The sequence below is a fragment of the Giraffa tippelskirchi genome, chromosome 11 (genome assembly GCF_054371585.1).
Source record: "Giraffa tippelskirchi isolate mGirTip1 chromosome 11, T2T-mGirTip1v1.2.pri, whole genome shotgun sequence".
NCBI lineage: Eukaryota > Metazoa > Chordata > Mammalia > Artiodactyla > Giraffidae > Giraffa > Giraffa tippelskirchi.
This window is the reverse complement of record NC_137285.1, coordinates 14,201,324-14,335,590: the sequence shown is the minus strand read 5'-3', so window position 1 is coordinate 14,335,590 and position 134,267 is coordinate 14,201,324. Positions and strand designations below refer to the sequence as shown.

Genomic DNA, 134,267 nt, shown 5'->3' with positions numbered 1-134,267 from the left:
GTTACCATGGGGTCGCAAAGAGTCGGACACGACTGAGCGACTTCACTTTCTTCACTTTCACTAGTTACCATGCCTGTGTGTATGTATGTTTTCAAATTCAGTGATATCACCAGCACAGTTATTGACAGCCTGGGTGCCAGAGTTAGATCTAGATGGGAATTCCAGCACCTTCATTTACTCACACCCTCTTTCTTCCAGCAATTCCCCTTCTAGGAATTTATCCAAGAGAAGAAAATTGAGTGAGGAGTCCAAAGAATGCCTTTAAGAATGTTCTCTGAAGCACTGTTTATAGTACTGAAAATCAGAAGCAATCTAAGTATTTGAGTAAAGGGCATTGGTTAACTAAGTTATATCTAATCAGAACGTAGGAAAGATCCTAACTGGATTGTCAGCTTCATGAGAGCAGAGACCTGATCTATTTGTTCATCGCTATGTCCTCAGTGCTCAGTACAGTCTCTGGCACATAGTATTACACATGACAAGTGAGTAAATGAAAAACTGTGCAGCTATTAAATTACATTGGAGAAGAAAACCATATGAAAATATTCAACATAGAGCAAGTCAGGATACATAGCCATATGTATGGCAAAATCTCTTCATGTGTATGCATTACAAAAAATACACACCCAAATCTTACCAAAAGAGATCTCTAGAGAGAACAGAATTATGGGTGATTTATCGTCTTTATCTGTATTTTCTAATCTTCTACAATAAATGTTGTCCTAGCCTGAGTTCTCCCAGAAAGCTGAGCTTGAGACCCCAGGCTTTCAGGCAGCTGGTTATTTGTAGGAGTGATTCTAGAGAATAAGCATGGGGGACCAAGAAGCAGGGAAGGAGGGACAGCTAATCCAAAGAGCATTCTTCGTTTGGTCCTGCTGTGGACCACTCAGTCTCACTGGGACCTTCTAAGGAGCCTCAAAGATTGTTCTCCCAGGAAATAAGAACTGGAAGGGAATATTTCTCCATTGACTCATCCTCCATTAGAGAAAGGTTAAACCACGGTTTTTTCATAATCGGTCACTTCCAGGGTGAATATAAGTAAACAGATTCCCATGGATGTCCCACACCAGGGCAGTAAAGATATGCTGGGGCAGAAAGCAAGAGATACTCTGTGCAGTTAACCTGACTGTCAGGTTACGCATGCATGAAGTCAGCCACAACTAAAGGAAACCACAAATCAAGAGGGTATGGTGTAGGGCATTAGAAGCACTCAATAAAGTATTTTTTGTAATAAAGATAAAATGAGCTATTTCCCCCCAAACATTTAGCTAACATCTCCCTTCATTCTAAATGTTTTCCATATGAATTCCAAAGATCAAACTTGTTTTTATTTATCTGCCTGTAGGTCAAAAGCCAAATAAGGCTCTTCTGATCTCTCTAGGATACCTGGAGCACCTAATACTTGAAAAGCAGACTGGAAACATTTTTAAATACCTAATTTTGATGGTCAAAAAAAATCAGTTTCTTTTTGGCCCTTTAAAAGAATTTTAAAGGGCAGTGGGGACAGGCTAATGGGGCCATTAGTCACCCAGGAAGAATGAAAAAAGGGGGAGAAATATGCTAAGAGGAAGGAAACTACTGTCCTTTTCTCAGTATTACCTACCATTCACTAATATTATGTTGATTTTATATATTCCCAATAAAATAGCAAATTCCTGGGCCTCTGTATCATCAAATGAAAAATAAATGGAAAGATATCTTCCCTTTATAATGACTGTAAGGCTGGTAGGATGCCATAAAATTCCTAGTATCCATAAGGCACATAGCAGGCATTCTATGAATTGAATGATCATTAAGATCCACATTGATATGGTCTTGGCAGTTAGAGATTATGTCTAACTTATCCTCTGTACCTCTGGTGCTCCATGAGCCCCACCTTTTCCCCTATCAAGAGTGTTCCTTGCAAGTTCAATCCATTAGAGATCTTTGGTTGCAAGCAACAGATACCAGAAATTGATACCTTAAGCATAAAGTAGTTGAACTTGGAGAGATAAAAGAGGAATAACTAGACCCTGGGAATGCCCAGAACCAGATTAGATTCAGAGTTGTCATTTAGGAAGTCATGAACCATCTGTTTTGGTTGCACTCACTGCCACTCTTCTACCTTCTAGCATTCAAAACCCCAAAGCAGGAGTTCTCAGAGTGTGGCCCCTGGACCAGCATCACCTGGGAACTCGTCAGAAATGGAAGCGCTCAGGCCAGACTACTGAATCAAACTCTGGGGGTGCAACTCCAGCAATCTGTGTTTTAACAACCCTTCCAAGTGACTCTGAGAACCCCTACCCCAGAGGATCATCTGAATGGCCTGGCTTGAGTCACATCCCAGACCTTGACTGGGGAGCAGGGACTATAGTGGGCTGAATTTCCAGGACCAGATCAAGTGGGGAAGCAGAGTTCTCCAAAACAGAAGAAGGAGGAAGGTATACTGCTCCAGACTAAAACATCTATATGGCTATCTATCATAGGAGGGAGACTCTGGGAAGTCAGTCTTAGTGCTCCCCATGCCTGCACATCCCCTCAGCCCGCTGTTGAGGTGCTATGCGCTTGCCACTGAACCCCAACTCTGCTGGAGCCCCAGAAAGACAGCTGAAAATGGCCAACACCCTTCCCCAAGTACTTACTGCCTCACTCCCCCTCCTCAGTCACACACTGGCCTACTGGGGTTCAAGAACTTCACTGCAGAATTATGTAGGTCTCAAAACAGTAGTTAAAGTGGGGGACAGAAACAGAGATCATTAATGTGCTCTCACGTACAATGTAAGAGGGTGTATCAGTTTCCCACGGCTGCAGTAACAAATTAATAACACATGAAAAAACCAAGTGATTTAAAAACAACACACTATTGTTTTCTTACCGTTCTAGAACCCAGAAGTCCAAAATCCATTGCACTGGGCTGAAATCAAGGTGCTGACAAGGCCCTGATTCCTCCAAGGCTTGAGAGGAGACTGTTTTCTTGCCTTTTCCAGCTTCTAGAATATGCAGTCCTTGCATTCTTTGCCTTGTAGCTTTTTCCTCCATCTTCAAAGCCAGCAGCAGAGTCTTCCTTCTGTCATCACACTGCCTTCCATCTGTGTTCAAGTCTCCCTCTCCCTCCCTCTTGCTCTGAGGGTACCTGTGATTACATAAGGCCCACCTGGGTAACCCAGGCTCTTCTCTCCATCTCAAGATTCTCAGTTTACTCTTTTATTTTGGCCATGCTGCACAGCATGTAGGATCTTAGTTCCCCAACCAAGGGTCAAACCCATCCTCCTTATAGTGGAAGCACAGTCTCAGTCACTCTTCTGCCAGGGAAGACCCTCAAGGTCCTTAATTCCATCACATCAGCAAAAACCTTTTTGCCATCTAAGGTAACATTCACAGATGCCAGGGACTCGGACTTGGATATTTTGGGAGGTCATGGTTCAGCCTGCCAAAGAAGGCCTTCAGTGACCACAGACTCAAATGCCTTCAGGTGACTCCACAAAATGAAAATGAGGCAAGCAGACCAGGTGTGACCTGTGGCAAATGAAGCATAGATGCCCATCTAGAGAGAAAAACCAAAACTCTGCTCCACTCTGCTTCTCAAAACCAGTATCTTGATTTTTAATTACTGGCAACAATTTCTAACTTTTAAAAAATAAAGTTTTTATTAGAACTGAAAGTTGCATTCAGTAGCCCCAAAACCTAACAGTAGTTCATTCCTGAGCAATCCATGAATTAGGACAAAACTCCCTCCCACTTAGTCAGAAACGACTGAGCTACTGAGCATGCACGCCCTTCCACTTAACACTGAGATACCACCTTAGCTCTTGTGAGCAAGATTGAGGAATCACACCTCATTTGGAACCACTAATGAGTGAAAAACACCAGGAGACTAACCTGAAGCTAATAGAAGGAAATGATGTGATTTCACATGTTTAGAAACATTAGCATAAACTTTGGAATTTTACAAGCAGCTATTTCAAATATCAACATGACTCTGATATATTTATCACCATATGGATTATTGCCCTTTGTTGCTGTTTTATGCCTTCAAGATTAAAAAAATATTAATTTCTTAGCATACTAAATTGTTTCAGTCATGTCCGACTCTTTGCAACCCTATGGAACGTAGCCCGCCAGGCACCTCTGTCCATGCAGATTCTTCAGGCAAGAATACTGAAGTGGGTTGCCATGTCCTCCTCCAGGGGATCTTCCTGACCCAGGGATCAAACTCATGTCTCCTGTGTCTCCTGCGTTGGCAGGTGGGTACTTTACCACTTGTGCCACCTGGGAAGCCCATTAATTCCTTGGATGTAGGAACAACTTTGGTCTTAAAGTAAAACTACGTAACAAGAAAAGATTTGCTTGTACTTGAGAATTCTCCCATCAATAGTTTCATCTTTTTTTAAAGGCTGCACAGACAGGATTTAGTGTCAGCTGCTATTTACAAACTTAATCATTCAAAAGGAGGTTGTCCCATGAGGACACCACTCCCCATATCTTCCTCTCTCCTCAGTCTCCTCTTGCTTTTTTTTTCTGCTGTCCCAGGTCTTAGTTGCAGAATGTGGGATTCAGTTCACAGACCAGGGATGGAACTGCATTGGGAGCACAGAGTTCTATGGAGGTGCTTTGCACATACTTCTGTTGTCCTAAAATACTCTTTCCATATCACATCTCTGTGCAGCTAAAACCCTATCCACTCTTTGCTGTGTGTGCTTAGTGGCTCAGTCATATCTGACTCTTTGTGACCTCATGGACTGTAGTCCACCAGGCTCCTCTGTCCATGGGGATTCTCCAGGCAAGAATACTGGAGTGAGTTGCCTTGCCCTCCTCCAGGGGATCCTCCCAATCCAGAAATTGAACTCAGGTCTCCCACATTGCAGGCAGATTCTTCACCATCTGAGCCACCAGGGAAGCCCAAGAATACTGGAGTGGGTAGCCTACCCTTCTCCAGAGGGTCTTCCTGACCCAGGAATCAAACCAGAGTCTCCTGCATTGCAGGCGGATTCTTTACCAGCTGAGCTACCAGGGAAGCCCCATCCACCCTTAAGCTAAGCTTATGTGTGACCTCCTCAGAAAAGCCATCCCTACATGCCTCATCTGAGGCATCCATACACAACTGTTTGTCACTGAAATCCATTCTTACTGTAATAAGTTGTTTTCTTTATTACTTACTTGTTTGTCATCTCCTCCATTAGAATGTAGGCTCCCTAGGAACCATCTATATCTTGTTCATCCTTGTGTTCTCATCTCAGTTTTGTTCCTAGGATTTGTTGGAAAATTGTTGGTTGGTTGGTTGGTTGGATGGATGACTGAATGAATCCATGGCTGATGAAGCTAAGAGAAAGCAGAAGGTATTTCTGAGGGTTGTGACCACACATAGTAGATGCTCAATAAATGTTTGTGTTACTGAGGAGGCTACAATCAAGATATGCACAACTACACACAGACTCACACAAAGTGTAAGAGAAAGATGAATTCACCCCTTTAAGAAAGAAGTGAGGCACCTCACTATAAGTGTCATAAATTTCAACACAAGTGCTCATATAGGAGATGGAAACAGTTTCTTGGTCTATTCCATTTTACAGACTGCTGAAAACATGTGTCTCTGTTTTATAGAAAAATCACCCTGAGCACTTTGGTGTACAGAGCACTTTGGAACTCTAATTACAGGTGACACACAAATGGAAAGAAAAATAGGAAATCAAACAATTGAGCCACTAAGCTGCAATTTATATGGGCACTTAATAGCGCAAAGTGCCCTAAGCCACTCAGAATTTCGTCAAAACACTTTGCAGATGGAACTGTCGTGAGGATAAAGTCAAGAATGTCTATAATATGGCTGAGTTCCTCGGTGACATCTCAGTGCTGTGAATCTTAATGTCCATTTTCACAGCATTTCTGCAAGGTCAGTGCCATGTAAGACCTTCTGAAATCTGACTCTAGCTCACCTCTGTAGTCTGATTTCTCAACACTTTTCTCAGTCACTAAGCTCTACTCATCTCAGTCTCACCTAGCTTCCTACCCCATGCTCCCATCCCCTCTCACCTGCATCTGCCTAACTCCTTGTTGCTGTTGTTGTTTAGTCCCTAAGTCCTGTCCAACTGTTTGTGACCCCATGGACTGCAGCACACCAGGCTCCTCTGTCCTTCACTGTCTCCTGGAGTTTGCTCAAATTCATTGAGTAGGTAAATGAAGTGTTAGTCGCTCAGTCGTGCCCGACTCTTTTCGACCCCATGGACTACAGCCCACCAGGCTCCTCTGTCCATGAGATTTTCCAGGCAAGGATACTGGAGTGGGCTGCCATTTCCTTCTCCAGGGGATCTTCCCAACCCAGGGACTGAACCCACGTCTACCTGCACTGCAGGGAGAGTTTTTACCGACTGAGCTACAAGGGAAGCCCCATTCATTGAGTCGGTGATGCTATCTAACCATCTCATCCTCTGCCGCCCTCTTCTTTTGTCTTCAGTCTTTCCCAGCATCAGGGTTTTTTTTGAATGAGTCTGCTCTTTACAACAGGTGGCCCAAGTATTGGTGCTTCAGCTTCAGCACCAGTCCTTCCAGTGAATATTCAGGGTTGATTTTCTTTAGAATTGACTGGTTTGATCTCCTTGCAGTCCAAGGGACTCTCAAGAGTCTTCTCCAATACCATGGTTCAAAAGCATCAATTCTTTGGCCCTCAGCCTTCTTTATGGTCCAACTCTTACATGATTACCAGAAAAATAATAGCCTTGACTATATAGACCTTTATCTGCAAAGTAATGTCTCTGCTTTTTAATATGCTATCTAAGTTTGTCATAGCTTTCCTTCCAAGGAACAAGTGTCTTCTAATTTCATGACAGCAGTCACTGTCTGCAGTGATTTTGGAGCTCAAGAAAATAAAATCCGTCACTGCTTCCGCTTTTTTCCCTTCTGTTTGCCGTGAAGTGATGGGACCGGATGACGTTATCTTAGTTTTCTGAATGTTGAGTTTTGCCAGCTTTTTCGCTCTCCTCTTTCACCCTCATCAAGAGGCTCTTCAGTTCCTCCTAACTCCTACCAGATTTCATTTTAGAGGTCACCTCCTCCAAGAAGCCTTCTTTCCTTCTTCCTTCTCCAGACTGACTTAGATTCTGTTTTACTTAAGATTCTTGGGTTGACTTTTGATTCTGCATTTAAGGAGCTTGGAAGCCTCCACTCTGTCATAACAACAAGTAAAATGCTGAACAGACTGAAAAATCTTCCACTCTTCTTGTATCCATAAGAGAGGTGATGACAGAGGAAACCATTGTCCCCTGGACTGGTGAAACATGGACTTCCCTGGTGGTCCAGTGGTTTAAAATTGGCCTGCCAAGGCAGGGGACACAGATTTGATCCCTGGTCTGGGAAGATCCCACATGCTGTGGAGCAGCTAAGCCCATGGGCCACAACTACTGAGGCTGTGGCCATGTGGGCCACGACTGGCAACTACGGAAGCCTGAGAGCCTAGAGCCTGTGCTCTGGAACAAGAGACGCCCACTGCAACTAGAGAAAACCCACGTGCAACAACAGACGCAGTGCAGCCAAAAATAATAAGTAAATGAATAATTCTTTTAAAAGATCGATGAAACTGGTGAACACAGGGAGTCTAGCTTACTGAAGCAGAGGCTCACAAGCAGAACAGTGCCGGGATAGGAAAACCTGAGCTGTAATGGATGACTTGCCTGAGGTTCAGTGTGGACAAGCCTGAGAGGTAAAAGCTCCAGGGGGACTCAGGGACAGGAGCCCCACTCTCTTGTGAGTTTTTCCTCCAGAAGTTTGACCAAGTTCTTACCACAAATATCAGAGAAAAGTCCTCTCACAGTTCTAGCGGGAAGAGGGTAAGTGAACCATTTTGAAATACACCAGAGTATTCTATTCTCCTTAACCAAGCTTGCCCTCAGGAGAAACTATTAATAGTTAACCAGAGCACAACTTGCTGGGATATCATCAGAGCCTAAGTGACCTAGGGGTAAGGGAAATGTCCAAATTCAATCAGCTCCAGCCTCCACATGGGAGGAGGGGAAGAAAGAGAAAGGAGGTAAATTACTAATATCAGAAACGAAAGAGGAGATATCACTACAGACTCTATGGACAGTAAAAGGACAATAAAAAGAGTATTACGAATAACTTGATGCCTACCAATTTGATAACCTGGATGAGAACCCAGACAAGAAGAAATAGATGATCTGATTAAGCTTATATTAAAGAAATTGAATCAATAGTAAATAATCTTCTAAAATAGCACCATGCCCAGATGTGTTCACTAGTGACTTCTATCAAGCATTTAAAAAATAACTTATGTAAATTACCCACAATCTATTTCAGAGGATAGAAGCAGAGGGAATGCTTCTCAATTCATTCAATGAGGCCAGAATTCCCCTAATACTCTTATTATCAGAAAAGAAAACAACAGACTAATATCTCTCATGAACACACATGCAAATAGTATCAATAATATATTAACAAGTCAAATCCACCAATGAATAAAAAGAATTACAGGGACTTCCCTGGTGGTCCAGTGGTTAAGACTCTTTTCAGGGGACTAAGATCTCGCACACTGTGAAACATGGCCAAAAACAAAACAAGAAAAGGATTATACACCATGACGGTGATATTGTGATTTTTAAGAAAAAGATAGGGATTGATGGGAATGCAAACCAGTTCAGCCACTATGGAGAACAGTATGGCGATTCCTTAAAAAATTGGGAATAGAACTGCCATGCAACCCAGCAATCCCACTGCTGGGCATACATATCGAGGAAACCAGAATTGAAAGAGACATGTGTACCCCAGTGTTCACTGAAGCACTATTTACAATAGCTAGGACATGGAAGCAACTGAGATGTCCATCGGCTGATGAATGGTTAAAGAAGTTGTAGTACATATACACAATGGAATATTACCCAGCTATAAAAAAAGAACGCATTTGAGTCAGTTCTAATGAGGTAGATGAAACTGGAGCCTACTCTACAGAGTGAAATAAGTCAGAAAGAGAAACACAAATGCTGTATATTAACGCATATATATGGAATTCAGAAAGACGGTAACAATGATCCTATATGCAGGGCAGCAAAAGAGACACAGATGTAAAGAACAGACTTTTGGACTCTGCGGAAGGTGAGGGTGGGATGATTTGAGAGAATAGCGTTGAAATGCGTATATTACCATATGTGAAACAGATGACCAGTGCAAGTTTGATGCGTGAAGCAGGGCACCCAAAGCCAGTGCTCTTGGACAACCCAGAGGGATGGGGGGCAGGGGCGTTCAGGATGGGGGGACACATGTGCACCTGTGGCTGATTCATTTGATGTATGGCAAAAAAAAATAAAAAATTGTAAAGTAATCATCCTATAACTAAAATAATAATTTGAAAAATATGGGACCTTCCCTGGAAGTCTAGTGATAAAGACTCCATGCTTCCACTTCAGGGGGTGGGGGTTTGATCCCAGATCTGGGAACTAGATCTCACAAACCACAGCTAAGAGTATGCATCCTGCATGCTGCAAAAAAGTCCTCAGCACAGCCAATAAATAAATATATATATATATATATTTTTTAAAAACTGTGGGGATAAGGAAAGGAAAAGTTTAAGAACGATAGATAAAAGGTTTTTAGACTTGGAATCATGATTGTATGAGGGTTTTTGTTGCTGTTGATTTTTTTTTAACTGTGCTAATATATATATATATATATATATAACATAAAACTTAACATCTTAACCACTTTTTTTTTTTTAAGAGAAACATTTATACAGTCCAGGTCTTTATTTTTACACCCATCAGGCCATGAATTCATAGGGAATGGGCTCCAACAGTTCGGGTTCCTTTCCATTGGTTCTCACGAAGTGTGCTTCTCTGGGTGGAGCAGGCTGGCGCTTCAGCTGAACCCAAGTCCCTTTCTCTTTGGCTTCCTTCTTTTTCTGATCATTTTCCTTCACACGTTTCAGGAAACTATCTCGGCTCTTAGAGTGCTTAATATGCTCGATACGTACATTAATTCTCTTGGCAAGAATCTTGCCCTTTACTTGTTTATTTACAATGATGCCAACAGCATGCTGGGTAACATTGTAGACTCTCCCAGTTTTGCCATGGTAACATTTGTGGGGCATTCCTTTTTGAACAGTACCCATTCCCTTGATATCTACAATATCACCCTTCTTGTAGATTCTCATGTATGTGGCCAAAGGAACAACTCCATGTTTTCTAAAAGGCCTAGAGAACATGTAGCGGGTGCCCCTCCTCTTTCCCTTTGTGTTGGTCATTTTGGTGAATTACTGGAAGATGGCGGTTCCGGCCGAAAAGCACATCTTAACCACTTTTGTTTTTGGCTGTGCCACACTGCGTGTGGGACTTTAGTTCCCCAACCAGGGATCAAACCCAGGCCCCAGCCATGAGAGCCCTGAATCCTAACCACTGGACCATCAGGGAATTCCCACCCCCCCATCTTCATCATTTTTAAGTGTACAATTTAGTTGCATTAAGTACATTCACATTGTAGTAACCATACCACCATCCCTCTTCAGAACTTTTTCATTAACCCCAAGTGAAACTCTAAACCCATTAAGCACTAAATACCCACCTCCTGCCCCCAGCCCCTCACAACCACCATTCTGTCTGTCTTTATGGGTTTGACTTCTCTAGAAACCTCACAGAAATGGAGTCATACAATACTTGTCCTTTTGTGTCTGGCTTATTTCACTTAGCATGTTTTCAAGATTCATTCACATTGTAGAGTGTGTCAGAATTTCCTTCCTTTTCAAGGCTGTATACTATTCTCTTGTATGGCTAGACCTCATTTTGTTTACCTATTCAACCATCTGTAATATGGTTATCTTCTGACCGAAGTGTCAGAACTTTCATTTCAACAAAGGTGAAAGATCTAACATGGTTATTGTAAGGTTTCTCAAGAAGTCAATCTGAGATGGAGATTAGCATATAGTGATTTGTTAGGGACACCCTTGGGGTCCAAAATCACTGCGGATGGTGACTACAGCCATGAAACTAAAAGATGCTTGCTCCTTGGAAGAATAGCTATGACAAACCTAGACAGTGTTTTAAAAAAACCAGAGACATCACTTTGCCGACAAAGGTCCTTACAGTCAAAGCATGGTTTTTCCAGTAGTCATGTATGGATGTGAGAATTGGACCCTAAAGGACCCTAAAGAAGGATGAGCACTTAGAATTGACACTTTTGAACTCTGGTGCCAGAGAAGACTCTTGAGAGTCCCTTGGATAGTAAAGAGATCAAACCAGTCCATCCTAAAGGAAATCAATCCTGAATATTCATTGAAAGGACTGATGCTGAAGCTGAAGCACCAATACTTTGGCCACCTGATGCGAACAGCTGACACATGGGAAAAGACCCTGATGCTGGGGAAAACTGAGGGCAAGAGGAGAAGGGGGTGACAGAAGATGAGATGGTTGGATGACATCACTGATTCAATGGACATGAATTTGAGCAGACTCAGGGAGAAAGTGATGGACAGAGAAGCCTGGCAGGCTGCAGGTCATGGGGTCACATAGAGTTGAACACGACTTAGCGACTGAAAAACAACAAGGGTCACCCCTGGGATCACTACCTAGGGTAGGGAGGAGAAAGAAGCAGGACTGGGCACAGGGAGATGCTGAGCTTTGATGTGTCCCCCATGATAGGTAGTTCTGTGCCTTAGTTGTTTTCCCTCTGTGTATGTCTGTGTCCAAATTTCCCTCTCTTATGAGGATATCAGTCATTAGACTAGGACATACCCTAATCCTGTATGACCTCATCTTAACTTGCTTATGTATGTAAAGACTCTACTCTCAAGTAAGGCTATATGCACAGCTTCCAGACAAACTTTGGAGGACACTATTCAATCCAGTACACATGTGAGTACACATATCTGGAGCTGTGGCAACCATCCTGTAGCCATGAGACAATACGCCTGAGGACAAAACCAAAATACTAAGAACTCTGGAGTAGAAGTAAAGGCATAGCCTGATTCTTAATGAGATAGTTGCACCACAAACCAAATCTTGGGCTTATCTTCCTCCAAATGAGTGGTTGACATACTTTTTCTGTAAAGGGCAAGATAGTAATATTTCACCCTTCGCAGAGCATACAGTTTCTGTTGCAACTATTCAGCTCTATTGTTGCAGCAGAAAGAATCACAGAAATAATACATAAATGAATGAGCAATGCTGCATTCCAATAAAATTTTTATAAAAACAGGCAGCAGACCGATTGGCTCACATACCATAGTTTGCCAATCCCTGCTCTAGACTGGTTGTCAAGTAAATAATAAAAACCCTTATGATTTAAGTCTCTAACAAATGCATGCTGCTGCTGCTGCTACTGCTGTTTAGTCACTTCAGTCATGTTCGACTCTGTGCAACCCTATGGACTGCAGCCTGCCAGGCTCCTCCGTCCATGGGATTCTCTAGGCAAGAGTACTGGAGTGGGTTGCCATGCCCTCCTCCAGGGGATCTTCCCGACCCTGCGATCGAACCCGGGTCTCCTGCCTTGAGCCACCAGGAAAGCCCCTACTAAGTGCATATCCACTGTAGATCTAGAACAAGGCTTCTCGCACTTGGCACTATGACACTTGGGGTCAGATAACTCTTTGCTGCCTGTGCGCTGTAGAATGTTTAGCAGCATCCCAAGCTTCTACCCATGAGATGCCAGGAGCACCCTTCAGTTTTCACAAGAAACCATCTCCAGACTTTGCCAAATGTCTCCTGGAGAGCAAAATTGTCCTTAGTTGAGAACCATTGATCTAAGAGTAAATAGCTAGAAACGGAATCACCAGATCATAGGGTATATGAATTTCCGATTTTTCCAGGTCTGCCAAAGTGTTCTCTAGTATTTATCCTCATTTACCCTTTCATCAGTAGAATTTCAAGTCTAGCGATTCACGCGTTTAAGCTCAGTTGCCTCCAATAAACTGATTATTGCCTGAGCAAGGGACAATACGTCTGAATTTTCACAGCAGGAGTGCAAGTTTAATCAACCCTATCTCTTGTGACTCCAGTAATCAAGGCATTAGGTTTTATTTAAGTGAGCTTTACCCTTTACACTTACAGTATTGATGAGACTATAATTATGCGCCGGTTAAGCTTTCCTCTCCTGCTGTGGACATTCGTCTGCTGTTCTCTCTTCACTTAAAACAGAAACATCCTTAAGGGAGAAGTAGCAAATGAATACTTAGGAAGTCTCTGGAGGAGGTACCCCATCATTCCTGGTATCAGGGGGTTAAACAGGATAAATGTGAGAGATGAGTGCTGTCTTGTTCCGGGTCTATTGAATGCAGGGGACTTTCCTAGGAATAACTGTGATGTCATTGAATACTGGACTCACTGAAATATGAATCCTCTTGTTTTCCCAGTGGGTTTGGGTCGGGGTCCCTGTTCTTGTTTCTTAAGTGAATACTTAATAATCCTGATACATCAACAAGGATCATAACAAATATTTATTGAGTGCCAAGCACTTAGCTAAACATGTGATACAGTCTTCCTTTTAATCCTCACAACAATCCAATGAGGTAGGTGCTTTGATTATGATTTCCATTTTACAGATGGGAAAGTGGAGGCTCAGAGAGATGAAAAATATGCCCAAGGAAGGGCCCTAGATTTCATGGTAGCGCTAGGGTTCAAACCTAGGTTTCTCTGGCACAGGGTGTCAAACCACTGTGGGATAACTCTGATTTTGATTCAAGAACTCTGTTGTTCATCAGGCTGACTCCTGGCATCAAATATGCCCCTGGCACTAATATATGGCTTCAGAAAACACAGCTGTTTGGAGGCAGCAACAGCTGTTCATTCATTTACCACTTCACCAAGCCACAAGAATTAAGACACCATAAGGTAAGGCTCAGTTGGTCTCAAACACCAGGATAGGTAATTATTTTTTTAATTAAAGAAGAGAAATACCACCACCACTCTCCTCCTCATACACACACACTCCCTGCTCAAAATACTTGAGTTTTGATTTCTGTAGGAGGTAAGGGAATGATTTGCAGTAAGAATTTATGTTATTGATGGTAACAATTCTATGTACATCACTGTGTATATCTGAAAGTGAGAAAGACAAATCAGAATGCTAACCATTCATTCATTCTTTCCTTCTCTCCCTCTTTGTTTCTTTCTTTCTTCCTCACCACAAATATTTACTGAACACCTGCCAGTTGCAGCATATGGGATCTTTAGTTGCAACATGCAAAGTCTTAGTTGCCTCCTGTGGGATCTAGTTCCCTGACCAGGGATCAAACCCAGGCCCCCTCCATTGGGAGTGAGGAGTCTTAGCCACTGGACCACCAGGGAAGTCCCACTGAACCCAGTTTTGAGTACCTGTATACTATAGGAAGTCTTCATGGACTAGAAAAATCTATCATTTCTTTATGAGAGAGAAGCTATGCCTCCTGGCAATTGGTAGGGAAAGTTTTCTCTGAATAAATGTGTCAACTGGATTTCACAAACTATTTATCAAAATAATCCACTAAAACAATTTCTCCCTTAAATGTTTCCAACAGGACATGAAGGAGGAAGAAGGAAACACATGAACAGTCCTAGAAGAATGTCCAAGCACGTGGCCAGCAATAAAAGTGGGGGCAGTCTGGTGAATATCTGCTTCTAGCTTTCCTTTTAGGACATGTCCCCGCCCCCCACACACACACTCCTTCTGTATTAGGGCTGCCCTAACAGGGTGCTCGGAGAAGGCAATGGCACCCCACTCCAGTACTCTTGCCTGGAAAATCCCATGGATGGAGGAGCCGGGTAGGCTACAGTCCATGGGGTCGCTAAGAGTCGGACACGACTGAGTGACTTCACTTTCACTTTTCCCTTTCATGCACTGGAGAAGGAAATGGCAATGCACTCCAGTATTCTTGCCTGGAGAATCCCAGGGACAGCGGAGCCTGATGGGCTGCCGTCTATGGGGTCGCACAGAGTCGGACACGATTGAAGCAACTTAGCAGCAGCAGCAGCAACAGGGTGCTACAGACTTGGGGGCTTAAACATCAGAAAGTTATTTTCTCATAGTTTTGGACCAAGATCAAGGTGTCACCATGGTGGGTTTCTTCTGAGGCCTCTCTCCTTGACTTTCAGATGACCACCTTCTTGTACCTGTGGTGTCTCTCCCTCTTCTTACAAGGAGACCAGTCATATTGGTTGGGAGTCTGCTCTAATGACCTCATTTTAACTTAAAGACCTTGTTTCTGGGACTTCTCTGGCTGTCCAATGGTGAAGACTCTTCTTCCAATGCAGGGGGCGTGGGTTAGATCCCTAATTGGGGAACTAAGATCCCACGTGCAACATGGCCAAAATAAATAAATAAAAAGACCCAGTTTCCAAATACAGCCATATTCCAAGGTACTGGGGCTTAGGACTTGCATACAGGAATTTTAGGGGGACACAGTCCAGTCCATAACAGCCTCTCTCCTTCCCTCCCTCTTCCCAAGTGCCCAGTGGTGACATAATGCTAAAGAGCATTAACTCTGGGGCCAGACAGCAGTATGACCTTGGACAAATTAAATGCTCCTCCTCAGTGTGCTCATCCATAATAAAGGACTAAGAATCGTACCTCCGACTCTTTGTGATCCCATGGACTATAGCCCGCCAGGCTCCTCTGTCCATGGGATTCTCCAGGCAAACATACTTGACTGGGTAGCCATTCCTTTCACCAGGGGATCTTCCAGACTCAGGGATCGAACCCAGGTCTCCTGCTTTGCAGGCAGATTCTTTACCATCTGAAGCACCAGTGAAGCCTATCCTATTATATAGGGTCATTAAACAAGTTAATACATCTAAGGCACTTAGAACAGTGTCTGGCACAGGGTTAGCACCATGTAAGTGTTTACTAAATTAAACGTTAACATCAAAAACTCATTTTTACTAAAGTGTTAGGAGAGTGTTACATGTCAATCTCCCAAACACTTTGCTCTTTCTAGATAATACTCATCATCAGTGACTGAACCGTCAGTTCAAAATAGGGGACCCATAGATACTGGGTTTACCAAAAAGCTCATTCAGGTTTTTCATCACATCTTACAGAAATGAACTTACCAAATGAACTTTTTTGCCAACCCAACATATTTGAAGGTGTGGGCCCTCCAACCTTCTTCAAAGCACACTTTTTGACAAATACATGATTTACCTTAAAATAGCAACATCAGCCAACATTTATTAAGTGCTCACAGTGTGCTGGGCACTGTGCTCAGGGCTTCCCAGTATGATCTTATTGAACACTGTAACATAGGTACTATTACTATTCCCAGTTTACAGCTGAGGAAACAGAGGCTCCAAAGAGCTTCATCTCAAGGCCAAGTTCCCCAGTAACTGAATGATGCGCCCACTCAAAAGTGAGACAGTTAGGGACTGACTGTCACCTGCAGAGTCTTGGGGGAGAGAAGGACATCGTCCCTTTTCCCCCTCTTTTCCATCACCCCCTCTGCTGGACATCACGTCCACAGTCCCCATGGCCAAGACTGCACTCTCTCTACTATAGAAAACATCCAAGCTGCTGGGACTCGACCCAGCGCCACCTCACGAGCCCAGCATTTCGAGGGGCACGCTTCCAAACAGGGTAATAATCGTCCCATTAAAATTAATGTCCATGAAGTGAGCCGTTAAAAGCGTGCAGATTAAAAAGGGGGAGGAGGGAATTGTTCAATTTAAATCCAAAGGGCTTTTTAAATAGACACTGTATCTTCATTCTTGGAACGCTACATTGGGCAACGGATCTGGTCCCCTCTGCAAAGTCTAGCGGGGATTAAGGAGGTGAGTCCCGGGAGAACGGGGAAGTGGTTCTGGCCAGAAGTGAAAGGAACCAGGGTTTATCCAGGGCCCACTGCCTGCCAGGTGCTTGGCACACATTTCTCTCATTTAATCTCTGCCCCAATCCTGGGAGGGAGGTATTATTATTCCCAGATTACAGGGGGCAGTATAAAACCATGGTTAAGAGCTTAGAGCCTGCTGCAGACTGCCCTCATTTAGATCCAGGTTTATTCCTCACTAACTCTGTGATCTCCTGGCAAGAGCCATTACCTCCCTGTGCCTCAGTTTCTCCATCTGTAAAAACTCTGTAAAAAGATAGCACATTCTCACCATCCTAGAATTGGGAAACTCACTTTAGGCAGTGCAGACAGGGACCCAGTAACCTCCAACAGAAGGCACTCAATAAGTGTTGACCATTATTAAGGGTAGGAGAATTGGGACCCAGTGGATCCAAAGATGAGCTCAGTCATGTCCGACTCTTTGTGACCCCATGGACTGTAGACGGCCAGGCTCCTCTGTCTATGAGATTTTTTAGGCAAGAATACTGGAGTGTGTAGCCATTCCCTTTTCCAGCGGATCTTCCTGACCCAGGGATGGAACCCAGGTCTTCTGATTGCAGGCAGATTCTTTACCGTCTGAACCACCAGAGAAGCAGCTAGGACATAAAGAGGCACCAAGATCACACAGCAGAGCTGGGGCATGAGCCCTGACCATGCTGCAGGCCAAGGGGAAATCTCTCCATGATAAATCCAGACCCAAATGAAGTTCACAGTCTTGAAGAATCTTTTTCAAGTGACCAAAGGACTTGTCAGGTCTTAGCAACACTCTGCTCCTGGGGAGAAGACGATGGAGCTGCCTCATCAGGACCTAGAAGGCCGGCTTGGAGCCCTCTGCAGGCTCCCCCAGTTTTCTGAATCCCCATGGATTCAAGGTAGGTGAGGGTCTCATTCTCCCCCAAAGAAACCCCCGAGGGCCCTCTCGCCCATCTGTACCCTCACCAGCAGACACAGATCCAGATTTTCCAGTCTGGAGGGGCACAGGGGCAACTCTAGGACTGGAAAAAAAAAGAAGCTGAAGTCTGCGTCGCCACCGCCCCATCCCCGACCCCGTAGTCTCTATTGCGCATTAAATGGAGATCACTGCTACAGACTAACCCGGGCAGAAAAGTAATACTGACAAAAGAAACATACGAAAATAAGTTTCCTTCTGGAAAACCCCTAGTGAGGGTCTTTCTCGGGTAGAGACGCGGTACGCTGCAAACTGCAAAGGCTAAAGGCCAACCCCCAGCCCTCCTTCTGCCTCCATCAAGGTTTTCAGCGGCACTGGGGGCGCTTTAGGGTCCCAGGGCGTATCTCTAATGGGGGTGAGGGGGGGGTCGGATGTGTTTGTATCCGCAGCCTACAGGTGCGGAGTCAGAACCCAAAGTAGGCACGCTGGGTTGAATCTGGCCCTCTCAGGAGATTCTGAACCGACCCACCTCTCCCATTCAAAACAACAGCTTCGGAACATTTTTTTTTTTAAACTAAGCTGAATCCGACATCAGCTTCATCCAAAACGGCAAACAAGCCTGTTCACATCGCCAAATCGGAATCAGAGCTTAATTCAGGAAAAAGAGAAGGAGAAAACCTCCCCCGGCGCTCCATGCTTCCTTGAGGGTCTCCTGCGACCCCTTCAGCCCGAGACCTCAGCGGTGCTTTCAGGCGTCCCAGCGCCCCGCGCTCCTCCTCTCCCAACCTGCGCGTCCCCTCGCGGCCGGCACCGTTAGGGTTAAAAGTTACCTCTCGGTTTCTTCTGCCTGCAGCCCCCCCCCCACCCTCGGGGCCGGATGATGTAACCCCCCTCCCCGCGCCCTCCCCGCCCCCCTCCACCATGTGACACTTTAATTAATAATAGCGCCGTCAGCACAACAAACGCACAACACAAGGAGAAACTTGGTGTCCAGGGGAGGCCCCCGGCGACTGGAGCGCAGCGGAGGCAGGCGCAGAGGCCGGAGGGAGAGGAGGCGAGGGGCGACCGGACGCGGGGAGGGAGCGAGGCGAGCGGTCATGTGCCCGTGCCCCCTGCACCGCGGCCGCGGCCCCCCGGCCGTGTGCGCCTGCAGCGCCGGCCGCCTGGGTCTGCGCTCGTCCGCCGCGCAGCTCACCGCCGCCCGGCTCAAGGCGCTCGGCGACGAGCTGCACCAGCGCACCATGTGGCGGCGCCGCGCGCGGAGCCGGAGGGCGCCGGCGCCCGGCGCGCTCCCTACCTACTGGCCCTGGCTGTGCGCGGCCGCGCAGGTGGCGGCGCTGGCGGCCTGGCTGCTCGGCAGGCGGAACTTGTAGGAACGCGGGGCTTCTTGGTGGGGCCGGAGCCGAGACCCAGCCGGAGCGAGCAACAGGTATGCGAGCTAGCGCCAGGGCGCGGCGGCTGGGGACTGGAGACGTGAGGCTGGATTGGGAGCCGGAGAGCTGCAAGTTTGCGGCTTCCCATCGTCTTCTTCTCTGCTCCCTTCTCTCTCAGGGATCTCCTCCCCCTTCTTAGACAGTCCCTATCTCTCCTTCCACGTACCAGGTCCACCGTTTCTGTCCCTCGTCTCTAACTCCTTAAGCGCATCCTGCCACTCCCTCCATCGGGGGCCTTTGGGAGGACTTTCGCCTCCGTAAGTCCCACCAGCCCCAGCCCTTCAAGCAAACACGCAGTGCAAGTAAAAAAGTGTGCTTGCTCAGAGAACAGAGTTACAAGCCACGCCAAAGCATTATCATCTATCGCGGTTTCAAGACGAGTCCTCAGTCCCCTTCCTGCGGCCTGCCATTCCTAAGAGCCACCGTCTCCATCACCTCCGCCCCAAACCCTGTTCTCCTTCAGCGTCACTTCTCCAGTTTCTGCAGCCCATCCTCCGGCGCCCGGACCGCATCTCGCGACTTCCTCCCCCTCCAGGTTTCAGGCCGGCTCCGTCTTTCTCCCTAAAACTTTGCACTTTTCCTCCGCTCTGCCAACTTCTTCTCTCCTCCAGTGAGGTGTCCCATTCAAGGAACTCGGCCTCCTTCTTCACCAAACGGAGGGAGCTGAGATGAAGGCGATGTCCCCAAATGAGCGGGAATCTGAGGCTCTTAGGGAAACTCCAAGGGGAGGCCTTAATGAAAGATTATTCATTGAGCTCTCTCTGGGTGCTAGGCCTTGTTAATGGAGGGCATCTTTGAGAGCCTGCGGTATGCTAGGCACTGGTCGGTGATGGGGGTGGGGAGTGAGCAGTGAGTGCCTACCCTGTTTGATACCAGTGGAAGAAAGGTACTGGGCATCTATTGTGCGCTGAGTCCTTGGGTTGGGGAATTACTGAGCAGCAGCTGTGCGCCCGGCACTGTGCTAGGCACTTGAGGGGAGAGAGCAGGTCAGGACTGTCTTTTCAGGTTCTGGAATAGAGAGGAAAGCTGCAGCGAATGGGGGTGGAGAGAATCAAGCTGAGCCCACCACAGGTGGGTCTAGGGCCGGAAGGTGAGAAAGCCAGCCCCGAAGTCACGGCCCGCAGACGCCAAGCACTCGGGTCGCGGCCGAGCCCCGCGGTGCGCCAACACCCTGGGAAGCTGGCGCGGCGCCTGCAGGGAGAGGCGGCAGCCGGAGCGTGGGGGGTGGCAACGCCCGGGAGCTGCGGGGATGCGCGGGGTGTGAGCCGGGAGCGCGGGCGACAGATGTCGCGTGGGCCGGCGCAGCCCCGGCGCTGGAGAAGAGAGGTGCGCGCTTCGGGGCGCCCTCTGCCCGGCTCCTGGAGGTCCGATCCGCTTCTCCCTCTCGCGAAAGAGAGACAGGGGGCTGTCCTCGGCCGCGGGGGGCCGGGCGGGGGCTGCCGGCTCCTGGGGGCAGGAACAAAATTTTGGATGGGGCACGGGGAGGTCAGGCGAAAAAAGGGAGCCAAGAAAGAGACGCGAAGCCCAAAGTGTGTAATTTAGGGAAAGGAGGAAAGAAGGTGGGAGAGGAGGCAGAGACCAAAAAAACAAAACAAAACAAAACAGCGGCGAGACGAGGAAAGAAAGTCGAAGAAGCTGGAGAAAAAGAGAGACTTCCTGAAGAACAAGATAGTGGGAACGTGGATGAGAAAGATGCGAAGCGAGAGGAACCCAGTGGAAATGGGGAGGAGGGTTAGGACATCGCTTCCTCCAGTCTTGGGGTCCGGGCGAGTTTCGAGATGCGCTCCCTTCTCAGGACTCGACGGTGCGGGATGCTGGGCGTCTCACCCCCCCGGGACGGAGGGCGCTCAGCCAGAGCCAGACTCTGTGTTCACTTCGGGGCCGAGGGATACTCCAGGGGTACTCAGGAGAAGGCTGCCGCGGGGGAGGTGGCCCGAGACCTCCGCGAGGGCGCGCGGGGCGGACGCAGCGCGCCGCTCTGGGCTCGGGCGCGCGGGAGGACCCACGCCACCCGGAAGGGGGACGAGGAGGAGTTTGGGAGGAGTTTCGCTGGGGCGACGTCGGCTAAGCATCGTCGCCGCCCCGTTTATTTCCCCCTCCTCACTCTGTTTCTGCCGCAATGTCTCGTGCGTCCCGACTCCAGGCCACCTCCCCAGCACATACTTGGGTTCTCCTCCCGCCTGTGTGTCCCTGCCGGGCGTCCCCAGCAGTTACACCCCTCTAGGGTCCTTCCTCCTTGGGTGCCCTGACCCTAGGATGCCCGGCACCCTCTCAGATCGCCTATAGAATGGTAGAATGCATACCACTACAATCCCGGGGTTCGCTGCACTGGGTCTTCCAGGCTTGGCTCCCATACCAGGGACTTGGCTTCTCTCCCTGCTATCCACCATTCGGGCCTTTCTTGTGCTTTAGGCTTAACTGGGGGAAACCCATCTTTGGTTAACCTCTGGTACGTTAGGAAGAAGTAAAAGGAAATCCCCTGGGGAAAGTCAGTTTTTTGAGTTCTGTATGTGGTCCTCTCCACATTTCCTACCCTGGAGGAGAAATGGAAATGCTCACAGGGTACCTTAGGGGTTTCAGGGAGCCTGAATCCACCATCCACGGCAGACCATTCTCTTAGGCGTTAAAGGCAAGCATAGCTATAGATAGACAGCAGTTTCAACAAAGTGGTCTGGAGCCTCTACTGTGAGCCAGCAATACTTTTCTCAGAAGTCATCATTAAACAAAGAGCCAACCTCCCCTCCAAGACTCAGTTTTCCCATATGTAATGTGGGGACAATAACAGTACCTAAATGTATAGGTGTTGTCAAGAAGGTAAAATGAGGTCGTATACAGAAAGTTCTAAAACAGTGCCTTGTGCATCAAGAAGGGATTGTGCATTTAATACCTGTGTTTGACTATGATTGTACCTTTCTTTCTGAAAGTAGACAACATTTTGCCATTGTCCTTGCTGGTGGTTCCACACTATTCCTACTTGCCATTTTGGGGAATCAGGGCCACATGGGCCCGGATAGTATATTAGTGAAGAGCATGAGTTTAGGGATCAGATGAAACTGGATTTAAGTCCCAGCCCAAGAACTTTCTGACAGTGTGACCTTGGGTAGGACCATAACCTCTCTGAGCCTTTATCTGTAAACCTCAGCTATATCTCCGTCAGGGTTGCTGGGAGGTCGATAGGAGGCCATCCATTTCAAATGCCCAGTGCAGTGCCTGACACTTAGTTCAGTCCTTAGAGGATGCTATGAAATGGTTAATGACATTCTTATTGTTTCAAAGGGGAAACTGAGGCAGAGAAAGTCCACCTGAGTCGTCCCAAAGGATCAGGGGCAAAGTCAGAGCTGACATTGGAGGGTCTGTCTTTGGGGGCCTTCACCCAGCCGCCCCTCAGATGATTTGACGGGTGCAGGGGAGGAGAAGATACTGAGCAGCAAGCAGAGGGGGTGGTGAGCCTCGAATTCCTGCACTAGAGAGATTCCCTTTCTGAGAGAGCTTCCAGGAAGTTGGTGGGGGGGGGGCTCCCTGGAGGCTGGGGAGCCCGGAGGAGAATGGGTGTGTTTTAACCAGTCACTGCTCAAAAGATACAGGAGAGGGAACAAAAGATGCTTTATGGTAAGCGCTGGCTGGCGGAGGCGTGCGAGGGAGCAGTGTGTGCCTTGGGAGGGGGAGGGGAGGGGAAGAGAAGGAGGAGGATTCTGGCGGGGGTGGGGGGGGCTAGGGGTGGGCAGAACCTTGCCTTAGGACTAAGGAGAAGTGGAGAAACGGGGACTCTGCGCGCCCAAGAGGCGACGTGGTCAGCAGCAAGGAAGATAATGGGCCAGCAGGAGCCCGCTTTAATGAATTAATGACGGTCTGGCCTGCCCGCCAGACATGCTAACTGGTTCTTGGCAGGTACTTTGGGGATTAAGTGGTTAAACCTGGAGGCGCATCCTTCAGGCCTCCCTCCCAGACTGCTGCATCCCTGCCAAAACGACTTTTACAGCTTGAAAGCCTCAGCGGGGAAGAAGGAAAGGAGGGAACAGAAGGGAGGGAGACAGCTGTTGGGGAGGACCACCCCCACCCCCTAGGAAGGGGCCAGATGTGCAGGACTGGGGCAGCCCTTCTGCCACATGGTCCCTGTCTGGAGTCATTCGCTTGCTTGTTGAGAGGCCAGGGCACAAGTGACTGAGCTGTGGATGTAAACACAGCCACACCCGGGGATAATTAATACACCCCCAGATGTGGGCTGGGTGGATTTGGCGACCGCACCTCTGGTTTTTGAAACGTCAGCTTTTGAGACCTACGCTGGGAGTAGGGAGGACGCAGAATAGTGAGGGCTTCGGTTTCCCTTCTGGACATCACCCTGTGTGGTAGGATTTCACCAGAGCAACAAGCTGCCCCACAGTGTCCCTAGCTCATGGCAACTTGCTTGTCGCATAGTAGATACAAAATAACTATGATGAATACAGTACATGAGTCATTCAAAAACTGTGTCAGATGAGTATTACTGTTTCCCAAGTTCAGCTTCTTCCACTCATTCACCTATTAATTCTTGAGTTCCTGCTGTGTGCAGGGGATGATGGACACAGAAGGACCAAGACATTAGAAGCCCCTGCCTCTCATGGAGCCTACATTTTAGGGGAAGAGTACAGATGATAAATCACTAAAGATTGTTCCTGTTACAACTGCTGTGTAACCAATGACTCCAAAACGTAGTGGCTTAAAACAACTATTCGAGGGCCTTCCCAGGTGGTCCAGTGGTTAAGAATTTGCCTTACAGTGCCTGGGATGCAGGTTCAATCCCTGGTCTGGGAAGATCCCACATGCCAGAGCAACTAAACCTCTCCACAACTAGAGAGTCCATGTGTTGCAATGAAAGAGCCCACACAACACAATTAAGATCCTGTGTTCACAACTATGACCTGACACAGCCAAATAAATCTTTAAATAAATATTCTAAACTATTGTATATTTCAATTGAATATTTAAATACTACACATTTAAATAAATATTTAAAAAACCCACAACTATTTGATTAGGCTTAGAAATTCTAAGGGTTAGAAATCCAAACAAGGCATAGCAGGGGTGACTCATCGCTGTTGCAGGCTGACTGGGGGCTGGAGTCATGGGAGTGGGATCTTCATTTATATAAAGGTCTGGCTGTTGAAGTTGGGTGTTGGCTGGGACTGCCAATCAGAGCACTTATACTCAGTCTCCTCTTGTGGCCTGGGCTTCCCCATAGCATGGCAGCCTCATAGTAGATGGATTCTGACCTGGTGTCTTAGAACTCCAAAGGCAAACGTCTCAGAGGGCCAAATGGAAGCTGCTTTGTCTTTTTTGACCCAGCTTCAGAAATCACTTTGGTCAAAGGACTTCCCTGGTGGTCCAATGGCTAACACTCCTCACTCCCAGTGCAGGGGGCCTGGATTCGATCCCTGGTCAGGCAATTGGATCCCACATGCCTCAACTAAGACCTTATGCAGCCAAATAAATATTTTAAAAAGAAAGAAAGAAATCACTTTGGTCAAAAGCAAGTCACAAGTCAGCCTAGATTTAGGGGAGAGTGGAATTAGATCCCACCCCATGGGTAGCAAGGTTCTAGAATAGCAAGTGTGGGCATCTTTGGATTATGCAGTCTAAGCACAGAATTTCAGAAAGTGCTGCAGGCTCTGAAGGTAACACACAAAGATAATGTACAGGCAGGCCTCGGAGATACTGTGGTTTGGTTCCAGACCACTGCAATAAAGCAAATCACGAATTTTTTTGATTTCCCAGTGCATATAAGAGTTACATTTACATTATACTGTAGTCTATTAAGTGTGCAGTAGGATTATGTCTTTAAAAACAATGTATACACCTCAATTAAAAAATACTTTATTGCTAAAAAATGCTGCTGACCATCATTTGAGCCTTCTATAAGTTGTAATCTTTTTGAAATAATCACATCAAAGATGACAGATCGCAGATCACCATAACAAATATGATAATGACGAAAGAGTTTGAAATATTGCAAGGATTACCCAAATGTGACACAGAGACATGAAGTGAGCAAATACTGTTGGAAAAATTGCATCAATAGACTTGCTCAACGCGGAGATGCCACAAACCTTCCATTTGTAAAAAACAAAAACTACTGTGAATACTCTGAGGTATGCCTGTCATAGAGGGAGCCTGGTGCATTCCTACCTGCAATGGATAGTGATGGCCACTCGAGGAGAAACCAAGGGACCAGTGACTTGAGTGATGAGAAGGAGCCAGCCATGCGGGTGTCTGGAAGAAAGGTGTTCTGGGGAGGTGACACTTCACACCGTATGTTTGAGGAAGAGAAAAAGGAGCAGCGGGCTAAGACCACAGGAACTAGGGGGAGAGGAAGTCAGATGGCAGGCAGGGCAGATCAGGCTGTGGTAGAGAGGGTGAGTTTTGCTGTAAAGGGAGTCACAAGTGCCGACAGCACAGGAGGAGGTGCTTAGTAAGTGGAGGATTAGATGTGATGCAAGAAAGAGAACGGGGCTTCCCTGGTTGCTCAGTGGTAAAGAATCTGCCTTCCAATGTAGGAGACTCGGGTTTGGTCCCTGTGTTGGGGAGATCCCCTGGAGAAGGAAATGGCAACACACTCCACTATTCTTGCCTGGAAAATCCCATGGCCAGAGGAGCCTGGCGGGCTACAGTCCGTGGGATTACAAAGAGTCAGACACAACTGAGCAACTGACCCCACACACAGACATCAATAGTTTGTATATGTCAACCCCAATCGTCCAATTCATCCCAGTCTGCCCTTTCTCCTTGGATATCTATACATTTGTTCTCTACATCTGTGTTTCTATTTCTGCTTTGTAAATAAGATGGTCTATTCTAATTTTCTCAGACTCCTCATTTATGCATTAATATATGATGTTTGTTTTTCTCTTTCTGACTTACTTCATGCTATATGACAGTCTCTAGGTCCATCCACGTCTCTACCAGTGACCCAATTTCTTTCCTTTTTATGGTTGAGTAATATTCCCTTGTGTATGTGTATGTATATATATACACGTGTATGTACATATATGTATACACATACGTGTGTGTGTGTGTGTGTATATATATATATATATATATATATAAACCACATCTTCTTTATCCATTCCTCTGTTGATGAATATTTAGGTTGTTTAAGGTCTGAGAGATTCTGGTCCCTGTACTGGCTCTCTGATGACCAACCCTCAGTGCCCTTAGAAGGTTGTAGATACAGGCTGGATTTCCATCACCTAAGAAATTTCACCATTCAATTCCATATTGTCTTTCCTCCCTCCTTCCTGCCCTAAACTGGTGCCCCTGCTATTGGGTGGGGATCTCTGTTTTAGGCCAGGTCAGTGAGATGTGACCTTCCAGTAGTGCTGTACACCCAGGAAAAGAGAAGGCTCCTTTACCTGCCCTGTGCGGAGAAAATTGACTACTCCACAGAGTGTTGCCATCTCTAATCTTTTGCTCCACAGGCCACGGACTTGGGCAAGATGGAATTAAATAGCTTTGGGAAACTTTATGTAATAAAGTTCATCACTTTTTTAGGAAAAAAATAGTTTTTTTCTCAATTATGAAAAATATTACAAGCTCATTATCAAATACTTGGAAAATACTGAATAAAAGAACATTTTACTCGATTGTTTTTATCTCACTACCCGTTGTTAACATTTTGATAGATTTCTTTCCATTAAAAAAAAAATGCACTGAGGGGACTTCCCTGGCCGATGGTCAAGACCCCATGCTTCCACTGCAAGGGGCACGTGTTCAATCCCTGGTCTGGGAACTAAGATCCCGCATGTTACATGGCGTGACGAAAAAAAATGCACTGAGAAGTAGGTTAACAAATGGAATCCCTATAAATACATTTTCTGTAATCCGACTTTGTCACTGTATCATGGACATTTCTCCATGTTTTATAGTATTTTCCGTGACACGCTTCTTAGAGGTTACTTAACAGGTTACCACCAGGTTACCAAACAGAGGATTTCTCTGTTTGGCTCTTCCATCATCTGCCTTCTCACTCGGCTATTACTGGAGCTTTGGATTGTTTCCAGTTGTGATACAGAGCGTCCTTGGGTGTCAGTCTTCGGGTACCTCACAGAGATTTTCTTAAGGAAGGCCCACAGGTGGAACTTTGGTATCAAAAGTGTATGTAAACATTCTTTTATTATAAAGGGTGTCTAAAGAGTATGAAATCTTGTGGGTTCTAGATGAACTCTGCCATTTGTTCCCATTTCTCATTTATGTCACCGGCCACTATCCAAAATGTGGTTATCGCTTGACTCTGGAGCTGGCTGTTGCCATCCTAAGCTAAATCTGTGCTGTGTTTTCACGGACTATTCTCCTTAGACCACACCTCTAGCCCTTGTTGGAGTGCGTAAGTGCAATGACGGCTGGCATGCCCATCCCAACTTCAGGGAAAGGCTCCAAGTCATAGCAGTGTCACCGAGTTTGAAGGACTTCTCCGCCTGCCTAGCTGTACTTGTCATTATGGCACCATGTTCATCTGATATTCTTGGATTTGGCACATGGTAATTAATACATACTGCAGGATGCTAACATACTGATGGCGGGGAATCTTAGACAAAGTGATTTTGGAGGCGTTTTCTAAGGGTGGGAATTTGCCAGGGGCCATGAGATAGATTTAAGAAGAGGTACCATTTTCATAGGTTTCCCAGGTAGCACTAGTGGTAAAGAACCTGCCTGCCAATGCAGGAGGCATAAGAGACGTGGGTTCCATCCCTGGGTCAGGAGGATCCCCTGGAGGAGGACATGGCAACCCACTCCAGTATTCTTGCCTGGAGAATCCCCATGGACAGAGGAGCTTGGCGGGCTATTGGACACGACTAAAGTGATTTAGCAATCAGCACGCACCATTTTCAAAGCCCAGATTGAAAATGTTTTAGCCTGTTAGCACATCATGGAACCTCATTCTTGATTCAGAAAATTGAACTGCTGGTAACTGTTTATCTAATTCACCCAGATGTTTTGCTGACATAGGACAGCTCGGTGGAATGTGACATGAACTTTCAAGTCAGGCTGACTCTCAGGTCAGGTCCTAATCTGCCATCTCCCACTTGTGTGACCTTAGGCATGTATAAGGTATGTCACTGATGTTCAGAAATGGTAGAAAGTGGTAAATGATAGTGCAGGATATGTGTTCTTGTTTGGTGTAAATTTAAGTCCATGGGCTCATATTCATTGTATGGTGGGAACTCTTAAGGGACTTCTCTGAGCCTTCTACACAAAGCAGTTGCCAATCCTGCCTCCTCAACTCTATGGATCACCAACAGCCTTCTTAAGTCACTGCACCAGGGCAGGAGGAACCTCTAGAACACGACTCCCCACCTGTCCTAGGGGACAGGACTCCCCTACTGTCCTGGGGGACATTAGTCCTGGGGTCCCCAGGGGCCCCCAATTCATCACTTATCCCAGCGCCTGGCATGGTGACTGGTACAGAGCAAGCATTCACTAACTCCTGAATGAATGAATGGATGAGTAAATGAATGAATGAATTTGGGAGAGGCCTAGGAAATTTGGGATCCTTTCCCAGAAATGAGACACACAATTGGCTGATTCATACTCCTTTATTCCTCTCCCCCACTTCAGAGAGAAATCATAGCTCTGACCTGAGTCTCAAAAGATCTAGGACCCCAAGAGATCACTGTTCCAGAAGCATAGCCAGAGCTAGACAGGACTTTGGAAACCACCTCACCCAACTCCCTCACCTTATAGATGATGAAGCTGAGGCACAGAGAGCTTCTGAGGGTTAAAAGGAGGTGGGCTTACATGCCAGCTGTCCTTGTCTAAGAGTACCTTCATGTCTAGGCAGAGATCGAAACCTGGTGGTTTCCTGGCTGAAACTGGCCTGCTGTTGAGTTTTATTTGACTTGCATGCTTTCTCCCCAACACTTACAAACCAGGCACTTTCATATAGAAGCCCACATTTTCAGTTTTCCTTGAAAACATGGAAAGATCTGACAACACCGAGTCCCATGTGGCAGTGAAAGGCTGGAGATGAGTATCAGAAACCTCTTTAGATGTGACACAAACTCTCCAATGACCGTGGCCACTCCTGCACTGGATCTGACACGTTTAAGTTGACAACCCCTGATTTCAGAGACCACTCCACCAGAGGTCCCTTGATGCATAGATACACCCACACATGCGTCCTATTTTAAATAAATGAGATCATTCTGTTCCTGCTGTTTGTAATCTGCTTTTTCCCCAATTAAAAAAAAAAGGTTGCTGCGATGTTCCCATGTCAACAGAGGTTTTCATCATCTCTTTTTATGGCTGCATGGTGTTCTGTTGCTTGGATGGACCATGATTTCCTCATTTGGTCATCTCCCCAGGGACATTTACACTGCTGCCCATTTTCTGATAGTTCATAAATGAGGTTTGGTGAACATTTTTGTTTGAACAACTTTGAAAAAAAAAAAAGTGAGGTTCCTACAGGTGAAGTTGTTGGGTGAAAAAACGAGTGTGTGATAATGGGATACGCATGGTGAGATTGCTGTCAGAAGGATCTGCCCATTTGATCTGGCGTCAGTTCTGTGCTGTGCTACTCCCCGCCTCCCTAGCTTCTCAGTGCTTACCCTTCTGGACATCGAGTGAATTTGGCATTCACGGCTCACCTGCCAGAACTTCATAGTGGGTGGAGCTTTGAGTTCTCGGGACTCTCTCCAGAGACTTCATGTGATCAGTAACTATTCACTGGACTTCCCTGGCGGTCCAGTGCTTAAGAATCCGCCTGCCAATGCAGGAGACACAGGTTCAGATCCCTGGTCCAGGAAGATTCGATACGCCGAGGGGCAACTAAGCCCGTGCACCACAACTACTAAGCCCCTGCTCTAGAGCCCGTGCTCTGCAATAAGAGAAGCTGCCGCAATGAGAAGCCCATGCACCACAACAAAGATAGCTCCCGCTCACTGAAACTAGAGAAAATCCCGCACGGCAGCGAAGACCCAGCACAGGCAAAAAATAAATACATTAATTGATTTTAAAACACTATTCACTGATAGAATTGACAACATGCAGCCCAGACAACAGGGGCAACAGACAGATAGGCAGAGAGAAGCAAACACTTCTTCCAGGAGCTGCCAAATAAATGGCCGCTTCCTTTCTCGTACACCCTAAACCTAGCCTTCTGCCCTGTTAGTCCCCTCAACCACCGTCTCTTCAGAGCCCAGTGTTCCTAACTGGCCAGCATGAGCTACACGGGTGGAGATTTAAATGATAACATGGACCAGAGCATCTTCCCTCTAGGAGGATTCCACTTGAAGAACTTTGTACCCACGATTCTTAGACATTAGGACCTACCACTGGTACCATTTGAGCCCCATGGTCAAAATCAACTTGTTGAAACCAAAGATGAAAGAGTGGGTAATATAAGGACTACTGTAAAGCACAGGGAACTCTACTCAATACTATGTAATGACTCATATGGGAATAGGGTCTAAAAAAAAGTGGATATAGGTACATGTATAACTGATTAAAAAGCAGAGCATCACAGTAAAACATCACTTTGCTGACAAAGGTCCATGTAGTCAAAGCTATGGAGAATCCCATGGACAGAGGAGCCTGGCAGGCTACAGTCCACGGGATCGCAAGAGTTAGACACGACTTAGCGACTAAATCACCAGCACCATGGTTTCTCCAGGAGTCATGTATGGATGTGAGAGCTGGACCATACAGAAGGCTGAGTGCTGAAGAATTGATGCTTTTGAACTGTGGTGCTAGAGAAGACTCTTGAGACTCCTTTGGACTGCAAGGAGATCAAACCAGTGCATCCTAAAGGAAATCAACCCTGAATATTCATGGAAAGACTGATGCTGAAGCTGAAGCTCCAATATTTGGGCCACCTGATGTGAAGAGCCGGCTCACTGGAAAAGACCTTGATGCTGGGAAAGATTGAGGACAGGAAGAGAAGCGGGCAACAGGGGATGAGATGGTTGGAGAGCATCACCAACTCAATGGACATGAGGTTGTGCAAGCTCCAGGAGATAGTGAAAGACAGGGAAGCCTGGTGTGCTGTGGTCCATGGGGATCACAAAGAGTCAGACACGACTTAACAACTGAACAACAACAATAACTGACTCACTTTGCTGAACAGCAGAAACTAACACAACACTGCAAATCAACTATACTCCAGTAAAAATCAATTTTAAAAATTAAAAAAAAAAAATCCCCAAAGATGGAAAAGTTGGGAAGTTACCACTATTATTCATGTGCTCAGTTAGCCACTGTCACTTGACAGGTTGAATTGAGCACCTACTGTGTGCCGGGTATGCTGCTGGGCCCTGAGGAAACATGATGGATCAAGGGAGAGACTCGGTGTACATGCACAGAAAGTGTCCTGGGTGGCTCAGGGGTGGAGTGAAGGTGGCTTTCTTTTTAGGTCTATATCCTTCTCTGCTATTTGGAACTTCTAACTTACCACATATGCAAACAGCAAGAACAAAAAGGTTTTTTTTTTTTTTATTTAAAATTGGGACCCCTTAGGAGGGAACCCAAGAGTCCTAACTCTTCTCTGATGTAGGGAAAAGGGAGTGAGACTTCTGTTCCATCTAACGCTGCAGCCAGATTCACAGATCCCCACCTGCCATGCCTCAGCCCAGGCAGGTGGGGTCTCCAGGTTTCCTGTCCCCACCCCCATCCCAACCCCACCCCTCCACTCTGTGGGTGTAAAGTGGAAACAGGGACATTGAAAAACAGAAGTTTCATGAATCTCCCCAGTTGTGAGCTTTGGTTGTGAGTCAGCATTTGAGAAAATGCTTTATGAGCCAAGTTTGAGGAAGAATATCCCAGGGGCAGGACAAGTGGCTCTTAGGGGGTGGAGGATTTTACATTTTTAAACTAATTTTAAATTGTATCATGACTCCTTGCTCCTTGCAAAAAAAAAAAAGGAAGTACAGTATGTAGAGGACTGTAGTGTTCTTTTACTCTGCCCCTAAAGTTACGCCCCTGGTGTAACTTTCAGTCTGGGTGTATATATAACAACAGTAAAAATCATAATAACAAATGGGTCGGTGCTTTCAGTCCTCACATCAACACAATGAAATTCAACATACTGCCCCTCTCCTTTTCCATATAGGGAAATCGAGGCTGAGAGAGGTTAATAACTGGCCCCCAAAGTCACACAGCTTTTAAGTGTTTGAATCAGGATTCCAACTCAGGTGTCAAGCTCCAGAATCTGGGCTCTTAACCATTAAACTATTTTGCCTTTCTGCAATACTTTTTAAATGGATATATAGATAGGTATAAATGTCTGTGTATACACATACACAAATACACATATTCATTAAAAGAAAAAAAAGACTTGGGCTATTTGCTCTTTTCAGTTAAATATCATAGCCATCTTTCTATCTCAATACATTTAAAAAAATTGTTTTTATTTTGTATTGGGGTATGGCCAATTAACAATGTTGTGATAGGTTCAGATGAACAGCAAAAGGACTCAGCCATACATATACATGTATCCATTCTCCCCCAAACCCCCTCCCATCCAGGCTGCCACATAACATTGAGCAGAGTCTTTGTTGGTTATCCATTGTAAGTATACTTACAGTATACTTAGCAGTGTGTACATGTCCATCCCAAACTCCCTAACTGTACCTTCCCTCCATCTTTCCCCCATCCCCTGCCAACCATAAGTTCTTTCTCTAAGTCTGTGAGTCTGTTTCTGTTTTGTAAGTTCATTTGTATCACTTCTTTTTTACATTCCACATATAAGGGATGTCATATGATATTTCTTCTTTGTCTATCTAATTTAGATTTACCTTTTTCTAATTTTCATGAGGCTTGTTAATCCAGTCTCCTGTCAGCAAACACATAGGGGACTTCCCCCGTGGTCCAGTGGTTAAGAATCGGCCTGTCAATGCAGGGAACACCGGTTTGATCCCTGGACCGGGAACTAAGATCCCACATGCCTTGGTGCAATTAAGGCTGTGCGCTGCAATAAAAGAAGCCACCTCAATGAGAAGCCCACTCGCCATACTTAGAGAAAGCTTGTGTGCAGCAATGAAGACCCAGTGCAGCCAAAAGTAATAAATAAATAAAAAGAAACATACGGGTTGTTTCCAAAGTCCAGATTTGTAATAAATTGCGAATTTGTTACAAATAAAGCTGGAGGGGACATCCTTAAGTACACTTATGTGACTACTTCTGTCGGCTAGTGTAGGGTGTCCCATTTAAAATCCCCTAGAAGTGTACGCACTGGCCCACCCACTGATTGTGGAACATGGTGATGTGTCCACTGGCTTTTTCATGCAGTGCAGAGGAGTGCTTCTGATGTTTGTCCTTCACTGTAGACCCCAATCTGTAATCAAGATGCCAGCTGGTGCAGGAATTTGTCCATTTAGCAGCCCTGGGAGAGCCTTAGAAAGACTCGTTATTGGCTCAATGATTTATAGGTAGGAAAAGTGAAAATCAGTTGCTGGTCCTAGTTTTGCAAGAAAACAATACCGTTTCTTGCCTGATGCCACCTTTTTTCCCCTTCATCATCTCAAGTATCAACACAATCTCAGTTGTTACAACTCTCTGATGCAGTTCCCTGCTCATCAGGGTCTCCTGTTTGAGCCATACCTGTCACTGCCCTTGAGCCTTGCTCAGCCTCTTCCCCACCTAAACCATCTTCCCTTCTTCCAAATATAGAAAAAAAAACAAACTGCCCTTGTATTTTCAAGATCCAGTTGAAATCCTGCTTCCTCTCCGAAACTTTCCTGGTGACGTAACCGCATCCCGATTTCTAGGCTCTAAACACACCTGCAGACAATGATCTTTTGCAGTCCTGGCCTCTGGTATTTCATGTCTTCCCCAGTAAGACTGGAGGCCAGTTGAGGGCAGAAACTGAGCTTTTTCTAGAGCAGGGAACAATGCTTATTAGTACAAAGTCAGCACACTATAGCACACGGTAGGTGCATTCTCTCTTTACTTTCTGTTGTTAAAAAAATACTAATTTTTTTATTTGGCTGTGCCAGGTCTTAGTTGCAGCATGTGGGATTTAGTTCCCTGACCGGGGTTTGGACCCGGGCCTCCTGCATTGAGAGTGTGGAGTCCTAGCCACTGGACCACCAAGGAAGTCCCTCCATCCTTCCTTTTTTTGTACCGGTATTTAAGGCAGCATAATCGCCTTAGGCTAATATTGCAGGGTTCCACTGACTTTTGCTCTATAGATCAGTATGACTAGGCACCAACAAAGTAAGATTTTTAGGAGTTACAGAAGCTGGTTTCCATGAACTAAATCGAGCGTGTTTCTCAGTTGAGTTGACGGTGACTCTGAATCTGTATTCCATGAAAACACAGAGCAGCTACACAAGGAGGAGCACTTGTGCCCTGATGAGACAGGAGGGGAACAGGGTTGTGGTGGTTGGCAGGTTGCAGGGATCTTCTCGTTCCATCTGAGCTGGTCAAAAGCAAAAGATTTGAAGTTGCTTATTCAGATCCTTGTGACCCTCTGATGCGGATGCATTGGGTTGGCCAAAAAGTTGATGGAAAAACCCGAACCGACTTTTTGGCATTCAAATAGCTTGTGAGGTCCACACGATTGTGACTCCCCTCTTTCATACAGTTGTATGTACTGACCAGGGTCCAAGTGAGAGACAGAGAGCACCCCCAAACTGATTTATCAGAGGAGAGTTTAGTAAAGGTTCAATGGCAACATGTGGGCAAGGTTTAGGAAATCAGCGAGGGTGCCTGCAGTCCTGTCTCCACTACCACGCCCCCACCCCTCCCTGGCAGGCTTGCCTAAAGGTGAAGACAGGGACCGGAGCCTGGAGCGGAGCCTGGAGCTATGGCAGAGAGTTTCCTGGCAGGCGCTCCAGCCGATCTATGGCCGTATTTGTGGCCCTACGACTGCCTTCTGAGAACTCAACCCCGCAGGAGGCCACAGGCCCAAGTGAGCCTGTTGGTGCAGTTTGGAAAAGTCAATATCCTGGACTGCTGCCTACCGAAGGTCATCAAGTGATCTTTCTCCTACCCGACGTGGTTTGTAACAGGCACAAGGCAGTTTCCCTACCACCTGCTGTAGAGGAACGTGTGAATTGTTGTCTCCTCTGCTAACTCTCCAGCCTCATCTCTCCCATGGCCCCGTGGCCCAGTCTTCACTTGAGCCTCATCACGCTCCCCGACCTTGTCATGCTATGTCATTCCTCTGGGTCCTGTTTCTTCTCCCTTCCTCCTACTCCAGTATTCTTGCCTGGAGAATCCCATGGACGGAGGAGCCTGGCAGGCTACAGTCCACCGGGTCGCAAAGAGTCGGACACGACTGAGCGACTTTCCTTTCCTACCTTTCCTTTCCTCCTCCTCCTCCCTCCCTTCAACCCCCTCCCCCTTCCTCTACTCCCTCTCCCCCTCCTTATATCCTTTTAAAGTGCACATGTTGGGACTTCCCTGGTGGCCCAGTGGCTAAGACTCCACGCTCCCAATGCAGAGGGCCCTGAGTTCAATCCCTGGTCAGGGAACTAGATCCTGCATGCTACAACTAAGATCTGGCACAGCTAAATAAATATATAAATGAATAAATATTAAAAATAAACTAGCAATCTGGTGGCTCAGACAGTAAAGAATCTGAAACCTGGGTTCCATCCCTAGGTTGGGAAGATCCCCTGGAGAAGGGAATGGCAACCCACTCCAGTATTCTTGCCTGCAGAATCCCATGGACAGAGAAGCCTGGCGGGCTACAGTCTATGGGGTTGCAGAGTCGGACATGACAGCAACTAACACACAGACACACAACAAACTTTTAAAAAATAAAGTACACCTGTCAGTGGTGTTTATGGCCATCCCCCAGTCAATTTTAGGGCATTTTTATTTCCCCAGCAGAAGCCCTGGACCCATTAGCATTTATGTCCGCCCCCCCCCCCAGCTGTTTGCATTTCCCCCCAGCCCTGGGTGACCATGAATCTGCTTTTTGTTTCTATAGATTTGCTTATTCTAGACATTTCCTATACATAGAATCATACAATATTTGTCCCTTTCTTGTCTGGCTTCTTTCATTAGCATCATGTCTTCAAGGTTCATCTGTATTATAGCATGTATCAGTGCTTTTTTCCTTTTTAAGGCCAAATAATATTCCATTCTATGGAAATACCCCACTTTATTTATGCATTCATCAGGTGATGGGCATTTGCATTGTTTCCACTTTGGGGCCATTAATAGATAATGTTGCTCTGGACATTTGTGTACAAGTTTTTCTGTGGATGTATAGCTTCTACCCTCTTGGGTTTGTACTATTTTTTCAGCCCTGCCCAGAATACCTTACCTTAACTTGGCTAATTCACTGGTATCATTCATTACTCAGCAGGGGTCTGTTTGCTCTTTCTCTGAGGACTTTTCTTAGACTCCTCCTCCTCCCTCACAAGCAACCTCTCCTCCGGTCCCTTATAGCCCATGCTTACCCAGATTGCAGGCTCTTCCCATGACACTGTCATATTGATTTTTATCCTATCTTCCCTTTGTTGGCCTCTGAGCCCCTGAAGGGTAAGAACTGTATCATTGGATGTTTAACACCTTTGGTTGTGCTTGGCATGTTCATCAATGAAGGAATGGATGGATGGGTGGGTGGATGGATGGATGAAAGCAGAGACTGTCCTGCAAGTCTGCCTTGAAGACGGATCTATGAAATGAAGAGATGAAGGTCCTGTTTCCTGACATGGAGGAGCAAAAAAGTAGTGTCTTTACATTCTCTTTTTTAATCACAGAAGATGCCTATGTAAACCCATCTAGGTCTGAAAGCAGAGACAGGTGTGTGTGTGTGTGTTTGTGTGTGTGCACTCACAAATGCATGTTTAGTGAAGGCTGCTACGTGGACAGGGCTTTGTGGGGAGGGGCAGCACCAAGACCACCTTTGGGGGAACCTTTCCTCCCAAATCAGAGCTTTGGTAGCTAGCAGCTCTCACCCATCCCCCTCCCTGACATACAGGGCTGGCTGTGCAGCAGTCCAAGGCGCTGACATCATCCCCAGCGGCTGTCTGCATGTGCCTACTGACTGAAATACAAATCTTTATTTCTGCAGGTTGGTGAAAACCCTGTGTCCTGGAGAAAGCTGGTTCCTGTTTTCCCAAGGGGGAGCCCAGAGCTTGAAAAGCCACAGTTGGCACTTCGAGAAGGGAAGTGGAGAATAAATACAGCTCCTGGAGCAATAGTAGCAACGAGGAACGGGACTGGGGAAGCCCTCTGGATGTCCAGCTGCAGAAACAAGACACCCCAATGCTATTTACATACAGCTCTCTATATATAAAAAAAAGAAAATATGAATATTACTATTCAGTGCATGCCTTGTCGAGGATGTGGTCCCCTCCCTTTTCTGCACCTTCCAATGTGAACTCTGATGCTCTTTCATGTCTGGGGGCACTGGAAGAGAGATGCTTACTGTGTACCTAGAAAATTTGCAAAGACTGGTGGGAGTTAGCCTCAGAGGCGACCAACTGCCTGGGAAGGGATGCTGGTGGAGGAAGAGGTGAAATGGCAAAAGGCAAAATAGGAAAAAAAAAAAAAAGTGAGGAGGACCTGAGGCCAATGTCATAGGGGCAGAGCCCAGGGATACCTCCATTTCTGTCTTCGCAAATCCTAGCCTCTCTCTGTCTACCTAGATAGATGGCTAGTCCCGCTGTCACATCAAGACAAAAGGCATTTTTCCCCCCCGACCAATCTGGTGTCTCTGGTGCTTCACTTAAATCTTGCTGGTGCTAAGCATGTTCTTGCTGGTGCTGCCATGGTGTTCTGTTGCCAGACCTGCAAGGCCAGGGAACGAGAGAGATGTCTATTTTGCTGTTTCGGATTCTTTTTTAAAAGGGATCAGTCACAAAAGTGCCACTTGAGAGTCTTTTCTCTTTCTCTACGTGGGGATGAATATCCAGAGGTGTTTTGGAGCAAACCTTGGGGTCTGGGATGGAGGTGGGTGCTGATGGCACTGAGTGGCTTGCTCGTTATGAGGCAGAAAGCTGACCTCACATGCAGGTTGTTTGCTGTCTCTTCCACCCCCACAAAAAGTATCCTGGGAGTTCAGTCCACAGCCTCCCCCACACCCCAAGGGGATTTCAGGGCTTAGGTTTTATGGATTAAAGAGCCAAGAAATGGCTAAGTTCTGGTCAAGGGTGATTTATAAGCCAGCGACGCTGGGGGAGGGAGCAGGGTCATTTAAATGAAATGCACCAGCATCTCACTGACTGAAGGTCTGATGTGTTTTTTTTTTTTTCTCCAGGATAAGCTACTATTTTCAGAAGTTTCTAGAAGGGCTAAAAAAAAAAAAGATGTGTGCTGGACTGAGACTTGGCTGCAAAGACTCTTTAGGGAGCAATGATTATTTTTTGCTTTCGTTAAAAAAAAAAAAATCCAACAACAGGTATTATTCCTCTGTGCAGGGTACACCCTACGGTTTTTAAAGCTGAGGTGGTGAGGCACCAGACTGTAGGTCCAGACAGTCATTCTACAAGGCTGGGTTTGCAGGTCACCACCCAGTACCTGTGGACAGTGGGTGTCCTGGGCTGTTCTGCAGACACCCTTCCAAGAAGCCAGCAGAGGGATCATCTGTTTTAAGGCTGACACAGGGCTGAAACAACAGTTCTTTCCTATGGGCTTTGCTGAAAGTTACCAGGTCCTTTAGAATGCAGGAGCTTTCAGTGTTGCTGCAAGCTGGGAGCTCTTTCTTTGAAAAATAAGTAAGTGCATGCCTTATGTTTTCCTAAATAGCCCTTTAAAGAAACATGCAACTCAGAACTGCTGAAGGTGAGGGCAGCTTCCCCTCTCCTCCCAGACAGCTTGGAACTCAGCAAAGCCAAAGGGAAAGCTTGTTTATGGACAATTTGTTTCCCTCAAGGCTGGAGCCCTTCCTGCAGTTATGTTTACAGGGGATGGGTGTGTAGCCACAGTCGTCAGGTAGCGGCAGGTGACATCCCCACCAAGCCGTGAACTCAGAGAAGGCAAATTCACTAGAATGAGATGAAATACAGCCTCTGCTTTCAGTCAGTCACTTTCGTAGGCAGACGCTAGACTTTTCAGCTGACCCCATTTTCTGGGGAGGGGTTTTCATCACCATAGTTGTATCTGATCACAGCTCTCTGCTGCTTTAAGGCTGCACCTTCAAGACCACAGTGGGGATGTGCTGACCACCTGGACACAGGTTAAAGGTCAGAGAATCCCCTTTTTCGACCCTGACTAGCTTATGACATTTCTACTGGAGGATACACACTCCAAGCGCTGGGGTTTGGGGCAACTTTTGTTTCAATGAAGTCACACTGCTGAGAACTGGGCACCCAGGACCCTCCTGATGGAGCTTTACAGCCAAGTCCCTTGTACATATTCTCTTGTATTATTAGAAACTGTGTATTTATCTAACCCTGGGTTTTTCTTGCACATCATTAATTTGAGTGCATTTCTCCACTGCCCCGATTTTTGACAAGGGGTTGTTTTTAATGCTTGTTTTTATATGAGATTTGACTTCTTGATGGACATTTGTATTAGGAAATTGAAGCATGATATATATGTATATATTGTCTCCACTGTCTCTCCCGTTGCATTACTTGGATTGCATGAGATAGTGGGGTGGTGGTTTTTTTTTTTAAATATTTCCACAGCATGCAAAGTGCTGGCACCATCCCTCCCTCTCCCCCTTCCCCACCCCCTTGCTTTTCTCTGGCTGCCAAGGAGTCATTGATTTTGATTAGCTTCACTGCAGAGCGTCTGTGAAGAGAGAGAGAGAGGAAGGGAGGCTTTGAAATAAATTTTAAAAAAGACCTCATATCGGGTTTCAGCAGACAGCAGTGAGAGAGAGAGACAGTGTGTGTGTGTGTGTGTGTGTGTGTGTCCGTGCAAAGCAGAGGGAGGCCTCTGAGATCATCATTTAGGTAGCTTGCTGCATAATGAGGTGAGGAGCAAACAGAAGGGCCTCCTTTCTGGTTGCTCTCAGAACGCAGGGATCAAGGAGCCACAGGGATTGAAACCTCTTGGGACTCAACATTCCAGATTAGATCCATTGCCTTCTGAAAGCTTCTCTCCCTTACCCCAACTCCCACGAGCAGAGAAGATCTCTTCTCCCTTTTTTAAATGTGGGGTTCCCTTTCCTATTCCCTTGGGCATAGATATAGCTTGAGTAATAGGCTTCTTTGGGGAGCCCTGTGCCTCTCTGGCTGCTGTCCATGGTCCTAGGCGGTGCATTTCCTAGAACCCAATTCCCATTTTGTTCCTCTTTCACTGGGATCCTGGAGACTTTCCCCCCACGTCTTCCAGTGGTTTCATTTTAAAGTTCTTTTCTAGCTTGGTGAGGGGGAAAGGGTGATTTAAACAATACTGTCACAGAACAACGGACCTGTGACTTTGGTTTCACAATTCATGTATCTGATCTCATGCACTCCTACCTTTATTTTCATGTTTCTGACAGTGACAAAATATCACTTCCCCTCTTGCTTGGGAAATTAAGCAAGTCCTCTTTGATGGTACACAGATGTCTTTTGGGGACACTGGCTTGCCACTGTGGAACTGTTGAGTGTCCACCTGGTATTAGAGGCTGCGGTGATCAGAATACAGGTTTTGTTCTTCTATGTTGACATTATTTCCTTTTCTGAATGTCCCCTTAAGTCCACCTGGGCCCATCACAGGGTCAGAAGCTGGTTTAGGGGATGAGGGACAGGCTAGACACTTTAGCCTAGTCCCATGGGAACTGATGGAAGAAGCTGATGTCAAAAGTGTCATTTTAAAGTGCAAACCAAAAGTTTACTTTTTAAAAGTTTAATTAATTCATTAAACACCTATTTATTGAGCACCTACAACACACCAGGTTGTAGAATGTCCTCTGGGAAGAGATTTATGTATTGATCATGGAGGGGTAGACCCGCTTGGAACCAGACGATACTCAACGTCTCTTTCCAGTCTGGTTCATGGTCTTTAACAGATTTGTCAGGTCATCGCTGTGACCCCAAGCCTTGCTGGCAGATTGTTCTACAGAATTTATATTTACTAAGAGCTACACTCTCCTGAAGGTGATTCAAAAGCCGATGACCTCAATTCATTCCCAGCACGAAAAGGCTGGTTCTTGCTGCTTCACACAGCAAAGAAGCTGTGCTAAGTGCTTTCTGCGTTTACCCCTTAGCTATTCCTCACCCCCACGTTGGAAGACAGTGCTGGTATTATTCCCAGTTGAAGAAGCTGAGGCTCAGAGAGGTTACGCAACTTAGCTAAAGTTGCACGCAAAGAGTGAAGTCACTGAGCCAAGATCCAGACTCAGGTTTCTGTGACCTCCGCCCCTCTCTGCTGCCCCAGTCCCACTTCCCTCCAAGCCCATGAGCTAACCATCCTGCTCCACTGAGTTCCTTCCACAGCACTGCTAGTTCAAAAGCAAGCACATGCCTGGGGTCCAGCAAGGAGCAGGGAAGCCCCACTTAGGTTGCATTTGGGGGCACTCCAGGACAGGCTAGATGGCTTAGCTGGGAATTTGTATCTGTTCCTGGCCCTTTGTGTTCCTGGTTTCTGTAAGGTCCCTGGGACAAGTATCTCATTTGCAAACAAGTTCTGTTTGACTTACTTCCTAGGACATAGGAAGTTTTTCTCCCCTCCTTCCTGTCTCCTCCCCCGCTCAAACCCCCAATTTCCTTCCCTCAAGGTCTTTTGCACTATAAGCGCCCAGGAACCCCCTGTGTGTGGTGGGGATGGCTGTGGGGCTGCTTGGATCCTCAGTGAGGCCTCTGACTCAGCTGGAGGGGCAATAATCTTGGGGACATTCCGTTCCGGGTTTTACCCTTGCTGGTTCGTTGTGCTCTTTTGTAAGAGGAATTTCATACCTTGGAGACGCATTGTACATATTTGTAATGACTTTATTAAAAAACAAACTAGTTGTGTGCTTCCAGCCAAAGGCCTTTGTGTGTTCATTTCCTCTTGGAAGCTTGGTCCCCAAAGACTATGGAAGGATTTGGCCGCACATGCCACCCTTCCCTGGGACAGAAGGCCACATACTCATCTCCTGTCTATCAGGTTCCTGGGAACACCCCAAGGGAAGGGTTGGCCTAAGCAGTACCCTTGGGTTGAGCAACAGATTGGGGGAATGTGTCCAACAGTCCAAGGTCAGTGCACAAAAGCATCATTTATGCATGACATCTTGTGGATAAGCAAGTAAGCCTACAGACTCATGTCTTCAGCTAAGGATGAATGAACCGCTCTGGGTGGGGTACTTTCACCTGCATTTACCCGGTCTGAGTCGTACCAAGAGACCAAGTTCTAGTTTCCTCCTAAGAATGGTAGGTTGAGGACAGATTGTTTTTCTAGATAATAGGTCCTCTCTTCTTTGGGGACCCACTGCTTCCCCACTCTCAGTCTGTAAGATTTGGAGGGATGGACTTTCTTTCCCACCCAACTCTGTTCTGACATCCAGAGCTCACCACCCAATACAAGCTTGTCCAGCGCTGTGAGTCCCCAGAGCTAAAATGATTGGTTTGCGAACAAATTAATGAGAATAAGGCTCAAGACTCCTGCTGGAGCTTTGGGGAAGCAGGGGCTCTTTGCTGAGGTTGTGAAGCTGGAAGAACACAAGCACAGAGCTTCCGGGTCCCCTCTTCCCAACACATGGGAACTGACCACCTGAAAATCAAAGCATCTCAAAGGAAAACAGAACTGAGGGATGAAAAGATGTGATTCTAATGTCCCTGGAGCCCCTGAATCCAGCTGTACCTGAAGCCAATGCTGTTACATGAACCAAATAAAGCCCTTTTATTCAAGACATAGCTGACTTGGTTTAGCAATAATTATGACCAAAAGGTTCTGCCTGATGATGCTTGTGTGGCTGGCTTCCTAATGCTGACCTGAGAAGCACCAGTTGTCACTACTGCTATTTATATTTTAAATACCCGTCATCATCTGGGGTCTGGGAAAACCCCTTGAATCAGCTCATGCACCTGGTGTCATTCAGCCTATAGTGAAGGCTGCAGTGGGCACTGTAGATGCCACACTGAGATCCCTTCTGATTCCTCTTACCACTTCTGGGTGCCGTCTTGCACCTTTGTGTGTTCTGTGGCACCTGACACCTTCAGAGGCTTGGAGCCTCCTGAATGGAGTGCCTGAGAGTCCCCCCCACCCCACCCCCTGCATAAGCCCACAGCTTGGAGCACAGAAACCTCAGGGTGGGACCAACCCTGAGATGCAGCTGATGCTCCAGAGCTCCCCGTGGGACCAAGCTGAGCTGGGACTTCTCTGAAAGTCACCCTCTTGTTGGGCTCCATCTCCTCCCTCCTCCATTTCACTCATTCCCTTACTGGTTTCTCCTGGGAGAACTTCCTTAATAAATCATGTGCAACTCAATGGGATCCACTCTGGGGAAAAACTGCCATCAGAGAACCACCCCCTGCACAAAACACCTCTTTGAAATTGTCCTAAAACAGGTCCACCTGGCTTCAAGAGGCAAATGGAGACTCAAAACCCAGATGTAACTTTTATCAACACATCATATTTATTGGCAGACTGTAACTTAAGGGGACGTTAAACACACCAAAGGCGGCTCTGTTTGGCCCAGAGCAAACATACTAAAAGATTTCAGGACTCACTTTATATTTCCTATTTCCAACCCCAAGTCTTGGCAGCTTGGAAGTCTCCCCATGCCTCTCACATGATCCCCTTAGGAAGATAATGAACCTGTGACATCCAGGTCCAAAGCTTGTTTTGTTTTTTTTTTTTTTCCTTTTTCATTTCATATTTATTACACTCAAGATCTTTTACATTAGGAGAGCCATTTCCAAGGACTCCGTGGAACTTTAGCCAGTGAATCATAAAATATTAAGAGCAGGACTCTCCCACCTGACACTCAATTAACCCTGCCTCTAACAAATGAGTTTGAAGAGCCAAGGTGGATAAAAGACAGTGGCATTGTTCTTCCTTTCCAACTGTGACTCTTGGCTGCTTTTACTAAAATCTCGTGTTAGGGAAAACATGCAGCTTGATGTCTGGAAACCTCTGCCCCTGGCCAGTTTCTCCCCCTTGAGCAGAAGCTAAATCCTCCCACCCAAAAGGAAACCTCCAGAACGTGACTTTCCGCCAGAGGGTGGGATGAATAAATAAAATCTAAACTACTCCCCCTCCGAGTGTCCCCCGCATGTGACACACTTTATAGTGTCTGAGACACGGCTCATTATTTGCAGAATGTTCAATATTTTTTTTTTGGTGGCATGAGTGTAATTGACAAAATGGTTGGGGTATTCATCAGTAATCTACATTGCTGGTTTTCCTGGTTCCCATAGATAATGCACTAGGCTTTGTCACCCTGGAGATGGCTACAGGGAGGTAAAGTGACTTCCCAAAGCCATGCAGAGTCTGAAATCAGAATTCCAGGCCTGACTCCCAGCAGACTGCTCTGTCTGCTCCATCACATGCTGGCACATTAATAAGTCTTCTTCAGTGGCATTTTCTCATGCTTCTTTGATGGCATCTGCAGGCAGGATGATCCTTCTGATAAAAATCGGCTGTAGAAGCTCCTGGTGTGTCCCTTCAGTTCTTCCTCAAGGCAGCGGGGTGGGGGCGGGGGAAAGGGGGGAGGGGGCAGAGCAGCCAAATCCGCCTGGCCCCACTTCCCCTTCTGACTTGATTATCCCTGCAAGTGGGATTGTTAACATCATGGCTATTGCCATAGTAACAGAGCTTGAAAGATGCCACGCTGCCCTGGAAGGGATGTCTTGCTGGGTACCAGGAAAGAGCCAGGGATGTCAGGCAAAGGAAAAGTCCTGACTTGATAGCACAAAAGGGGTGAATGTCCTGAATCTCTTGGGGATGGGATGGACATGAGAATCCTGGCTGAGGGTGAGGTAGCAGCAAGGCTCCCACCATTTCTCTTGGGCTTTCTTGCTCATCTGCTCAGTAGCCACCCAGACTGCTCTCCCTGTAATGCTGTTGGCACTAGCCTGTGGCTGAGGTTGACAGTGAGGGAATGGCGTTCGGAGGGTGGGTAGGCCAGGCAAGATTCCAGGGGCTTCCAAGGGACCACTTGTGCCTTCTCCTCCCAGATTTCAGAGCAGGGAGGGTCTCGTGGTGGAGAGCTTGTGTTACAGAGATTAGGAGCTCTGGTAGAGACATTCCAGGAAACACCGATTGCTGCAGTGCTCTCTGCCAGCATACTGGCTTGTGGAAAAAAAAACCCATAACAAGGATCTTGCCTTTTGCTCTCAAGGCTACCAGGGGAGAAGGCAATGGCCACAGGAGCTGTTGACAAGCCTGAGACTTAAATGAGGGACAGGACAAAAGGGGAAGAGAAATAAAGACGGGAGGGGACACCCAGTAACACCTGCGTCTGGACCAGAGCCGGCCTTTCTATTTTTTCACTTTTGGGTCACGTCCCATGGCATGTGGGATCTTAGTGCCCAGGCCCCCTGCACTGGGGCACAGTCTTAACCTCTGCCGCTGGGGAGTCCCCAGAACCGGCCTTTCTTGATGTGCCATGTGTTGTGCTCCATCAGTTGTGTCTGACTCTTTTGCGACCCCATGGACTGTAACCCACCAGGCTCCTCCGTCCATGGGATTTCCCAGGCAAGAATACTGGAGGGGGTTGCCATTTCCTACTCCAGGGGATCTTCCCCACCCAGGCATTGAACCCATGTCTCCTGCATTGGCAGATGGATTATTTACCACTGCACCACCTGGAAGATACCCAATCACAACTGAGCATCCTGGTGGGAGTCTAGCTAAACAGCAACTTTAAGGACCAGATTTTTCCGTGAACCCAATCACGACTAGATTCCCGGAGCTGGCATTCGCTATTAGCATCCTCAACGCAGTCCAAATGAAACACACTACATACTTGAGTCACTGATGACGTCAGAATCACCTCTTGTGCTTTGGGGAAAAAAAAAACATGACTGTGGAGCCCCACGCCTGCAGTGTCTGAGCAGCACGTCAGTGTGTGGTTAAGAGGCAGGCTCCAAAGCCAGACAGGCCGGGGTTGGAAGCTTGGTCCATCACTGCTCGCCGGGTGACCTGGGAAACTTTTCACATGGAGCTCTGAGCTCAGTTTCCTCATCTGTGAAACAGAAGAGACAACGACAGTACCTCCACCACGGGAAGGTTGTGAGCATTACAGGAGGTCGTCTGGGCCGAAAGTTCGAGACTGTGCCTGGCTCACTCGAGGGTTCTGATACACGAAGTTCCTGCAGGTATGAGGTGGGGCCCAGCATTTGCATTTGAAAAGTACTTCACAGTGATTCTCTTCTGCAGACCTGGGCCCCTGGCGGGGAGGCAGCATAGAAAGGCCTCTCTCCAGTTTGCAGCATCAGGTGTCAGGTCAACACGGGTTATGATCACCAACAGGTAGAACCTGGTCCATTATCAGTTCTTTGACTCGGAGGGAGGAGGGAGACCGACCTCGGCAGAGACCAAGTGTGAGCGAGAAGGCATCCCCATGTGGAGGTGAAGGATGCGCAAGCCATAAACAGAACAAGAGAGGAAGGTGAGGGCGGGGCGGGGGGGGGGGGGACAGCGGCTGCATGGAGAGAGGAGGAGGGAGGACAGTCGCAGCCTGAGGGCTGTTTCCCAGGAAGCTCCCAGAGGTGGTCCTGACAGCGCTGACCCTCCGTCATCTCCCTGGTGTGCCTGGGAGCCCTGGGGCCACAGTCTTCAGCCTTAGTACACCTGGAAGTGTGCCGAAGTGGCCCCGTCCTTCCAGCAGCGCAGGGTATCCACAGCAACTGAGCGGCAGAGTGGGCAGGTGCGCTCACGGTCCAGCCAGAGGCAGAGGCACTCCTCACAGAACACATGCTGCGGGGGACAGCAATCAGGACCACTGGGGTCGCTTCCCCCAGCATCCGCCCCATGCCCGCCTCAGTCCTAGGAGCTGAGACCCAGTAGTGAACAAGACAGACGATTTCTGCCCCGAGTAGTCAAGGGATGCTTCCTGGAGGTGGGGTGATGCTTGTGTTGAAGTCTGAAGGATGTTTAGGGGTTAACTGGGGGAAGAGAAGGGGTGGGGCTAGAGCATTCCAAGCTGAAGGGAACAGCTATGCAAACCTCCTGAGATGGGAAAGTGTTTGAAATCTTGAGATGCTCAAAGTGGCTACAGGGTGTAGGGGAGTGGGGGAGAGGAGGTGAGGAGGCCATGCAGAGCCTTGAAGGTCATGCCCAAATTCTCACCATGGTCTGAAGGGCAGGACCCAGGGTTCAGCGGGCCCAGCAGCTCCACAAGGGCAGTGACTGCTTCTGCTGTAGCCCCACTGCCTAGCTCTGGCCTGCACTCTGACAAATGAATGCCTTCCCAGGAGGGTTAGGTAGAAGATTCTAGAAATACCAGGATGATGAAAACCTGGTCCCTGGCCTCCAGGAGCTCACGGTCTCCTTCTCAGAGAATCAGACAGGACAGAAGCTGGTGCTAAATTAAGAGATTCAAAGCACATAGAACCCCAGGGGCCGGGCTAGAGGAGTTCATGACCTAGGACTGCCTCCTACATCTAGAGAAACAAAGGGGTGTCTACAGAGGAAGGGGGCAGAGGGGTCCTTCCAGGCTGGGATTTGTAGCATCAGGTCAGTTTGTGGTCGGTAGAGGATTGCAGGCGGGGCTGGATGGTTAACAGTTCCCTGGCTATGTCTCCTGGAGTGTGGACTTGGGAGAGATATCCTGGGGTGGGGGGCAGGCCACCCTGCCCTCAGGAGATGCTCTATCCATCTTATCTGTCCCATCCACCCATCCATCCATCCATCTCTCCAACCATCCCATTCCTTCCCTCTAGCCAATGTTTACTGAGTCAGTACTGTGGTTACACTACTAAGACAGACATGGTCACCACTCCCAAGTGGCTTACAATCTGGCAAAGAGGAGACAGACCTTACCTACCAGTTGCCCAATTAGCCATCTAGCTGACAACTGGGATAAGTGCTATGAAGGAAAAACACAGGATCTGGAGGCTGCATGCCTAGGGGCACTGACTAGTCTGGGGAAACAGAATCAGGGAAGCCTTTAATGAGGATATAACACTTGACTCATTCATCCATTTGCTCATCCATTCGGTGCATTTAGGAATTGCTGAGGCCCTTTTCCCTGTGGAAGGCATCTTTGTCCTTGTCCTTCTAAGCCCAGCTCACAGGAGCACAGCAAGACCAAGGTGTGTGCTGGGCCTGGCCAGGTATGTGCGCTTCAACCAGTACTGAGTGTGGCCACTGCTCCTAGCTCTGGGATGGTGGTGTCTTGTCCAACCCCTCCCACCAATTCTAATCCAGTAATGGGAACACATAGTGGTACTGGGAGAAGAATGGGAGAGAGACACACAGACTAAGGCTTGGAGAGACTGCCATCAAGGAAGAAGAAAAACTTCCACCTTGACATCATCTTCAAATAATCACTGCTACCGAGAAGGAAATACAGATGGCTCTGAAACATATGAGAAGATGCTCATCTGCTCTCATAATTAGACAAATGCAAATGAAAACTGCACCAAGATAGCGTTTGTCACCTGTCAGATTGGCGAGGCTCAGGAAAGGCTTGATAATGTGGTGTGTTGGTGAGGCGGGGGAAGCAAGAGGGCACGTCACACTCCTCACTGGAAGCGCAAACAGATACACTCCTTATGGAAGGCGATTTAGCAGTATCTGTCAGACTGCATACCCTCTGACCCAGTAATTCCACTACTAGGAATGTATCCTACTAAGAGCTTGCACGCATGTGAAATGGAATATTTGCCAATGAGAGCTAATGTTTATGGAGCCCTGACCGTGTGCCAGGTGTAGTTCTAGATGCATCACCTGAATTAACTCATTTAATCAACACAGTGAGTCCAGGTAGGTGCTACAGATCTCCCTATCCCTGATCCCTCCTGATAACCATATTTGTCATAACAGAAGATTATGAACCACTAAAAGCCCATCAATGGGAGGATGGATGAACAAAGTATGGTCAATCCATAAAATGGGATGTTATGCAAATAAGAAGCAATCTCTTCAGGCAGAGTTTCAAGTCAAAAAGAAATGATGCAGAATGCAGCTGGGACAGAATGGGCCACAAGGTAGGTCTTTTTGGAAATGATATGCTCATGGTGTGTGTTGTGTATTTAAACTTTTCAGAGCATCTCTGGAAAGATATAAAGAGAACCGGCAACAATGGTTGCCCGTGTGGGGGTTTAGGGGCCTAGGGAGCTAGGGATAAGTGAAAGAGCCCTGTCATCACTTCCCTTTTTGTATCTTTAAAATATCTTTTTAATGAACTTTTTATTTTGAAATAATCTTGTACTGTGCTGTGCTTAGTCACTCAGTCATGTCCAACTCTTTGTGACCCCATGGACTGCAGCCCATCAGGTGCCTCTGTTTGGGGATTCTCCAGGCAAGAATATTGGAGTGGGTTGCCATGCCCTCCTCCAGGTGATCTTCCCAACCCAGGGATCAAACCCATGTCTCCTGCATTGCAGGTGGATTCTTTACTGACTGAGCCACCAGGGAAGCCCAAGAATACTGGAGTGGGTAGCCTATCCATTTTCCAGGGCATCTTCCTGACCCAGGAATCAAACCAGGTTCTCCTGCATTGCAGGTAGTAGCTGAGCTACCAGGGAAGTCTGCAAAGGCAGTACAGAAAGTTTTGGATACCTTTCCCCTAGTTTCAGTCTCCCCCAGTATCATCCTCTTGCATCACCATGATCCATTTGTCAAAGTCAAGAAAGAAACCCACACAGAGGCATGACCATGGACTAAACTCCAGCCTCTCTTCGGATTTTATGACACTAGTTTTTCTCTCCTGTCCTCTCTCTGTATCAGGTCCCACACTGCGTTTAATTGTCATGACTTCTTCATCTCCTTTTTGAATGTTTTGAGTCATACAAATTTATTCTCAATTAAAAAAAATAAATACAATTAAAAATTAAAAATGAACCTCCTAAATATCCTCAGTGAAAACAAAAAAAAATTTGCTGATGCCAAAAAAGGCCCCCACCTCTTGTCCTCCTACCCCTGGGTGGTGGGGGCGAGGGGGTAGGGGCAGAGCCGTATGCTCTCCCATTCCTTCCAGTCTGCAGGCTACGCCTCCCCCAAAGCCTTCTCAACCTTCAACTCATCGCGCTCTGGCCCCGTCCCCTGGGATGCTGCATGAATCTCTCTTACACAGCACTTATCACTGCCTGCCTTGTTTCATAGTTATTTATGTATGTGTCTGTTTCCCCAGGGAGACTGTGTGCTTCTAGAGAAGGGGACAGGGCCTGTGTGTCCCCTGCCCCCTCCCCAGGTGTCTGATAGGATGCTTTGACTCATACACATTTGTTGAATTGACATCTTAGCCTGCCCCCATGTCAGGAAGGGGGGTGGGTAGGGGGAATGGTTGGGGGAGGAGGAGAAGGGATAAGTTTAGGCAGCTAAAAGTAACTGACCGGTACTATGAGTTGGTCACCCACAACTAATAATGAAAACAAGTGGTAGTAATAATTATAATGATGCTAATAACTGTAATAGTATAAAGTTTTAGGGCTGAATATTTCAAATTTAGCTCTTTCCAGGGATGATTTCATTTTATCATAAGAATAGCTCTTATGATTAAATAAAGTAGGCATTATTATGATACCCATTTTACAAATGAAAACAACCAAGGTTTGGGGAAATGGACTGAGCCACTTGGGATCCACACACCTGCTGAGATTCACATGCAGAACATTCTGACACTGTACCATACCAAATGTGCATTTTCTACATTTTACTGATGAAACCAAGGCTCGGAGTGGTGAAGTAACCTGCCCCAGGGAAGCCAGCTGGGAAGAGGCAGAACTGAGTTTTATACTTGGGTCTGACAGACTCCAGGCTTCACCACACTGTTCCCAGAGACCCAGCCCAGAGCCCCGAGGTTTGGCCAGAGGACAAGCACCTGGGACTCCTGTATGGGACAGGGCCCTGTGGCCCCATGCCCCATGGTCCCGCCCGGCCCTGCTCACCTGGCACATGAGGACCAGAGGCTCTCGGAACTCAGCCTGGCAGATGGCACAGATGTCACCAGCTTCTGTGCACTGCTGCCCCGTGGCCCGGACTCCGTAATTCTGCTTGACAGAAGGGAGGGAGAAAGACACAAACACAGCTGTGGCCCCTCGCTGGAGAGGTACCCTCAGAAGCACAGTGTGGTCTCATCCCAGTTTCCGGTTCCTATGAGCTCGGTGAGGCCCATCAGAAGCCAACTCACCTGAGAGGTGCAGAGAAGCTTCAGGGCCTTCCTGACTCCACCCACGCGGCCACAGATGTCGAAGGACTGAAAGGAGAGTGAGGGGATGGCTACAAACTATCCAAGGACGGTTCAGGATCTTTCTCACAATGGGCCTCGTCTTTGACTCTGAACATTTGCAGGGTACATCCTCCCATTTGAAACTCCCCATTCCCACCAGTTTTGCTTAGCTTTTGTCTTGCTACCCATCAGCAGTCTCCTCTGCCAGTGGGGCCAGGATGGCGAACATATGGCATGCCTACTGCCTTTTCCCCCACCACAAACCCAGGGCAGGCATTGCTAATCGATCTCATCACTCTTCTTCTGAGCCAGGCTGTGATCATCCTTCTCCATCTAGCACTCCTGTCAGCCACGGCCAGCAGATCACAATCGGCCCCCAGTGGTTGACTCTACATGGACTGCCTGGCTAGTTCTGCTTTAAGGAAAGGGAACACATGATTCTTCCAGGATTCTCTAAAGCCAGAAATAGATATGGAAAAAGAAAGAGGAGGATGTGCTTATTGTTGGGGGTGGGGGAATCTGACTCTGCACTAATGATGAAAAGAGACGCACTCTATACTGACTTGCAGAGTTGAGGGTGTGCAATTTAAGAGGGACAGAAAACAAATTCCATGGTTGTGCTGTTGGGGGGTTGAGATCTCCAGACTCTGGAGGCAGCCTGCCTGGGTTTGATGCTCGTTCTGTGATCTCCAGCTGAGCGATGCTGGACAAGTTACTTCTCTCTGGACCTCTGTACCCTTTCCCATAATATTGACATGATAATGGAATGCATCTGGAGGGGTTGTTGTGAAGAAGACAATGAGAAAGGATGGCATATAGTGAGTTTTATGGGTAAGAAATTAGGATGGCTGTAGCCATAAATGCAGGAGAGTACTGACATATGGTATAATGTGGAGGAACCTCAGAAATGACTCTAAGTGAAAGAAGCCAGACACCAAAGATCACAGAGTGTATGATTCCATTTACATGAAAATGCCCAGAAAAGGTAAATCCAGAGAGTCTTCAGAAAGAAGACCTGTGGTGGCCAGTGGCTGATAGAAGAATGAAGAGTGATGCTTCATAAGTTGCTGCTGTTATTGTTTAGTTGCTAAGTCATGTTCAATTCTTTGTGACTTCATGGACTGTGATCCACCAGGCTCCTCTGTCCATGGGATTTCCCAGACAAGAATACTGGAGAAGATTGCCATTTCCTTCTCCAGGGGACCTTCCCAACCCAGGGATCGAACCTGTGTCTCCTGCATTGGCAGGCAGGTTCTTTACCACTGAGCCACCTTTCTTTGTGGGCTGATGGAAATACCCTGGAACTAGACAGAGCTGGTGGTGACACAACAGTGAGAATCTTCTAAGTGACACTGAACTGTTCACTATAAAATGATACAATAATTTCGTACTGTGTGAATTTAGTTTTTCAGTTAAACAGAAAGAGATTAGGGTGTTTATCCAGGTTCCTCACTTGCCCCCCTGCCACCATCTGCCAGGTCCAGCTGGTGAATGGGTCATCCTTAGGCCAGCCCTCTAGCCCCCAGGCCACCTCACCTTGCAGAGGCTGTAGAGGACGATCAGGACTCCTCCCAGGAAGTAGCTGTTGGAGGAATCATCACCCATGATGTATTTATACCACAGCTGGATGGGAACGAGGGATCGGAACAGCTGGCTCAGCTCCTCAATGACCAGATAGAACTTTCCCTGCAACCACACAGAAAGCATCAATTACTATCAGCAGTAAAGACCCAAAGGACCTAGCTGGGGGGCCTCCAGCCCGGGGAGTAATGACATTCCAGGTCACAGCCAGCCCATTAATCAGCTCTGGAAAGCACTCAGGCCTGCTCCTAATGGGCCTGCGATGTGGCCGGGGAGACAAGGCCCCTGCCTGCTGCCCTCACCCGCTGCCCACCAGCCCAGGAGATCAACGCTCTGAGGATCGCCTTTCAGGGAGGCAGAAACTGGACACCTTTGGTAGAAGGTTGGAGTGTGGGTCACTCCCTGGTGCCTGCTGTGGCTTTGAGGGCTCCAAGCCAATCATGGGGCAACAGTCACTGGCCCTGCACACAGATCACGCTCATCTCTAGGGGGCTGGCCCCAGCTTCACGGGCGACTGCCCTCAGTGGAAGGGGCAGGGTGGACCATGGGATGCAGAGAAGGATAGGCAGAGAAAGAAAGAGGAGGGGAGAAGATGGCCCAGCTCCCCTGCCTACTGACTCCAAGGAGGCAGGATCGTATGTGGGGAAAGAACATGGACTCAGGGGTGGGGTCTCAGGTTGGGGGGACTCAGAACCTTAACTTGCTACATGTCCATGAGCCTCACTGTCATTATCTACAGAATGGGAATTGCAACTGCTACCTTCTGGGTGGCTCTGAAGATTAAAGGATAAAAACAGGAAAAGTATCTAGGGTTCTCTTTCTCTTCCTGTCTTGGCTTTTATTCAAGTCCCTCAGCTTTCTGGGGCCTGCACTATAAAATGGCCATGAAAATAACCTACCCTGCTGTGTTCAATGAAGTTAAACAGAAACTTCTTTGGGATCAAGCAATTCCACTCCCAGGTGTGTGCCCAAGAGAAAGGAAAATATATATCCATTTACAGGCAAATGTTCATAGCAGCTTTATTCATAATATCCCCAAACTGGAAACAGCCCAAACGTCCATCCACGGAAGAATGGATAAACAAACTGTGGTATATTTATACAATAGGATATTACTCAGCAATAAAAAAGGAACAAATGTTTGTGATACACAATAGCCTGGATGAGTCTCACACACTCTAGCCAATCAAAGGAGACAGATACAAAACAGTACATATTGTGTCACTGTGATTTACATGAAGTTCTAAAATAGGCCACGGTAAACTGCAATGACGGAAACAAGATCAGTGGTTGCCTGGGGTGAGATGGGGGAGGACGGACTGTAAGGGGGCATCAGGGAATTTGGAGGAATGAAAGAAATTTCAGATTGTCTACATAAAATTTTATATTGTATATAGTGATGGGGTGGTGGTTATTCGTGTGCATACATTTGCTAAAACTCACTGAAATGTGTGCTTCAAATCTATGTGTTTTGTTGTACAGATATACAATGTTCTACACCTCAATAAAGCCAACTGAAACAAACAAACAGAAACAAATAGCCCTGCCCCAAGCATTCATAGCCTTAAAAATATGAATAGGGACTTCCCTGGTGGTCCAGTGGTTAAGATCCCACACTCCCAATGCAGGGGGCCCTGGTTTGATACCTGGTCAGGGTGATCCCACATGTCACAACCAAGAGTTCAAAACTAAAGATTCCTCATGCCACAGTGAAGACCGAAGATCCCAACTAAGACCCCATGCAGCCAAATAAATAAATACATAAATAAATATTTTTTAAAAAGTGAATAATTTTTGTTCCAGCAATTCTACTAGGAGTTTATCCTAATAAATCAGGGATTTGGGTTAATAGATATGTCAGTAGGAAAGGCCATTGCAGCATTCTTTGTAACAGAACAACAACAAAAAAAACAGGTGACAAAGTAAATGTGTACAAAGAGGGTCTGGTTATGATAGAGATCAATAATGCAAAGCCATATAGCCAGTCAAATACCATCCTGAAAATGAGTGACTTTGCAGTGAAGAAATCCAGCACATATTGCCTTAACCAAGGTTAATTAAGGTTAACATCCCCAGTAATAAATCACTGAAGCCTAAATCTTTGATATGATGCACTGAGAGAAACACAGTATCACTCTTGTGTATTCTGGTCAAAAACTTACAACCTCAGTTGAATCATGAGAAAACAAGAGACAAATCCAAACTGAGGAACATTCTACAAAATAACTATCCAGGATTCTTCAAAAGCATGACATTCATGAAAAACCAAGAAAAGACCAAGGAATTGTTAGATTAGAGAAGAAGGTGAGTGAAAGTTCCTCAGTCATGTCCGACTCTTTGCAACCCCATGGACCGTAGCCTGCCACACTCCTCTGTCCATGGAATTCTTCAGTAGTGAGTAGCCATTCCCTCTTCAGGGGATCTTACTGACTCAGGGACTGAACCTGGGTCTCCTGCATTGCAGGCAGATTCTTTACCATCTAAGCCAAGACTAGGGAGACGTGACTAATGCAATGTGGAATCTTAGATTTGGTCCTTAGATCAGGAAAAAGACATCTGTGGGACAACGGGCAAAATGTGACAAGGTCTGCAGTTTAGCTACTAGTACGGGAATTGATCTTAATTTCTTGGCTTTGCTAACTGAACTATGATTATATTAAATGTAACATTAGGGGAAGCTAGGCGACGGGTACATGGGAACTCTGCACTATTTTTGCAACTTTGCTCTGAGTTGAAAATCATTCCAAAATTAAAAATTAAAAAAGAAATAATCCTGGCAAAAGATATCTATTGATTCAGGGAAATGCTCATATTATAGTTCCAAGTGGAAAAGACACAGAATGTAGAAACTACTCATTTTATTGTGGTTTTCTGTCTTTTCCAATTTTTTTGGTACTGAGCATATGATGTGTTTAAATTAGAGGGAGAAAAAGGTTATGAAAACATGTTGCGTATCCACAAATGGATAATGTAAAAGGCTATGGATACAGACTTTACATCCATGTTGCTATATTCTGTCTTGATGGCCTGGATATAGGTCACTCGCAAGGGGACCCCGTGAAGTGGATGTACCCACACCTGCTAAGAACCAAGGAAGGGCATCCAGTCATCTGTTCACTCCCATGTCTGATCTTGCAGAATCAGAACCTCACTCCAGACCTGCTGAAGCCCAGAACCATCTGTGATTTAACAAGGTTCCCAGGTGATGGGTGTGCACATTTAAGTTTGAGAATCTCTCTTTCAATGGATAAGTGGAAGAAGGACAGTGCAGTAATGTGGGACAATGAGGGAAGAAGGGTGTTGCAGAAGCTCAGAGGTGACGAGAAGGATGGTCAGTCTTTGGCTATCTTGCTGGGAAGCCTTCTGTCTGTCCACCTGGCCCTATGATGGGTGAGGATATGACCACCTCATGAAAGATCCTATGTCCCTGTGTCTCTGGGAACCCCTGCCTGGTGGCATCTGGCTGACTCTGGGGGACAGACCCCTCTGCCCCCTCTCAGGCTGATCTTGTACCAGCGGTCCGGCTTGGTGGGTACAAGTGCAGCCTCGGGAACCACACAGCCTGGAGTTAGATCCTATTGCCAGCTACCTTGCTATGTCTGTTCCCTTGTCATTGTCTTTGGAGTCCCCCAATTCTCAGGCTCCACTGGCTGAGAGCTGGTCCCCTGGTCCAGACCCCATGCTTCCCACTAGCCTAATGAGTGAATCCAGAACAAAGGTCAGCACACTTTTTCTTCTTCCATGGGCCAGATAGTGACTACTTTGGCTTTGAGGTCATACAGCCTCTGTCACCACTATTCCCCTCAGCTATTGACAACAGACAAACAAATAGGCAAGGCTGTAAAACTTTATTTGCCAAAACAGGTGTCAGGCCATATTTGAATGCAGCTTGTGGTTTACTGACCCCTGATCTACACATCAGAACCTAGATAAGTCAAGTCTGGGGGCTCCCAACATATCCCCAGAATTTCAGGGCAGACTCAGGGACCAGCTTTTGGGCCCCTCTTTCAGGTGCTTTGCTATGAAGACCAAGCTCCTTCTCTGCAGATGGATGTCTGGCCCCATACTCTTCTGTGTCTCAGCTAGTTGTCACCTCCTATGAGAACCCTTCCCCAACTACTTAATTAGGTGCTCCTGTTATACCCTTTAAATCACTCTTTTAGATCACCTCTCACAATATTTAAAAATCATCTCTCTTTTCCTCTGGATCGTAAGCCCCATCAGCATGAAGATAATTTGGCTCCCGGTCATATCGCCGGCACGCAGCACATAGTAGGTGCTTACTTAAGAGCTAGAGACATTGGAAGCACAAGGTTTCCACCCCTATTACTCAGGTCAATGTCTAGAGTTTGCTGATGGAGAAACAGAGTTGGAACATGGAAGAGAGTACTTTTCTTTATAAGCAAGCCCTGATGTCACAGAAAATAAAATAAAGGGAGAGAGAGAGCTAAAGGTAGCAATTAGCTGCTGGCGGGGTGGGGGGGGCACTTGGAGAAGACGATAGAACCACTGGGGAGAACTGGGCATATCCCAGTGAAACCATCTCTCTCTAATTAAGCAGTTTTATAATTCCAGGTTGCTTAAGCGTGTTATTTCTGACGACCACCAAATGGAATGTGTGGTTTCTCCAGGGTGTCAGAGAACAAGGAAAGCAGTCAGATTATGAGCCGTCTGGCCTCCCTGTCACCCGTGAAGGGGGAGCAGTAGCAATTGCTGCACAACTCGGGCATGGAGAGTTTGCTTCTGGGATTCTGATAAAGGGGGCGGTAACAGTCAAGATGGAGAAGGCGGATTTGGTTCTGATTTTCTTACTGCTTGAAGGGGGGAGGGAAGGACCACAAGTGAACTGGGAAGCTAGGAAACAACAGAGGACTGACTCTAGAAGGGAGTGAGAAGTAAGGCAAGTGGGATGCTGAGAAGCTGAAGAAAGGAATAGAGAAAGAACACTGGAGAAACACACCTAGGAAAGGTGATGTGAAGGATTACGGGGATGAAGAGGAAGGGGACAGAGACACAAGCAGAGAGTTGTTAGCAGCATAAATATACAAAGACATAAAGAATAGATAGACACGGAAAGATTTTTTTCTGCATCAAATCATTAACGAATATTTATGCGACTTTACCTGTTTACGAATTTCTTTCATACACATTTTTCTCGTCTACAGAAGTAGGACAGCATGGTGGTTAAGGGCATGCAATTTGAGGCTCCAAGGTCAAATATGCTGCCTACTAAATTGGTTGACTTAGGGCAATAATTAAACTTCTCTGAGCCTCAGTTTACTCATCTGTAAGTGGGCTTGAAAACAAACACACACAGTGGAAAACAACCAAAAAAAAAAAAGAGGGCCCCAATAGGTACGTTTCCAACTTCTCTGGTGTAAATACTCCCACCAGGCCAATTTCAAGCTACCTAGTGTTTAAGGACTACTTGCAAATTTCCTGAAAATGTAACCATCCGCTCTCATAAGCTGTTGCAAGTTGGCTCCAACACACCAAAGTGACTGGGAGGACTGAGTGAGCATATGAACCTAAAATACAGGTACTCAGAAAGGGCCCAATGCATGATGAGAGCCAGTAAAGAACCTCACGATGACCTGGGGATGTGGGCATTATTACTGTCACCTTCTTTCAGAGAAGGGGCATTCCAGGTTCAAAAGAACTAGGACTGAACTAGAATGAGGCAGAGGTGCTATCTGGGATGCCCAGGCCCCATGAGACCTGGTAGCTGTCAGAGTCTCCCCCTCGCTTGCCTTTCTTCCTCCAGCATCACATTATGAAAAACCCAGGGGGAGACTACATGCAGAGGCCATGTGCAGAGGGAGAGGCTCCGAGCAAGACTACATGGGGGAGAAGCAAGGAACCCAGACAACAGGGAGAACCGAGGTGGCAGATATAGGACCCTGGGCAATTCATCCCACCCGTGTCAGCTGAGCCATTAGACCCGTGAGTGAAAAAGCCATCTTAGATGGTCCAGACTCACTGTACATCACATGAAGACCAGCTGTCCTCAGTGTGTCCTGGCTGAACTCCTGACCCACAGAATAACAGGAAATAATGAAATGGTGGTTGTTTGAAGCCAAAAGAAAGAAAAAAAGAGAAAGAAGAACTAAAGTACTCATCTAAGGATACTCAGCCAGTGCTATGGATTGAATGTGTCCCCACAAAATTCTTACTCTGAAGCCCTCAGCCTCAGTATGATGGTATCTGGAGAAAGGGGCCTTTTGAGAGGTAATTAGGTTATGAGAGTGGAGCCTTTCAGGAGGATGAAGGGCTTCATGAGGATGGAGCCCTCATGAATGGGATTAGTGTCCTTATAAGAAGAGATATAAGAGCATCCATCCTCTCTCCCTCCCTCACTCCTTCCCTCCTTCAGTGCTGACTACCTGTCTCTCCTCCCAAACCCTTGCCATCATCCTTCACTCTCCTTTCTCTCATAACCAGCATCCAATCCATCTACAAACTCTCCTGGAAACAGCTCCCTAACAGTGACTGCCCTTGTCTCACTATGGTTATTCTTCGCATGGTATCCAAAATAAACTTCTCAAACACAAGGCAGATCAAATCATCCCTGGGTTCAAACTTGCCAATGTTTTATACCTCTCTTAGAGTGACATCTGATGCTCCCTCCTGTCTTCCAGAGCCTATAAGACTAGCTCCCAGCTCATATGTCTGATGTGCTTGATTCTCAAGAAAACCAAAACCAAAAGCTCCTACCTTAGAGCCTTTGCACTTGCTCTTCCCTCTACCCAGAGCACTCTTCCTCCTGATGTCTGTCAACTACCCTTGGGTCTTGGCATACATGTCATCGCATCAGTAAGGACCCCTGAACAATGTACATAAAATAGCAACTCTATACTTCTTACTGCACCACCATACTCCCTATCGTCTGTATTTAGCTTTTCATTTTTCTTTTTTGCACTCACCCCCAACACAGACTGTATTTCTTTGTTATGAGAATATATACACCTGAAATACAGGGGCTCTGTATCTTTTTGGTGTTATCATTTCTGTTTGAAGAATATAGAGGGTCCTCAGTTCACATCTGCTGAATGAATGAGTGGGCCTCCGTGTCTTCATCTATAGACTGGAGATAAGGTCTTTTGAAAGGGTTTTGATGTTAATAATAATAAATATATACATTGAGGGCTTATTACTTGCTAGGTACTATACTAAGCACTTTGTATTAATTAGTTTAATCCTCACCACAAGCTATGAGATAGGAGATATCATCATCCTCATGTTACAGAGGAGTAAACTAGGGCACAGAGAGGTTAAGTCACTTGCTCAAAGTCACACAGCTGGTAGGCAGCGGAGACTGAATTTGAATACAGGCAGGCTGGTTCCAGAGGCCACTTGATAAATCCCCTCTCATCAGAAAAATAAGTAACATGTTAAGATATTAAAACAAAGTGTGACATACCACAATATTAAAAGTTGACTATAATTATTACTACCGCTGCTTGCTGCCAGCTAAACGAAGCTCATTTCAGACTAAGGGCTAAAGAGAAATAAGTCATAACCATCTTGGGTGCTGATTGCCCCTTAGGCCAACTAGCTTGGCTAAGTCTGATGTGTGGATGGCTGGTGATGTTTGTCGGCTTAGTATGTTAACACTCCAAGACCTTGTTTTCAAAAGCCAGCAACACCGCCACAAGAAGAGCAATACCTGCTCTTCTTTCTAGAATGTTCTTTGAAGAACACAAATCTGATCATTGTGGACTCCTGCTTATAACACTCCATGGCTCCCCACTACCCTCAGGACAAAGGCTAAACTATTACCAAGCCCTCTCGACCTGCCCCCGTCTCCACTGGAGCCATAGGCCATGCTCTAAGGAAAACTTATGACCTTGATCATGACAATTGCTAGGGGTTACTACTGAGCATCCAACTAAATCAACGTTTCTGAAAGTGTGGTCCAGGACCCTCAGGGTCCCCAAAACCCTTCCAGAGAGTCTGTGAAATCAAAACTATTTTCATCATGATTCTCAGACATTAATTGATATTTTTATTCTCTAACAAGTGTACCATGGAGGTTTTCCTAAGGCTGCCTGATGTGATGTGCAACGAATATGAGGGCACAAGTATCTTCTATTAAGCCAGATAATAATCTATGAAAATGCTAAAAACATGCCCTTTTTCTCAGTAATTAAAAGGATACTTATGTCTTTAAAATGTTTTTATGTTAACATGTAATGAGTTGATTATTAAGTTAATTAGTAAGTACTGTAAAAAGTTCTTGGTTTTAATTTTTATTGTGGTGAACTGATTTTAATTTCTATTCCGGTTACCTGGGTCATAACAATAATCCATACATGGGAACTTGAGGTCTTCAATACTTTTTAGAAATGTAAAGAGGTCCTAAGTCTAAAATGTCTGAGAACACCTGAGAAGCACCTGGAATAGAGTAACTGTCCAATAACTTTGACTACCACTACTATTAGCACCATCTGTTTCTTTTATAGGCTGTGAGCTTCATGAGTGAGAGAACCATATCCTGTTCACCATCTTTCCCCTATGCTTACTCAATGTGTGTTCCTAATTGCTAGCTGTCACCTCACATTCATTTTTTCCTTCTTCCTTAGTACTAGAGTCATCAATATTTTAGCTAGATGATATCTCAAGCAAAGACTACACCTCCCAGCTTCTCTCCTGCATCCAGCTGCCTTTTCAGTGGCACTAAGCTATAGTATAGATGTTCAAGCTGGTTTTAGAAAAGGCAGAGGAACCAGAGATCAAATTGCCAACATTCGCTGGATCATCGAAAAAGCAAGAAAGTTCCAGAAAAACATCTATTTCTGCTTTATTGACTATGCCAAAGCCTTTGACTGTGTGGATCACAATAAACTGGAAAATTCTTGAAGAGATGGGAATACCAGACCACCTGACCTGCCTCTTGAGAAACCTGTATGCAGGTCAGGAAGCAACAGTTAGAACTGGACATGGAACAACAGACTGGTTCCAAATGGGAAAAGGAGTACGTCAAGGCTGTATATTGTCACCCTGCTTATTTAACTTATATGCAGAGTACATCATGAGAAACGCTGGGCTGGAGGAAGCACAAGCTGGAATCAAGATTGCCAGGAGAAATATCAATAACCTCAGATATGCAGATGACACCACTCCTATGGCAGAAAGTGAAGAAGAACTAAAGGGCCTCTTGACGAAAATGAAAGAGGAGAGTGAAAAGTTGGCTTAAAGCTCAACATTCAGAAAACTAAGATCGTGGCATCTGGTCCCATCAGTTCATGGGAAATAGATGGGGAAACAGTGGAAACAGTGGCTGACTTTATTGTTTTGGGCTCCAAAATCACTGCAGATGGTGACTGCAGCCATGAAATACAAAGATACTTACTCCTTGGAAGGAAATTTATGACCAACCTAGACAGCATATTGAAAAACAGAGACATTACTTTGTCAACAAAGGTCCATCTAGTCAAGGCTGTGGTTTTTCCAGTGGTCATGTATGGATGTGAGAATTGGACTATAAAGAAAGCTGAGTGCCAAAGAATTGATGCTTTTGAACTGTGGTGTTGGAGAAGACTCTTGAGAGTCCCTTGGACTGCAAGGAGATCCAACCAGTCCATCTTAAAGGAGATCAGTAGTAGGTATTCATTGGAAGGACTGATGTTGAAGCTGAAACTCCAATACTTTGGCCACCTGATGCGAAGAGCTGACTCTTTTGAAAAGACCCTGATGCTGGCAAAGATTGAGGGCAGGAGAAGGGGACGACAGAAGATGAGATGGTTGGATGGCATCACTGACTCAATGGACATGGGTCTGGGTGGACTCCGGGAGTTGGTGATGGACAGGGAGGCCTGGCATGCTGCGGTTCATGGGGTCGCAAAGAGTTGGACATGACTGAGTGAGTGACTGAACTGAACTGAACTGAAGCTATAGTATAAGTGTCATGTGATAACTTCAGAGAAACTTTCACCTTATTCCCCTCTTCCTCTATCCTGCTATCTGGGACTTAGATGTGATGGCTGGTACTCCAGCTGCCATCGGGGGTCATGAGGAAGAGTCCCGCATCCTAGGATTGGTAAAGTAGTAACCTGAAAGGTGTCACACTACCAGGTTTGGATTGCTTACCTTTGGACTTAACACGGGAAGAAATAAATTCTTCTTAAATTTAAACTTTTTTTTTATTGCTGTTACTGGCATATCCCAGTTCTAACTAATACAAAGAGTCTGGAACTTGGTATGTGATCAACAAATGTTTGTTGAATGAATGAATAAACAGATGAATAGGTGGGCTAAATAATCTTGTGGTTCAAATGGCTAGGTTTTTCACAGGTGTGGCTCATACAGAACCCTGAAATCACAGATGCTAGGAACCAAGGGACTGTGTATAAGGAAATGCTTGAAACTGTTGAGGCTAGGAGCGAGGAAAAGGGGCTGTCCAGTGACTACTGGGCTCGGCACAAGAGCAACATGAGAAAGGCATGCAGTGCAGAAGAAAAAACAACGATTTAGCTCTTACTATGTGCTAGGCACCCACTCCCTGCACAACGCGTTGAGGTAGGTGCTATAAATGATCCCATTCTACAGATAAGGAATGTGAGGCCCACAGAATTGGTAACTTGCCCCAGGGGACACAGCTAGCAAGTTCTGGATGCCTCTACTTGGTAGGAAAGATGGCCAATGGCAGTCCCAAGCCAACACTCACACAGCCTAACTCCAACAGAAAGAGAGGCCCTGTTACTCCCTGAGCCCATTTACCAACCTGAACAGCAAGCCCTGGATAAATTGGTCACATGGGGCAGGCAGTGGGTGGGGGTGCCATGACTGACAGCCGCATCAGGACCACAGGTAGAGGGAGAGGCGGTTCCCCCATAGAGAGGGGAGTGGCAGGAAAAGGAGGCCAGAAAGCTTCTCTGAGTTTAAGTTAGAACAGGGCCAAAGGGAGTCCTCATTGCAGAGTCCTCCTTTAGTGTGGAGAAAATAAACAATAACTGTGTCCAGACTCCTGGTGCTTGCCCTCATTTGCTTCTCTTGCTCTGGACTGCTAGTTAGCTCCAGGCTGCCTCAAGGGACAGGGCCACACTTCCTGCTGCAAAATGGGTGGGCTAGGCCAGCGCAAAGGGCTGAAAACAAAGACTTTCTTGGGAAGGCATCCTGCGGGTCTGTTATGATTGCTGGCTGCACCGGGGGGACCGCAGCTGAAAGAGCCCTTCAGAACAAAACAGCCACAACATTGACCTCTGAAGTGCTGTGCCCATTGGCTAAGGGGCAAGAGGGCCCATCTTAGACTTCAGAAAGCTTTGGGGTGGGGAAAGGGTTGGTAACTGCCTTCGGAACAGCCTGGCCAGGAGTGCTGGGAGCAAGCGGTGTTGAGAGGACTGGGACTAGAAAGAAGGCTAGAGAGAAGAAATGTAGGGGGTGGGGAAATGGGAGAGACACAGGAGGGGAAATAGGGGATGTGCCCAAAAGAAGAGCAGGGAGGAATGACAGAGTTAGAGGTCAGAAGAGAAAGGGCACCCAGGAATGAGAGACCAGCACAGAGGAGGCCAAGAAGGAGAAAGTAATCCCATTATTAAGCACACATCATGAGCCAAGAATTGTACATCAAATGCTCCCCTGGTAGGGTACTATGACCCAGTTCCATTTCTTCGATGATAAACCTCAACAAACGCAGGGGAGGCAGGAATAAAGCAGAGGAGACTGAGCTAATGAGATATGTACAAGAGGGAAGAGACAAGAAACTAGCAGCAAAAGAGAAGATCAAGGGCCAGCTCAGTTTGGTGATGGAAGTTTCTCTGGGCACACTTAGTACCTGCATGTGGCCCCCAACTCTGACAACCCTAGGAGATGGACACTGTTCTTACCAGTCCCCATTAGCAGGTGAGGAAACAGAGGCTCTGAGGGGTTCCCATGTGCTAGACAGGGGTAGAGCCAGGCTTAAAGCCATTCTGACTTCCCAGCTTGTGGTTTGAGCTCTAGGAGAAGACTCTTAAGTTAAGAGTGAGATGAGAGGGGAGAGAGAAGAAAAAGATACAAGGTGTGTGGGAGGGTAGAAAACCAAAGAGGGAGGATGAGATTCAGATAAGAGGTCCTTGATCTGAAAGAACTTCTATTCTTAGCTGTCTGACAGTCTAGGGAACAGTGTCTCTGAGCGAGGGGAGGGGGGGAGGTGTAAGGGAGCTGTAGGGGTTCTGACCAGAATAGAGAATGAAATAGATTTTTGGGTGCTGAAAGCGTTTTATCTCTCTGCCACCCAATACAGTAGCCAGTCGCCATGTGTGGCTATTGAGCACTTTAAATGTGGCTAAATCTGTACTGAGATGTACTGAAAGTATGAAATACACAGGAAATTTCAAAGTCTTAGAAAAACAACAAAAAGGTAAAATACCTCATTAAATTTTTTTATATTGATTACATTTAAATGATAATACTTTGTACATACTGGGTTAAATATATTATTAGAACTGATGTCACTTATTCCTTTTTGCTTGCCTAATGTGACTACTTGGAAATTGGAAATTGCTTATGTGACTTGTACTATATTTCTGTTGGAGAGCACTGGTGATATCTTGAAACATATGGATATACATATACATATTTTACATATGGATACATACATATGTAAAAACTCATCGAGCGTGTACACTTATAATTAGACTGCTTTACAATATGTAAGTTATGCCTCAATAAATAAAAAAAGAAAGAAGACTGAGCCAGGTTGGATATAGAGGATGGGAGCACGGCGGGTGGGTGGGGGCGGGGCCCGAGGGGCGGGGCCCGAGGCTGGCGGCCGCACGTTACCCGGCAACAAGCGCTGCCGGTGACGTCATCGGTGGCGGCGGAGGCCATCAATCCCCCTCCCGGTGGAGCGGGCGAGTGGGGCCGCCTGTCTCCTTCTCCCCCGGGCCCGGATGAGATCACCGCAACGGGCGGCCGGCTGTCCCCGTGCTCCCAACAAATCGACTCCACGGCAAGCGCCGGCATCTCATGATCTCATGGCCCCGCGGGACGGCGCCGGCCGATGAGGTCACAGCCCCGCGCCCCTGGTTGCCCAGGTCTGCGCGCCGGCTCCGTGCCACGGTCTCTGGGCACCCTGCCATCGGTACCAAGCAAGCGCCCAGCTCCTGGCTCTTCAGCCTTCGGGGACAAAGGAGGTGGCTGTTTCAGAAGGGCAAAGCTACCTTCTCCACTCTTTTGCTGCACCTTTTCCTGCCCACTTATTTGAACCTGTCACCACTGAGGCCACGTGTCTAGCAGGCAGTGACTGCAGCAGCTCCCCAGGACTTGAGGTCAGGAGCAGTGCAAGGCGACTTGCACGCGTGACTTCACAGCCGCTCAGTGAAAGAACTTCTATTCTTAGCTGTCTGACAGTCTAGGGAGCTGAGGCTCTGAGGGGTAAGGGACACCTGCCCCAGGTTACCCAGCTAGGAAAAGGTTGGAGCAAGGACTTTAACCCTTTGGCTCTCTCTAGCTGCACCCCAAACATCGCTCCTTTATCCCAGTTCCTCCTTGCTCTGGTGGAAACAGTGATCACGGCCACACTTGCTGGGTGCCCACCATGTACTGGGTACTTTATATTAAAAGTCACAGTTCCACATGCCAAACCCACGGAAAAGGTATTAGAGTATTATGGGCTAGTTTGTGGATAAGAGTCAGAAGGCTCAGAGGGGTGAAATGACTTGTGGCAGAGCCAGAATTTGATTCTACAGCACAGACTTTGTATTACTCTACACCACAACAAAAGGGGATGCTTTTCTGTTAACCGTGGACAATATACCCTCTCACCTGTCTCCTTCCCCCTTAGGTCAGTCATCAAAGGCAGTCAAAGACAGGCCAGTGAGAGGGCCTCTTGAAGGGTGGCTCAACTCCCTTGCCAGCAGCAGATTTTCCATCACTTACTGCTCACCATTTGCTCTCCAGCAGCATCCACTGCCTAGGCTGACAGGGAGGGAGGGAGATGACATTTACTGAGTGGCTGTGCTAAGCCAGGCACTGAGTCACTGCCATTACCAAGAGCAGAGCTGTGAGGGGGTCATTACCACTCCATTCTGCAGATGAGAAAACTGAATTTATTTTAACTAAAATCAGATGGCAAGGCAGTACCAGCTTCAGCTCCAATATCATTTCCACACAGAAAGTCCTTCCCATTTTCCTAAATGAATTCTCCATGAATTCTGTGTTATTTTCTTCTCAGTGCTTATTGCAGTTTGAAACTTAACGTTTGTGTTTGCTTAATAGTCCTCTTCCCAACTCAATGAAAGCACCAACCCTGTCTGCTTCATTCACCATTGCATCCCCACACCTATGCAGTGCCTGTCATACAACAGATACGCAAGAAATGTTTTTAGGATGGATGCAAAGAATTGTTGGCTTAGGCTGGTGGGCACTCCTGATGTTCAAACTCAGGCTCATTTGGGCTTAAGCTTGGGCTTATATTTACTTTCTAAGAAGTCCAAGCCTCTTCGTACACATAACTTTATTCACAGCAAAATCCCTCTGATGCTCACTCAGAGCCTACTAATTTTAAGTTTGCTCACAGTATTGACAAGTTTGATGTTCTTGTTTTCCAACCAGCAGAGCACTTGCCTGGTAACAGAGAGAGGGCAGGAGGAGGAACTTGGTAAGAAATAAGGTATGGAAGGGAGGAGGTTATATATGTTTATGCCTGCTCTAGTATTTTGTTTTTATATAATTTCATTTATTTAGTATTTTTGTGCTGGGTCTTTGTTGCTGCACATGGTCTTTCTCTAGCTGTGGACATGGGGCTTTTCATTGTGGGGCTTCTCATTGCGGAGCTTCTCACGTTGCAGAGCATGCACTCTAGGGTGCACAGGCTTCAGTAGTTGTGGCACACGGGCTCTGGCTGCTTGGGCTTTGGTAGTTGCAATGCATGGGCTTAGTTGCCTCACAGCATGTGGCATCTTAGTTACCAGACCAGGGATAAAAACCTGTGTCTTTTGCATTGCAAGGAGGATTCTTAACCACTGGACCATCAGGGAAATCCCCTCCTCCTGGCTTTAAAAACAGCTGAGCAAGAAAGGAGACATAAAAACTACAGAAAAGCAGACTCAAGGAAAATGAGGTAGTGGTAACCACAAAACTCTGGTTTCTCATGCACAAAGGGAGGAAGAGAAATGGATAGAATCCAGGAGATGGGCACAGGGAGTTTCTAAGCCACAAGTAATTTTCTACTTTTTAAGCTGGGTACATGAGTCTTTGTTGTTTATAAACATACAGAATACATAGTTTCTTATTATAAGAAGGAAATACTGTGCACTATGTTCTTTCATTGAATGGAAGATATATTTTAAGTGCGATGCATGTATTATTATTGAAGAGATCTGTAATACTGCTCTTCTAAGCTACCTTAAGCTGCATAAATTTCTGTATTCTAAAGGCAAGTAAGGGAACTTCCCTAGTGGTCCAGTGGGTAGGACTCCACACTTCCAATGCAGGGGGCCTGGGTTTGATCCCTGACTGGGGAACTAAGATCCCACATGCTGCATGGCACAGCCAAAAAATTAAAAATAAATATATAAACATGAATAAGATGAAGGCCATTCACAGAAGTTTGTTTCCCGTGGAGAAAAAGTTAATGTGTTTCTTACAAGTTAGATGAACAAAGTTTTTGCAGAGATTGTTCTCTCAATGTATGGAGCTTGTTCTCTCAGAGTAAGGAAATGACAACCCACTCCAGTATTCTTGCCTGGGAAATTTTAGGGGCAGAGGAGCCTGGCAGGCTACAGTCCATGAGGTCACGAAAGTCAGACACAACTGACTAAACCAACATGGAGCTTGCACCCAGGACTTGGAGTAGCTAGAGAAATGTTTGGAAAAACCTACAAACCTACTTTTTCCAAAGTTTAACTGAAAGCTGTGTGAAACCGTGTTCAAAGCCCAAGTAAGAGTGAAAGCTTTCAGTGTGCAGGGAAAGGCTTGTTTCCCATTTACTAAATGTATATCTCTCACAAACTGGATGAAAGAAAAAAACCAAATTGGGAAAGGAGTACATCAAGGCTGTATATTGTCACCTGGCTTATTTAACTTATATGAAGAGTACCTCATGCGAAATGCCAGGCTAGATGAGGCACAAGCTGGAATCAAGATTCCCGAGAGAAATATCAATTACCTCAGATACGCAGATGACACCACCCTTATGGCAGAAAGCGAAGAAGAACTAAAGAGCCTCTTGATTAAAGTGAAAGAAGAGAGTGAAAAAGTTGTCTTAAAACTCAATATTCAGAAAACTAAGATCATGGCATCTGGTCCCATCACTTCATGGCAAATAGATGGGGAAAGAATGGAAAAAATGACAGACTTTATCTTTTGGGGCTCCAAAATCACTGCAGATGGTGACTGCAGCCATGAAATTCAAAGATGCTTGCTCCTTGGAAGAAAAGCTATGACAAAACTAGACAGCATATTAAAAAGCAGAGACATTACTTTGCCAACAAAGGTCTGTCTAGTCAAAGCTATGGTTTTTCCAGTAGTCATGGACGGATGTAAGAGTTGGACCATAAAGAAAGCTGAGTGCCGAAGAATTGATGCTTTTGAACTGTGGTGTTGGAGAAGACTCTTGAGAGTCCCTTGGACTGCAAAGAGACCCAACCAGTCAATCCTAAAGGAAATCAGTCCCGAATATTCATTGGAAGGACTGATGCTGAAGCTCCAATACTTTGGCCAACTGATGTGAAGAACTGACTCACTGGAAAAGACCACAATGCTTGGAAAGATTAAAGGCAGGAGGAGAAGGGGTTGACAGAGGATGAGATGGTTGGATGGACATGAGTTTGAGCAAGCTCCGGGAGCTGGTGATGGACAGGGAAGCCTGGCGTGCTGCAGTCCGTGGGGTCACAAAGAGTCGGACATGACTGAGCGACTGAACTGAACTGATATATATGTATGTGTGTGTGTGTGTATATGTGTATATATATATATATACACATATACACACCTCATGTGTTATCTTAAAAATGCCACAAGGAGAACATTTATATATGTATGTGTGTGTGTGTGTATATATATATATATACACACATATACACACCTCATGTGTTATCTTAAAAATGCCACAAGGAGAACATTTGTTTGTCTCCTTATTAAATTGACTGTAACAACCCCAAGAGGCAGGGGGCAAATCAGTACCCTCAGTTTCCTAGAAGGTAAAAAATAAACCCAAGTTTTATGCTCAAATTAACCTGGGTTTGAATATCAGCACTGCCAACTAGCTTGAACCACCACATCTTGGGAGAAACTGAGGCTCGGTGTCAGAGAAGTTCATCATTTTGTGTAAGATCACAGAGCTGATAAGTGGCATGGGGGCACTGGAATCCAGGTCTGTCTCATGTCAACATGGATGCGCTCACCCACTACTACATCCTGCCTTCTGATAACCAGACACCTGTCATTAAAGAGCAGAGCCGGTGAAAACACCTGCCACCCACACGCTCCCACTTCCAATTTCCTACACTGGTTCTCTCTCCACTCTTTGGGTTTCCACGCCAATGGCTGGGATTGGCCTCTGTGCTGTTGGCTCCAGGGGCCTGCTGACACAGAGTTCTTGGGGCTGGACTGAGGCCCCAGAGAGTCTCTCGGCTGTGAGGAGAAACCTGGCCCTCAACAGCAGCAGTCAGGTGTCTAGCTTCACTGGCTGTGGTTCCCTTGATCTAAATACCTCCACCCTTGGGCTTCCCAGGTGGCTCAGTGGTAAAGTATTCGCCTGCCAATGCAGGGGACATAGGTTCCATCCTTGGTTCAGGAAGATCCCACATGACGCGGAGCAACTCAGCCCGTGCACTACAACTACTGACCCTGTGCTCTAGAGCCTGGGAGCCACAACTCCCGAAGCCCGTGCGCCTAGAGCCTGTGTTCCGCAACCAGAAGCCACAGCAATGAGAAGTCCACACACTGCAATGAAAAGTGGCCCCTGCTCTCCGCGACTAGAGAAAAACCTGTGCAGCAACGAAGACCTAGCACAGCCAAAAATAAAATAAATTATAAAAATAAAAAATAAAAGCCTCTGCCCCATGAATAGCAAGGGCCCAGGCCACGTGTCTCGTCAACATGCGTTATCAGGAGCTTCCTCACAATCACGGCCCTGCTCCTCAGGATCCAGGAGAGGCCCAATTATAAGGTGTTGACAATGAAGCCCGAAGTGGCCTGGGACCCTGTTAGCTGCAGAAAGGCGGCCTCTTCCCTCCATCCCAGTCCCAGAGGGATGGATGTCCTTACTTGTCTCTGTGTCAGCTACACTCTTATGCACAAATGCTCTGGCCGCAACTTCCCAAGCCTGTCTATCTCCTAAAGTACTGGGAGTGGGGTGAGGTCGGTGGGTGCATGGGGAAGGGATCGACAAGAAGGGCAGAAGTTGCCTCCTTCCTGGTGGTCTAGCGATCACGAGAGTAACTGGATGGACATGGACTTCAATTGCAGGTCTGCCCCTTTGATGGGAGTGATTTTCCCCACTTTACATCAATTCTCTGAGCCTCAGCTTCTTCTGCAAATTGGGGGAGGTGGCAGGCTAAATAATGGCTCCCCAATATGCCCACATCCTGATCCCTAGATCCTGTTTAATGTCACCTTGTGTGGTAAAAAGGATTCTGTGCATATGCCAATGTGATTAAATGTTAAGGATTTTGAGAAGGGGAGGTTATCCTGGATTACCGGGGGTGAGAGCACTGTGATTACAAAGGTCCTTATCAGGGAGGCTGGGGTGTCAGAGTGAAAGAAGCAGAGGCTGGAGAGATGTGCTCTGAAGAGAGAAGAAGGGGCCACAAGCCAAAGCTCACAGGCAGGTTCCAGAAGCTGGAAGACACAAGGGAACAGATTCTCCCCGGAGCCTCCTGAAGTGACCAGCCCATACCTAACACTTTAGCTTTAGCTCCATGAGACTCAGTTTGGACTTCCAACCTCCAGAACTGCAAGAGAATCAATTTATGTTGTTTTAAGCCACTAAATTTGTGGCAATTTGTTACAGTAGCAAGAGAAAACCAATACACCCTGCCTTAGTTCCTCCTGCCACGAGGACAGAGTCAGGACCAAGTGGTCAGAGACTCTTAGTTTAAGGCTTCTCCCCGAAGGGCTGGCTCTAAGGCAGGATGGGAGGAGGCCAGAAAGCAGAGCCTGGGCTGGGAGTGGCCGGGCGCTGTGGTCCTCTGCTGCTTCTCTGACCACCAGGACTGGCTACATAGTTGGCAATGCCTGGTGGGAAATGCAAATGCTGGGCCTCTTGTTTAGCTAAAATCCTCACAGCAAAGATTGAGCAGACACTGAGAACTCTGTGCTAAGCCTTCTAAATCCACGAGCTCATTCTCTCCTCACCGGGCTCCTCTTGGACGCGGGCCATATTGTCTATCAGCCCCACACACGGAGGAGGCAGTGGAAGCTCAAAGCTCTGAACTCGCTTCTCTGAGGATACACGGCTAGCGGCAAACCGGATCCAAAGCCTGGCTGTTCTAAGACCCAGCCAGGGCAGGAAGTGTAACATATCTTTCCTTCTTTGGCCAATTCAAGGTCTGACTCTGGCATTCCTAAACCCCGAGACGAAGAGGCAGGGGTCTTCCAAGCCTTAGAGGGCTCTCAGCCACTGAGCAGCGGGCCTGGTGTTTACCTCCAATCTCCAAGCTCCAGTGGAATCCTGACCTGCAAGGGTCATGGGGGAGAAAACACAAAGGAAAAAAACAGACACACACACACACTGAGCACCTATTACGTGTCAGTAACTGCTGAAAGCACCTCTACCTGTGCTGTCTCAATTTATTTATTTTTAGCTCAAATCTCCCCTAAAGCCTTGAGGGAAACAGCATCATCTCCTTTTTTATAGATGGGGAAAGTGAGGCACGGAGCAGGGAGGTGACAGGCCAGAGGTGGTAATGATAGAAATGGCAGAGCTAGAGTTCAAACGGGCATCTGCCTCCCTCCAGAGCCCAAGCTCTTTCCAAATGACTCTGGAATGTTTTTGGACACACCGTTAAGTTAAGAAGTGTAAGTGGTGGGCTCCCTCAGACCATCTCAGTTGTAACCCCCTTTCTTGCCCCTGGGGCATCTGGGGGAAATGTGAGAGCAGGGCAGGCCTACCCACAGCAGAGGAAGTCAACCCCAGAAAACCAGCATAGTGGCAGCTACCCGGCAAAACTCAGGTGCCCACCCGGAGGGAGGAGGTGAAAGGGATGCCTCTGAGGCCACCTCAGGGAGCCTGGTTGCCTCCCTAATCATTTAGCCGGAGAAGAGCAAAATAACACCACTTAGCTGGCTAATTAATCCCCACAGCACCTCAGAGTAAGGGCTGCTGCTGCACAGCTATAACGTGGTGCGGAAAGGCACACGGTGGGCCTGAGAGCGAGGGACCGGGGCCTCTCTGCCTTCCCCCGAGTGCAAATTCACACCAGCCATTTACATCACTCATCTGTTCACTTGAGAGTCACTGCACACCTACTATGTGTCACCATCCCTAGTCACAAGCACAGCGGACATCACCCCTGCCCTCCTGGAGCTTAGAGTCAGGTAGGGGGAAACATTCAACAGTTAGCTGGAAAAATGCAGTGCTGTGGTCCTGGCTGTCCCCTCTCCCTCGCCTGCCCGTCTGGTTTGGCTTTGCCTGGCTAACTACTACCCATCTTTTAAACCTCCAGGGTCTTAAGTTCCAAGGTCACCTTATCTAGGAAGACTTTGCTGGGGGCTGGTTTAGGTGCCCACCCCTCTGTTTTCCAAGAGGGCTCGGCTTCCTGCCTGTCACTCCATCAGACTGTGAGTTTTGAGCTTGAAAGTCCTAGGTCTGGGTAGCCCCCATGCCTAGCAGGGTGCCCGGCACTCTGCTGACATCTAATAAATACTTGCACAATGAATATATGAGAGGATAAATCATGTGATCTGGGAGCAGTAACTTTGGAGACTTGGTTTCCTTATCTGTAGGATAAGAAGGTCTTTCTGGGTCTAAATCTGTGAACAAAAGGGAAGGACCTCCCTGCTGATTCAGTGGCTAAGACTCCACACTCCCAGTACAGGGGGCCGGGTTTGATCCCTGGTTGGGGAACTAGATCCCACACGCCACAACTAAGAGATCCTGCGTGCCCAACAAAGACTGAAAATCCCACGTGCTGCAACTACAACTGGGTGCAGCCAAATAAATAAATATTAAAAAAAAGAAAACCAACCCCTGCAAAAAAAAAACCAGGAGTATAGCCCAGCCTCTGAGGTATTGGGGGTACCTCTGCAATGTCTGTGTATGACAGTTCTCAGTACGTGAACTGAGAATTTCCAGATGTTCAAGATGGATTTAGAAAAGGAAGAGGAATGAGAGATCAAATTGCCAACATCCGTTGGATCACAGGAAAAGCAAGAGAATTCCAGAAAAACATCTGCTTCACTAACTACACCAAAGCCTTTGACTGTGTGGATCACAACAAACTGTGGGAAATTCTTAAAGAGATGGGAATATCAAACCATATTACCTGCTTCCTGAGAAATTTGTATGCAGGTCAAGAAGTAACAGTTAGAACTGGACATGGAACAATGGACTGGTTCAAAATTGGAAAGGGAGTACATCAAGGCTGTATGTTGTCACCCTGCTTATTTAACTTATATGAAGAATATATCATGTGAAGTGCTGGGCTGGATGAAGCACAAGCTGGAATTAAGATTGCTGAGAGAAATATCAATAACCTCAGATATGCAGATGACACCACCCTTAAGGCAGAAAGTAAAGAGGGACTAAAAGCCTCTTGATGAAAGTCAAAGAGGAGAGCGAAAAAAGCTGGCTAAAAACTCAACATGCAAAAAACTAAGATCAGGGCATCCAGTCCCATCAGTTCATGGCAAATAGATGGGAAAACAATGGAAACAGTGAGAGACTTTATTTTGGGGGGGCTCCAAAATCACTGCAGATGGTGACTGCAGCCATGAAATTCAAAGATGCTTGCTCCTTGGAAGAAAAGCTATGACAAACCTAGACAGCATATTAAAAAGCAGAGATATTACTTTGCCGACAAAGGTCCATACAGTCAAAGCTACGGTTTTTCTAGTAGTCATGTATGGATGTGAGAAAAAGGGGTGTAAAGAAAGCTGAGTGCCAAAGAACTGATGCTTTTGAACTGTGGTGTTGGAGAAGACTGTTGAGAGCCCCTTGGACTGCAAGGAGATCAAACCAGTCAATCCTAAAAGAAATTAGTCCTGAATATTCATTGGAAGGACTGATGCTAAAGCTGAAGCTCCAATACTTTAGCCACCTGATGGCGAAGAACTGACTCACTGGAAAAGACCCTGATGCTGGGAAAGACTGAAGGCAGGAGGAGAAGCCGACAACAGAGGATGAAATATTTGGATGGCATCACTGATTCGATGGACATGAGTTTGAGCAAGCTCCAGGAGTTGGTGATGGACAGGGAAGCCTGGCATGCTGCAGTCCATGGGGTTGCAAAGAATGGGACACGACTGAGTGACTGAAGTGAACTGAACTGGAATGTCCAAACTGAGCATTAATCATGGTGGTCTGGCCCCTGCCAAAGTCACAAGCAGGCCAAAGCTTGTGAATCCCCCCAGCCTCTGCCAAGAGAGCTGGTGTATATGTTACAGTTGTCTTTGCCTGCAAGGAACTGAAACTGACTCCCACCAAAGCCAGAAGGACCTGCTGGACTGACTATGTGATCGCCAGGTCACCTGAAGGCAGGAGTGGAAGGACCTCTCTTCTTGACTGGTGTTTTTCCAACTTTCCCTGGGGATCTAGTTAAAATGCAGACTGATGCCTGATGCTGCTCCCAGGTGCAGAATGAACAAGTGTACTCAACTTCTGTGTTCCTCTTCCCTGAGTGAGGGCACCGGATGGGTCTTTCTTGGGCCAGGTGCCTGCCCCAAATTTTCAGTGACAGCCCGGGCAGTAAGAGTGCCGACAACAGCCATGGCCCCAGCAAGAGCCATTGCCCCAGCCCTGTTCCCGTGTATCTAGTTATTCCCAGGGAAGGGTGGGCCTTGGGCTAGGGCGGCCACCCTCAGAGGGGTTGACTACAGCTGGAGGGAGCCATGCCAGCTCCCTGTGGATGCAGTGACACTGAGCGGTGAAAGGTATCATCTTTCAACCTGGAAAGTGATTTCCAAAGGCCCAGCACTGGGGGCGCATGGAGGAGAGTTTAAATAGCAGCTGTGTTCCTAATTTCCCCAGGAGGAGGCCTGGCCGCCCCTCCTCTGTGTTGAGTGTTTGCCATTAAAAACAAACAGTATCATTTGGTTCAATATAAAATGAATTAAAGGAAATTAAACTGCAGGGGCCATGTGGCAAGCCTTGTCCTCCATTGTCTGAAGCCATTTTTCATCTTCCCCAGTGGGGAACAACAGCTTGGGGGGTGTGGAGCCGAGCAGGGCTAGATAAATAAATAAGGGGAAAGACTCCTCCGTTTCCCCAGGGGCAGAGGCTGGGGTGCAGGAAATCCCAAGTGCCTGCTCTGGCCCGTCTGTACTGCATTCCTTGGAGGCAGAATGTAGCCCTCGAGTCTCCCAGGGAACGGAGGGAAGGGAAAAAAAACAAAACAACAACAAAAAATGATGTGGGGCCTCTGAGAAGCGGGGTCAGGGCAGCTGACAGAGGAGATTATGGACCAGAGAGGCAGGGAGAGGAGGGTCTTGGGCACCTGGATGGTGGGGAGTTGATCCTGGTTCTTCCCCAGCCGCACAAAGCAGGGCTGTTGCCGCTATTTGTGCTGCGGAAACTGAGTCAAGAGGGCAGGGGTGGGGAAAGACGGGCAGAGAAGAGAGGACTGGATAGTGGTTAGGAGCGGGGAGGTCTGGAACTAGACTGCCCGAGTTCAAATCCTAGGTCTGCCACTCATCAGCTATGTGCCCTTCGCAAGTCACTTACCCACTCTGTGCCTCAGTTTCCTCATCTGCAAATTGGAAGTAGTAAGTATCTCCTGCATAGGGTTGTTGTGATGATTAAACGAGTTCATGTCTATGAAGCATTCAGAACAGCACTAAGGACACTGGCTATTTGTTACTGCTGCATCATAATTATCATCTTATTATGATTATCAATAATCACGAACAGAATATTGATTATGTTGTTTTTGTTGGTCTCTGGGGGCATCTCCCTTGGCATCTGAAGACTTAGCCTTAAGTCATAGCTCTGCCATAGGCTTGCTGTGTGACTCTTGGGTAAACGAACATACCTTGCTGAGCCTTGGGTCCCTCATTCTACAAATCAGGGATAAGCAACCTGGGACAGAGTGTGCTGGTGCCTTCTAAGGTCCATTCTCCCCTTCCTCCTTCAAAATAGCAACTCTAATTTTTGCTTAGACCCACTGGAACCCAGCTGTAAGATGGGCCCCAGCTCCTATGCAGTGATTGTGACTGTGTGGTGGCTGATGAAATGTAAGTTAAAGTCACAGGAGCCATTTCCAGGAAGCAACACCTTTTATTATCTCCCTAAGGCCCCAGAATAATAGTTTAGTAAATGGTAATTTTTTTTTCCAAGTGATTATGGTTAGATTCTGACTTTCTTGCTTACTTTAAACTGTAAATGCTATTTTCTTTAGAATAACAATAACTAATAACAAGGATTTACTGTATTGCACAAGGAACTATGGGCTTCCCTGGTGTCTCATTGGTAAAGAATCCACCTGCAATGCAGGGGATGCAGGTTCGATCCCTGGGTTTAGAAGATCCCCTGGAGAAGGAAATAGCAACCCACTCCAGTATTCTTGCTGGGAAATCCCATGGCCAGAGGAGCCTGGCGGGCTGCAGTCCATGGGATTGCAAAGAGTCAGACGCAACTGAAGTAACTGAGTACGCACACATGGAATTATATTAAATATCCTGTAATAAAGTATAATGTAAAATAATAAAAAGTGGATATGTAGACAGTGTATTAAAAAGTAGAGACATGACTTTGCTGACAAAGGTCTGTATAGTCAAAGCTGTGGTTTTTCCAGTAGTCATGTACAGATGTTGAGAGCTGGACCATAAAGAAGGCTGAGTGCTGAAGAATTGATGCTTTTGAACTGTGGTGTTGGAAAAGACTCTTTAGAGTCCCTTAGAATGCAAGAAGATCAAACCAGTCAATCCTAAAGGAAATCAACCCTGAATATTCATTGGAAGGACTGATGCTGAAGCTGAAACTCCAATACTTTGGCCACATGATACGAAGAGCTGACTCACTGGAAAAGACCCTGATGCTGGCAAAGACTACGGACAGGAGGAGAAGCGGGTGACGGAGGATGAGATGGTGGGATGGCATCATCGACTTAATGGACATGAGTTTGAGCAAGCTCCAGGAGACAGTGAAGGACAGGGAAGCCTGGTGTGCTGCAGTCCACAGGGTCTCAAAGAGTTGGACACGACTGAGCAACTGAACAATAGCAACAACAATGTACATATATGTACAGCCAAATCGCTTTGCTGTACACCTAAAACCTAATACAATATTATAGATCAACTATACTTAAAGAAAAATAACTAGCCAGCTATCACTTGGCCTGTGTTATTTTAATTATCCCTCACAACAGGGTTGTGATACTCCCATTTTAAAGAAGGGGATACTGAAGGTCAGTGAAGTTAATCAGGGTCCTAGAGGTCCTGTAGGTCTACTCTAATCACATGAGCCCTTTGAAGGCAGAAGGGTAAGTTACAGAGACATGAAGCACAAGAAGGATTCCATTCTGGCTTGAAGATATAGGAGGCCGTGTGAACAGACCAGAATGTGGTTTCTGGGAGCTGAGAGTGATCCCCAGCCAACAGCCAGGAAGAAAATGGGGATCTCAGTACTACAATCACATAGAACCTTATTCTGCCAATAACCAAATAAGACTGGAAGTCAATTCTGCAGAACCTCCAACAGGAGTGCAGCCTGGCCAACACGCTGATTCTGACCTCATGTGACGTGACCCTATACAAAGAACATGGTCAAACCCACCCGGCTTCTGACCTACAGAACTGTGATCCAGCAAACAGGTGTGTTTTTCAGCCACTGTGTTGGTGGTAATTTCTTAGGCAACAGTTGAAAACTAACAAGGGTAGGGACTACTATGATCTCATTTTACAGTTGAGGAAGTGAAAGTCTGCAGGGTGACAAAGCTGGTAAATGGCAAAGGGCTTCTCAAACAGGAGTTGAACCCAGACACTCTGGCTTTTAACCACTGTGCTGTGTTCTCCATTTGTATTGTCTATAACAATCTCCAACACAGATAGTTGTTTTAAAAAGCAAGGTGGGAGCTATGTATAGAATATTGCTGTTTGAAGAATGAACTTGTGGTTCATTAGAGAATGAACTTATGGGTGCCAGGGGGAAGGATGGCTGGAAGGGATAGTTAGGGAGTTTGGGATGGACATGTACACACTGCTATATTTAAAATGGATAACCAACAAGGACCTGCTGTACAGCATAGGGGACTCTGCTCAATGTTATGAGGCAGCCTGGATGGGAGAGGAGTTTGGGGGGAAAATGGATACATGTATGTGTATGGCTAAGTCCCTTTGCTGTTCACCTGAAACTATCACAGCATTGTTAACTGGCTGTACCCCAATTCAAAAGAAAAAGTTTAAAAAAAAGAATATTACTGTGTGAATGTATAAAGATGAGTAGGAAGAACATACATGTGGGTCGGCTTTTATGTGGCACAGTAGCTATAAAAAGATTCAAGGATGGTATGATTATTTCCCAGGAGGAGAAATGGGTGTCTGGGGGATGGAGAGGGAAGGAGACTTTTTACCATATATTGTTTTGACTTCTGAAGTCTGTGATTATATAACCCATTTAAAAAATGGTGCCCTCAATAATGAGAGAAATGGGGAAAAGTTGGGAGACATCTGAATAGATGATAAAAACACTCTCAAAAGGACTCAGAATGACAGATAAACTGGTCTGTAGGTATATTAATTTCCTAGGGCTGTTGTAACAAAGTACCACAGATGGGGGGCTTATACAACAGAAATTTATTTTCTTACAGTTCTGGAGGCCAGAAGTCTGAGATCAGGGTGTGAACAGGGTTGGTACCCTTTGAGAGCTATAAGAGCAAGACCTGCTTCATGCCTCTCTCCTTGGCTTATAGATGGCCATCATCTTCCTGTGTCTCCATGTTGTCTTCCCTCTGTGTGTGTCTGGGTCCTAATTGCCTTTTTATAAGGACACTGGTCGTATTAGATTAGGGCCCACCCTAATGGCTTCATTTTAACTTCATTACCTGTTTAAAGACTCTTTATCTAAATACAGCCACATTCTGATATACTAGGGCTTAGGACTTCAATATATGGATTTGGTGAAGGGACACATTTCAGTCCATTTTTAACCCAGGGTTTCTCAACCCTGGCACTGTTGACACTGGGGACTGGATAATCCTTGGTCTCAGGGCATTGTCCTGTGCTCTATAGGATGCTGAGCAGCATCTTTGCTCTCTATCTACTGAATGCCAATACCACCCACCCCAACCCCATTATAACAATCAAGGATGTCTCCTGAGGGACTTCCCTGGTGGTCCACTGGTTAAGAATCTGCCTTGCAATGCAGGGGACGTGCGTTCAATCCCTGGTCAGGGAACTAAGATCCCACATGCTGTGGAGCAATGAATCCCATGCACCACAACTACTGAGGCTGAGAGCTCCAGAGCCCATGGGCCATAACTAGAGAATCTGTGCACCCCAATGAAAGACCCTGCATGCCACAACTAAGACCCAAAGTAGCCAAATTAATAAATATTTTTAAAAAGTATCTCCAGAAATGACCAAATGTCCCCTTAGTTGGGAACCAGGGCTTTCACCCCTTCTAGTCCAGCTGTGTGGGCAGCTGGGCCAAGAAGTACAGCTGGCTCATCGAGAAGTTCTGCACTTTCATCCACAGAATCATGTACTGTGAGAACCACAGAACCTAGCTGAGACCTAGGAAACCCAGCCCTGCCCTGGTGGAGACCTGCGTCTGCTTAGGAGAGGGGAATGACTGACCTCCAGGAGGGAAGGTGATTCAATCAGTGGGAAACCACTCTGAGAGCAAAAGTGCTGGGTTCAGGGCCCAGAAAATAGAGGGATTTTAATGGCACCAAAAGCCTCATGAATCCTCTCAGCTCTCACATCCAAGAAAACCACCTTTTCTGCTCTTGTCGGCCTTCCGCTGTACTTAGAGACAAACCACCGGGCTGAAAGCTCGTGGAATCTCGCCCTCTGGAAACCTCTCCTCCAGGGGCTGGCTATCCAGACGGCACTAGGAATCAGTTATGATGATTTCAGACACGGGAAGGGCTTTCTCTTTTCTGTTCTGATGGGAAAAGACAGGAAGTTGGTCACATGCTTTGTTCTTTGGAGAAACAGCTTGGCTAAACTTTTCCTTGTTTCTAACATAGCTAGTCCTATTAACCATCCAGCAACTGGGTACCCACTCTTCGACCTTCTGATAACCTTAACAGGATAAAAATGACCATTTCAGACATGAGGAAGCTGAGGGCTCCAAAGAGTGAGGTCATCTGTCCAAGGTTGCATAGGCAATAAGTGTCCAGGAATCAGGATTGGAACCCAGGTTTGCTGACCCTGCAACTACTCATCAGGTCAGCACTGACTCAGCTCTCAGTAGATGTCAATTCTGCACGTAAAGTCTACCTGTGCATGAAGTTGCTTCGGTTGTGTCCAACTCCACGACCCCTTGGACTGTAGCCCACCAGGCTCCTCTGTCAGTGAAATTCTCCAGGCAAGCATATTAGAGTGGGTTGCCATGCCCTCCTCCAGGGGATCTTCTCAACCCAGGGATCGAATTTGGGTCTCTTACATCTCCTGTATTGGCAGGCAAGTAATTTACCACTAGTGCCACCTGAGAAGCTGGTAACTAGATTTGGGTTAGGTTAATACAAAAGCAAGTTTTACTCGCAGAGAATAAGGGAGTGCATGAAGGCGAGGAAGGCGTCTTACTCATTTTTATATTCTCAAGGTCTAGCACTGCCTCTTTAAGCAAATAAGTTCCAAATAATGTCAGTGGGATGGAGGAGAGAAAGGGGAGGTGGCTGAGAAGAACTCTACGTGGGGGCAGCAGCAGACCTGGTTTTAACCCCCCAATAGGAATTTAACATGAGGCCCTTCATTCAGCCCATAATACCCAAGGTGTGTTTCCTGTGCATCAAGACAGACCTGACAGTCCTCATCCCCGTGAGTCTATACGCGAGTAGCAGAGGTAGAAAATAAACACAAAACAATTCAGTCACTTCAGATACTGGTACATGCGAAGGGAAGAAATAAAATGGTCATGGGATAACGCAGGCTGGGGACCACCACTCTGAACAGAGTGGTCATGGAGGTGACAGAGTCTCAGAGGAAGTGACACTGAAGTGACGCCTGAATGATGGGAAGGGGACAGCCATGGAAACATAGGGAGAAACCTCCCCAGGCAGAGGGGAGCAGCAAGTGCAAAGGGCCTGAGAGGGAAGGCGCTGGCCAGCCCGGGGTGAGCAAGGGAGAGGAGAGGGCCATGGCTGATAAGGTCGGAGAAGGGGATGGCAGCCTGGCCGGGCAGAGCCTAGATGTATGGGTTGTATAAGTTATCTAGATTTACGATGACAAGCGGCTGCTCTAGTCATCCAGCCGGTGTGATGGTTTGAGGCTGAGGTTACAGATGGGTGGTCACCATTGTTAACCCCACCTCCTTTCTTGGCTGGCCAATGAGCCTGGAGATCCTGGGAGGCCCAGGTGTGAGAAGATCCCCGACAGACCCTCTGGTGTCTGGAGGCACGTGGGGATCGGTGGTTCAATCCGGCCTCACACATCAGGGACCATGAGGCCATATCAAGCAAATCCAAATTCCAGAAGCCCTTCCAATACAATGATTATAATATTAAAAACCAACCCACCCTCTCAGTGGATGGTGTGGAGGTGCAGGAAAGAGCATCTGTGCTGTGAGCCATTAGGGTCCCTGACAGATGTGTGCCTTCCCCCTCCCCCCACCAGCTGCAAATGAAGACCCGTCCTTTTCTTCTGCCCAGACAAGGATTGATGAGGATTCGGGAGAGCACTCAGACAGGCAAGGAAAGGCTGCGAACCTTTTCCAAGCCTGCAATTTATCTTGAGGCGACTATTCACATCACTCCTTACAGGCTGGATTCTGCTCTGACCTGGCACATTAATCTCGCCGAATAAAATAATAATAATCAGAAAAAGGGAGTTGGATAGTTGCCAGGGAGGCATTAATAACTGTCGCCCACATCTCGGCAGTGCAGGGAAGGGGTGCCGAATCCCATCCCTGCCCCATGACCCCCAGCAGTGCCTGTTGAAGAAGAAGGAAAACTTTGCCTGAACTTTGGGGGGATTTTGTAGAGATGGTGTATGGGGACATCGTTCCTCAGTCAACACAGGAATTTCCCCGGGCAAATCCAGAGAACTTCCCTGGGAAGGAGTGTGGTCTAGGGATTCAGAGCAGCAGTCCTGGAATCAGACTGCCTGACTTCAAATCCCCACTCAGCCGTGTATAAGCTGCATGACCTTGGGCCTCTTCTTAACCTCTCACTGGGTTTTTTGCCCTGGAAAACAGGGATAAAACTAGCACCTTCTGGGGTACGTAAAATGGTATAGCTGCTGTGGGACATAGTGTAATCCTTCTTCAAAAAGAATTACCATATGACCCAGCCATTCCACTCTTAAGTATTACCCAGAAAAACTGTGTTCAGAGAGATCCTTGTGCACAAATGTTCAAAGCACCACTATTCCCGATAGCCAAAAAATGGAAGTAACCTGAATGTCTATCAATAGATGAATGGATAAACAAACGCTGGTCTCTCCACACAATGGCATATTATTCAACCATAAAAAGGAATGAAGTGCTGACATCTGCTACAATGTGGATAAATCTTGAAAATAAGACGCTAAGGGAAATAAGCCAGACATAAAAGGTCACATAATGTATGATTCCATTTACATGAAATTCCCAGAAAAGGTAAATACATACAGATATAAAGCAGATTGGTGGTTGTCAGAGGGAATGGGGAGTGACTGAATGTGTATGAGGTTTCCTTCTGGGGTGATGAAAAATGTCTTAAAATTAGATAGAAGTGATGGTTGCCAGTGAATGTACCGAATGTCATTGAATCACACACTTTAATAATTACTGGTTAATTTTATGTTATGTGGATTTTACCTCAATTTTTAAAAACCCACAAAACAATAGCACTTGCCTTCTAGAACAGATGTCAGAGGAAAATGATTTAAAGCCAGGGCCACATGAAGGCCTGACTCCACATCAGCTGCTCCTACTGCCATGGGCATTATTATGCTGGGGTTTGCGATCTTTGGCAAGTTACTTAACTCAGTGTCTGCTCTGTGCATGCAAGGAGATATCAACAGTATCTACCTACCAGGATTGTTAAGATTAAACAAGACAATGTCTTCAGTAGACTAGCAACTCCATGAGCATGTGGATTTTTGTCTACTTTGTTTATTGATATATCCCTGTGCTTAGAACAGTGCCTGGCACACAGCTGGCATTTTGCAACTGTTTCTTGAACAAATGGCAGTGCCTAACTTAAACATGGCCTGGTTCCTGGTAGTTGCTCAGCAATGTTTAGTTGTATTTATTACTATTGGTCTGGCGGCTGTATTTTTTGAAGGCCCCTGCGTGTTCCTTTCTAGCACAGGGAAGTGAGTACTACTTTGCCTTGCAGATTTCGGTGTCTTCACAACAGGGTGTCTGGACATCTACCAGACAAGAGAAGTCTGAGCTGATGAGGGGCAGATGCTCTTATCCCATTTTCCACATGAGAAACCTTCAGCACACAGATGCTGAGTAACTAACCCATACAGCTTCCGGAGCCGGCTCTGTGTTGCCCTTTCTCCTTCCCACTGATCCTTCTACCTCAAAGACTCTTTTCCTTTCTTGTCTCTTAACCAATTCATGCTGACAATTGAGTCTAAGCTCTCTCTGCAGTTATAAGAGGAGGTGATGAGAGTTAGCGTAGCTAGCTAGACTATCAACTCATCCACTCACCTATCCATCTACCTACCTGACTATCCATCCTTCTAAATCTCCATCCAAATATCCATCCATCCATCTAAATCTCTATCCATCTATCCATTCAAATCTCCATCCATCATCTAAATATCCATCCATCCATCTATTCACACAATCACTTGATTATCCATCTATCCACATATCCACCAACCTTCCCAGCTACCCATTCAATTCATCCATTTACCTATATAGCCATATTCATACATCCATCTACTCCCCATATCTACATACAATGAACATTTCCGAGTGCATATCTGATGCTGGTGATCTATCAACAAAGAAACCAGATGCATTCATTTCCTGCTGTCACAGAGGTTACAGTTGAGCAGAGCAGGCAGACAATTAAACAAGCAATTACGGTCAGAGTGGTGAGTGCTGGAACAGGGGGAGAACAAGGTGTTAGGAGAGCCCCAGTAGGGGCACCATCCCTCATCTAAAGGGCAGGAAGATGTCTAAGAGGCTGTGATCTGTAGGAGGAGCATGAATTGGTTAAGAGACAAGAAAGGAAAGGGGTCTTTGAGGTAGAAGGATCAGTGGGAAGGAGAAAGGGCAGCACAGAGCCGGCTCCGGAAGCTGTATGGGTTAGTTACTCAGCATCTGTGTGTTGAAGGTTTCTCATGTGGAAAATGGGATAAGAGCATCTGCCCCATGTCAGATTGGGACTAGCTGGTGTATGGAAAGGAATGAAAGAAGTAGGGTCTGATCTAGCTGAAGCACAGGTTCCTCGTCTCTGGATTCAGCCAATCTCATGTAGAAAATCTAAGGATGTGGAGCCGCAGATGCAGAAGGACAACTGTAAGTGGCTTGAGCATCCACGGATTCTGCTATCCAAGGAAACTCCTGGAACCAACCCGTCACAGATACTGAGGGGTGACTGTGCTCAGCTTTTCATCTGGAAAGAGTTGATCATAATCTCTCTCTCTCTGAGGGGTGCTGAGAGCCTTACATGAGTCAAGATGTAGAAAAGAATCTAGCAAGAAGCAGAGCGTACTAGGCAATGAGTAACCATCCTCTGCCTATTTTCCTTACCTTTCTCCCACAGCTACTTTGAGGCAGAGCTTGAGCCCTGAAACTGAAGCTCTGGGCTGGAGTCCCAACCCTTACCAAGTAACAGCTGCTTGTCCTTGTGTCTCATCATCAATGAGAGAAATAGTTATCTCCCTGGGACGAATCGAAGAGGCTACAAAAGGATTTCATACATAAAGTGCTCTTAGACCCTGGTTCGATTCCTGGGTCGGGAAGATCCCCTGAAGAGGAGATAGGCTACCCACTCCAGTACTGTTGGGCTTCCCTGGTGGCTCAGGTGGTAAAGAATCTGCCTGCAATGTGGGAGACCTGGGTTAGATCCCTGGGTTGAAAAGATCCCCTGGAGAAGGGCATGGCAACCCACTCCAGTATTCTTGCCTGGAGAATCCCCATGGACAGAGGAGTCTGGTGGGCTACAGCCCATGGGGTCACAAAGAGTTGGACACAACTGAGTGACCAAGCACAGTACAGCACAGTCTCAGGTTCACAGTCGATGCTCAGTAATTGCGAGCCATTGTTATTCCAGACCATCAGTGTTGAGCCAGCTTCCTCACATGCCTGGATTCACATCTCCTGCCTCCCACAGAGCGTCACAAATGCTATGAAAGAAAAGGCTCAGGGCATCTAGAAGTGACTGAACCCAAGGAGGGGGTCGTGGGAACCCTGTTTTGTGGCTGGTTGATCAGAAGCACAGGTGACAACCTGGGGCTTGTGACTGGCCATCTGAAGGGACAGGAGAAGTCTGGTGGGACTAAGCCCTTCTCCTGTGGGATCTGATACTATCTTGAGGTGGATGGTGTCAGAACTAGATAAACTGTTGGACACCTAGCTGGTGTCAGAGAATTACATGACATGTGGAAAACCCACATGTCTGGTGTCAGAGGTAGTGAGCATGTGTGTGTACAGAAGAAACACAGAAGTGTGTTTTTCCTACACACCTGGCCAGTGATTTGACCAGCTGTCACTCCAAACGAATGGTCAATTCCAACTTGCTCTTCTGCCAACCAAGGCCTGGGACAAATTTTGAGCTTTCTGACCTAATGATGATGTCGCTTCCTAACACTGCCCAGTTCTCTGAACTACAATGATTATCCCCCAAGACCTCCTCATACCAGCACCTGCTGCAGACCTTTCCCTAAGATGACACTGCAAAGAATCCTTGTCACCAGTCCTCCTCCTGCAGCCATGGCACGCATCACTCATAGATCACAGAGTTCTTTCCTCCTGAGCCTCGGTTATCCCTACAGAACATGCCCCAGAAGCCATGAAGAGTGAGACCTGTGAGAGCCATCCTTCCCTGGAAAAAGCAGGACCCAGGGCACGTCGATGTGCTTTTTTCCTTTCTCAGGAGAAATTTAGATGAAAACTGCATCAAGGCCAGCTTTGAACAATAAGACTTAGGAAATGCACTTGGAGAGTAGAGATGTGACAGGAGGGTGATGACAATAAAGAATGATGCACAGCTTCAAGGAACGATGAGAGGTGGGTTACCGTATCTACCAGCTCAGGTTCTGTTCATTTGATGACCTGACATCAGCTCTGCTCAAGTCCAACCTTTCTTTCTCCAGAAAGAACCCCTGCATGATTGGCATGATGGGGGCCGCCGTGCCTACCTTGGACTTGACGGCCAGAATGATCTTAGGCAGGGCCACGACGAGGCACTTGAGAGCAATGGTGATGTACTTAAGCACAAAGTCTGCGATGCCCACGATCCACAGCAGGTCAAAGAAGTCCAGCGTCTCCAGGTTGGGCTTCAGGAATATGAGGCTAGGGGAGGAGTCAGAGTGTCAGAGTATTCACTTAGGATCACTGGCCTGTGGCAGCTCCTTCTACTCACTCTGGGAGCCTTGGAAGTATTACCTGTAGAAAGAGCACTAAACTGTGAGTCAGACATCTGTGCCCTGTTCCTGAATGAATCTGCTACTAACTTGCTGTGTGACCTTGGGTGGCTATCTTAACCTCTCTGAGCCTCAGTTCCCCTGAGAGTTAAATGATGAGCTTAGCCTGGAGCATCATAAGTTAAGGTCCCCTCCAGTTTTACGGGTCCACAACAGGCTCCAGTTTTACGGGTCCACAACAGGCTCCACAAGAGAAAGTGGAAGGAAGGGAGGGAGGAAAAAAGGCTGACTAACACTATGAAGGAGAGAGAGAGAAGCAGGGAGGAAGGTTTTGATGTGTGACAGTGTGCGAAGCCCTTTACTCACTGTATCTTATTGTTCTGTGCAGTAAGCATTGCTCACCCTCACTTTATAAATGAGGCACTAAAGCGTGGAGAGGTAAGGTAAGTTGCCCAAAATCATACTGCATGCTAAGCATATGGGCATGAGTATCAGACAGACTTGAACTTGAATCCAGGCTTCTTCATTTTTTGAACACTAGGCAAATAATGTTCTTTCTATAAGCCTCAGTGTTCTCATCAATAAAATGGAAATCGTTCCCTCCCTCATAGGGTTATTGGTGGGATTCAATGAGATGATAGACATACTACAGACTGTGCCAAGCAGCACTGACAATGATAACCACATCTCTACGAGGCAGGCACTGTTAATCTACCCATTTTGCAGATGAGAAAATGGAGGCACAGAAAGGTAAAGGAACATGCACATAGTCCTACAAATACGAAGGAACAGTGGTAGATTTGAACCTAGGTGTGCTGGCTACAATTACTGCCCTCAATCCTTACTCTACAGTAGTGCTGCTTGGAGTGTGTAATCCCTCTTACCCATCCGTGACCAGGTAAAGCAACCTCATACTCAACTTCTATACTTCCCTTGCTGGAGACAGACAAAAAATCATTCTCAAACTGACCCTGGTCCATGGCCCACGTGTGGAGCAGCATTGCTGTCTGTCACCTCTGCAGATGATGATGTTATTCATGTTAATAATATCTTGGTTCTTTACATCAGGCTGGCCCTACTGCACCTGCTGTATGTGTCTCAACTCATTTCATCTTCCCGAGGGCTCCAGTTGGTAGGCACTATGATTATCACATTTTGAGCTGGGGAGTCTGGAGTTCTATGACATCATGGAGGCCACAGTGTCTCAGCTAGAATGTGGAGCTAGGATTGGAACCAGCACCCCAACCGTGCTGGGCCCCTCGCTTTTCTTTCTGCCGGATTAGAGGCTCCAAGCAAAGGCCACTCCAAGTCTTGCTTGTCCCCTGAAAAGCAGGGGACAGTGCACACAGCCCAGACTGAATGCTTTCTAAACTCTTCCCACATACTCTGCTGGCTTGGCAGACAACAGTGCAAACTGAGGTCCCCTGACGAGAGGATTCTAGGAGTGAAATGGTCTATTTTTTTACTTTTATTTTTAAAAATTGATTTCTATTTATAATAAAGATCTCTGAAGAGCTAGACTGTGGGCTAAATCAATGAACACAATCTATTTTGGTAATCTCTCATGATACCGTCAGTGTCCTTCTACATCTGAGCCCCATCTCTATGGGATGCCCCATCTCCCAAGTCTGAGAGGCACACAGGTCACGATACAGGGAGAGGCTGGTGGCCCTGAGCTCCCCTCTTTGTTTCTGCTCTTGTCCCTCCCTGCGTATATCCCAGGCTGGGGGGCTGCCTTTCATGCCCTGCTTCTCTATTATGCATGCAGCTCTGATGGCAAAAAAATGAAGATGTGCCATCCACTTTCCATTTTATCCCAGAGACACCAATCTGTTACATCCACCTACCTGGGTTTTACTTCATCATCTTCATGTTTTTCTGTTGGCTTTGGAGCCGGAAAGATGCCAAAGTGTTTTTCCACAGATTGATCACTACATCCACTTATTTCTAACATACACTATGAACTTCAATGGACGGATACATTTTATTGTCAGTTTTCCACCCCATTAGGCACTACCACCAAAAGGTATAGTAATTCATCATAAAACAATAATATTATGATTATGACATATCAAATGTTGTACAGTTTGCCCAGTAGTTTCTGCATATTATAATATTTGGCCTCTCTAATCATTAGCCTGTTCAGGTGGATAAAGCAGCAATTAACTTGCTCCCAGTTTCACAAACGCAGAAATTAAGGGAGGTTCAAAAAGGTTCCACTACTTGCCAAAGGGCACAAGCTGGTACGTGGCAGGATTATGACCTTCTGATGCTGGTCATCAGACTTCAAATCCTGGGATGATTCAAACTTGCTTTCACCTACCGGGACTAGGGTTCATTAAAAAGGGCTTCATTAAGCCTCAGTTTCCTCACCTGCAAAATGGCAACAGCAATACCCTGCTCACTTGGAAAGCAAAGTAAGATAATGGCTGTTAGTATCACTTACAAACACACTCTAGACCACTGACATCAAAAAGGAAGACACTCTATTGCTTTTCCCCAAGCCACTCTCTTTCTCTTCATGTGCTGCCAGTTTGACTCAGCCCCGGTCTGATGAGGGCACAGGGGTCTGAGCCTGCGAATGTGATCATGCTCAGAAAATGGCACGAGCTGGAAATTCATCCAAAGTTCTGGGAAACTCCATCTCCTTTACCCTCCACCAGGACCTTGATCTTCTGGGCCGGGCAACTAATGCACTGTGTGAGAGGCATGTTGATGCCTTGGAACGAATTCCCCAAATTGCTTTTATGCAACTTTGGGTGGCTCCAGAAAGTGGTGAAACTGCTTATTCCTCAAAGTCCATTTTGAAAACAGATGGACATAATCTGAAAGCTTGGCTTGAGTTTCAACCCTGTGCTAGAGACCGTCACTGGCTAGTCCTCTCCCGTTGTGCACTAGGTGGTCAGTAGAAAATGCAAAATTATACATGCGGCTTGCATTCTATTTCTGCTCAAGAATTCTGCTTTAGGCATGTGTGCACATAACAACAGGGTGGGATCTGAAGGTTACAGTGTGACTGAGGGCTACTATATCATTCTCCAATGAAGGGGCTGTGGGTCCCAAGTGCAACAAAGCTCCCCACTTTCCCACTGGGGGTCAGACTCCTCTGCTCACCTGTTATACAGCTGCTGGGAACTGAATGTGTAGAGCACATAGAGGGTGTTCCCCGCCAGAAAGGCCAAGATCCACAAGATGACCAGCACTGATCTCTTCTCCTGGAGACAAAGCGAGAGATCTGTGGGGATGCTGAAATGTCAAAGGTACACCTGGCAAAATATTCCAGAATGCTCCCCAACAAGGGGCAAATGTTCCCTTTCTCAAAGGTTTGGAGGAAACATGGCTAATGGTGAAAGGAAGGGTGTTGGCATCTTTCCATCCCACTGGAACCCAAGCAATGGTTATAGTGAAGCTAACAGAAATATGTGAATCTGCTTGGAGAACAATCCAGAGTCAGGAGGGCACCATGGTTAGCAAACCTGATTCTGGAGCTGGATGACCTGGCTTCAAATCCTTGATCTGCTTCTTGGGGGCTGTTCAACCCTGGGCAATTACTTAAACTCTCTGCATTTCTCTTTCCTCATCTGCAAAAAGGGTACATATTACATCTTAACTTATAAAGTCATGAGACCTAAAGTACATGAATCATTTAGAACAGTGACTGGCATATAGGAAATATTAGTTTACATTTACTGTTAGGGACTGAGGCACAGAGAATTTAAGCAATTCTTGCTCAAGGGCACATGTTTTAATAATGTTTTATTTTTTTTGACTGCACTGTGCGGCATGTTGAGTCTCAGTTCCCTAGCCAGGGATTGAACTCGTGCGCTCTGCAATGAAAGCATGGAGTCCTAACCACTGCTCCGCCAAGGAAGTCCTTCAGGGGCACATATTTTAAGGTCCAGTGCCCTTATTCAAAAGTGAGGTTTTGTTAAGGTTTAAGTAAACTTGACAAATGTAAACATTTAGTCGGGCACAGGAGCGTGTTTCAGGGTCACTAAGCGGTAGGACCTGTTATTCCAACTTCAAAAAACGATTCAGATCGACAAGTTAGAAACTGCTGTTCTAACTTTTTCTGGTATGCACCTTTCCAGACTGACCATTCAGTGTAGGGGCATGTTTGTAGGACTACAGTCAGCTTCGTGCACATCGACATCAAAGCGCTCTGAGATCCAGCCCAGTTTCTCTTTCTTCAGACTTGTTTCTGATTAATCCCCAGGAAGACAAGCTGGGAAACCTTCTCAGTTTGCTTTCTCAGTAGTCTCTCAGCCTGAGAGCAAACCCAGGAAACTTCCAGAGGAAGTGAAGGGCAAGGTGTTCCTGCCTGTGTGCCCTGGGATACATAATCAGACCCCCGTGCTGTTGATTCTCAACAGCTTGTCTCTTCCTGGACCGGGGCAGCTGCATTGCTGGAATAAGATGAGGTCATAACTTTCCCAGTGTAACCTTCCCTGTGGTTTCGGTAAATGCTCCAGTCTCCAGACACAGCTCAGTACTCCACACACTGTTACAACACACATTTCCATAGAGCAGGCAAAATAAATGCATCTCCATCCACCCATTATTCCAGGAGTGGTCAAGGTTAACGGCCTGAGAAACCACCTCCAAACAACCAACTGCTCTTATCAATGTGATTAATCCACTCAGCAGCCCTTTTTATGCCAATAAATAATAGATTCCAGTTTAATCCCCTGTAAATCCGAACCAAAAGTGGAACAGAAAGGGAATGAGCAATGCCCCGAGAAGCCAGACTCTGGAGGACAAGTGGGGTAGTTCTCCAGTAGTAAGCTGAGATTCCTAAACTAAGAGTCATGTAGACCTACTGCCACTGAAATATGCACACATAGGCAAAACATCACCTGAGTCTTCAAAGGGTGCAAAGATCCCTAGAAGCCTGTTCATGGCTACAGGCATCCCCTTGTCCTTAAAATTCAAGTCAAGGAACCGTGAGGATGTTACTGCATCTGAGAAAGAGACAGCCCCAACAGCCCCACTATGACACTGAACAACCTGCTGTTCTTTTTTATAGGTGATTTTTTTTAAAATTTTTATTTATTTGGCTGCATGGGGTCTCAGTTGAGGCATGTGGGCTCATCTGGTGCGGAGCACAGGCTCCCTGGTTGTGGCCATGTGCAGATTCAGTTGTTGTGGCATGTGGGCCCAGCTGCTCCATGGCATGGGGGATCTTAGTTCCCCAAGCAGGGATTGAACCCGTGTCCCCTGCATCGCAAGGCAGATTCTCAACCTCTGGACCACCAGGGAAGTCCCAAATTGTTGTTCTAATAGCAACAGAAAGGGGTTTGCATGAAGACGAGACTGAGGCTCAAGAAGAACCTCTGGCTCCATGCCCTACTCCTGACTTGAACATGCTCATTTATTTAAAATAAAGACTGAGCTGGCATTTGTGTCTCATGGAGGCCTAGGTGCTTCCAAGAAAGCAGATGACCCCAAAGCAGGGTCAGAGAGGATCGTGGCTATGATAGGAGCCCATGTGCAGCAGAATACACAGGCTTGTTAAAAAAAAAAAATAGCTCAGTTAAGTCGTTCCTATGAGCCAGGTGCTGCACAAAATATGTTCCAGGCACCATATCATTTAATACTATCAGTGAGTGTATGAAGTGGGCGTGGCAGTCCCTTGCCCAGAGGCGGTACCTGAGGATGAGATCAGTGAGGTCACCCCTCCAAGGGCTTGCAGGAGGTGGAGAGGCTGGGATTTGAACCTGGGGGAGCACAGGCTCTGGGCACAATGCCTGGATTCATATCCTGACACCATGCTTTGCACTGGCTGTATGGCCTTAGGTAGGAAGCTTCGATCTTAGTCAAGAAATTCTGGGAAATTCTGTTTCCTCATTGGAAAAATGAGTTAAATGTGATTCTGCCTCCTTCCCAAGTTGCTGGGACAGATCTCCAAGATGAGCTGTGAAATGGGTCCAGCACTGTGCTGGACACATTGAGTGCTCAGCAGGTATCAGAAGGCACTGGGGATGATAGTGGTGAAAACTGCACAGCCACACAGAAGTGCCACTGGGATGGCCTTAACCATGAGGGTGGGTAGGAAATGAGTTAACTGACTGAATGTCAGGAGGGTAAGGGGACTGGGCTAGGGGCATGAGAGGAGAGGCTGCTCTTGGAAGGGAGAAGGATGGCACATTTGGGGACCTGCCAGGGTAGGAGGCAGAAGAATGACTCCCAAAGGTGTTCCTGTCCTAATTCCTGCAGCCTGTGAATCTGTTTGGTTCCACGGTGATAAAGGTTGCAGGTGGAATTAAGATCGCTATCAGCTGACTCTGTGTTGGGGAGAGTTTCCTGGATTATCCGGGGGTTTGGTCCAAATAATCACAAGGGCCCCTAAAAGTGGAAGAGAGAGACAGAAGAGCAGAGTCAGAGGGGGATGTGTCTATGGAAGGATGTTCACAGAGATGCAATGTGGGTGGCTCAAAGGAGGAGAAGGGGCCTGGAGCCAACAAATGTGAGTGACTTCTAGGAAAAGGCGAGGAAAGAGACTGTCCACCGAACCCTCCAGAAGGAAGACAGTCCTGTGGACACCTTGATCTTAGGTTAGAGGGACCCACTTCAGACCTCTGACCTATAGAACCATGAGGAGCCCATTTGTGTGGTTTTAAGCCACTGAGTTTGTGGTCATTTGTTACAGCAGCACTGGGAGGTTGATTTGCCAGGTGACTCACCTTTAGAGAGACCTGTTCCCGGAGCGTGGAGTTGGCATAGGCGAAGGTGCTGGCCATTCCGATGCACACGGCAATGCCTACAGGGCAGAGGAGGGGCCAAGACCACCCACTTAGATGCTTCAGGCCTGGCCTGGCTTCCTAGGGACACAGGACACAAACCTGCTCCCCTCAGAGTCAACACACTAACCACAAAGGAGAGAGAAAATCCCATCTCTGTGGCATTTGGGCTGCCATGTATATTTCTGGGAACTGCGAGGCCTCTGGCTTAGGGATGGGATTGAGGCCACTGTGGGGGAGGGTATTTTATAGGACCAGTTAGCATGGGCTGTGCAGTCTGGTAAGATCTGGGTTCAAATCTCAGCTCTGCCACCTCCTCTCTGTGTGAGCCTGGACTAGTCACTGCACCTCTCTGAGCCCAGTTTCCTCCTCTGTAAAACAGAATAATAACAGAACTGGACTCAAGGAGGGATACTGCTTACAGTGCACAATCTCTAAGCAGTTTGTTGTTGTCGTTGTTCAGTCACGAAGTCATGTCTGACTCTTTGTGACCCCAGGGATTGCAGCATGCCAGCCTTCCCCATTCTTCACTAACTCTGGGAGTTGGCTCAGATTCATTTCCACTGAGTCAGTGATGCTATCTAACCATCTCATCCTCTGCCGGCCCCTTCTCCTTTTGCCTTCAATCTTTCCTAGCATCAGGGTCTTTTCCAATGAGCTGGCTCTTTGCATCAGGTAGCCAAAGTATTTCTATTTTCAAAAAGAATCTGAGGCATGTTATTTGTAATAAAAGCATATGTAGCAAAAGACCACAGCACCATAAGAAATGGAAGTTTCATGTTAAAAGGGAAAAGAATTCCTAGCTGACAGGAAAACATGACCTTTGGAGAGGGGAGAAAAAGAACGAGGTTTTATTCCACAATTTGCTGAGCTACGATCAGAATTCTCCCTGAACAGGGATTTTCAAATCCTACATTTTGTTCCTTGTGGACAGGATTCTGCTTTTACACAATGTACAGAATTTCCCATGCTTGCAGTTCACTTTTACTTTTTAAATAGTACATGTATTCCATGCATGCTTCCAGATCTACTTTATAAAAGATGAGTTGCTTTACTGAAAACATATAAAATCAAAATCAGTAACCCCACAATCCCTTCTTATACACTTTGATCAAATGAACAAACCTGAAAACTAAGAAAGAATATGACCAAACTTGGGAATAAAACTTGGTGGTGAGTTTGTTGGAATTCAGAGTAAGAAGAAACAGGCCAGCTTCTATTTCTAGGAATAAAAAGGAAGGTGGAGAAGGGCATGGCAACTCACTCCACTATTCTCGCCTGGAGAGTCCCATGGACAGAGGAGTTGGTGGGCTATACCATGGGGTTGCAAAGAGTCAGACTTGACTGAGTGACTAGCACTTTCACTTTCTTTCATGAAAAGGTGCAGGTGTACAGTATAATCTTTACCTACATTAGGAAAAAAGGGGGGCATGCAAAGGTTGAGGCTCAGTAGCTTGCAAAGTTTAGAAGCAAGGGGCAGAACTTCCCGCTTGAGGCTTTGTGCACAGCACCTGGGGAAAGGGTTCAGGCACCCAAGGAGGGGACTGGCACCACTGCCACAGGAGCCCTAATCCAGCTGGAGCTAGACCTGGAAGGAGGTGCTGAAGGGCTCAGAACCCAGTGCATACACAGGTTATAAAAAAACAAAAAAAACCCACCATTTTTTAATTGGTCAAAAAGAAAAAAAAAAGGAAGGGACTGATATGGTAGCATCCCGAAAAGGAAGGAGTGACCTGGGTCAGCTGGAACATACCAGAAAGGGGCTAATAAAACACAAATGATGGCCTAATCTCTTCTAGATATTTCTTGTGGGATGTACTAGGCTATGAGATAATTTGTACTGTAATTTCTACCATAAGATAAAAACAATAGCCTAAAACTTTCCAGGGCACAGCAACATCATGATCTAATACCACTAACAGAAATAAATAACAGTGGACAAGAGACCATGTTTATTGAATGTTAAGTGTGTGTCAGGTTCTATGCTAAGTACTTCATGAATCATTATCTTACTTCTGAATAATAATAGGTTGTATTTTTTGAGCACTTGCTATGTGCAGGGTTCCACGTTAAATATTTTACAGGTACTAATAATGAATGTAATAAAGATAATCATCTACACTTGCACAGCACTTATTCTCTGCCAGGCACTGACCTAAGGGCTTACCAGGTGTTTACTCATTTAACCTTACTCAATCTTATGAAGGCAGAAGCTGTACATATAATAGTACCTGTAACATACCATTATAGTATATGTGTATCTACAATACCTATATAATAGCATATGAAATAGTATACAGCTGTCCCCAACCTTTCTAGTACCAGGGACTGACTTCATGGAAGATAATTTTTCAACAGGTCAGGGATGGGGGGAATGGTTTCAGGGTGATTCAAGCACATTACATTTATTATGTACTTTACTTCCAATCTAATGCCGCTACTGAGCTGACAGGAGGTACTGTTCCATGGCCTGGAGGTTGAGGACCCCTGTAATAGTAATTTTAACCCCCATTTTATAGATGATGGGACTAAAGCACAGAGATGTTAAATAACATCCCCAGCATCACACAGCTAGGAAGGGGCAGAACTCAGGTTCAGACTGGAGCAGTCTGAACTCCTCGATGCCTTCAAGTCACCCAACCAGCTGAGGAAGTTTCTATCATAATCCTCGCTGGACAGATGAGGAAACTGAGGCTCAGAGAAGGTAAGTGCCTTGCCCCAAATCACACAGCTAGTTGACCAGGATTTGAACCCAGGTCTGAAGCGGAATCCTGGCCTCTTAAGGACTTTGCACCATGAGGACCTCTACTACCTGCCCTTGGCACTTGGGATGGAGACCCCCGACCCCTTGGGTGAAGTGGCAGGCATTGACCCCCGCATCCCTCCCACACTCACCGAGCTTATGCTGGAAGCACAATTTGGCCAGGAGGATGAGGATGAAGGGGAGCCCTTTCTGGAGCCAGCAGATCACGGCCTTCAGCTCAGACAAGGCTGGGGCAGGTGTCCCGGGCTGCTCATCGCCCCCCTCGTCTGAGTGTGAGCGGTGGTCCCCACCCACGTGCTGCAGCAGGGAGCCCCCACGGTGGCTGCCGTGGTGGAAGTGGTGGTGGGGCTGGCGATGGTGGTGGTAGGCACCCCCCTCACCGCGGCCCCCGCCTTCCTCCCTGGATGCCGGCATCTGGAGGAACACGTCCCCACCGCCCGCTGCGGCCCCCAGGACCAGGCTGGACGGGAAGGGGGTGGTGGGGAGGCTGCCTGCTGGGAGGCCGGATAAGCCTGAGAAGAGCGCTGGTGGGGAGGCCGCTTCCACCTTCAGACTCTCAAAGACGCCGCCTTCGTCCACACTCGCTTCGGAGCTGAGCGCTTGGCTGCGATTTCTGGACCAGAAAGGAGAAAGAAGTCCCACCAAGTCAGGCAATGGAGGGTGGGGGGCAAATGACAGTATCAATAATGTCATGGGTTGAATTGTGCCCCCTCCCCCGGGGAAATCATACATTGACACCCTAACCCCCAGTACCTCAGCATGCGACTGTTTTTGAAGAAGGGTTTTTGCAGAGGTGATTAAGTTAAAAGGAGATTATTATGGTCAGCCCTTGTCCAGGTTCCCTGGTGGCTCAGATGGTAAAGAATCTGCCTGCAATGCAGGAGACTGGGGTTTGATCCCTGAGTGGGGAAGATCCCCTGGAGAAGGGCATGGCAACCCACTCCAGCATTCTTGCCTGGGAAATCCCATAGACAGAGGAGCCTGGCGGTCTACAGTCCATGGGGTTGCAAAGAGTCAGACACGACTGAGCGACTGACACTTTAATCCAATATGACTTTTGTCCTTACAAGAGGAAATCTGGACACAGACACAAGAGAGGGTGGATGATATGATGACACACGGAGGAGGTGGCCATCTGCAAGCCACCAAGAGAGGCCTCAGAATAAACTAACCCTACTGACTCCCTGACCTTGGACTTCCAGCCTCCAGAACTGTGAGAAAATAAATTTCTATCGTTTAAGCCACCTAGTCTATGACACCTTGTCATGGCCAGCCCTCGCAAATTAATACAAGTAATAATAGCAATAGGGTTATAATCTTTCTTGAAAATTTACTATGTGCCAGATACTTTTTCCAAGTGCTTTTCATTACATTAACTCATTAAGTCTTCCTATCAACCCTGTGAATTAGGTACTAATAATACCCCCATCTTATAGATCAAGAAACTGAGGCACAGAAAAGAGTAACTTGTCTAAAGTCACACAGCTGGTAAGGGGTGGTACAGGGAGATTCAAACCCAGAAGGCTACCTCTGGAGTCTGCTTTCTTAACCACTTTACTTCACTGAAAAGGGAGCAGTGGGTCCTACGATTCGAGAATAACCTCAGGAACTCAGGTTCCCCTGGCTCTGTCATCTCCAAGTTGAATGATTCCCAGTTCCCAAGTGGATCCACCTTGGTTACAGCTGATATTTGGAGGGCAGCAGAGAGTAATGAGAAGAAGACTTAATTGGAGAAGCCCACATGTGAACCCTAGCTCCACCCTTCCTGAGGGTCTTAACAAGCCTACACTCAGTTTTCTCACCTGGAAAATGGATATAAACACCGTTCATGCCTAGAATTTCTGGGGATCAAATTTAGAATACCCCTTTCAATATATCTGACACTAAGTAAATGGGAACTCTTATCTCTATCCCTATGCAAAACCTCCAGGGCCAACTGCCATTTCTAGTTCCAAGCACAGCCTCTTGTATTGAAATCAGATAAAGGATGCTGATGCTCTTTCAGAGCCACTGCCAGAGGAGCAGAGAGCCTAGAATTATTCTTCCAAGAATGGAGAGCCTTGAACTGGGTGCCCTTTCCCATAAACACCAGGCCCCAGAGCCCTGGATGTCATGTCTTCTCTTGGACTTGTCCTATTCAAATGGAATCAGTCTACAGAACAGGTGGAGCTGATTAGTTTAATGTGCTGTGTCAGTGGGAGGGGCAAAGAGCCACCTTCTCCTCCTCCTCTCACCCCAGAAGAGGGCCCCCAAGGCACCTCCACAAACCCCTTCAGTATACCAAAAACACCCCGAGTTTACTTCAAGTGAGAGCTGAGTTCCACTCATCCTCTCGACTCCACAATCCAGGGCATACAGTAGGTGCTTAATAAATGCACGGCCGCTATCATCCAGGCACCAAATGGCCCCTGAGGGAGGCTCCAAGGAAGGTTTTACACTGCCTTCACACTTGACCTTATATAAACTATCCCCCACTCAGAGAACAAGGTGAATTAAAAAAAACCCCAACATACATTCAATTATTTCACTATCCCACTAAAAGGGCTTCCCATTCTAAATGCCTTCTTGCAGTCTCAGATAAATCCCATAGATAGGGACTAATATCATTCCCATTTTATAGATAAAGAAACTGAGTCTCTTAGCACAGCACAGCACACAGACTCCGTCTCAGGGAGATGAACTTGCCGGACAGCCTGGATTATCTGGCCCTGAACTCCGATCTCATCGTGTGCCCTTTTCTCACTACCCAAGCGCTTCCTACTGGAGGGCCTTTGCCAAGCCCAGCCCCTTTCCTGGCTGGCCCCTACCCCTACCTGCTCCCACCAGGTAACCTATGCTGATCCATCAAATTTCAGCTAAAAATCTCTCTTGCTTGGTGGAGCTTTGCCCACCTCCCAGACAATGACAGTCTCCTTGCTCTCTGTCCTCACTGCCCCCTAACCTCCTCTGTATGGGACTGATCATAGTTATTTTACTCCTTACCTGTGACTCTCAGCCCTGCGTGTACATTATAATCATTCAGGGGGGTTTTTGAAAAATATAGGGCTTGGACCTAGTGTTGACCAACTGAATCAAAAATCTTTGGGGTTGGACAATATACCACAAGCTACAACACAGTACACTGATTTGTTTACATGGCCTGTTCTTCTACTAGACTGTAAGCTCCTGAGGCCACACACTGTATCTGATTCACTTCTTTATTCTCAGTGCCAAGTCAGTGGCCTAGACCACAGCAGGTGCTTAGGACATTAGAAGATGAAACAGCTAGATAAGGTCCAATCAGTGAAAAAGAAACACTTAGCAGTATACAAATTCATTAAAGTTATAATATTAATTCTAACATAAAAAAAAAGTCTCTGGGGTTGGGCCACAGCACCTCTATTCCCTCAGAGCCCTCAGGTGATTATAACATGTATTCAGCACTGAGAAAGGTACTTCAGACTGGGCCCTGCTGCATAAGATTAAAGACCATGACTGTCTGCCCTCCATTGGATTGCCAGCACAATGCACCTGGCACATAGAACATGCTCAATAAATATTATTTGAAAGAATGAATGAATAAGTACACTAAAGGCTCTGAGAAGGCCTGCAATTGAAAAACTTAACTTTCTTTAAACCTAGTGTTTCCCAAACTTATCTGATCATGGGTTTATTTTCCTCCACAGAAAACCTACTCACATCTTGGAGAACATCTGTGAAACCCGGCAGGGGAGATAGTGATCTGCAGAAATCTTGGGGCTGGCTTCTCCAGCCTTACAAACTTGACCCAGGGGTAAGTTATTATAAACCACCAACATTATGCCTGGGCAAGGGAGGGAACTTGAAGATGGCTACCTATTCCCCCACCTCCCATGGCCCATCCTTGCTAGCTCCAAAAGCCCAGGAAATGTGTGGTCCTAGTTTCTTGAGCTTGGGATGATGATAAAGATAATAATAATAATAATAACAATAACTAACATCATGGCTATGACCCTCAAGGGGCCTTCAGCTTTTTCTGCACTTTAAGAAGCTGAACTCAGAAAGCAGGAGTCTTGGCAGGTGCCCACAGCGGCCATGCTTTCCCCCACCATCCCAGGGGCCCTGGAAAACCTCTTGCCCGCCTTGAGCTCACCAGCACTGTGGGCTCACTGGGCTCAGGGGACCTCTAGTACAACCAGGGAAGGAACAACCCACCAAGGGCCTTTTTATAGCTGGCCTACCTTCCCTGGGCCTTTCCCCAGTATGCAGTTGAGATTTCAGCCTAAACGGGAAAGAATAATCCTTGGGGGAGCAGAGGCTGAGCTTCCAGCTTAACCACTTAAAGGCTAGAATGTGGAGCAACCTGGAAGGATAGTGAACCCACCAAAATAGGAGACAGCTGAAATGTAGAGACTCAAAGCACATACTTTGCAGAGGTCAAATTGACCGGGGCCTGAATCTCAGCCCTGCCACTTCCTGTCTGTGTGACTTCAGGTATCTTACTTACCTTCTCTGAGCCCCAGTTTCCTCACTTATAAAATGGTGATAAAAACTGTCCTGACTTCCACCGGCTAATACGAGGGTGACATAAGAAAGTATGCGAGTCACAGTGGCCATTATTTTTCCAGTGTCATCTCTTCCCCCAAAGACCTCACCATTCATTTGAAAGCAGAGAGCAGTTCTGTCTTTGGAGGCTGGAAAAAGCTCCAAAGGCGCAGGTTATCAAACATCCCGGGTGCTGTATGTATTTTCACTCATTCACAAGCAACCCTGAGTTTTGTTATCTGCCATTTATGGATGGGGAAACTAAAGCCTAGAGGTGAAGGTGCTTGCCAAAGGCACCAAAGTGGGAAGTGACTGATGTGGGATTTTGTCAAAGGGTTATCTGACTAAAGGGGTTTTTCCCCAGAGAACAGGGAGGCTTCATGCAAAACTCAACACTGGCACTGGTGAGTACTTTGTGATTTTGCTGTGAACCTCAGAGTCACAGGGGACTTGAAATAGGAAAAGCTTGGTAGCCAGCTCCTTGGGTGTATGTTCCAGCATGGTGAGCGAGCTGGAGCTGGGAGACTGTCACAACCTGAGAACAGGGCCCCACGGTCTGTACTCTTTTTGGCTTAAGTAGACAGAAATCCTAGTTCATTAGTGTTTTAACTGTTGTTTTCTTAGGTTCTGTATTTGTCTATTTGGCATCTACTCATTATGGGGCTTCCCTGGTGGCTCAGACGGTAAAGAATCTGCATGCAATGCAGGAGATCTGGGTTGGATCCCTGGGTCAGGAAGATCCCCCTGGAGAAGGAAATGGCAACCCACTGCAGTATTCTTGCCTGGAGAACTCTACACATAGAGAAGCCTGGCAGGCTACAGTCACTGGGGTCACAAACAGGCAGACACAAGTGAGTGACTAACACTTTCACACACACATTATAGGGTCAAACTAATGGCCAAACTTGTTTACAGCTTCCCTGTGACCCAGAGCCTATATCCCTGACCATTTCCTTTATCTAATTCACATTCTCAGCCAATATTTCCTCCGCCTCAAATCACCCAGGGCCAGGTACCAGACAGCTAGAGACCACTCCTATAGCCTAGAGGCCATCAACATTATTCAAACTAGTCAATGCTAAGCTGTTTCCTCTGCCCTGCTTTACTTTGTGTGGAAAACACAATAAAAGCTGTGACCTATGCTTTCCCTTTGCTCCTTTCTGTCTCCTGGCTGACCCTGGTGCTTCCCCATGTGGCCCTGTGTAGGATGGGATGCCCTCTTCTCTTGGGAAGTGCAAGCAATAAAAATCTTCTTTCAAGGTCATCAGCCTCTCCATGTTCCCACCCAGACACCTCTCTATAAATTAAAATCCCCTGGGTGCAATCATTGATACAGTTAGTCAAGTGGACCACTGGCTGCACAGGCTTGAGAATTACCGTAAGAGCAACAGCAATCTGTTGTGTGTTGAGGATATGAGGTTATCTTTGTGCAAAGCAGCTTCCAATCAGATCTCCTCCGCCCTTCTGACAAGTAGCCCTGAGAAGCAGGTAATATCCAATCCTGTTTTGGGTTGTCCTGACCACCTGAAGCTCAGAGCCTTGGAGGGAATGAGAGTGATGCCTACCTTTCAGGTGGAACGTTTTCTGTGTTGCTGCTGTGGCGTCTCTGCATTTTCCTTAAGACCTAAAAGTCAACACAGGCATGAACCAGAGTCTCCCACCATTCCCAGTGCCTAGATTGCCATGGTAACTATAAATAAGTACTACTCAAATCTTATATCCCTAGAGCTTTCTGACATTTTGCAAACTGGGTTTCAGTCTGTTATGTCATTCAACCCTTAAATCAACATTCTGTCCCAGGAGGAAAGTGTCATTCATGGATGAGGAGGATGAGACTTGAAGGTGGAGGAAGTCTTCACATGAAAGGAGAAAGAAGTGAACTATAAAGCAAAGAGGTGCTGGAGGAGGTGCAGCAGACAGACATTTGGGAGACACAGATCCTGGACTGGTGCCACCCTTAATTTGCTGTGTGACCCTGGACAAATCAGTAACCTCTTGGTGGCCTCAGAGTCCCCATAGGTTCAAAGGGAGAGGGGTGGAGTGTCTGAACCCAGAGCTTCCTTCCAGCCCTCACATTTGGTAAAGTGGTAATGAAGATGTGAATTCCCATGCAGACACGTCACCTGGTTCACTGTGAGAAACCACATGGACTTCAGAACTCCATGCTGACGACACCTCAGGTGGGCATTCAGGGTTCCAGGTGGGGATGTGACCACTGGATTCCAGAGAAAGCAGATCTCTCCCTCTTCCTTCTCTCCAAAGGGACACACGGGTCACAGGAGCTTACCAGAGAGTCCAAATCCTGGATGGCACAGAACACTTAAGTGACTAGTCCATGGAATGGCTTGAACCTAAGAAGAAGTCTTAGGGCTTCAAGGGGAGCTATAAGCAGATGGTTCTGTTGCCTTGTTATCCCTTGTTAGCCTCCCATTGATCCCTCATTGAGATTCCTGAGGACAGTTATGATCTGAACATATTTTGCCCTATTGTCAAACTCTGAGTCCTAATTGGGAAATACAGACATGTTTTAGGGCCTCCAAAGGTGACCCACTGCAATGAGAATAAAATCAAAGTTCTTTTCCTGGCCTGCAGGCGTCACCTGTCCCCAGCCTCACCTGCCTCCACCCTCCCTTTAACCAAGCCCCTTCAATCACACTGGTCTTTTCATTTTTCAAAGATGCCAGCTTGTTCCTGTCTCAGGGCCTTTGCACTTGCTGTTCCCTCTCCCCAGAATGTTTTTCCTTCTGGCTAGTTCCCTCAGGTCAAATGTCACTTCCTCCTAGAGGTCTTCTCTGCTCACCCTCCTGACCCAACATATGTTGCCCTGTTCAATCATCTTCATTGCACTGATCAGTTATTTACATGTTTGTTTATTTATTTATGCTCTGTCCCCCATTAGAATGTAAATGCCACAAAAGTAAGGATCTGTCTGCCTGGTTTGCCCTTCCACTTCCACAGGTAGAACGCTGCCTAGCACAGAGCTGCACTCAACAAGTATTTATTCAATAAGTAAAACATCAATGGATCTCTCACTTTACCTCTTTCTATATTCCTTGTTCCCTCCCTGACCTCTCACCCTAGAGAAGAAATAAAATCCAGAGACTTTACATGAATAGGTTTAGCTTCCTTAAATATTTTCTTGTCCCAGAACAAAAGATGATATCTGGCTTAGCTCAGGGCACCATAATTGGCTGTTGAGTGATCACTTGATCCTGACCAGTCTTCTTCAGGGAACAGTACTGGTGTTATCAGGGCTGCTAATTAGAGACAATTCACCAGAGAAGCCTTCTTTCTTTTTGGAAAATCAGCCAAAAAAAAAAAAACTGGTCAGTAGCACCATATCCATATATGAAGGAAAGCTTATCCCATAATTGTAGTCATCTCACACGCTAGCAAAGTAATGCTCAAAATTCTCCAAGCTAGGCTTCAGCAGTATGTGAACTGAGAGCTTCCAGATATTCAAGCTGCATTTAGAAAAGGCAGAGGAACCACAGATCAAATTGCCAACTGCTGGATCATAGAAAAAGTAAGAGGATTCCAGAAAAACATCTACTTTGGCTTCACTGACTATGCTAAAGTCTTGGAATGTGTGGATCACAACAAACTGGAAAATTCTTAAAGTGATGGGAATACCAGAACACCTTACCTGACTCCTGAGAAATCTGTACACTGGTCAAGAAGCAACAGTTAGAACCAGACACGGAACAATGGACTGGTTCCAAATTGGAAAAGGAGTATGTCAAGACTGCATACTGCCACTCTGCTTATTTAACTTATATGCAGAGTACATCATGCGAAATGCCAGGCTGGATGAAGCACAAGCTGAAATCAAGATTTCTGGGAGAAAGAGCAATAACCTCAGATATGACAGCACCCTTATGGCAGAAAGCGAAGAAGAACTAAAGAGCTTCTTGATTAAAGTGAAAGAGGAGAGGGAAAAAGCTGGCTTAAAACTCAACATTCAGAAAACTAAGATCAGGGCATCCAGTCCCATCACTTCATGGCAAATAGATGGGGAAACAGTGGAAACAGTGAGAGACTTTATTCGGGGGGGGGGGGCTCCAAAATCACTGCAGATAGTGACTGCAGCCATGAAATTCAAAGATGCTTGTTCCTTGGAAGAAAAGCTATGACAAACCTAGACAGCATACTAAAACGCAGAGACATGACTTTGCTGACAAAGATCCGTCTAGTCAAGGCTATGGTTTTTCCAGTAGTCATGTATGGATGTGAGAGTTGGACCATAAAGAAAGTCCAGCACTGAAGAATTGATGCTTTGAACTGTGGTATTGGAGAAGACTCTTGAAAGTCCCCTGGACTGCAAGGAGGTCAAACCAGTCAATCCTAAAGGAAATCAGTCCTGAATATTCATTGGAAGGACTGATGCTGAAGCTGAAGCGCCAATACTTTGGCCACTTGACTCATTGGAAAAGACCATGATGCTTGCAAAGATTGAAGGCAGGGGAAGATGGGGATGACAAAGGATGAGATGGCTGGATAGCATCACTGACTCGATGGATATGAGTTTGAGCAAGCCCTGGGAGTTGGTGATGGACAGGGAAGCCTGGCGTGCTGTAGACCATGGGGTCACAAAGAGTCAGACACAAGTGAGCGATTGAACTGAACTGAACTTATCCCATAAATCTATTTCAGGAACCTGCAATCTTGCCTTAATGCCTCCTCCGCCCACAATGATTCCTCATCACCTCCAAATCCTTGGGGAAAATAAAATACAGAATCCCAAGTTTCAGGACTTCCCTCGCGGTCCAGTGGCTAAGACTCTGTTCTCCCAATGCAGGGGGCCCAGGTTCCATCCTTGGTCAGGGATCTAGATCCCACATACTGCTGCAATTAAGAGCTCACAAGCAACAAAGATAGAAGATCCTGCACGCTGCAACTAAGACCCGGCGCAAACAAATTATTGTTAAAAAAAAAAAAAAAATCCCAAGTTTCCATCCACAAATTTGCCACAGCCTCCTAAATCAAATACCCAAGATTCCATTTTCAGACGCTTGCTTTCAAAGGGGCTTCAGGTTCTGTGTTGGAAGCAGGCCGTACATAAATATTCCAATATCGAATTCTGGAATAAAACGTTTGCATGTGGGATGCTTCTGAAACGACTGATTGAAATGCCTTTTTTACCCTCTGCTTCATACATCGCACTCCATCCCTAAGAAGGATTTCCCCAAGAGTTTTTAATGTATGGGAGATTTTAAGTTGCACCCCCGGGCCGTTACATGACTGCACGGAAATGCACGCAAGAGAGCATCTCCTGCATCACTTGCATTGGAAGCAGGCAGGTGCGCTTCGAATACAATGCTGTGGGCGTTTTTCATTCTTGCAACCAACGTTTAGCGCGAAACGCCCTAGGACTGCAAAGGCAGGAGATAACAGTGACCATACCGGGGCGGGGGTGGGGGGGAAATAACGTTCTCTTTTTACCTGCACAGACGATTCAGCAATCACAGCGGCATCGTTCACGTCCTTCCAAGCCAATCACTCGCGCTGCCCGGGGAACACCTGACTTCCGAGTGCTTCCGGCCTCTCCTCAGGTTTTTCTCTCAGGTCGCCAGATCCGGCGCTAAGACCCGGGCATAGATCCACCGGCCGCACGCACACGATTGCCCACCCCCTTCTCAAGATTTAGCCAATAAGAAGCCGCCGCTCTGTAGGGACCAATGAGGAGGAAGCTGAGTGAGGCCCGGCGGGTGACGAGAGAGGTGTGGAGGCGGTGCGTGGGGCGGGGTCACGTGAGGAGGTGAGAGGTGGCTGACGGGAGCTGGCTGGGCTGAGGGCCGCGAGGCTGGCGCCCGCCGCGAGCCATGGGGCTGCCGGCCGCGTAGGGACCATGCCGCCGGGGCCCCGGGCCTGCCCCGCTCCGCGCCGGGATGGTGAACCTGGCGGCTATGGTGTGGCGCCGGCTCCTGCGGAAGAGGTGGGTGCTCGCCCTGGTCTTCGGGCTCTCGCTGGTCTACTTCCTCACCAGCACCTTTAAGCAGGTCAGTGCTGCCCCGGCTGCCCGGGTGAGGGAAGCTGCCTCTGCAGCCGCGCTGCCCGAGTGTCCGGCGCGCCGGGGCTGAGACGGGCGAAGGAACCTGCCGCTTTGGTTGGGACAGAGCTGGGACTCGAGCCCGCTGTGGTGGGCCTTTAACGCAGTTCTTTTCCCCCTCAGGGCTTCCCACCTGCCGGGCCCAGGGCTGAGCGGGGGCTAGCATTTCTCCCTTCATCCTCGCGGCGGTTCTGCGGTGGGTGGTGTCCCCGTGTTGTAGCGGGGGGAACCTGGAGACTGGGAAGGGTGGAGATCCTGGGCGATAAGTAGCCAAGCTGCGAGGCCAGCGCCGGTGTGTCTGGTTTTTATTTAATTTCGGGGCTCAGTGGTCGCCAGGGAGACACTTCAGGACCCCCGCTGTTCCCTTCCTATACAAAACAGGGTTGGGTGGAATTTTCTTTTCACCTCCCCACCCTCTGAGTTTTTCTTCTCTGCGAATTTCTGAGAGAAGAGGTAGAGAGCTTTGGTGGGAGATGTTACCCAGAGCACGGGCAGGGTGTTTAGAAATCCGGTGGGAGCATTTGGGTTTTTTTACAACGGATAGGCCTACTTCAGAGGGTACCCGGGACAACCCTGCTTTATGCGCTTGCTCTGATGGGAGTTTTAAAAATCTCCCCTTTTCATTTTTAAGGGTCAAGTTCCTAAATAGAATGTATCAGTGAGTAGAAAATTACTAAACAAGGGAGGGAATATATGTATACTTATGGCTGATTCACATTGTTGGTTGGCAGAAACTAGTACAGTATTTTAAAGCAGTTATTTTCTAGGTTAAAAACAGTAAACGAGATGGTCACCCTAGTTTTAGCAGGTTGGTGGGGAAGCTGTAAAAAGGGAAGTTAGAGAACTGTATCCCATCTTACACCTGTGTTATAAGCCTCCTCTGGTGACTAGGATGTGTGGGTGACATTCCTGTGAACTCAGTGCTTCTTGGACGTGTGTTTTCACAACTTCGCAGACACCTTCTCATGGTCACATGCTGTCCCCTGTCTGTCCCACGGGTGCCATGGTGAGCAGGGCCTCAGCCCCCTGCCTCCCTCCCACCTGCTGTTGCTTACCTCTGGCATCGTTGGTTTCAGAAGCAACTGTATGCTGTTGGCGATCCTAATTTCTAACTCCAGCCTCGACTGATCCGGAACCCCCAGGTTCCTCTGTCCAGTTGCCTGCTTGACGTCCCTTTCGAATGTATTGTCAGCTCCTCTTACTTGTCCAAAACCGAACTCCTGATTCTCCAGCACCCGCACTTCCTCTCCAGTCTTCCCAGGCTCACTAGTGGCATTACTGTTCTCAGATAGTCTGGCCACAAATACTTTCTGCTTTACTTTATCTCAATCCTCACCTGCAAAACATTGCTGCTGCCTCCACAGCGGATCCCGACTCTGTTCTTCTCTCCCAGTTGTCACCACAGCCACCCTAGGGCAGCCTGCCTTAGTCTCTGTCTGGACCTCTGCAGGGGCCCACCCACAGGTCTCTGCTTTCTTTCTTGTCCTATAGTCTATTCTCTACCAGCAGGAGGGGGTGATCATCTGAATAGAAAAAAAGATATAATTTTTCTTTGGGTTCCTGTTGCATTCAGGTAAAACTCCAGGCTCACGTTCCAGGATCTCTGCATGGTGAGTCTTTTGTTGCTGTTAATTCAGGTGAGGTTTACTATTACTGCCCCAGGCCACACCGGGTGACATAGTCTCAGTGACTTCAGTTCCTTGTCCATAGTCGTACTTTATTTTTTTGTGTGGTAGAAATCGCTTACTGAGCATTTCTGGATTATTTACTTGTTTATCTGTCTCCCCTCACTCTCCCTTCTAGAACATCATTTTTTGGAGAACAGGGACTTTGTCTGTGTTGTTCATAGAATCCCAGTCTCTAGAATACTGCCAGTCACTATTATGGTTATTCAGATATTGGTTGAACAATCAAATCTTTATAATTGGGTGGCTTCCTTTCTTCCCAGTCTGGCACACTCCTACTGACTTTTCCTTTCTTGACTCAGATGCTATCTACTCTGTGACTTTCCCTACAGTCTCCTTTTTTGGGGGGTGGGCGTGGATGGGCACACCATGAGGCTTGTGGGATCCTAGTTCCCTGACCGGGGAGTGAACCCAGGCCCTTGGGTGAAAATGCGAAGTCCTAACCTCTGGACTACCAGGGAATTCTCACTACAACTACCTTTTACTCTGGTGTACCTAGTTTTGTTTGTTTTTTTTTTTTTTTGAACTTGTGATCTATGGCCACAATCATAGGGTGTGTGTGTGGGGGGGGGGGAGATGATTGTGAGTCCCTAAAACTGTTTGCAACTGTTTTCATTTTGTAGATTTTTCTGGATCTAATTACCCGATGGCCTAAGAAACATGTTAGCCATGACCTCTCTATTTCTGCCCATTAAGCCCTTGGCAACCACTAGTCAACTTTCTGTCTCCATGGATTCACTTATTCTGAATATTTCATATAAATGGAATCGTACTGTGTGTCTTCTGTGTCTAGCTTCTTTCAATTAAGAGCCTGTGTTTTCAAGGCTCATCCATCTTGTAGCATGTATTAGTACTTTATATCTGAATAATACTCTGTTGTAGGCATCTACCACATTTTGTTTGATGGAGACTTGCCTTGTTTCTGAAAAAAGTGAAAGTAGTGAAAGTGTTACTTGCTTAGTTGCGACTCTTTGCGACCTCATGAATTGTAGCACGCCAGGATCCTCTGTCCATGGAATTCTCAGGGCAGGCATACTGACTTGTTTCTACTTTTTGACTATTTGCCATGAACACTGGTGTACAAGGTTTTGTTTGGAAATAGGTTTTCAGTTCTCTTGGGTATGGTGCTAGGAGTGGAACTGATGGGTCACTTGGTAGCTCTGTTTAACTTTTTGAGGAACTGCCAGGCTGTTTTCCAAAGTGGCCATACTATTTGCAGTGAACTTTTAAGAAACTATACTTGTCAAGTTTTTGATGTACTATTAAAGATTATCCATAATTATCTGGAAAAACCACTAAAATATTCCTTCTATTTCCAACTACACATCTGTATGAGATAGATTTTCTTCATAAGCTTCAACCCGAACAATGTATTGTAATAGATTGGATACAGAGGGAGTTGTGAGAATCCAGCTGTTTTCCATTGAGCCAGGCATTAAAAACATTTGCAGAAATGTAAAAACATTTTCTCATCTCACCAAATATATATTTTTGTTTTGAAAAACGTTCTTTTCCCACACGCACATGAAAAACTGTTGATATGTAATGGGCTCATTATTATTTTTAAACAAATAGCTTATTTAAAATAAATGTTTTAAGAAGTTATGTTTTAATTTCTAATATGATAACTGTCAATAGCCATAACCTTCAGTGACCCACATATTGAAGTCCTGAATAATTTTTAAGAGTATAAAGGGTCCTTGGACTTTTGTGAGATGAACGTCATCCCATTCTGACTGATGCTCCTACATGCGTGTGAGTTTGCTTGTCAGCTCTGTTCTCTGCTGCTGCTTTGGTCTTCGGCATTCCTGAGATGAGTGGCTTGAGGCTAGTGGGCTCCGTTTTGCCTAGCCTCAGACCCCATCTGTAACAGAGCTGTGCTATCTGTCTATTGGACAGGAAGACGGGGTGGGAGTGGTTAGAATTAATTGAGAGGAGACTGAAAAACTCCAAAGCTTCATATGATCCTTAGCTCTGCTTCAGTGAGACTCAACTCTTGGAGCAGATGCAGCCACTTTTTGCTTAGAGAGTAGTTGATTATTCTCTACAGCTTTGAATTCCTCTTTTCTTTGGTTTTCATGTTAATTAATACTTTGGGGGATAGTTTAAATTGTAGGTATGGGAACACAAGAGAAATTAGTGACCTTGGTGTGGATGCCATTGGGGGAGAGGGCTGGGTGCCAGGTGACTTGGGCACGCTAATTTAACAAATGTTTTAGTGAAAACCAACTGTACGAGGCAATGTCTGCTAGATGATGGTGACACAGTGGGGAGCAAAGCAGATGTAGTCTGACTCTCCAAGAGCCTGTATTCTGTAGGCAGTGAGGGGTAAAAATGGCAAATGAGCAGGATTATTTCACATAACAATTTGTCAAGTAAAGAAAACAAAACAGGTACTATGATAGGGCAGCAAGGTGGGCCTAACTCTTTGGGGCATTTGAGCTGAGATTAAAGAAGTCCCAGTCTTAGAGTCGGAAGGGTCCTTAGAGGTCCTCTCATGTAAATAGCTGTTCTCATAGTTGTTCAGTAGTGTAGTTCTGAAAGTGTCAGGGCTACTTGCATAACTCCTTGAGAATATATGAACATCATCTTTAATTAAGTATGTAAATTGGTTTCAAGTTAGACACTGTCTAAAGTGTGATAAATCATAAGAGAGCTGCTCATCTGTGTTTTTGTTCTATTTTTCAGTGATCACCAAAGTACATATACCTTTCAGAGTTTGTAAAGTGCTGCACAGGTTAGACAAGGAACACGGTTATCTTTAATCTCAGCAACCAGAGGGATTCACTGATGATATTTGGGCATATTTTCATTCTTCATTTTCATATTTTAAACATATAATTGGGGTATATTCTTTTTTCACTTAACATGTATGTATTTTTCCCATCTTTAAAAGCTCTAAGTATAAATTTTTTATAACTAAAATTTTCCATGATCAGGTTATATTTATTAGTCATTCCCCAAATATTGGACATTCGGGGTTCCGTCTGGCCTTTATCTCCTTTTTTTTTTCTTTTACTCTTGAGAATCATAAGCGAGTCATTTAATGACAATGCCTTATGCTTAGGTGCTTTACTGCTTACATGGGACACTTATCTCATTTGACCCTTAGGCTAACTCCTGAAAAATAGGACAGTTATTAATATGTGTGCTCATGTGCTCTGGCACTCAGTTGTGTCTGACTCTTTGCTACCCGATGGACTGTGGCCCACCAGGCTCCTTTGTCCATGGAATTTTCCAGGCAAGAATATTGGAGCAGGTTGCCATTTCCTGCTCCAGGAGACCTTCCCAACCCAGGGATCAAAACTCATGTCTTTTGTGTCTCCTGCATTGGAAGGTGGATTCTTTACCTCTGCGCCACCTGGGAAGCCCCAGTTATCAATATACCCCCTTTTACATCAGAGGTTAAGTAATATACGTTAGTAATAAAACATTTCTGTAGTTGCTTGTAGTTTATGAAAATTCTGGAGGCGCTTTGAAAATACAGAACCCGTTTACCTTTGTTTCTGTATCCTTAACACATTTTAAGAACTTGGTACCTTTGGATGGATCTGAAATGAAAACATACAAACATGTTGGGGGGGGAATATTTAAAATTGAGACAGCCTGTTGGGGTAGGTGGACCAGTTGGGGACAGGTTTAAAGCTGCCTGTTGAGAGAAGGAATCCCTTCAGTGCCCCTTCACTACATCTTTGTAAAAGTGGACCTTTCAAAAAACAACCATGTGCTAATTCATTACATTTGTCATTATGTCTTACACACTGTCTTATACAGTCTTTTCTGGTTGTACAACTCTTACCCGATCCTTTTGGCAAGGTTGTGAATATTCAGGTTTGAAAACAGTCTCAAATGCTGGGAGCATTGCCTTCCTGTTTACCAGGAACATAGTAGTGTGGAAGAGGTCCTTCTGGAATGCCCTTGTCCGTGAACGCTTGTTTTCTTTCAGGAGGAATAAAAGGAAAGTTTGAGAGTAATCTGAAGAGCACTTTCAACCTCACTATACTGTAAATCCAGTTTACTGTACTTTGACCAGCCTCTTAAGTCTTTATGGCTATTAATTTATCTAGGGTAGCATTTGAAGTGCAGTTTAGCTTGCACATAACTTATCTCGTTAACTGATACAGCCCCAGAAGAGCAGAGGAGCATGAATTTACAGGTGGTTAAGCAGTATGCACCTAAGTGATTTGTCCATATTCCCAAAGCTTCTGCATTTAACTCCCGTTCTTCCCCCAACCAAGTAATACTGATGTTGTTTTTGTATAACCCATCTTGTTTATGCTGATGTTAGTTCAGAAGAAACAAAAGAGAGGGGAAAGGGAAAGTCGCTCAGTCATACCCGACTTTGTGACTCCAGGTACTATACAGTCCATGAAATTCTCCAGGCCGGCATACTGGAGTGGGTAGCCGGTCCCTTCTCCAGGGAATCTTCCCAACCCAGGGATTGAACCTAGTTCTCCCGCATTGCAGGTGGATTCTTTACCAGCTGAGCCACCAGGGAAGCCCAAGTATACTGGAGTGGGTAGCCTATCCCTTCTCCAGGGGATCTTCTCAACCCAGGAATTGAACTGGGGTCTCCTGCATTGCAGGTGGATTCTTTACCAGCTCAGCTACCAGGGAATCCCAAAAGAGGGGGCAGAATAGAAATTAAAGCCACCTGGTAGGACTGTTTTACCTTTAGTAAATTAAGGAACAAAATTCAGTACTGGTGTGGCACAGTGTTATTTAAATTCTTGTAATGTTATAAGTCGCATCAGTCGTGTCCGACTCTGTGCCACCCCATAGACGGCAGCCCACCAGGCTCCTCCATCCTTGGGATTCTCCAGGCAAGAATACTGGAGTGGGTTGCCTTTTCCTCCTCCAGTGGCATATATAACTTTTGGAAAATTATTTAGCACTGTGCGAGAACTGACTCATTGGAAAAGACCCTGATGGTGGGAACGATTGAAGGCAAGAGAAGAAGGGGATGACAGAGGGTGAGATGGTTGGATGATATCACCGAAACAATGGACATGAGTTTCAGTACTTTCTGGGAGTTGGTGATAAACAGGGAAGCCTGGTGTGCTGCATGCAGTCCATGGGATCACAGAGTCAGACACGACTGAGTGACTGAACTGAATTATAGCATTGACTCTACTTCTAATAATAATTCCTACCACAGATGACGCAAGAGAATAAGCAAAAGGTCTCCATTTTTATTGCAGTGCTGTTTATGATAACAAAAACCTGGGGCAGGCGGAAACATTGATGTGTAGAGGATGTGTTTACTAAATTACAGCGTATCAACACAATGGGTTATTATATAGCCTTGAAAATTATTATCAGGGTAATGTAGGTACTTGAATGGTTTACCATCCAATTAGTGTCAAGAGGAGCTGAATGTGAAGCATCCTAATTTGTAGTATAAATGGTATGGTCAAAGGCTAGAAGTTAATATGCAGAAATAGCTACAGCTTTATTTAAGTAATGGGATTGTGGGATATTTATGTCTTTGAGATTGGTAATCATGTTTTTTTTAAATAATAAACTTGATTTGGAATAATTATGGGTTTACAGAGAAGTTTCAAGGATAGTAGAGTTCCTGTAGTTTCCTCACTAGTGTCTTCTATTGTTAATGATAATCATGTTTTTAATAACTTATCATTTTATTTTAAATTAAAAATGAAACTTTTCCAAAAATGAAAGGTGGTAATAATCACCTGTCCTTTCCATGTTAATGGTCTGTAGTATATCTTTCCATGCCTTTATCTCAGCTCTTACAAACCTGTATGTATACATTAATACAACTATTATTGTAATACAACATGTGATAATATGCGTATTATTCTGTAACTTGTTTTTTAGCTTAATATACTAAGGACATCCACCAGTGATCTGCAACCCTGTTTATTAATATCATCTGAGTGCTTTGAAAAAATAATGATTCCCAGGCCCCACCCACAGAGCTTTTCACTCAGTCTGGAGTTGGACTTAGGAATCAGAATTTAAGTGTCCTGTATAATCTAATGTGGAAGTCATGTTTAAGGACTCCTGCAGTAGGTAAATACACATCAGTCATGTCTATTTTTTTTTTTGGTAATAGCCATAGCTATCCATGTTTATTCAATCATTTCTTTGTGGTTGGGTTTCCTGGTTTTGTTTTTTTTTCTATCACATAAACAGCCCTATAGTGGATATCCATCCTAGTACACCCTTCACATTGGTACTTTCTAGAGGCTAGGTTTCAAAAATGTGTTTGCTCTGCCAAAGTATATGTGGATATGCATGTTGTAAATATTAAATAACTCTTCCCAGAAAATAACTCTTTCCTATTGTCTTAAAGTATAACCTTTGTCATCAGCTTTCAAGGTTAGTCCCTTTTGCTCAATGACGCATGACAGATGATTCTTTTTTTTTTTAATTAATTTATTATTTTTTTTTTAGTAGATCGTGCTTAATTTTTTTTTTTTTAGTAGACAGATCATTCTTAATGGCAAAAGCCACAGAGCTCTATTAAAATGGTAGAATGATTAAATTATCCTCTGTCCATGGGACTTCCCTGGCAAGAATACTGGAGTGGGTTGCCGTTCCCTTCTCCAGGGGATCTTCTCAACTCAGGGATTGAACCCTGTGTTGCAGGCAGATTCTTCACTACTGAGCCACCAGGGACCCATATATACACACCCATATACACACCCTCTCTCAGAGGGATTCTTATCATTGTTTTGTTTCCCAACAATAGATAGGTTGAGTAATTCAGAAGATGGCTGTCTCCTGAATCAGAAGATGGCATGGTCTGTATTTTGGCACTTGGGCACCTTACTTGGTTTGTCTTAAGAGTATAACAAGGCAGTTTGGAAAGTCTAACTGCAACATGGGGGCTAGGAGAAAAGGTCTAAACTCTTGCCTCTAGAGAAGCTCCTCACTTTGCATGTCTAGGTAAAGGCTGTCTGATGTGTGTGTCTTTTATAAAGAAAGATACATTCTAAGGGTCACATTGCTTGTTCGCTAAGTCGCTTCAGTCATGTTTGACTCGTTGCAACCCAATGCACGGTAGCCCCCCAGGTTCCTCTGTCCATGGGATTCTCCAGGCAGGAATACTGGAGTGGGTTGCTGTGCACTCCTCCAGGGGATCTTCTGACCCAGGGATCAAACCTGCGTGTCTTATGTCTGCTGCATTGGCAGGCAGGTTGTTTACCACTGGCGCCACCTAGGAAGCTCCAAGGGTCATATACTCAGTATTTTTTCATAGAAAAAATTTGCAAGTTTCCATGCTTCTTGCCCCTAAAATCAAGGTCTTAATTCAGTGTTCCCATTAGTTTACCACTGTACTCCTCACTGCAAATGAAAGTAACCCGGTTACCTGTGATGTGTTCCAGTATTGTCTGAAACGACAGTTGGAAAGTTTCTTTGAAGTTTCCTCTTTTATTTTAAAAGTGTATTCAGATTTTACATTCTACTCCACAATGTAAATGGTTACTTTAACATAAAAAATGTTTTAAATGATTTGCCATCAGAAAGTTCAAAACTCTTCCCCTCCAAATTTGTTGAAGAAATTAATGTTTTTGTACACATCTATAATGTGTACTTAATCCAGGAACATTTATGTAAGTTTTGAAGCATAGCCCTAATTTATTACTTCTTCTTTCAGGTTTATTTTACATTTTTTTAAAATGACTTTGGCTTAGACTTTCTTATACTAAGTGAGGTTTCCTGTTGTGCAAGCTTGTTTATATTGTTTCTGTCCTGTTACTGTAGTTTATATGAAAAATTGGTGAAAATGCAAGAAACGATACTTTAACCTTCTCATTTATGGTCTCTTTGTAGGAGGAGAGGGCAGTGAGAGATCGGAATCTCCTCCAGGTCCAAGACCACGATCAAACCATCCCGTGGAAAGTACAGTTTAATTTGGGCAATAGTAGTCGGCCAAGCAACCAGTGCCGGAACTCCATTCAGGGGAAACACCTCATCACGGATGAACTGGGTAAGGCTGGCTCCCTTCCTCTCCTTCAGTCTGGTGTCACTTTTCCTTAATGTTGACTATCCAAACAGTGGTCAGAATTCCTCAGTTGTTTTGAAGGTTTTTTTCCTTTTTCAGCTGGTGATTTGCAAATAATCTGGTTTGTTTTGCAAGAGTAAATTTTGCTCTCAGAGAGTCTCAGAATAAATGAATTATGAACCTGACAATACTGAAATAGGTAACAGTAACCTTGAATTAGAGTCTTCATTGATACATGATGAAGCTCAACAAAATGAAGACAGGTACTGTCTTTAAAATTAGACTACAGTGCATATGTGTGTGTGTGTGTGTGTTTTAAAGTTTGCAACCCCAGTAAAATAATTAAGAAAAAAACTTTTCCTAAAAGATCTCAAAGGTGTCAGAGCATATGAGATTATTTGGGATTAAAGGAAAGAACCAGGAAAACTAAACAGTGCTGAGCTCTGTTTTTAAGATTACATTGAAAAAGCAGATTAAATTGCAAATAACGTTTGTTTTGTTTTAATGGAATAAAGTTCAGTTAAGGGAAGTTACTTCCACAATATGACCGCATTAGGCAGCGGTAGACCCTAGGACTAAGACCAGGACTGAACTTGGAATTCAGTGCTTTTTTCTTACAGACTTCAGTTTGTATGATACCCAGTGAGAAAGCTTGAAATCTTACGCCTTGACTTTATTATTTAATGTTAGGTTATAAATGACAGTTTGTTTTTTCCTTTGGTCATAGCTAGCAAAAGAATGATTTCCCTCTGATTGATTCAAATGAGACAAAGACTCTCAGATTGCTTAAGTAAAAAGTGCCAAGAACTAATCAATAAAAATCCAAGAATGATATGTTTTATATTACCTCCATGAATACACGAGAGGAGATAAACAGTGTAATAAAGAAAACTTGCAGGAAATTTTTGCCTTTTAGCGAGCAGATGCCACCAATATGAATGTTGCCATTCATGTACAATAATGTTACACCTTATTCACTAAGACAACCAATAGAGTTAGAAACTTTGCAAAGGTTACAAGTTGGTTTCCCAGCAGGAGCAGCACACTCGGACATTGTGATCTCACAGGACTCCTTGTTGGAAATAATGTCTGCAAGAGTGCGTTTCTCCAGGTGCAAAAGGAGAAATCTTGATGGACTCTTTCACCAGAAGTTAGAAAGATCTGGTTTCAAAGCTAAATATTGACAGATTGTACTGGGGAAAAATAGAAGACCTGAGATGCCAACACTTATGACATGGAAAAGAGAAAAGGGCAGAAAGATCGTTTCAATGAGGTTAATATTTTACATTTTTCTGACATTACATGATAAGATGCTCTGTGTTTATCATTTGGGGCAGAATTTTAAGGAACATGCTAGCTTATTTGTATTTTTAATTTGTAGTTCCTCTGAAGATGATGAGTAAGAATAGTTAGGAAGAATGCCAGAAACATTTAATGAGGCGTTAGGATCATCCTCTCATTTTAGAAGACAAAACCACATAGTTAAAACCACCACAGCGGTGACAAGAAGCAGCAGCACCCAGATAAGTGGAATCTGCTCCTCATAGACCTCAGTTTCCCTAGTATGAAGTGAGGGCCCTTCTCACCTTTTCCACTGTTCTTTTACTGGTGCCTCCTGATTTTGCACAGACTTTGTTTTCCAGAATGGTTTCTGAAAACAACCTCTTGCTTCATGAGGTCTCATTCTCTGAGGATTATGAAGCGGGGGCATTTGGAATGGAAGGATGTGAGGAACAGCTGCTCTGCACCTGTGTGCACCTATGGGCCTGGGCCTGCACCTGGGAGTTTGCCCATGGGCCAGGTGTGTCCCTCATGGACTTATTCCTACATTTTTCTGTCCCACTCCCAGGAGGATGTAGAGAATTCTCTCTTTAGCAGCTATGAAAAATAAGTTAGCTTTTGTGAGGAGATTCTTTTCTTAAAGTTGAATATGAATGCATGAACTAAGTTGGAGGGGGTATATTTAGATGATGAGGGGAGGAAATTAGGATTTTTCTTTCTTGGGTCTTAGAGTACTGGCATTCCCTAATGCTGAGGGCTAATTGAATCCCTGCTCTGTATACTTAAAAACAGCCTAAATAAGTTTCTAAAGGTTAGATGTGAAATGGCAAGTATATGAAAGGTATTTATAAAAAGTATGTGTGAAGTTTTTTTTGTTTTGGTTTTAATCTAGGAGGATCTCATTTTCAGGAATGAACGCCTTGTTTTTTTCCTCTCTTCAGATTTTTGTTTGAAAAAGCATGACATTTTTCTCCAGGCATAGATGGAAAACTGGCTTGCATAGGTTAGAACAGGAAAACAAAGGCCATGCTATGATTTAAGCAAATATGTGACCGCAGACTAGAAGGTCATTTTAGGTAGATTAGGATGTATATAGTCTCCTTACAAAATAAGAGTCTGTGTTTCCTATAAACTGTTGCATGCAGGTAGCAAGCTCTTATTAGACACCATCTGATTCCAAACTCTATGGTCTTTAGGATGCTCCCGACTCCAGACTCCCGGCTTTGTGTTCTTTGGGAGCAGGACTTTCATTGCTGCCTCGTGATCGCCCCTGGTGTACAGGTAGGGGACTGCTAGGTTTATACTCAGGTTAGTCTCTGACTTTCAGGTTACGTTTGTGAGAGGAAAGATTTGCTGGTGAATGGCTGCTGTAATGTCAACGTCCCTGGCACAAAGCAGTACTGCTGTGACGGCTGCTTGTCCAATGGCTGCTGTAGCGCCTACGAGTACTGTGTCTCCTGCTGCCTGCAGCCCAACAAGGTATGGAGAGTTGCTCCTTGTGCTGCATCGCCTTTAATTTTTCTGCTTGCATTTCACATTGAGCATTAGAATCTTTCTGTGGGATTCTTTGAAAATAGAAGAGAACCTTGTGTAGGTGTCAGAAATGGCTGCTGTGAGTTAGCCTTTGTCTGTAAGGGAAGGAGGTAGTTCTGTTTCTTCCAGCTGTGCTTTGGTAGAGTGGGCTGTTGTATTCCCAGTCAGATATCTAAAGAATAGGACACCAGTCTCCTCCTCATGTAAGCCCTTCTTTCTCTCCCTCTGCTCCCTGTATCAGCAGTCTCTTAGTTTAGGAGAAGTTTCCAAGGTTACCTTGTGCTGCTGGGTTTGGAATTTATTACAGGTACTACCTTTTGTTTCCACAGCAACTCCTCCTGGAGCGCTTCCTCAACCGGGCAGCTGTGGCATTCCAGAACCTCTTCATGGCAGTCGGAGATCACTTTGAATTGTGTTTGGCTAAATGCAGGACCTCATCCCAGGTCAGAAGCCATGATGCCTCTGGTGGCGGGGTGGGCCGGTGGGTATCAAGGTCTGGAAGAAAACTTGAAAATCCACACTGGGGGCCCTTTGGTGGGGTGATAATGGAGAAGAGATTTAAATGAAACTTTGGGGGATTGATTGTACAGTCATCCCTTGGTATCTGAGGATATTTGGTTCCAGGACCCCAGATTCCTAATTGCTCATGTAAAATGGCATAATGTTTGCATATTACCTCCCTCCACCCTCCCGTATGCTTTAAAGTGTTTCTGGATTACTTATAATAACTAATACAGTGTAAAGGCCATGTTTTACTTTTTGGAACTTTGTGGAGTTTTTTTGAAATACTTTTGATCTGCGGTTGGTTGAACCCATGTATGCAGAACCTGTGCATACGGAGGGCTGACTGTATTTAGAATGTCAACATGAGATTTACATGATTTAGGGATGTAAAATATTTTATATTTATTCAAATTAAGGTCTAACTAACTTGCATCTTCCCTGTCTGATTAGCTTGTTTGCATTTTAAGTCCTGCTAGTCAAATTCCTGAGAGAAGCTCTCTCCTCTGTCTTTGACTGAAATTTGAGTAAGGCTTTCCAGCAACCACTTGTTTAGAGTGGGTACTAAGTTGTTCTGGGACAAAAATGTGGTTTATTTTAGGATTCAAGGGCATGGGGCAGGTGGGTATTGAAAAATACACAGATAAATCTGTGGGTTGTTAAGCTTTCAGTACTTTCTAGCATGTTGTCATTAAATGCTTTGCTCTTTGAGCATTAAACATGGCACCAGCTGCTGAAAGTGTCTGAACCTCTTTGCCTTTTGACTCCCTGTCCTCTATTCTCAGCCTTTGTGATCAGGTGGTTGTTGGACCTCTGTCTGTAAAATCACCAGATGTGTTCATTATATAAGCACACTTCCTCTGGCTTTCTTTCATGGTGTCTCCAAGATTGACCTGGCTCTGAGATACATGACTCATTTGCCATTCTCTGGAACTCTTACACCCTTTGCCAGATTTCTGTAGTCCTCCTCTGGGTTTTATGCTACTCTGTATATCTCTGGTCTGCTCTTAGGGCATCTAGCATTGTTGGGTAAATGTTTCAGGGATTATAATGAGTATTTGAAACATGAAGAAATTCCTAATGGAATTCCTTGTTTTGCTGGAAGAGCTTTCCATTTGAATAGACTTGAAAGGAACTGTGGAGGAAGTTTGAACCTGTGACTTTGATTCATACTCTCATTCTGAGAAATGGAAAATAGAAAAAAAGGCCAGATGTTTTCTTTCCTTAACTGATAAAACCCAGGAGTTAATTCCAAACTTGATTGAAGATGCTAAACTGTCTGACTTTGCTTTTTCATTGTAAAGAGAAAATTCCCAGTTGCCAATTTGTGTTTATAACAGTGTCCCAAGGAACAGATTTGGCTGCATGACTATAAATTGGATTAATACTTACAATTTAGATGTTTAGCCTTGGTCTTAGACTAATTAATGAATTCTCGACTAGCCAAAAATTCAAGTTGCTTGTATGAAAACAAATTGCTGAAAAATTAGTCATTGAGGCTGATTATCTGTAGTCACACTTCATTTGCTTGGCCTGATGTGGTCAAGCATTTGTGTGGTCATTTGTGTGGTACCGTGGTGTTTTGCTCATGTGCCAGCCCTTAGGTACACAAACCTTGATTGATGGAAGCAATTGGAAGTGCATCTCCTTCATCTCTGCAGGGTGCAGTGCCGGGGACTGAGTTACTTTGAAGCACAGGGTCAAGTGCAAAACAGCTGTTGGATCTTAATCTGACTTAAAATAATTTGAGGAAAGTTTATTGTCTCAAGTTGTCCCAGTCACAGCTGGGTTTTAAAAAACTCACTAGTGTGTGTAAAAGAAACGGTCCTGTGACGCTGTGTCCTTTCTCATGCCCTTCATTGGCATTCCGTGCCGCGCATCCGCCTTGGTTGCAGAAGGGGCCCTGATGACATTTTGGAGCTGGGCTCACCTGGGCTCCTGCAGGGCGCGTATGCCGGCCACCATCCCGCTCTCTCTCACAGCGCTCTTCTCTTCCCTTTTGCCAACAGAGCGTGCAGCACGAGAACACCTATAGGGATCCCATAGCAAAGTACTGCTACGGAGAGAGCCCTCCCGAGCTCTTCCCCGCGTGACGCTGCGGGAGACTCGGCCCTCTGGGAGGATGTGCTGCTGAAGAACTTGCAGCCTGAAGCCTTTCTCTGGTCTTCGAGAGAAGACTTGATTATGACCACTTCTAGTGTTGCGCTCTGTGGCCTCATTCGCCCCCGGCCTGACCAGATGGACTTGCTCGGTAAAGCAGTTGGAAACGCCAGCGGGTCGCATTCAAGAAAGACAAAACGGCGGGTGACCTGGCGGAGGCGTCAGCGCTCTGGGCGCCTCAGCCCTGCGGCTGCTTGGGAACCTGTGGGCCCCTGTGTGTGTTCTCCCTGGGCCCTTCACTGTAAAGTTATTTATTGGACTTCTTTGGAGTGGTGGGAAAATTCTGTTTCCTGTAGGAAAATGTTTTGCCTTGATAGTTGAATATATTCAAGGAGATTGTTGTTCTTGTTGTTGTTTGCTTGTGTTCTTGCGTTTCATGAGTGAAATCATTCCTTCACTCACTAAAACTTTAGCCTCTTAAAATGTGCATATTCTCTCGAGGTGGTTTATTTTTGGCTTTGTTTTGACAGCATCTTCAGGAGTGCGCCCTGACGTCTAAAACTGTCTAGAAACTTAAGATGCTGCTCCCTTCTCATCCTGTGCCGACTTTCGGGCATCTGGCACTGTGTGTGCTCAGGTTTTTTTCTAGTCTGTTTGGGTATGCTTGTTTACTGATGTGCTTGCATCGTTTTAACCAGAAATTCTGCCTTGTTGTCCTGGAGGGTTTTGTTAATTGTTTCCTATGCCCTGGTTGACATGACTGGCCTGCTCAGCCCTGAAACAGCAGGAGCCTCAAGAAAGTCACCTGTGGGGCGGCCTCCTCCTCACCTGACATGGGAACCCTGTGTTAAGGTGATTCCCAAGTGAAGATACCTCTTGCAATTGACTGTAAGTGGTCGTCCTTTATTATTTTCAGCTTCAGGAGATATAACAGGTACAGACGTTCGGTTTCTCTATGATTTACAGAGAAGAACAAAACTCAAGATTCTGTCAAGGTGCTATAGGAGACATCTACCCTCGGTGGATGCAGGATGCACAGGCGCTGGTCTGCTTGCTTGAGGCCTCCTGTGCTTCTGGTACAACAATAACCCTCTGGTCAATGCCAGCAGTATTTGGGGCTTAGATCAAGACGTCGTGCCTGTTGCATAATACAGCTCTTTGCTCTCAGAAGTCGTGCTATCACACACAATTCTTTCCCAGAGCCCTTCACTAACCCCGGGATCTGTCAAGGTCTCCCTCATTCTTTGTCAGTTGTTCAGCTGCTGCCCTTGGAGCAGAGCACAGGTTTTACAGCCCACTTTCAGCATTTTTGTTTCAGTGGAGCTTTGCCTTCCTCTGTATCTCTAAAGTCTGCATAGTGGGAATTTCCCTTAACTCTTTCCTATTGTTTCTCACCCTTATCTTCCCAAGCTAGTTGTCCCCCTAAGTCCACTTTCTTAGAGGGTAAACTATATGGCAGTTGTTTTCGAATGTTAGATCCCAGGAAATTTATTTAGTTTGTATCAGGCTCTTTGGCTTCTGTGTGTGTTCTGTGAAAGTGTGAGTATGTCTGCCTGTTTCATCATCTCATGCCTTTGGTAACTCACTCAGCCTGTCTCCTGGTGGTTGTCACTGACCAGCCTCTCCTTTGAGCTTATTTGAACCCTTGAGCAATAACTCACAGTAGATTTACTATGAAAACAGTTTATATCAAAGATCAGCCATGCCTGTTTACTCTGTATTTGAACATTGGTGTGCATGATTTGCATTTTCACTGCTTTCACAGTCTTTGTAACTTAAGTAGAGAATTAAGCTTGCTTGTTCCCACCTTGTAGATGAGGTAATAGAGTGAAGTAACTTCCCTGGGTCCCCATGACAGAACCAGAACATGACCTTCATCTGCTGCTTGGGGGTCCACTGTCCTTCCCTGTGCAGCTCGTCTGCTCCAATGCTGACTCATCTGTGAACACTCCCCTGAGAGCATATAGATTTGGATTGTCCAGGCCAGAAGAGAGGAGAGGTGGCATAAGTAGCCAAATTGGGTCGATAATCCAAAGGTCATTTTCATTCAGTCCTGGAATATGTTTCTCTGTACTGTAGTCAGTTAAGAGGTGTGTTCACTCTTTTTGGAAACTCACAGTACTGCAGACTGTGTAGTGAAGCCTCCCAAGGACCTGGAACATCATGGGCCTCCCCAGGCTTCCAGCCTGGACCCCTCTCTACTCCCCTCTCTGGTTTGTTTCTGGTTCCTTCGATTAAAAATTTCCAGAATTAGGAATCTTGCCTTAGTTTTGTATGCCCAGAGCTCAGCAAAGTGTGTGATACACATTGGGTTTTAGGAAAAGATCAAAGAAGAAACAAAATTTCCTTTAGAAGAAAATGTATTAAATTACAAATGTTTGGGGTAAAAGGTAATTGGGTAATTTAAAGCATTTCCCCCAATTCTGAATCTTAACTGCCATGCTTATTGGTGGAGCTGTAAAGATATGTCCTCATAGGGAAAGAAACGTTTTATGAAAAGGGTGCTGAGGTGGCTGTGCAGAAAGGGCCACCTTCCTCGATGCAGCCTGGGACTCAAGGTGGCCCTGGAGCTGGCAGGGCTGGAGCTGGTATTGAAGGGCCAACTATGGAGCTCTTGTAAAACCAGGGGATAGGATTTTCGAGCAGGGTTTGCAGCTTTCAGCCTGCTCACAGAGCTGACTTGGAGGCTGTCCAGGGAGTGCCTCTGTTGGTGAGGCTGCACAGGTGCTGTGGGAGTTGTGTGCAAGATTCCGAGCAAGCTGTCCCCATCTTTGGGATTTGCAGGTAAATTGTAAATGGGCAGAGACTTTGCTTCTTTAGTCTACTCTTCACCGACTGGAGAGATTGTGGCCTTGCAGTCAGTAACTCCTGCTTGTTACTAAGGCATGGCTTTAGATAATCTTCTTTCCTCTTCCGGCTCCAGGCCCTGCTCTGTGATACAGGATCACATCTGATGGCTCCTCATGGGGTTGTTGTGAGGTGTCCGAGTGAGTGAGGGCTCAGTCCTGGACACAAAGTCCACATCTGGAACCCAGCAGGGGCCCAGCATTAGGTGGTCAGCAAGGTTGGGAATGGGTGGGCCCCTTGGGTGGAAGGATGGGAACTACAGAGTTCTGGGTATTGTTTTCATGACTATTTTTAGAAGAACTCATGCTTAAGATAATTTTTAAAATGGAGGTAATTTAGAAATATGTTAAAATGAAAGTAATAATAACCTAAAATCATGCAATCTAGAGATCAGCCCTTGTTTTTTTCTCTTCCCTCATGACTTTCTAGGCAGATATGAGAATTCTTCCTCTTGAAAGCAGTCCTCTGATCAACATTCTTCTATGTGACATACAGGCCTATCTTAATAATTTTTAGTGATCACATGATGTCAGTTTCATGGATATACAGTAATGTTATTAATCCCCTGCTGAGGGCATTTAGCTTATTACTTTTTTTTTTTTTTGGCTACTACAAGTAATGCACTGATGATAACGCTTTCACGTACATGTTTGTATGTTTATCTGAGAATGATTTTCGCCAATTTGTACTCCCACCTAATGTATGTGATGAGTGTCTCTTTCTGTATACCCGAGAACCTCATGGTATCGTTTAACTCTTTGCTGACAGATCTCAGTGTTCTAATTGATGCTGACCTGATTTCTTCCCATATTTTGATTGGTCATCTTATCATTCAGGTGTAGTGAACTGCTGTTTGTGACCTTGGCCAGTTTCCTCTCGTTGGTCTTTATCTTACAGAGCGTTTTTCACTGAAGGAGGCCTTAAACTCCTTTTCTTGTCTTTCTCAGCCCTGCATTTCTCAGAGGCAAGTGGCTTGTTTGTTAACAAACCTTTCCAGTTGATCTAGGGCCAGCAAACAGGGGCAGTTTTGCCCCCAGGGGACAGTTGGCGACGTCCAGATTGCCAGGTGGTCAGTAGGTGTGATGGGTGGAGACCAGGGATACTGCTTAACACCCCACTGCCCCTGCGACACAGAATGATCCAGCTCCGAGCGTCAGTGGTGCTGACATGGAGAGGCCCTACTCTTAGTCACATTTCCTCCCTTTCAGTTAAAGAGAAAAGGCTACCAGGAGCTGAGAGCTGACTTGATTATTTCCTTGCCCTTGCCTTCTGCTGTGCCCAAGTGCTGCTGATTAAATTACCTTGAAATCCCACAGGACATACGGCTTCCTCACTGGTCTCTACCAGCCCAGTGCTGCCTCCAGGAACGGGCTTATTACTCTGCATCGGCGTCCCTTGCGTGCTGACACAGTCCAAGCGCAGACACCCTCCTGTGGGCAGAATAACCTCAGGTTTACTCACAGTCCCCTCCCCTCCCTGTTCTCCTGCAGCAGCCCCTTTACAAGGAGGGCTTTGGGTGGGGGGCAGGGGAGGGGAAATGTCACTACAGATCCCGTTCAGAAAACTGGTCCTTCTACTATAAAAAAGTGCCACATAGGTGAATAGTAATAATGAGAAGGAAAAGCTGGTGGGATTGTGCGAGTTCTTTCCTGCACAGCACTTTCCCTGACTCTGAGGCGTCAGTTCTTTGCCTTCCAAGCCCCTTGCCTGCGTGGACTCTTCGTGCAGGGTTTGTTGTCATAGCTTGAAGACAGTTTTGGGTACCAGGATCCCTGTTTTCACTCAGTCATGTGGCTGCGGTGTTCTTCGTCCCATCTGCTTTCACTAGTGGCTTAGAACCGGGTGGCCCCCTCAGGCCTGAGTGGGGACCAGTGGGGTCATCGTGTTCGTGCAGCTGATTCCGTGTCCTGGTAGCTCCTCGCCACACATCTTCACGTGTACGACTCAATTCGCCTCTGCTGTAGAGCTGCAGTAGTGGACTTTTTAAAAATAGAAGTACAGCCTTTAATATTATAAAGAAACAAAACATCTAGCCACTTAAAGCGAGTGGGCCCAACTGTCAGTCAAACGTTTAAACGGGTCCTATATTGTTTCCCAGGACTGCAAGGTCAGTGGCTTCAAGGGAACCAAAACCAAAACCGTATCACTGCTAGCAATGATTTTATTTGTAAGTGGGTGCTTTCCTAGTTTTTGGTAGGGTTAGTAGTTCCTCCAGTCTTTGGATTTTTTAAATTCTTAAATATTTTTATGGAGCATAGTGGAGGCAAGCTCTGGTCAGCTTGCATCTGGGTTGTCAAAGTCAGAAATGTTTGTTAAATGAGAAAAAGTAGTATTGGCTATCAGTGAAATTCAAGATCTCAGTCTATGGTGGCCACGTGTCACTATTACTGAGGAGGAATATGTGTGTTTATAAGTGTAACAGCAGAAGTATGTGAGTAGCATTCTAATTTTATTGACGAGAGCACAGACATTTAGTGGCCTTAAGTAAATTAACCTCTTCTGGCTTTGGTTTTGTCATTTGTCAGAGGCAGGTGATTACTAAGATATCTTGCAGATCCAAAATTCTGATTTTTGTGCCAAAGATCCTGCCACATATAAAGCAAGACCAGAGCCCAGCAACTTGGTCCTTGGCTCTGATTCTCAGGGTAAGTGGAGACCAGCCATCTGGAGCCTGTTTTCTTCAGACCGGGGCTTCCCCTTCTCTCTTGAAGATTTCAGCTGGGGCTCACCATTTTCTGCCTCTTTCTCCTCAAATATTAAATAGACACCATATTCTTCTCTGCTGGGACCAACTTATCATGTATTGCTGCTCTGCACCTGTGAAGACAGCTGCTGTGTTTTCCATCGTAAAAACAGCTGCCTTTTGTCAGGAAGGCCCAGAATGTGCTTTGTAGCTGTACCTTAACACAGTGCTAAATTATTTAGACATGCTTAACCTGAGATGCTCAGAGTATCTTGGATTCCTATTTAGGGCTTCTGTAGTCACTGCTCAGTAAAAGGTTCCCCTTTCATATCTTTTGTGATTACTAGGCAGAAATCTCAAAATGTAGGAAATTACAAAGATATTAAATTATAAGATCCCCAGCCCCCCTGCCCAGAGATAACCACTAACTAAAGTTTTGATGTAAAGTTTTGCCTTTTTTTGTACATAAATGTATATTTTGTGTTAATACATAAATGTAGAATCTTACTGTATAATATTTTAAAATAAACAGTTCCTATTGGGTTGGCTTAACTCAATTATAGCTAGTTAATTTACAGAGTGGGAAAAGTGTACATTTTAATTGTATCATCTGGGCCTCTAACATATAGTCAAGGTAGGGTTGAAAGCCTTTTTAGAACTGCACACAAGTTTGGCATTGCCTTTCTACATCCCTTTTCTTTGTCTGATTTTTACACAGTGGGGAGACAAGTCTTTGTGTTCCTCACAAATAAATTACAGGCATCCTACCTCAGCCAGAGTTGACCCGCAGGAAGTGCGAGGAGGTTGAGACCTGTCTCGGCAGAACCCCACTTTCTTGAGAGAGCTAAGGAAAAAAGATGGGGGGAGCCCCGCTCCAAATCTCCCCAACTACGTCACTCATTTCAGTGAGTCACTAAGTGCAGCAATTAAGTAAAAAAAAAAATAAAATTATAAAATGGCTGGGAAGGTCACAGGGGGACCGACCATCTTTCTGGATACCTGGTTTGGGGAAAGGATGATCTGAGTTCAAAGCAGCCAAGTTTTGTCAAGTTTGTGGCCCACAGTGATGGTTTTTGAGGGCAAGAGGGATGTCAGTTTCTAAAGGTGTTCCAGACCCTCTGTGGGATGCTGTTTGGAGCTGGAATCCTCCGTGCTCCTTTCCAGAGCCTCAGAGGCCTGGAGTCCCTCGCACATGCTGGACTCCATTTCTCTGAGGAAGTTTTTGTGTGGGCAGCAATCTAGGGCATGCTCAGAGAGTACAAGCCCTGACAGCCGTGCCCTTCCTGAGCTCTGCCTGCAGCCTGCTGTGTGCCAGCTTGGAGGCCTGAGATAAATGGTCTTGCAGCCGCTTAGCAGCCAGCCAGGCTCATTTATTTGACACAAATAAGCTCATTGACCTGATTTAACAGAGGGAGGAACTATGGAGTCAAGTCCAATATGATCTTAAAGCCCTGTCTTTTCATCACAGTCTTTTCAAACATTTAAGGATGACTTCTGAGTTAAATGATGCTTATGGGCACTCTTTCAAGGAAAAAAGGGGAAAGAGAAGCTGGAGAGATGGGAGGAAGGGGAGAGGAGAGAGGAGGCGGTGTTGGGGGCACAAATGCCAACAGTTGCTCTCTGTGCCACTTGGGGGCACCAGTTACTTAGTTTTTCTGTTCTCAGCGTAGTCCTTGTTGGGAGACCGTGAGACCTGTGCCCACGTGGGTTCCCTCTCACTGAGACAATGAAGCTGTTCCTATAGATGACGGACCATCTGGTGTCGAACCAGGACTCTTTCCCAGAGCCCCGTCGACTTTGTGCACAGGGACTCAGGCATATCCTTTTGCAAAGAAAAGGAAATCTGCTGCTGGTGCCATTGAAGACCTCAGGCTTAACTCAGGGTGCATACCGTGCCCTTCTTCCTCCTCTCCCATTTGCCGAGGTGAAATGTAGGATAGTCTCTTGACTGTTCCTACCCCGACAGAAAATATCTGGAAACTGCGTACAACGTACCATCCTACATTTGCACCATCACATTTACACCACAGTGTCTCCTGAGGCAGTTGTTCTTTCTCATCTTCATTTTAGGAGCCAGGCTCTGACACTCGGGTTATATTTTTCTCCAGGTGATAGATGCCAGCTTCAGAGCCCTGGAAGGCGCACACAGGCCCAGCCTAGGCACATTGTGATAGCAGCAACCGTCTTCCAATCATTTCTGGTGCTATAGGCCTCTTATTTAATCCCAACAACCACACTTATGAAGCTGTAGGTCTTTTTATCCTCATTCTACAGAACTCAGAGATTAATTTCTTTGTGTGGGGAAACATCGTCTTAGTGGTTTAAACCAGTATAGTGATCGAACCCGGATCTTTTTTTGCTCCAGGACCTTGACTTTTAGCCCCTGTGATGTAAGTGCCATAGAGGGCTGAGTGCTGACAAGGAGGTCTAGATGGAGGAGGGGTTATTTGCTTTAAAGCTTGCTATTTTGCCTAGGATTTGGATCATCCTTGATTTAAGCAAAATGTTTCACCTTCTTGCTGCTGATCCTGCCAGGAAGAGTGTTTGAAGAATGCACTGAAAGGGGATTTTAGCCTTTCAGCACAGCTCTGGTAACTTCCTTTTTCTCCCTGATCAGAGAACTTATAAGGGCTGAACTGTCTCCCCCTACCCAAATCCATATACTGAATTCCCAACTCTCAGTGCATTACAGTGTAACATATTCAGATAAAATGCCTTTGAAGAGGTGATTAAGTTAAAATGAGGCTATGAGGGTGGCTTCTAATCTACTAGAACTATGTCCTTATGAGAAGAGGGAGAGAAAGCCCTTAAAGAGGGCTTTAAGAAGGCCGCCATCTGCAATCTAAGAGCGGCCTCAGGAGAAACAAACCTATTGACACCTTGATCTCAGACTTCCCAGCCTCCAGAACTGCAGGAGAATAAATTCCTGTCCTTTAAGCTCCCCAGTCTATGGTATTTTGTTACGGCAGCCTGCGGTGACTGATAATCCTGGAAGGAAATGATGCTGAGTTACTACGCAAACCCAAAGGATGGCACGGCGGGTAGCAACACTGAGCTGCATCGCTGGAGTTGTCTTGGCTCCAGTGTGTTTCTTTTCTATGAAAGTGTACCTGAGAGCAAGGTTCCTTCCAGCCCTGGGTTCTAGTTGGTAGCTCCAAGACCTGAAAAGTGCTGCTTTAAACCTGTGGTGTTTAACCAGAGGGGCCTTTTGCCCCCCAGGGCACATAAGCCAACGTATGAAGACAGTTTTGGTTGTCGTGACGTGTGTGTGTGCTTCCAGCTGAGGCACACACTCAAGTGTCCCGCACAGCCCCCACCACAGAGGGTTGTCCACCGCCTGGTGTCAGCAGGGTCGAGGTGGAGAAACCCTGGATTCAGCTTTGTTGCCCTTCAAGTGGGGGTGACATGGGATTGTCAGCTCTGGTCATTCATTCAGCAGGTACTCACTTGGCCCTTACTGTCTGCCTAGCTCTGTGCTAGGGAGTGCAGAGACCTGTTAAGAGTCTCCTGGAATTTAAAGTCGAGTTGATCTTAAGCTTCTGGTTTTGGGAACATGGTATTAATACCTAAAACATTCTTAGGTGTTGATATTACCATCCTCCCTAGGATAAACTGTCACTTTGGGTTTCCAGAGAGTGTTTTTTGCTTGGACAGCCAAGCACCACCTATTGAGTCCTGCCTCATTCACAGACCTACACTAGTATAGCTTTGTTGTTGAGTCACTGAGTCACGTCTGACTCTTTGCGGTCTCATGGACTGTAGCGTGCCAGGCTTCCCTGTCAGCTTTGTTCTTTTCATAAAGGATTGGACAGCTTTGTTCTTTTCATAAAGGATTGGAGGGGGGACTTCCCCGGTGGTGCAGTGGCTAAGATTCTGCTCCTAATGCAGGGGCCCGGGTTCGATCCCTGGTCAGGGAAGTAGATCCCACATGTTGCAGCCAAGAGTCTACATGCCACAACTAAAGATCCCTCATGCCTCAGCAAAGATCGAAGATGTTGTGTGTCCCAACTAAGACCTGGTGGAGTGCAGCCAAAAAAATAAAGTAAATGTGAAAAAAAAAAAAAGAAAGGATTTGAGGAAGCTATGTATTTATATATAATACTGGTTAGTAGAACCAGTTTAAAAGGAATGGCTACCCACTCCAGTATTCTTGCCTGGAGAATCCCATGGACAGAGGAGCCTGGCGGGCTATAGTCCATGGGGTCGCAAAGAGTTGGATGTGACTGAGTGACTGACACCTTTAAAGTAGAATGCTGACATGCAGATGCGAGACAGCAACACACTTGATGCGTAAATCCATATATGCATTTTTCCTAATTACAAAGTGACACATTATAGGAAGTCAGAGAAGTGAAGAGAATAAAAACTTTCATAATCCTTCCATCTGTAGGTAACCACTATGTGATATGTCTCTTTTTGTACACGTGCACATAGATTAGCATATGTAACAAGAAAATTGCAACCCTATTTTACCATTTTGTCACCAAATGAATGGCCCTTGAATGGGGCTTTGTCATCTAATTTGGTGATTAGATGCCAGGCTGGCTGTGGAGTTAGGTGACCAGGTGACCAGGGTCACTGCCTACCAAGAATGCATTGATCCAGGGAGATGATCCAGGACATTTCACAACTCCAGAGGGCATCATTCATGTAGTAACAGAATGGTATATTCTGTGTCACCCCTCTGCCCCTCCCCCTTGTGTGACCCAGCAGCCCTGGAACTCTATTGTTTGTAGCAGCTTTGTTGTGCTGTAGTTCACTTACCATGCCGTTTACCCATTTAAAGTATACAATTCAATGATGTTAGTGTATTATTCAGAGCTGTGCAGCCATCACCACAGTCAATTTTTGAACATTTTTATCACCCCAGAAAGAAATCCTAACCCCTGTTAGCTATCACTCTCCCATTTCCCCCCAATCTTTGCAGCCCTAGGTAACCATTGATCTACTTAGACTGTAGATTTGCCTATTCTGGACATTTCCTATAAATGGAATCATATATGATCTTTTGGGACTGCCTTCTTTCATATATCATCATGTTTCCATGATTTGTCCAGTTATAGCATGTATCAGTACTTTGTTCTTTTTTAAAAATTTATTTTTCTAGTTGAATTGTTCATATACAGTACATTCACCTTTTTAAAGTGTACAGTTCAGTATTTTTTCGTGTTTACAAAGTTGTGCAGCCACTACCACTAATTCCAGAATATTTTCATCCCTCCAAAAGAAACCCCATACCTATTGTCAGTCATTCTTCATTCTTCCTCCCTGCCAGCCTGTGGCAACAATTTACCTTCTGTCTCTACCGATTGACCTATTCTGAATAGTTCATATAAATAGAATTGTACAGCATGTAGTCTCTTGTTACTAACCTCTTTCACTTAGCGTGTTTTCAAAGTTCACTCATGTTGTAGCATGTGTCAGTACTTCATTCCTTCTTATGGCTAAATATTCCACAATCTGGATAGACCCTCTTTTGCTTATCCATTCATCAGTTGATGGGCATTTTTGGTTATTATGAATAACCTTGCTCTGAGCATTTGTGTACAAGTTTTATGTGGACATATGATTTCTGTACCCTTCTAGGCATATACCTAGAAGTGGAATTATTGGGTTATATGATATGGGTTTCATCTTTTGAGGAATTGCCAGACTGTTTTCCAAAGCAGTTGTACCAGTTTACATTCCCACCCCGCAGTGTACGAGGATTCCGATTACTTCACACCCTTGCCAACACTTGTCTCTGTTATTGTAGCCATCCTAATGATGACGAAGTGGTATCTCGTTGAAGGTTTTGAATTAGCGTATCCCTGATGGCTCATGATGCTGAACATCTCTTCATGTACTTAGTGGCCATGTGGACATCTTTAGGGAGGTGTCTATCTTAATTCTTTGCCCATTTTAAAATTGGGTTGTCTTTATAAATTGTTAGACTTCGTTATGTATTTTAGATACGAGCCCCTTGTCAGATGTATGATTTGCAAACATTTTCTCCTATTCTATGGATTGTCATTTCACTTTCTTGATGGTGTTCTTTGAAGCATAA

General features: G+C 46.0%; 4 protein-coding genes across 6 annotated transcripts; 2 read left to right on the top strand and 2 right to left on the bottom strand.

Moving 5' to 3' along the window:
• Positions 1 to 9,702: 9,702 nt before the first annotated feature.
• Positions 9,703 to 10,263, bottom strand: LOC145526729 (large ribosomal subunit protein eL21). Its single transcript, XM_081543094.1, has one exon. The coding sequence runs from the start codon at positions 10,220 to 10,222 to the stop codon at positions 9,740 to 9,742; it is 483 nt and encodes a 160-aa protein (XP_081399220.1). The 5' UTR covers positions 10,223 to 10,263; the 3' UTR covers positions 9,703 to 9,739.
• An 8,488-nt stretch (positions 10,264 to 18,751) lies between these two features.
• On the top strand, positions 18,752 to 37,565 carry HRK (harakiri, BCL2 interacting protein). The gene is made up of 2 exons (XM_081539704.1): positions 18,752 to 19,083; positions 37,083 to 37,565. Exon 1 carries the CDS (start codon positions 18,752 to 18,754, stop codon positions 19,025 to 19,027), a length of 276 nt encoding a protein of 91 aa, XP_081395830.1. The 3' UTR covers positions 19,028 to 19,083; positions 37,083 to 37,565.
• An 8,273-nt stretch (positions 37,566 to 45,838) lies between these two features.
• Positions 45,839 to 107,216, bottom strand: RNFT2 (ring finger protein, transmembrane 2). The gene is made up of 11 exons (XM_081539703.1): positions 107,010 to 107,216; positions 103,691 to 103,869; positions 103,133 to 103,191; positions 97,196 to 97,677; positions 94,244 to 94,320; positions 90,675 to 90,775; positions 87,336 to 87,489; positions 52,740 to 52,889; positions 51,165 to 51,230; positions 50,923 to 51,024; positions 45,839 to 46,786 (listed from the first exon to the last, which is right to left on the bottom strand). Exons 2-11 carry the CDS (start codon positions 103,712 to 103,714, stop codon positions 46,652 to 46,654), a joined length of 1,350 nt encoding a protein of 449 aa, XP_081395829.1. The 5' UTR covers positions 103,715 to 103,869; positions 107,010 to 107,216; the 3' UTR covers positions 45,839 to 46,651.
• Positions 107,217 to 107,341: 125 nt separating this feature from the next.
• SPRING1 (SREBF pathway regulator in golgi 1) lies at positions 107,342 to 123,092 on the top strand. Of its 3 annotated transcripts, XM_081539699.1 has the most exons (5): positions 107,342 to 107,566; positions 117,105 to 117,261; positions 119,885 to 120,036; positions 120,420 to 120,533; positions 122,601 to 123,092. In XM_081539699.1, the coding sequence occupies exons 1-5, from the start codon at positions 107,456 to 107,458 to the stop codon at positions 122,682 to 122,684; spliced, it is 618 nt and encodes a 205-aa protein (XP_081395825.1). In that variant the 5' UTR covers positions 107,342 to 107,455; the 3' UTR covers positions 122,685 to 123,092. The 3 variants fall into 3 exon arrangements, with proteins under 3 accessions (XP_081395825.1, XP_081395826.1, XP_081395827.1); XM_081539700.1 differs by lacking the exons at positions 117,105 to 117,261; positions 119,885 to 120,036; XM_081539701.1 differs by lacking the exons at positions 117,105 to 117,261; positions 119,885 to 120,036; positions 120,420 to 120,533.
• The last annotated feature ends 11,175 nt before the right edge of the window (positions 123,093 to 134,267 follow it).

Coding starts and splice junctions, on each gene's coding strand:
- LOC145526729 (XM_081543094.1), bottom strand. CDS start 10,222: ATGACCAACACAAAGGGAAAGAGGAGGGGCACCCGCTACATGTTCTCT.
- HRK (XM_081539704.1), top strand. CDS start 18,752: ATGTGCCCGTGCCCCCTGCACCGCGGCCGCGGCCCCCCGGCCGTGTGC.
- RNFT2 (XM_081539703.1), bottom strand. CDS start 103,714: ATGTGGTTTCTCACAGTGAACCAG. Junction 87,490..90,674: donor TCCCAGCAGCTGTATAACAG/GTGAGCAGAGGA, acceptor CTCCTCCCCTAG/CCTCATATTCCTGAAGCCCA. Junction 46,787..50,922: donor CTCTGGTCCTCATGTGCCAG/GTGAGCAGGGCC, acceptor TGTCCCCCGCAG/CATGTGTTCTGTGAGGAGTG.
- SPRING1 (XM_081539699.1), top strand. CDS start 107,456: ATGGTGAACCTGGCGGCTATGGTGTGGCGCCGGCTCCTGCGGAAGAGG. Junction 120,037..120,419: donor GCTGCCTGCAGCCCAACAAG/GTATGGAGAGTT, acceptor TTGTTTCCACAG/CAACTCCTCCTGGAGCGCTT. Junction 120,534..122,600: donor AATGCAGGACCTCATCCCAG/GTCAGAAGCCAT, acceptor TTTTGCCAACAG/AGCGTGCAGCACGAGAACAC.